This window comes from Pongo abelii, chromosome 7 (assembly GCF_028885655.2).
Source record: "Pongo abelii isolate AG06213 chromosome 7, NHGRI_mPonAbe1-v2.0_pri, whole genome shotgun sequence".
NCBI classification, from domain to species: Eukaryota; Metazoa; Chordata; class Mammalia; order Primates; family Hominidae; genus Pongo; species Pongo abelii.
Window position 1 is genome coordinate 155,991,018 of NC_071992.2, and position 143,635 is coordinate 156,134,652.

Here is a 143,635-nt window from a genome sequence, read left to right on the forward strand (position 1 = left end):
GAGCTGAGCATGTCCAGTTCATTGTTCCAAAATTGACCAGTCAGTCAAGTCATTCTCCCTTCTTGATGCAAAAGGACAAGCTTGGTCAAAGCCAGGAGTTAACATTAACTGAGATTTTTCTATCTAGGAGGAAATGTTCCAAGTGGAAGAGCACCCGTCATGCTCATCTTCTCATAGGGAAATCAAATGATAGCTGCGATGGAGCATCTGACACACAAACTCTCCTGGGGTTCTCGGGCCTCACCTTCTTCTTCGTCACCTTCACTGTGTCCTTTTCCCTGGCTCAACCGCTCCTGGAAAGTCCCTTGGGGTTTGCTCCTTGGTCCTATTCTCCATTCTCCCTCACCTTCTTAAGTGAGCTTATTGAGAGCTTTAAATACCAGAAAAAGATTGAAAGCTCCTCACTTAATTTTCTATATCAAGTGTAACTTTCATATCAAAATATAATTAAATGGTTATATTTATGAATATAAATGCAAAACATGGAACACACTAGAATATCAAAATACCAATTATAGGCTGGGCATGGTGGCTCACACCTGTAATCCCAGCACTTTGGGAAGCCCAAGGTGGGTGGATCACCAGAGGTCAGGCATTCAAAACCAGCCTGGCCAACATGGCAAAACGCTGTTTCTATTAAAAATACAAAAAAATTAGCTGGGCATGGTGGTGTGTGCCTGTAATCCCAGCTACTCAGGAGGCTGAGGCAAGAGAATCACTTGAACCTGGGAGGCAGATGTTACAGTGAGCAGAGATTGCACCACTGCACTCTAGCCTGGGGAACAGAGCAGGACTTTGTCTCAAAAGGAAAAAAAACAATTGAAGTAGACACTGTAGTGTACCACAAGGTCTCCCCCCACTCCTTTTATTATTGACCAAGTGACTACTAGATTATGGGAGTACTGGTGGCTGATAGCTGTTAGCTGAGTTCTTCTCTGGGCATTGACCTTGGCTGAAGAGAGTCACTTTACCCAGGGTCCAAGGGTGAAACCCCTTCCTTGCAGATGCAGAGGTACAAAGGCCCAGCCACTGCACACCAGTCCAAGACAACTCTGAGCCATCCAGTTCCAGGGTTCCCTGTGGGATTAGGAGTTCGATTACTCGTTCCCTCCAACCCTGCTACCCTGCCTCTCCAACTGCCCCAGGACTGCGCTGCTCATAAATTTCCATCTGATACCGTTTCCATGGAACCCAAACTGCAACATCAATAGACAATGACCAAGTCAGCTTTAATCAAATATGATTAGTAAAATACTTCCAGTTTTGAGGACTTTGCTGTTTAATATCCTGTGCAACAACTTTGCATAAAGCTGCTGGAGGATATGCTCCAACAGAGCACAGGGGGAGTACACAGTGAAAGTGGAAGATGGAATGGATGAAACACTAAGAAACTTAAGGCAAGATCCAAGATGACTGCTGTGTACCAAGCAATTAGTCTGAATTAGGGAAGAGTGAATCGGGAACAAACATTTTAAAGACTGCTGTTACCAAGAGACCTATTACTGCTGTTGGTAAGATCCAGGACTGAGCTTTGTCTGTGTTTTTATTCAGACATCACACATGATAATCTTGCTGGGTATAGAATACTAAGTCGTGAATTATTTTTCTTTAAATAGTTCTGATAAGCCGAGGTGGGTAGATCACTTGAGCCAAGTTTGAGACCAGCCTGGGCAACATGGCAAAAACCCAGCTCTATTAAAAACACACAAAATTAGCCAGGCATGGTGGCATGCACCGGTAGTCCCAGCTACTCAGGAAGGTGAGGTAGGAGGGATCACGTTAGCTTGGAAAGTTGAGGCTGCAGTGAGCTAAGGTCATACCACCACACTCCAGCCTGGGCAATGGGAGTGAGACCCTGTCTCAAAAAAATATGATAAAATGCAGGGCAAGTATAGCTTTAACTTAAAATGTTATGACCACTGTTAGTGCAAATATTTTCTGACTTTCTTTCCAAACTAAAGCACATGCCCGGCTAACCCAGTGCTTCGTACTCTCAAAGCACTTAGAAACAGATTCATGGTAAAAGTTATTTTAAAGAGGTATTCTCATTAATTCTTAGATAAGTCTCGTAGTCTATGTTTTCTATCAAATTTTAACTAAGGTGAAATCAAAGAAACTTAAGGCTTATGGTTATATTTCTACCAAAAGCAAGAACATGAGATTAGCTATGAATAATTGCAAGAGAACGTTAATATGTTGGTGTCTGTGACGACATCTGAACTCCTGAAGTCAGATGCATGAGGTTTGGATGTTTTATTCTGCCTAGAGTGGGACAGCGACCCTTCTACCCCTCTTTACCCTTTTTTATGGTCACAGGATTGAAGATCTGAAGAAACTACCTACTGTCTTCTCCCACTTGGGCTATCTCCATAGCCCTCTCAGTTATCTAAGATTATTGAAGCTTTGTGTCCCAGTTTTCTCCTTTGTTGTGGATAATAATCATCCCCATCTCATAGTTTCTATGAGATGATGTATGCAAAGCACTTGAACCATGCCTGGCCACAGTAAGTGCCACAGACATTTGCTAGATAAGAAGTTCTGGAACATATGTTGAATAAAGCTAAACCTGTTTTCCACAGAGGATGAATCCCCAAATGTCTATTTTTCTCTTCCAAAAGGGGGTCATACTTGTTGCCTGCTGTATGGTAGGTACCCTGGTGCTGGGCACTGAAGTTGTACCAATGACAATGGCTCATTCTGCTCTGAGTGGGGGATAGTCGACCGATGATTAACATCTTACAAATGTTTACAAATTTGGAGAAAGTAGGATGATGAAGTCAAAGTTGCTAGGGATCGTCCTGGGGTTAACGCGGACGATGTTTAGATGGGGCACTTCATACACCAGACCTATGGTTTCCCCCAGAAGTGACATGTATTGCTTCTGCTCATCTATCTTCAGCCAGGAACATATTTCTCTTCCTCATAAAACCCCTTACCTCCACCTGACCAACTCCCACTTAGCTTTTGGGCTCTCTGAAGGAAGGGATTTTTAAAAAGGCATTGTGAGAAACTAGAGGAACATAGGATTAATGTGGAAGGGGCAGGGTGGGGGATGCTCAAGAAATCCCTCTCCGAGTCCAAAGGATGGGTAAGTGTTGGCCAGGCCCCAGGAGAGGGCATTCCAAGCAGACCAAGGAACAAGGGCCAGACCCTGAGTAAGGAGGACACTTGGTGCCCTGAAGAGGCCAAGAGATGATTGTGGCTAAGGGGAGGGGCAGAGAGCCAGGGGAGGAGCGTGTTGGAAGGTGAGGAGGTGGCTGGGTCAGGCCTCACAGCATCTAGTAGTCCGTGGCAAAGGATTTAGACAATAGCCTTCCTCTGCCCACTCCTGGCTTCCTGTTGGCTTAGGATACCAGTATCCTGATAGTGGTGGGAGCTATCATGGATCAGAGAACGTGGAAGCTAGTGTTGTTATCCCCCAAGCAGGGGGTCCAGATTTGATTCACAGCAGAGATTTGAGTCCTTACTCCCAGAGTTTGACTGGTACCTCCAATCCCCCTGTGAAGCCCCAGGGTGTGGGCCTGAAGGGAAGGGTTTATCCGTAGGATATTTTTACAAGTGTACTTGTTCACCTAGGTGCAATGGGGAGAGCAGGTGACAGATCAACAGACGGGGGGCCCTGGAGCTGCTGCTCTGCATTGCTGGTCTTGTTCAGTGTCCTCTGCCCAGCTACTGGAGGATGCCTAGTGCTGAATGAGCATGGAAATGGGCTGTTGAGCCAGTGAGGGGAGGCACAGAGGGTTGTCATCAGTGAGGTGAGGGATGCCCAGGCAGAGGGAACAACATATGCAAAGGCAGTTTCCTGTAACCTGAATTCCCTGCCTGACACAACTGATTAAACACAAACTTTTGCTCATTCTTCCCTATCAGGACTTCAAGAGGAGGTGGCCTGTGAGTTGACATTGTCATTACAGCAATTAAGCCTGCCTGGGGGAATTCAGACTGTACAGTGAGAGGCAGGGAGGAGAAATACTTATCTCATTGTGTTTGAATGATTATTAAACACTCACTAATTGTGCTGGGCCCTGGGGATACAATCTGCCAAGCAACTACACCCAGCCAGGCCTTCCCAGATAATCTGTTGGAGGGGGGTGGGAATAGCATTTCTAGACTGCCCTCCAGGTTAGGCGGGAACAGAGAGGAGGACTGCCTGGTGTCCCTTTTCCTCTGGGCTTTGGTCTCTACAGGGTCAGTCCCTCCTGCCTCCTTTGTGAGGCCTGGACCAGAGCTCCTGGGAGGACTGTAGGCATCTCCCAAGGATGGAGCATCTTCCATGAAAACAGCACAGTGATTGACTCTGGGGTGGCCGCCTGTCCTGGTCTTCCTGGGACTTAGGGGACGGAGAATGTGGGATCTTCAATGTTAACACCAGGACAATCCCTAGCAATTTTGACTTCATCAGCCTTTCTCCCGTACACATCCAATGGTGCCAGGCCTGGCTGAGCCTTTCAAAGACTCATGAGGTATGGTAGGTTTTTGCGGGTTTTTTTGTTTTTGTTTTTGTTTTTGTTTTTGCAACAGCTGGCAGGGCCCTGCTTACCCCTGCCTTAATTCCTGTAAGTTACCCCCCATCAGTCTAGGCAGTCCCCCAACTGACAGTCCTCCAGGCCTAGCAGTTGATCAAGGCTCTAACAGGAAGCAGATGGATGTCCAAAGACTTCCTTGGAGAGAGTTCCTGAAGCTACTATTAATAGACATGAAGGCAGAGTTAAGGGAACCAGGAAGGGAGAGTGGGGCACCCGGGGTCTAGGAACCTTGAGAAGTCTCTTTCCACATTGGAAGCTGCGGGGGTCTGAGTCTGGGGGTGGAGGTCTTGCTAGACCCCAGAAAGAAATGGACCACTCCATGACAAGGCAGCAAGGGATTGAGTGTTGATAGGTATCCTGATATCTTTCTGTTTACCCTCCCATCTTTTACCAGTGTCGCCCACTGACCAACTCCAAAAGGAAGCCAAGAGGGGCCTGGATGATGCCATCCTAGAATCAGCCTCCCAGGCATAGAGCAGGAAAAGGTGGGCAGAGAACAAATCTAGAGAAAAGCCAGTACATACACCAGTAAGGTAACCCCAGAGCAGAGCCTTGGAGCCTGAGTTCAAGAGTGCCAGGGCCAACCAATGACTTTCTCCAAAGATGCAAAGCATCCAAGAATGCAGGGACCTGGGGGTCCCCAGACCTTGGCTTGACTCCTTGCCTGGCCTATAGCCAAGTCTCCTCTGTGTCCTAAGCTATCACACAAGGATAATGTCACCTACTGTATGGGGGCACTGAGGAATAAAAGAGTATAGCATATTAGCATGTGTGGTGGGGAGAGTAGTCTATCACCTGTTCAGAGAATTAGAGTAGGAATTTTTTTCTACCCTTATCAGACTGAATTTGATCCTCTCACAACACATGTAAAGTGCCTGGCATGGCACCTAATATGAAATATCTTATTTGGTTTCTGGACCCTGCTGGTTCTTGTGAGACTTCAGACTTAAGTAATTTGACTCAACCTCCCCTTTGGTAAATAAGGATTGTTATTTAAATCTGCCCCCCAAAATTCATGTGTTAAACTTAATCCCCAATGCAATGGTATTGGAAGGTGGGGCCGAATAAGAGATTGGGCCATGAGGGTGGATGCCCCAGGAAATGGATTAACTCAAAAGTGAGTCTTGAGAGTGGGTTTTAAAAGCAAGCTTGGCCCCTGGTGCCTTCACACACTCTTGCTTCCTCTTTCCACCCTTTAGCCACAGGATGACCCTCACCAGGTAACACCATGCTCTTGGACTTCCCAGCCTCCAGAACCATGAGTTAAATAAACTTCAATCCTGCGTAAATTACCTGGTTGGTAGTATTCTGTTATAGCAACAGAAAACAGACTAAGACAAGGATCAAAATGGCACCTGCCAGATAGGTTCATTGTGAGGATTAAAGAGATATTTAGAACATGCCTGGAACCTACTATTGCTAGTATTAGGTTTAAATGAAATACCTCATGTAGGTCACTTAGTAGCCTCCCAGAAAATGACAAGCTCCATTTTACAGAGGAGCCACTTGCATAGCTTTTTTATGTGTTAAACTTAGCTGCAGTCCCAATTATTCAATCAAATGCTAATCTAGATGTTTCTGGGTAGGTACTTCATAGGTGTGATTAAAGGTCATAATCAGTTGACTTCAAGTAAGGAAGATTGTCCTAAGTAAACTAGGTGGGCCTGGTTCACTCAGTTGAAAGGCCATAAGAGCAGAGTTGAGGCTTCCCTGATGGAGAAGACATTCCACCTGGGGGGATACCACTTTTGGTCCATGCCCGAGAGTCCCAGCCTGCTCATCCTGGAGGCCAGCCCTGCAGATTTCATGCTTGCCTAGACCTCACAATCATGTAAGCCAACTCCTTCCAATAAATCTCTTAATATATATTTCCTAATGGCTCTGCTTCTCTGGTGGGATACCTAGCTGATATAACCTCTGAACCCTTGAGAGGGTGTAAGAAATTTGCCCAGGGATTGTTCTGCAAGAGGTAGAGAACTAGAATTCAGATTCAGGCCCCCTGACCCGAAGCCCTGCTCTCTCCCATTAACTGTAGAAGACTGGCTGTGTGGCCAGGGGGTGGCCTGATCTCCAGGGCTCATGGGTGAGTGAATATTAATTACTTCCCTGCCATTACCCCAAATGCTCCTGAACTTCATACCTCATTCCCCTTTCATGGCCAGCACTGTGAGCTGCATTCCAGAATAAAACGCAGAGCCATTGTCTGGCAGGACAGGAGGAAGGGAGCAGCCCTCCAGGGCACCAAACCCCTGGACCATAACCCAGGGTCCTGCGCCTGCCTGCTCAGAGGATGCCTTCAGGAAAAATCCGTACCCCCAACATGCCATCTTTTTTTTTTTTTTTAAACAAGATGCCACGTGCCCCCACCCCCTTCAAAAACCATCTATTCCTGGTGCCCCACTAGGGCGTTGCCATGGCAACAGGCAAAGCCAGAGGCCCAGCAAACAGGCCTGCTTTTCTTGATGGTTCTTTGGGGAATACACTGCCCTCAAAGAATATACAAGTCAGCTTCTTCTTCTCTGAGCAGCAGTGAACAAAGACCCTCCCTTCCTTTTCTCTTTACCCCAAACCCAGGCCCTATAGGCTGAGGACTCTGGCTGGAGGAGCCAGAGAAAAGTTGCAGAGAATCCCAAGTTCTGATCCTAGGGCCGAAGCCAAGAGTGGATTCAGCACCCCCATCTCAGTTTGGGCCAAGACTCAGGATAGTGGGGTTCCCCAAGAAATAATCAGAGCCGTTACCCCTTGAAGGGAAAGGTGGGTGATGCTTCCAAGGGGAATGGTGGGTGATGCTTCCAAGGGGAATGGTGAGAGCTAAGAGCTGCTGTGTCTGGTCACATCAGCATAACCACATTGGAGACAACCATGCCGTAACACTAGGAAGTTAGATCACGGGACAGCTGGGGGGTGGGGGCTCTCATTCTACTCCAAGGTCCCACATGTCAACAGCAATCACCACCCTAGGCTCCGACCCTTCTCCAGCTTGTCCCTATTAGTCAGTGTAAGTTGGCATCTGCACCAGGCATTACAGCATGTGACAGCAGGTCAGGTGAATCTGCTGTGGATGTGGGAGTGGCTAAGAGGAGTAGAGGGGACACGTGGACTGCACATTGCCATCCTCGCCAGGCTTCATTGACCCCACAGAGTAGGCATGCCAAGTCTGTGCCAAAGCCCCAGACCTTGTTGTCTTACCATTGTTAGCCATAACCCTGCAAGAGAGAAATCAAATGAGATCGCTGCATGGGACATGCATTCTAACTCCTGGCCTCACAGACCCTGGGGCCCTGAAAAAGCGGGGAGGACCAGCAGGCAGGAGTTTGTTCCCTCTTTGTGCCCGCCACTTCCATGTGCCATTCTACGGATGTCCAACCTGCCTCCTGATTCTGCCAGAGATCTCTGGCTGAGCCAGGCTCAGAGCTGACCTAAGGCAAAGTCCAGGAGGATGAGGACAGCCAGAGGGGTGAGAGCATCACAGGGTCTGTTGCTGGGAGGCCTAGGGAGTAGAGGCCAACTTCACATCTGAAGAACACAGCAGGGATTCAGCCACAGAGGCCTCCTGGGCCCCGAGCTCAGATCCACTTCTGCCTGGAGCCTTTGGCTCTCACCCATCAGCAGCTGGAATGTTCTTGCTGCCCCCATCTGCTCAAGCTCACCTTTCCAGTGGAGAATGGTCCTGACTGCCAACTGTGTACAGCCACCTGTTTCCTGCTGGGCTCCAAATCCCTCACTGTTTTTCTCTGTTCCATGACACTGCTTCAAACATACGGTATAATTATCTGTTACTTTTTTTTCTCACCCCATGATGGACTATAAGCTCCTCAAAGGCACTTGTGTATCTAATATTCACATCCCAAGTCCCTAGAGTAGTGTCTGGCGTATAATAGACTCTCAATAACTTTCCTGAATGTGGTGGATCTTTAAGAAGTCTCAAAATTGAGCCCACCTTAGATACTCAATAAACATGGTTTTGTGTACAAGGGACTAAGCATGTACTAACCATACCCATAGGGTCCATCTGCCTTCTATCAAGGGTAATACTCCAGCCTATTTGGGGTACAACTTTTGGTTAGTACCAGGGTGTCTGATTTGGCCTTCCCCGCACGGCCTTGGACATAATAACTTTTAATTTATCTGGTGTTCAAAGGTTGCCGCACATTGTTGTACTGATTGTACAGTGCACAGGTGAGCTCAACTAAGGTGTGACGCAAAGAGATGGAAATAGGGCCAACCCTCCCCAACCTGTGCTTCTGTGACCTGAAGCTGTGCCAGTGTGTGAATGAATGACTGTCTTCCACGAAGGTGCCACTGCTCCCTGGATCCTGTGCCCACTGGACAAATCTCAATAGAGGTGCATGTTTCCAGAGTGCATGTCATGCTTCAATAAAAGTTAAATTTGGGGGAAAAAAAAATCAACTTGGATCTAGAACTGCTTCCAGGAGAGAATGAGTTGATGTTGAATGGACCATAAAAAAATGTGGGTATGGGGTGACCTCTAGATTTCTTCCCTCATAGTAGGGCCGTCCTTACTTGCTGAGGCCAGTTCCTTGGGGTGGGGGGGATTGTCCCAGTAGGAAACCTGGCATCAGAAGGTACTCAGCACAGTGTGTGGTGATAGAACAATGCTTACTCCTAAGTTAAACAAATATTTTCCTTTCCTAGATAACTTATCTTTCCCAAGATCTCTGCCTGGGCCAAGACTTGTATTTCGCTCTCCTGATGAGATGCTCTAGTGATGATCATAATGACATTTTGTCCACTTAATCTGGGCTGTCTGGCTGCAGTGTGTCGAGCAGGCAGGGTCCACCAGGACAGAGATGGCAAAGTCCTGCTGGGTAATTTGTGGGTAATTTGTGGGACTATTTTCCAAAGCTCAGCAGAGTATAAGGAAACCGTAAAGGATAGTGCAGTACCCAGGATTCACTTCCTTAGGCCAGGAAGAAAGGGCAGTTCAGAACCTTGGAAGCCAGAGACAGTGTGGAGAGGGCCTCCTGGCAGAAGCCGAGGCCCTTGCTTTAGACAACATCCAGATCACAGAGTTGCCACAGGGGAAAGGGAATAAATCCCTCCCTCCCTCTTTCCTCCAACCTCTTGACTTCCTGCCAGAGCTCCGCATTGACCAAGCCTACATGGAAGCCACACAGGTTAGTTTCCATGGACACAGGGCAGAGTGGATAAAGGTGGAGAGAAGGGATTTGGAGGGGAGAATAGAAGATTCCCCCTATAATGAGTCAGGCTGCTACAGTCTGTGTCATTGCATCAAAGCTCACCTGGCTTATTAAAAACTGATGAGCTTGTATTAGCCAGTAGAAGGGACAGGAGTGGATCTGGCCATGGGGGTGATTTCACCCAGGACTTAAGCACTCTTAGACCTTACAAGATGCCTGAATGCTGGCTTCATCCCCTCCAGTCAGCCTGCCTCAGGGGCAGACAGCTCTTCCATCCAGTTCTTGTTAGGAAAGAATAGAGAGAGCTCCAAGTGGTCAATTTGTGACTGGAGTCTGTCCCCAGAGCCACTTCTGGCCCAGAGGACACAGTGCCATAGTTAGCTCAGCCTGCGTGTGAAGGTCCACCATCAGCCCTGGCTGGGGGCGAGGTCTATTACCAGTGTACAGGTTCTGCCCATTGCTGAGTGTCTATTCCAATGATGCATTCCAGAACTTGGTCAGCAGCCACAGGATGGGTTGGGAGACCCATGGTGCCCACTTTGAGATGGACCTGAGCTACAACTCCAGGGATCACCTCACTCTAATCACCTCCTCTGACTGCCAGACCACAGCAACATCCAGGTCTCCTGGAATCAGTGTCGGTTCAGAGCCAGGGTCTCGTGATCCCCAAAAAGTCTGATCTTTCTCCTTTCTCCCAGTGCACTGTGTCCCTAGTAAATGGCCATAGCTGCCTTCGAGAAAGGCTATGAGAAAAATTCACAGGATAAATGTGTGGCAGTGTTCCAGGGTCCTTCCTCAAGGGCACTGGGTCTCCCTTTCATTCAAGGGGTTCTGGGTCTGTACCCTGGCTCAAGTCTGGGCTATTGCAAGGAGCAGCAAAAAGGGGCAGGTGCCAGGCAAATAAACACACTAGAAGCCACTTTCAATGGTAGACGCACAGCCAACAGGAACACGTTCCGGCACGCATACGGCTGAACTAAAAATAATAACCACAAAGGCAGCATCTCAGAGTGCCTGGCAAGTAGCTGCATTTATTACAAGCATCACATACATTATCTCAGTAGGTGCTTTGACTCACAGGGAGATGTTAATAATAATTCCTCAAAAGCGCCGTGTTTACACGAGAAGCCTGAGGTTCAGCGAGGGTAAGCAGCAGGACCACCTGGCATCTGTATGACTCGGAGGCACTGAGCCTGGAAACAGACCCAGTCCCCGCCCCAGGGAGCACTGACCCTCCCCAGTCCCCGCCGGGCCCTGCAGGAGGGCCAGGTGAGAGAGTTGCAGACCGGGAAACCCCACGGCACGCAGGCTGAGTCTGTTTATGAACGCGATTCTTGGTTGGTGAGGCTGACTCATTTGAGTTGCGAGGCAGTGGACTTGAACTTCTCAGATGATTTCCCCAACTGAGTAGTGACAGACCTTCTAGCTCTGGCCCGGCCTTTAAGAGGTTGTCTGGGCTATGCCAGCGAGCCAGGCACCTTGAGCTCCATCCAAACCGTTCTCTCTTTGGATGAACGAGTTGGCTCTCAGGTGGACTTGGCAGGATTAGAATCACAGCTGAGGCTTGATTGGTTCCTTACAGCCACCAGCTCTAGACACGTTTTGAAAAGCGAGATCTGGATTTTTATCTGAAGCTGGTGCCATTCTAATTCAACCTCTGCCACTGCTGGTTAAGAGATGCTGAGGATCCAGGGAAGGATGAGGCTGCCTCACTTACAGAAGGAGAGAGCTGTCCCCGTCCTCTGATGGGGCCACCAGCACGGTCCTGTTTTAAGGAGGAAACACAAAGAATTGAAAGTGAAAATCACATTTAAAATGGAAAAGGCTCTATGGGTGAAATATTTCTTAAAAGTCCCTGGATGAGGGTGAAACTGGAGTGGGCAATACTTAACCCAGATAATTAAGACCCCCTGCTCCTAATGTAAGGTTTTATTGCATGTTAGGGTCTCTATAGAGACCCCTCTTACTGTTTGGGAAGATGTCAGCCAGTCATTAACTCAGATATTTATTGTGAACCTGCATGTGCCAGGCACTCACCGCCTGAGGAACGGTGTCCCCAGGAACAAACCTGGAGCAGTCAGGAGAGGCTGACAACCCCTACGTCATAGTGGCTTGAAGGTTTTTTCTCACCGTTTGCGTCCACCATGGGCCAGCTGGGGAGTCCCCCACCTTACCTCCTCTCTTCAGGACCTGGGCTTAGCCACTATCTTGAAACTTGCCTGTCAGTGCAACAGAAGGAAAGAAAGTCCTGGAGGGTCTCACACAGTTCAGGTTGCAGCTGGGAAGTGATCTGTGCAGCTTCACCTGTGATTCATTGGCCAGAACTAATCACATGACCTCACCCACCCAGGGGACCAGGAAGTGCAACCCTGATAGGCCTGGAGGGTGCAAAGACGGGAGGGGCTGCTGCACAGCCTTGCTGATCACAGGCATGCAGGATGGGTTGGTGATGAATGCCACCAGTGTTCTGGGGAAAACGGATTGATCAGATTTGCCCAGGAACCCCCTAGGTTGGCAAAGTTCAAATTTTTATTTAAGACAGTAAATATTGTGAGATGTCTTGTGGTGTGGGTTGTAAATCTACACAAAAGGGACTTAGAATGCAGCAGTGCCTGTTACATTTTTTTGGAGGGTGGTGGGAGACCTTATAGGACCAGCATGCTATGGAAAGCATTTTAGGAGATGCTCTGAGGATTATCGGAAAAGAACTTAGCACACAGTGCCTACCACACGATGATGGGAACTGCTTAGCACAGGTGATCTCCTATGTCTTATTTAATAATATCTACTTGACCATTTGCAGATGAGCCAAGTAACCAAGGACACAGGGATACTAAATAGTAGGGCTCACCCCTCTGGGTTGCTTGTGAGAATCATTATAAAACAAAGAAGTTCTGATACTGCTCATCCTGCAGCATAACACAGAGGTGCTCACATGAGAAGGAGCTCAATTGAAAATTGGCCCCTGCAAGCTGGAACATCTGCTGTGGCTCTTAATTGATAGGATTTTCCACTTGCAGAAAGGGAGAGTAAAACCTTTGAAATCTCACATTCTTTACATGGCGGCGTATCGCTGCCAATCACGACCTGTCTGTCACCGTGGTTTCAGTTGCCTAGAGCATAACTGCTTTTTCCTCAAGTGTCCTCTTCAAGGGACCTCACAACAAGTATGCTGTGTATTCCTGCTGTGGTGTGCTCCTACAGTTCTCATCAGATCGTCTCAAAAGTACCCCGCACAGAACCTAATGAAAATTTAACCACATGATGGAGGAACAAACCGAGATATGCAGAAAAGTATTTTAAGTGGCCATTATTTCCATTAACAGGTACATGGTGATAACAATGATGACAGTGATGACGATTCCCTGGAATATGCTCCAAAGTCTCCCACCTGCCCCCCGATTCCTCATTTGGGCAGCGGCACAAGCACCTGTGTGTTTGGATTGAATGACCAGCAGCAGGGGGATGGCGGAGAGAGGGGAAGGCGCTGTTGTGGGATTAGAATCTCAGGTGTCCTTATCACACAGAGTTTTCATTAGGGAGCAAAAGGAGCTGTGGATCCTGCACTGATTAGCCCAGGGACTCAAAACTGCCTCATCCATGACTGCCCTGGGTGTCCCTCTGAGCTGAGTGGGCCTTGGCTAAAATAATAGAAAAGACAGGAAAGGAACTCAGCCATATTATCCCTTGAAGATTCTGGAAAGCACAGAGTTCTTAGGAAGCACTAACCTGGTTCACTGAGGATAGAAACTGTCTTCCAAAGAGAAGAGAAATAGAAATTGCCTTAGGTCATAAACCAAGAGCCAGCCCTGCTGTGGATCCCCAGTTCATATTCTTGGAGCCACTGGACCCCAGGATGCAGTTTAGCAACAGCCCCTGCCTTATGAGTTGGATGGTCCCACAGCCTCTCTGAGCTCATGTGTCAGGGTGTGGGGACCTTGGATCCATCTGAGCCAGGAAGTTCTCCTTCAGGGCCAGTGCAGGTAATGAGACTAATGTTTGGGGTAGGAGGAGCAGAGGAAGAGAAGGATGCAAGAGCCTCCCTGGCTCTCCAGGGGCAGACTCTGACTTCATCCCATCATTTAGGTATTCGGGGAATGCTGAAGGACTATTGTCTGCAGACGTGGCTCTAGGGTAGAGCTGTGAATGAATAAAGCAAGTGAAAGTCCCTGTCCTCTGCCCTGTGGGGCTCATGCTTCCCTGGGGGAGACACAATAGACATGTCAAATGTTTAGTAGTGGCAGATGGTGATCAGTGCTAGAGGAGAAAGCAGGCTGGAGAGGCGCCCTCCAAGAAGGTCACATCTGAGCAGAGACACTGGGAGGATGGGAGGAGGTGGGGGTGAAAAGAGCTGCTGGTAGAGGGAACAGCAGGTGGGGGTGCCACGCGGGCACATCTGCACACCATGGAGAGCACAAGCCGGGCACGCAGATAGGAGCAAAGCTGACCGGTAGGAAAGACCTGGCTTCTAACCAGGCATCCACAGAAGGGTTGAGGAGAGAAAGCAATCTGTCCTTATTTACATTTTAAGAGGATTTAAGACCCCAAGTCACAATGCAGAGAACGGAACACGGAACACCCCAGAGTAAGTTTTTCCGTAAGTAAATTAAGCCTTAATCACTAAGAATTAAAATTCTTATCAGGGCTCGGGCGCATCTGTTTCCTGGATGAGCCCTGGGTAGGCCCTGGGGGAAGCCAAACAGAGCTGAGCAGGTAAGCAGGGAAAGAGGAGGCATGGCCTCCAAGACAGGCAAAAAGCAGCCTGGCTTTGTGTGGCCAGGTTCAGGAACATGACCTGTGGCCATGGTCTGCTTTTGGCCAGCATCTCCCATTAATCTCTGGGACAGCTGCTGCAGCATCACCTGAGTGCCCTTTGGAAATACACCTTCTCAGCCCCATCCTAGATCCAGACTAAGGGCACGACCCAGAAACCTGTCTTCATGAGCCTTCCAGGTGGAGCTCGGGAGCCCCAATACTTGGGCAGCTCCTATGGAGCTGGAGGGAGCAGATTTGCCTTCAATATAAAGAACATTGAGCACCTGCTAACTGCCTCGCTTTCCCTTCTTGTGTCCATACACACTCTGGTGGAAAAGGGCAGCATGGTTTGCCTCATTTGTAACTCAGATTCCTTGGCCACAAAAGAAAAACAAAAATCAGCAAATCTGGTCTCGGTTCAGTTGAGGTCAAACTCTAGGTTTGGTCTGGTTAGGTTCGGTTTCATTGCCTCCTGGAAATGGTGCTCATCTACTTTCTGGTTCCTGGATCCAATTCAAGCTGCACAAAATAACTGAGTCAGCACATAAAGTCCAAGAAGGATAGTTTCGTATTTTAAGGCAAATTCCTTACTTGACCAAGGTTGTTAGGGGAAAGGCCTCTGAGTAGGCCTGTCTGCAATGAGGAAGACAAAGAGCAAGCCAGGGTATACAGCCAGGACTGTCTACCTTGCTCTGCTTTCAGAATGTGGTTTACAGGCAGGAAGACGAGGCATCAAAGCAGGTCTTGTCCAACCTTTCTCAGTGAAGAAAGACCAAGATACATTTGTAAACGTGCCATAGAGATTTTAATGGAAAAAAATTAGAAAAGTGCATTATTGTACAACACCACATTAAATGATCTTTTTTCTGTAAAGACATTGTAAAATATATACAGGGCTGCGTACCGTACTCGTTACAAAAGAAAGATGCAAACCCTTGTGTAAGTTACATATTCTACATGGGCTAGATATCTACTTGGACTTGTAAACATTGGTGACTAGTTTTATTTAAATTATTAGGTAAGCTGTGACAATAATAAATACCTCTGCTATTCATTTGATGGTTGTCTCATTCTGTTGAACTTCAGAACAGCATTCTAAGGCCATTTGTGAAGGTGCCGTCTCCACAGACAGAGAAGGCCAGAGAAGATGAACAAAAGAAAACAAACAGAAGCAGTAGGCTCCTTTTGAATTTGGTTCTCTATGGATGAGTTTGAACTGCTGATTTTTGCCAAATCTGATACAGCTTCCTACCAAAGGCCTGACACCTTGACCACATTAGGGCCTGTTCAAATCCCACTCACCAAGGTAGGAAGGTGGGTCCTGCTAAGGGTCCGGGACCAACCATTTCATCTTCCTGGAATGTGAACAAACAGTGCCAAGGTAACTAAGCCCATTTCTGCTAGAACTTTCCTGAATTCCATCACCCTCCCACAGGGAGTGCTCTGGCAGGCCTCCGGTAGCATCTTCATAAGAACCAAATCCAGGTCCCCTTACTGCACAGTCACAAAAATGCCCAGCAATGCTGGGGGCTGGAGGGGAGGAACACAAAAATCCAAAGACCCACAGATATCCAGTCAAGCACATGCGCACACATACCCCAGATGGATGCACGAGGGTCTATATCCCCATACCCCACCCTCCCCAGGAGGTGCCCCATGAGTATATGCCAATCATTTTGTAGGGTGTGAGTTTGGAACTAATTCAAGCTTAATTTCTTCTATGCCTGGAGTCACAAACAACAAGTTTTCCTTTTGATGTTTTAAGGTACAAGGATACACAGTTGGCTGAAGTCAAAAATACTGTACATCTAAGAGGGATTATCAGTGATTTCTTGGCCTGCTGGGAATGGACTGGAAGTTTTTCTCCTCAATTCAGTGGTTTAAATTCTACTCATCTTTGATATCTCTGTTGCATGTCTCTGTTTAACTGCAAGCTGCCTCATCAATGTTTTTGGATATACTTGATATCTTCAAATCTCTCAAGTGGGGGTTAATCTGTTTTCTTATTTAAATTTTAATCAACAAAATCAACAGTTTTGCCTAACCCAGTGCAATATCTATTTAGTGGAGATTTCTGATAAAGCAGAGGGTGGACTGAGATGATCTCATAAGGTCCTTCTCCCCCACCCCCCCAACACACACAAAATGGCTGTCAAAATGCTATTTGTGGGCTGAACAAACAAATATATAATTAGCCTTTTTCAGGAGTGTGTTCCTCTGAGGAGCTATCAAATTATAGAGAAATCTTGTTAATTGTGGGTTCTGCTTCACTGGGTTCCCACTAATCGTGTTTTTCCTTTCATATTATTTTTCTACCCAACTTCTAAAATTCCACGTGAGAGAGTAAAACAGTTGCCGAGACTTGTTCTGGTTCCCATTCCTGCTCCCTGCTCCTTGGCCCTGCTTCTAGACTCTGTGCATCAGTGAGGCTGTGGTCCATTGGCATCTTAGTCCCATGAAGCCAAGGACTTAATCGTCTAGCTCACCATCGTGGCTCCCAGTGAGACCAGCAGGCAGCACATGCTCAAAGTGCTCAGTCAATAGTGGCTGGAGAAACAGCTGAATCAGCAGCCCGAGTTACACAAAGGGGCCCCCGGGAGCTGCCGGGCCCACTGTTGCAGCCCCTCATGCCTCATAGCTGTGTCATCTGAGAGAAGTGGGATTTGGTTCCCTGGAGCATGCTCCTACCCACACCACTGTCCAGGCATCTGGTTCACTGGGCACTGAGTGCTGGGGTCATCAAGGAGACCCCATCTGATGGGAAAATCCATCAGAAGGATTAAAAGGGCTCTGTGGGGACAGTCTCCAGTGAGAGGAGAGGGAGTCTACAGAACTAATCTACCTGAAACAGGTGATGTCCTTGGGAGACAGGATCTGGTCCCTGTGTAGGAACCCAGCCCAGTGCTGGAAAGACTGGTCCCTGTCTCTCCAAATTCCCCCACTGAAATGTCAGTCCAGGATATGACCACACTCTGTCACTTCATCCTCACCAGTATCCACCTGGAAGACAACTGCCTCTTATCTCACCTGGCCATTTCATCTTTTGTAGGAGGGGATAAGTGACTTGCCAAGACCAAGTGGTCCTATTACAAATGAGGAGGGAAAGGAACCAGGGTTGGGTGCTTAGGAAGGCCCGCAATGTCTACACCACCCAATGCCTGGTGGCTAGAAGAGGCAAGACTGAGGGCTCAGACTTTAAGAGGCAAAGACTCATGGTTGAAGCTTACAAGACCTCCCTCCTCGAAATCAAGCACTGCTCTCTGGATGCATAGAGGTCTCCAAGGAACTGACTCCCCCTTCTGTCTTCCCAACTGGACCCTTCAGGTGCCAGAACCAACTGTCACCACACTGAGGGAGGTGCTGGTGACAAGGGCAAGCCTTGCCTCCCCACCGACTCCAGATTCCCTACCAACCTGTGAGTCCCACACAAAGCTTCAGACAAAACCCAGGCCCGCACTGGGGGCAGATTCCCACCCAGTGTTTTGGATGGTTTATCACAGAAGCATCTGCAGAACAGGGGTTTCCACCCCCAATCCTCCCAGAACAGTCCTGTTCTCCAGATCCTTCCTTCGCAGAGGGGGAAACGAAGGCTCTAGTGGGGCATTTGCCAGATGTGTTTGAGCATCACTGTGCTTCTCTAGCTCTTTCTCAGATCTACCTCCTGGGACAGGCGGCCAGCCTGGGTCACACCACAGGTGTGGGAGGGTTCAGCAGAGGTTCTTGCACACGTGCCGCAGAGCCCTATCCTGTACAGGGGCTACTGCAGGCTTTGTGAGGTGGCGGGGCGGGGTTGGGGGGTGACCGTGCCCTCCAGCCACGTTCTACTACACAACGTACTGCACGCCATACCCAACTCAGGTCCACCAGCCCACCCTTCAGGCCAGAGACCCCACTACTGCTGGTCTCAGATCTGCCCTCTGGGGGCCACTGTTATAGAGAAAAGACAGACAAAGCTCTGTGTGATTAGTAACAATCAAAGCCTTCGTCTGAACATGGCTCTTGGCTTATGGTTTTGTCTGTGGTGCTGAGCCCAGAGCTGGGCTTTTGAACTGGGTGAAGGAACTGGCAGACTCAGCACATCTTTTTCTGCCTGACCTGACGCTTATTCCTCTCTGATACCTGCCCATGTGAAATGGCCCCCGCCCCCGCCCCCGCGTATGTATTTGATTGACCTGGAGATGACACCCCCTCCCTCTTCCTCCTGAGGCATGCCCCTATCTATGTCCCTTCCTCATGGCAATCTGAGGGACCCGTCCTGCCCTGCCCTGCCCTGCCCTGCCCTGCCCTGCCCTGCCCTGCGAGCTTCAGGATAGGTACCTGGAAATATGCAGTCAGGACACCTGACTTGGAGTTCCCGCTTTGCCGCTTTTCTGAGCCCTGTTACCCCATATGCCAAATGGGGCAGTGCTCTGCCCCACCCACCCCCCACCCAGCAATGAAGAGTGAGTGTGCCAGTGGGAAGAAACATCTTCACTTGCACGGTGCTACACTATATGTAAGTCTGAGAAGTTTGGGCCCCAGCTGAGCTGAGCTGACCCAAGGCAAGGCCCTTTGCTGGGCCAAGTGGCCCTCAGAAGTGGGTAGGGGGACATATTCTCCCAGGAAGCAAAGAGAACCCTGGAGCGAGGAACCCAGAGGGAAGACACGGCAGGGTGGAACAGCTGCTTTGGGCCAATCCCAAAGGTAAATGCTGGGCAGGGGCAGGCCCCTCTCTCACCAGCAAGGGTGAGCTCCAGGGGCCAGGCCTGTGGGCTGCTCTGCAGACACTGATGACTCACAGCTCAACTGGCTAAGGCTTTCTTCCTTTAGAGCACCTCATGTGGTGAGGACAGGAGGAGAGCCTACCAAGAAATTAAGCAAAGATTGCACAGGGCTGTTGGTTAATTAAGGATCCATATGTCATTAAAACTAAGGCATCTGAGAGTCACCTGCAACAGAAGGTGTTGGGGGAGGTGGACGGGGGATATTTTCCAATGCAGCTGAAGTCAGCCCAGCCAGTCCTCCCCAGACTGGTGCCCTGTCCATGGTGGACACTGAGGCGGGGTGGAGCGGGCCTTGGGAGCTTGGCCAGACCCTTTAGTCTGTAAGTTAGAAAACTCAGGCCCAGAGGAGTGGGATGTCTTGCCCTAGGTCACACAGCAAATCACAAAGACAAAGTCTGAGTGTTGATTCCACCCATGTTCCCTAGACTTGACTTCTTTCCTGTACAACATGCCACCCTCCCTCAGCCTCCACCACCCAGAGGCCTCATTTCAAAATCAAGCTCATATTTCTAAGTCTGACAGCTTTGCACACAGAGCTTCTCACCAGGAGCTGCTACCTCTGGGTCACCAGCACTCACCATGACAGTAGGCACTCCTGGATCATCTGACACCCTCAGAGGACCCTGTGCTGGGTGACAGACCCATAGGTCTCATCTCCTGGGGGTGAGGGGAGCAAGTACCCACAAGGCCTTAGCCAGCTTCAGTCCCAGTGGGCACAGATGCAGACCCCAGGATGCTTAAGGGAAAGACCAAGATCTTATCCAGAAAGATCCCCATATGCAAATCTGAGCTAATGTCCTCTGCCTGTCAAAACCCCACCCAAACAAGGGGATGCCACAGAATTCAAGTTCGGTGAGACTCCAGGATCTACTTTTAGAATTTTATTATGGGGGGAGGACCCAGGAGGGATATCTAGATGGATAGTGCCTCCCTGAAAGCCTGGGAGTCAGGCTATGGTGGTTAGAGTGCAGGACCTTAACATAAACGAACTTTGTGGGCACTAGGGAGACAGGGAAGGTTCTTGAGCAGAAGAATGGCTTGAATGACAGGATGTGGCCAGCTTGTGGAGGGCCTTGAGATTTATGCTGTGTCAGGTCTCCCAAGAGTGGCAGGATTCCACTGATGGTGGCATAGAATCTGTGCCCACTGTGCTGTCGCACCCCTGGGCCTTGGCCCATGCCTTTGCCTGTGCTGTGTTTCTGCCTAAAATAGCACCCATTTGCTCCTCTAAGGCTCACCTCAATGATTTCCGAAACCCATTTCCTCCATGAAGCCCTGCCTGAGTTCCTCAACCAGACTTGATCACTTTTTTTTTCCATAGTTTGATTTCAAATCCAATGCCCCCAGAGTAACTTCCTCTGGGAGACATGGGCCTTGCTTTCATGAGAAAGGCAAACATGTATAAGAACACTGGCGGGGTGCTTGGCACAGAGCAGGTGCCATTAAATGTCATCACATCACATCTAGTCTTCACAGGCACTCTTTGCAGTAGGTGTTATTTATAATTTCCAATTTAAAGATGGGGAAACTGAAGCTCAGAGAGGCAAAACCACCACCCACCTGTGAATGGCAGAGGCTGGTCCTAGGCGTGCGAGATGCCAGGGCCTGAGCAGCATCCACACCCCCACGCTGCTCTCTGGAGGCGAGAAGAGCGTGTGCTTGCCTCTCTCAAGGCCCCAGAGCTAGGGGTGGGCAGGAGCCAGGCCACAGAGGCTGGGGGGTCCTGAGTCACTCATGGTGCATGTCCCCATCCCCTCGCAGCCTCCACCAGAAGTGTTGCCACAAGAAAACAGTGTGGACCCAGTTTCCTGATGACATTCCCATCACGGGGCCCAACTTCTTCAGAGTGACATCGCAAGTATGCTCCCGTAGTCTGGTGCCATCCCTGTCACCCGCCTTATGAGAAATATCTAGCATGGCAGCTTCCAGCCCTGTTGTATGGGGCACACTCCACCCTGCCAGGCAGGTGCCGTTGAATCACCAATGCTATGATGACCAGTTTTCTTCTCATAGATCTCGATTTGTTTCCAGGGATGGTGCAGAGGCGTGCATTGAGTTACCCTGTTTCCACTTCAGCAAGTTAAGACGTGCCTCAATCACGGTGATGAGTGGCCATTTGGGCAAGATGCCAGACATCTCAGTGCCTTTATTCTCGCGATGGTCCTTCCCTCTGGGGCACTGCCCAGTGCTTGCTGCTCCTGTGGCCGGGGCCATAGAAGGTTTGCTCCCTGGTGCGGTCACTCACGACCAAAACAAGGACTAGGGGAGCCCAGAAGAGGACATCGCCAAGTCCAACAGGGAGCAAAAGGGTCAGGAGACACCAAAAGGAAGTGTAAGATGCTCTGTTTCCACCTCAAAGCTGGAGAGCAAAGGGGAGACCTTCCAGGTAGTGGGAATGGCACGGGCAAAGGCGCAGAGGTAGGAGTCTGCGTGGACAAATCTTGATCAAAACGAAAGGTTACTTAGCCACAGCAGGGACACTGCATCACGATAGCAGCACTGAGAAGGCTATAGAACTTGTCAGAGCAAAGATCTCAAGGACAGAGTCACAAAGTATAGCCCTTAATGGCCAAGAGGCTGCCACAGCAAGTTACATTTTTATGATGATGAATGAGTGGAAGGGCTTGGCAGTCTCTGCTCCTCATTGAGGAGCTTTGGGGGGGCCGGGTGCCGAAAGAGCCCGACTGGCTTGCGGGGACCCTCACATCGAGCATTTCTCTGGGCTTCCTGTCTATGTGTAGCTGGACCATCCCCACAGTTGTGTAGGGGAATGAGTAGAGGCATTCGCCCAGCACAGCAGAGGTCCACTTGAGAAGGCAGAAATCCCGAAGCCGTGTTCGGCTTTGGCAGTGAGACCCAGCATCCACAGACGCCTCTCTTGAATGTGCAGTTAGTTCCCCTAACAGAGGAAAACAACATTTAATACGACTTATTTATCCACAATGAAAGCAGTTACCACAGAGGTCCCCAGAGAGCCAAACATCAAATGCATAAATCACGGCTGCTCGACATCAACTCTGTTGGGTTTGTTTTTTTTTTTGTTTTTTTTTTTTGTTTTTTTTTTTTTGCCAAAAGTGTCTTAACCTGAGGAAACAAGCAGAGGAGATCACAGGGCATTATTCTATAAGACCCTGGCCGGGACTTCTCAAAAAGGCCAACATCGTGAAGACAGAAATGGTGATGGGGACATCCTATTTGGGGAAGTCTGGAACAACAAGACGAGCAATTGTGGGAGGTGATCTTGGGTTGTATTTTAGACTCAATAAGCTCTTGGACATTTTTGGGACAATTGGGGATTTACATACAGTCTGTATCAGACAATAATATTGTATGAATGTTTCTTAGGCATGACAATGGCACCATTAGGTAGGAGAGTGCTCTTGTTCATGGCGGACAATTTCTTCTTTGGCTGAACCACTGAAAAGTTGCAGACATGACGACACATCGTCCAAACATCTGAGTGAGAGTTGGGGAGCAGGGTGGCAAAGTATTGAGGCTGGGGGTCTGGGCGAGAGGTCTAGGGAAGCTCACTGGACCATTCTTTGTAATTCTGGGATCTTCAACATAGAAGGTCAGTGTGGGGGACTGTGGTCATAGATTTGCTGTTTTCCTGAATCAGCAGCCTCTATCAGGTGTGGTCAAGAAAGAACCACATAGAATGGATTTATGCTCAGCGCTTTGGGGAGCCCGGAATGCACCTGGCCTTGGTTTGTGACAACCATGGTTCTCTCTGCTATTGCCGGTCCCTCTTCGTCTTCCCAGCTCCCCATCCCCTGCCAAACAAAGTGATTTTTGGCTTTCTTCTGGGTGGCTCAAGCTTCAAGTGTGCCCAGGGATCAGAACATCCAGGCCAAATGCTTTTGTGGGTCAAATTGGTTTTGTGCTAAGTGCCCATAAATCTCACCCAAGCTGTCTCGTTGTGTTGATGGGGAAGCCCCAGAGGCCCAGGGAGCAAAATGACTTCCAGGAGCTCAGTGGAGCACAGCACAATAACAGGTCCCCTGCCTGCCATCCTGTCCTCCTCTAGGGTGTTTCCAGGGTCTCGTGCTGGCCACGACTCTGGAGGAAACACACTTTAGACCCACAGGCAGCTGGCCTGCATGGGACAGACCCCAAGTCACTCCACTTCCAGAACAAAGCCACCATTTGCCAGAGTGCTTCACTGATGATGGGGCCAGTGCACTGATAGGACAGGGGCATGTGCCTCTGCAGAGGGCTTCAAAGGGTGTCTTGGGGCCTGTCATTTGAAAAAGAATATTACAAAAAGAAATGGAGCCATAAGCCTCAGTGATGGTGGTTTTTTGGTCATTTTCTCCTTGCTCACCTCCCTCTCCTGGCCAATGTGCACAGACAAGGGAGGCCTCTGAGAAACCCTGTTCTTCCCTCCAGCTTCCAGCTGCAAGTGATTGTCAATGAGAATCAGGACCCATTGGCTTCCAGATATGGATGAGGCAGAGAAAAACGACCTGCCTAGGCTTATCTGCAAGCTTCTCATACTGTCCCAATGTTCTCTTAAGGCCCTGTGCACAGATAAGGAACAGGTGAGCTGAGATTCATCAATCTCCCTCCCTTTGATGGGTGGGGTTTTAATGAGCACCTCCCAAGGAGGCTTTTGTGGGCAGTGGTCTAAGTCCGTTTGCCAACTCTCCTGAAAGGATGATGGACCCCAGCGGGAATCCTGGGCTGCAAATGAGCTGCTGTGACCATGCCTGAATGCAGGCATTCCCCTCCCAATCAGCCATGCACAGTGGGAGTGCGCAGATGCTTCCAAGGGGGTTCACATGTAGAGCCAGGCAGCTCGCTGTGCTTAAGGGGCTGTTGCCAGGATTCCAAGACGAAGCAGTGCAGGTGGAAAGAACAGATCTGATACTAGCTGTAGGGATAACCAAGTATCTCAAAACCCAGAGGGATTGGTTCAGTCCTACGTAAAAGAGTCTAACAGGCTGAAGGCCAACACGGCACTTTCCACCTAGGATGGGTGCAATGAGGATTATAGCAGGGTGGTCTCTAGCAAGTGTTGCCCCCAGGGGTCTTAGAGATAGTTGAAAAGAGTTCAAGTGATTGATAGTACTAAGAGTGCTCAATCTTCATCTATCCACTCCAAATATAGGAGGAAGGTTGGGCTGTCGTACTGATGATCCCTAAATACCTACAAGGCATGTTGATTTCTAGGTACTGGCTGGTGGGCTGACCTTGGGTGATCCTGGTAGCACGTGGCTCTTCTTGAGCTCATTCTAACAGAAGTTGAGCCCTACATCCAAGCAGCCTACTGTGACTTCAACCACCTTGCTGAATGGGCATGGTTAACTGGGAGAAGGGTATGAGAATCACTTGGATGAAAGAAAGAAATTACTAGGTGCAAGAGGGAGGAAGAGAGACCTGGGGCAAGAAGCTAAAATCGTCCAGCAGCAAGAGATCTTCAGAAGGCTGTAAATAGCAACAGAAGTAGCCAGGAAAATGGTAATCAGTGGGAAGACCTGGATCCTATCTTTGTGACCTTTAGATAAGTAAGTGTTCACCTTCTCTGAACCTCAATGTCCTCCTCTGAAAATAAAGGCTGCTCAGTGAGATGACTTGGACCAAGCTTCCTCCTGGCTTTGAGGATCTGATTCTAATGCTGATTGAGTGGTAGAAGTTGGGCATCTCTGTTTAGTGCTGTTTTATTAAGAGAAGAAAGAACCCTGAACCCTTAACTTGGCCCCTGCCCTCCCCACTCTGAGACCATTTCATGCTATACCTAGATATCTCCTTGGCCAGAGACCACAGTAGGGAAGAGATGGACCATCTGAGCAAAAAATGAACATCACCAAGCAAACCAAGATTTGCCTCCATCCCCTAAACACTGACCATAAACAAGGATGTTTAACTTTGAAAGAGAAGACTCAGTGACCATCCTTCAAAGGGCTAAACTGGTAGCAAAGAGAAGACATAGGAGGGAAATAGAGCCAAGATAAATTACAAGTTGCCTCAGATACTTATGTCAGTGGTCATGTGAGGAGAAAAGACTTCATCCTATAATCCTTAATCCTGTAGAATAGAGAATGTTTTCTATAGTTCCTGGGAATAGAGAAGCTCTTTGTTACTTGAGGCATTCAAGCAGAAGTATGGCTCCTATATGACCAACTTGACACAGATAGTGTAGTGGGGAAACCAGCTCCGTATGCACGGTGGTCTCAGCGTCCCTTTAATTGGCTCCAAGGGCCTGCTGCATGCCCCCAGTGGGGAAAAGGCAGGCGCCCTCCTCCGAGGGCTGAGTTAGGACATGGTGGTGTGAAGTCAGCTCCTTGGACTCTCCTGGACTCCAGACTGAGACACCTGTGTCAGTTCTGTCAACAGCCAGCCTGTGACACTGAGCAAATCACCCTCCCAGTGCCTTGGTGTCGTCATAGATCAGATCACACCCCCCAACCATTTGAAGGCACCTCTTACAAAGGTTTTCATGAGAACCCCACATTTATTCCAGGCAAACTCTTCTGAAGCATAAAGCATTCTGCAAATGCATTAGGGCTTTTATACCTCTGACCCCCTAGAGTCAACAATCTCATCCAAGAGGAAAAAAAAATTGAACTGCTGCTATTCTCTGGACAGATTTTAGAGCCCCAAGTAGGGCCTCCCATAAAACAAAATCTTAAAACAAGTGAATCAATAAAGACCTTGAAGGTTGAGAACTGTCAACTTTGGCCTAGAGAATCTGAGGTTCGCAGACTCCTTCGAAGGCCCTGTGTCCTGGACGAAGGGGAAATTTCAACATGGGATGTAGCATTAAAGTACATGCACAGCCTTTTCAGAGGAGTCTTGAATGCTCCAGTGTTTCAGCCCATTGGCCCAAATGCTTGGGACTGGTGGCATTCAGGTGTTGTCTCCTTTAAGAAATCCTGTAGGTCTACTCTTTCTAGGGAGCAAAGCCTCCTTTCTGGGAGATCTCGTTGGGGCCTTGAGACAGGCCAGTAAACCGTGTTCCTTCTGAGTATAGCCAAGGTCCATTTCCATGCAAGAGCCATGAACTTCATTTACAAAAGAGGAATGGGAAGATGGATGAATGGGTGATTTTTAGAAAATGGCAGGGATGGTAATGAGGGAAATTAAAGTCCCCTCAGTGAATCTGGAGGTCAAACTGTCCTTTAAGCCTGTTACTAAAAGAGCCTCCAATGTGCCATATTCTACAGCCTGAACTACCCCCACCACCTCCCCCAAGAGGATAGCAGGTCTTCCCTTTGGGGTCATCCCCTATTGAGAGTAGGGAGGAATTTCTACACTACTCAGACAAAATTGTCCCCTGAGATTGGCAAGTTCCCAGTAGGCCAAGACATAGCTCCTTGCCTCTAAACTCTTCCTGAGACCAGTGTGAACTTTATCCTATTTACAAATCAAATGCAATTAGAGACGATATTTCTTGAAATAGATATGTATTTTTAATGAGGAATGCCCTGTCAATTTTCATGAGGAAAAGGAACCACAGCCACATACTAATACCCATTCTCACCCAAGCATTCCAACACTGTAATTCTTATTTATGCAGGTAGGTGCTGCACAAAATCATCAATAAGAGGGAAATAGATACTCTGGGGTTCCAACAATTTTCCCGTTTCCCCTGACAACTCCAGTTGCATGGTAAATTGTTGGAACTGGAGGTGACAAAATTAAAGATGTCTTTTATAAGTTATTGTTATTGGCTTTGGATTATTCCATTTCTAGTTTTCTTGTTGATAGTACATACCAGTTGTTTAACAAAGTGCATGCTTTTTAAAAAATGTTTGAACTGGCAAGCTAAACTGATCTGGGTCTTCTTGCCCGCCTGCCCCTAAAAAACATTAATATAATTTAGAACCTAGCATTTAGAAAATATGGCCATGACACATCAGGGATAAGGACTGCTTAATGAAACATGCTTGATTTGGCAAAAGACGATAAATCAAAAACCTTGTAGGTTTTGTCTTTCCGTTTTGTTTGGAAGCAGCCAAAAGCAGGCTATGATGTGTGATGGGAAAGAAAACGGAATACCTAATACTTCCCGTTTTGTCACGACACACGTGCACACAGAAGCACACACACAACACACGCACACAGTCACTCAGTCCTTAGGGAGGAAAAGAGAAAGGAGTTAGGTCAGAGACACCACTAAGGGTGGGCGATTGAAGGCTGAGCGTGATGTGCAGCTTTGGGGTGGGTATCCTCTCAGCTCTGTCTCCGTGGTCTTGGTCTCACATCTGTCCCGGGAAAACCACTGCAGAGATGGGGTGGGTGGGGTGAGAAATGTAAGGCATAGTCTGCTGGGAAGGAAGGAGGAGATCCATGCTTCATGCTCAGATGTGAGTTTCAGAGGAGTATGGGCCTGTATTTCCCTTTGGCCTGCTCTGTCTGGCTGGAAAGGTGGGGGAAAATGAGACCAAGAGACCAAGAAAGGAGGAAGGAGAGAAAGTAATAATGATGACAATAATAATAATAAATAAATAAGAAAAGACGAGTTGGACCAATGGAAATTAACACCAACTATGACAAATGACTTTTCTGTCCCATTTCCCTCCCCACACCTAAACGGACTTCCGGCGTTTCATCAGCCTCTGGTGGTCGGTAAAGCTGTGTAACCCAGGAGAGATGGAGCTAATAGGCGATGGGAAGAGGCTGTTTTTTAATGTGCTTGGTGAGATCTCCTCGATCTTGTAAGAGATGGAGTGGAAGTAGTGAGGGGCAAGCTTGGCGCTGAAGGAGTTCTGCGGTGCCACCGAGCGGCCGCCATAGTCCTGCGAGCGGTAGCAGGTGCAGGAGCACACAGACTGCAGGTCCGGGACGTCCGCCTTGTACCTGGGCCGGCTGGGCCGCGGCTCCTCAGGGATGTGAATGACCATGCTGTTGCGGTTTCCGGCGAGGGATGCCCTCTCTTCAGCATCCCGCCGCTCATCCTCACTGTTCATGGTCAAGAACCTGAGGACGACCAGGTTGAGGAAGGCCCCGATGACCGTCAGCCCCACCAGGATATACATAAAGCTAAAGGCCACGTAGAGCGGCTTCTTCTGCAGGGCGCCCTTGGTCTGCAGGGCCACGTAGTCCCCGAACCCAATGGTAGTCAACGTGATGAAGCAGTAGTAGTAGGCGTGGAAGAAGCTCCACTCCTCACACTGGGAGAAGGCGGCCGCCCCGATGCACAGCGTCCCCATGCAGGAGAAGAAGCCCACAGTCACCATGTTCTCCATAGACACGTCAGTGTTGCGCATGCCACAGCACTTCTTAATGCGCTTCAGCAGGTAGCGCACGAAGGTGTTCATGCGCTCGCCCAGGCTCTGGAACATGACCAGCGTCAGCGGGATGCCCAGCACGGCGTAGAACATGCAGAAGGCCTTGCCCGCATCGGTGCCAGGTGCAGCGTGCCCATAACCTGTGGGAAGGGGATGAGAAGAACAGAGAGAGCAAGTGAGGAGGGGTCTAGAGGTTAGGGGAAGGGGGGTCGACTTGGTGCAGTACAATGCAGAGGGACCTGGTACTGGGGGAATTTCCTCCGCAGGGTAGAGGGGCATGGCCATATCTTGGAGGGAGGAGAACAAAGGAGAGCCACTTTCTGAGAAGTCACATGAGCTTGGGAGATAGCGGGGTGGGGGGGGGGGTAGGAACATTTCAGTAGGGCGGGGATTTGGGATGTGCTGGGATGGAAGGGAAGAGAAAAAAGAAGAACCAATATCACTTGCAGTATGCCACTGAGAGGGGATGGAGGAACATTCTAATGCCATCTTAGAGCCACATAAAGGCTTTAAAAAGAAAAAAGCAGATTCACTACTAAGAACTCCAAAAGTATCAAGCCCAAGGGAGAAACCTCTCTATGTCCACTATGGATTGACATGAAGAGTGGATTTTCAAAGAATGATACCTGCCATGGGCCAGGCACAGTGCTGAATCCTCTTACAGACATCACCTCATTCTAGCCTCTAAACCACCATAATGATTCCAACCCCACTAACAAGAAAACTGAGTTAGTTACTTAATAGCAGGGTAGCTTGATTTCTTCAGAGTTGGGATTTCAGCCCAGAGTTTTCAACTGCCAAGAATGAGGCTCAAAAGCAGAGACTTTGAATCAAGAGAGGCAATTGTAGAGTGAGATGTAAACGCCACGAAGGCATACTTTTAAAAATGTTTTGTTCGCTGCTGTATTCCCCCATACCTAGAAAGTAAAATATTTATTTAATAAAGGAATGAATAAATTTACACCGCTCTATCAATGGAGCCTGGATAGAAATGAGGAAACAACCCTTAAAGACCTTATGTGTGTAAGTACTTTTGAAATTCTTGATGCAACTTCATTGCGTGGTTGCTGCAGGGAATCCAAGTCAAGCCTGTATTTCCTCACATTCGAAATGAAGGCAATGATGTTGAATAGGTGAAGTCAGCTGCAGGGTCACCCAAGCTGGTCAGTGACAATGTCAGAACCAGGATGGGATCTTCTCAATATGGCAGAAGGAACAAGAGACTCAGTAGGTTCAAACTGTGGGACTAACACTACCCAGAATAAAAACCTTGATCATGGACAATGTTTGGACTGAAATTTTGAAGGATGTACCTGGTCTTCCAACATCTAAAATCCTGCCCATCAAGACAGATTTCCCTGATGGGACCCTGTCACATGTTCATGGTCACTTAGCTTGCTTCTTTACCTTGGGTTCCATAAGCTTTTCCAAACCCATATGTCTTTATCTGTTACATGGGATAATTGTTCTTCGGTGGCGTTGTATGGATCCGCCGAGATCAGACAGCTCCTAGCCCACAGTCTGATACACAGTAGGGACCTACCAAACCCCAGGACCCTCTACCACTCCCTCCTGCAGGAAGCTGCCTCTGACTGCTCTAGCTCACACTTCTCCATCAGGGCTTCATTGCCTGTGGCTCAGTCTGTCTGTCTCCGGTGGTGTGAATATGTGCCATGACCTACCTGCCCCCATGGGCCAAACTCTCACTTGAAAAATGACATCACATGTTTGCCTCCAGAAGGCCTTCTCCCCATCCTCTCTGGCCTTCAATCCCAGCTAGCACTGAGTTAGCTCATGCTCTAGTAAGCACTGCGCTCTGACACCCCTTAGTCCTTATGAAAGAAGAGATGATGTGACAAAGTTAGGCCAGAAAGGACAGAGTGGGGAAACAGAAAAGCTGAAAAAAGAGAATAGATATATCAATTGAAATTATCCAATCTGAAGAGCAGAGAGGAATAAAGATTGAAACTAAAGCCTTGGGGAAGCTGTAGGGCAATATCAAAAGGTGTCCCAGAAGGAAAGAGAATGAGAATTGAGACAAAAAGAAGAAATAATGGCCAAAAGTAGCCAAATTAAGGTTGGGCACAGTGCTTCACACCTGGAATCCCAGCACTTGAGGCCAGGAGTTTGAGACCAGCCTGGCCAACATGGTGAAACCTCATCTCTACTAATTTTGTAAAAATACAAAAATTAGCCAGGTGTGTAGTCCTAACTATACGGGAGGCTGTAGTCCTACTATACGGGACCTGTAGTCCTAACTATACGGGAGGCTGAGGAAGGAGAATCACTTGAACCCAGGAGGTGGAGGTTGCAATGAGCCATGACTGTGTCACTGCACTCCAACCTGGGTGACAGAGCGAGACTCCATCTCAAAAAAAAAAAAAAAAAAAAAAAAAAGCCAGATTCAAGAAGCTCAGTGAACCCCAGGCAGGACAAATACAAAGAAAACCACATGCCAGAGTCAAGCTGCTTAAAGTCAGAGAAAATAATGAAAGTAGCCAGAGAAAAATAATATACCACATACAGGGGAACAGGAATATAATATTGCTTTACTTCTAAACATAAGCAACAGAGGGAGGGAGCAGTGGAAGCATGGCTGTAAAGAACTAAGACTGCTCACTGAGAATTCCATATCCAGAGAAATTATCCTTCAAGAAAGGCAAAACAAAGACATTTTCTTTTTTTTTTTTTTTTTTTGCTTATTTATTATTTCCCATTTATTTATTTTTAAGTGTGTTTGCTTTCCTGGGCCAATAACTATCAGAAAACTAAAATAATGGCAAAACAATTATTTATGTTTTTCTATAATGTTTTGATGTTCACACTAGTGTGCGCTGTTATGCTTTATATAATAATTAACAAAGACATTTTCAGATGAAGTAAAACTAAGAGAGTTTATTACCAGCATATCTGCACATAAGATTACTGAAGGCTGCTCTGTCTGGGGAGAAGGACACCAGATGGAAACTTAAGTCTTCAGGAAAGAAGGCACATCTTGGCAAACAAGTAGGGTAAATATAAAAGACGCAGGGCTGGGAATCCTACTATATCTCCATATAGCTCACCTGTAGAGCTGGTACCAAAAAAGCCAGCTGGAATGCTGGAGAATAACAGGAGGTTGTTGGAAACTTATTAAGTGGTAATGTTCCATATGTGATATATTTACTGGAAGAAATCAACACTGCATTTTCTGGGTCAAAAACTGCACACCAGGTGCCAGGGTCCCCCACCCCGACTTCTGTTCCCGCTAGTAAAAATAAGCAGTTTGCCTTGACAGGGCTTGGACAGCAGTACACTGGGATGTCCTGTCTCCTCCTGTCTTACTAGAGCATGAAAGAACTTGATCACTGACACACCATAGTGTTTCTCACTGGTCCACTGCATCGATGACATCCCTTGGTAAGACACGTGCATAAGAGAGTATGGGAGATGAACAGCGCTGAGGTTCGGGGGTCTTCCCCATTAACACATTTCCTGGGGGCCCAGTGGTCTGGGGAACCAGGACCATTCCCTCTCAAGTGAGAGACAAGTTTCAGGACTCCCAAGGCCTTCTACGAAAAAGAAGGTGGTACAGGGTATCCTCCACTGTCCTATTTAGGCGTTCCCAGCCACACCCTGATCTCTATCCTGAGAGCTACATCAAGCGTCCCTTTGCCCTCTGGTTTCCAGCTGGGTCCATCCAATGGACAGCCCCAGTAGATCAGAGGAAGGGAAGAAGAGGAGGACTTCGGCAATTAGCTGCATCTGCCAGCAGGCTCACAGCAGCTACTCTCTACAAGTTCCAGGAACTGCACCCTTGGCGTGTTAATAGCTCTCCACTGGTGCTCCACATACCCCTCATTGCTTCCCCCAACCCTGCCTACGTGTTCAAGAAGAATTTATAAATAGCCCATTTATTAATCATTCAGTGTGAGAGCACTATTTCCTGCAGAGACCCTGTTATACCATCTGTTTTCCCCTGGGTCTGCTTAACAAATCTGCTTATGATAGAACACTGCAGGTACTGTGTACAAACAGGTCTGCGAATATTAAGTCCACATGTCAGATGCTCACAAATACTTGCACAGAACACACATACGTGGCATCTATGAAGACTTCAGTGTACACGCAGTGTACACTTGGAACCTAATGTGTAGAATAATGGCACATGTGACATAGTAGCACACTATATATAGATAGATTAGACAAAGAGGCACATAACTACAGCACACCCATATTCACCAGTAAATATTGTCTATGCAGTGTGTGTGCCTGTAGAACACACATGACACAGGCTGTATGTGCCACACCTATGTATATGCTGCAGACTGCACGTTTTAGTAGCACACACCATGTCTACAGATTGTATGTAGAAGATACAATAAAGAACATAGAAAATGCATGTATGTTGGACACGTGACACAGAAGATGGCCTCTAAGCTCTTCCCAAGAGGAGAATGAGGTACAAATCTAATGCATTCCCCCAGCACCTGTGTGACAACTCAAGTCCTGAGAAACTATTTTTTTCCCACCTGCAGATTAACGTATCCCAGCATCACCCGCCCGGGGGTCAGAAGATATATTCATTCATCTACTCATACATTACCCATTCAGACATCTCCATTGACTGTGCCCTGGGACCTGCTCTTGGCACAGGGGATTCCACAAAAACTTCTTTCCTGGAAATCTCCCAAGGGGCTCCAGCCAGCCTGTACCAGGAGCCCTGCCCAGTGCCCAACACGAGCAGGTACAGATAGAGGCTGGGGCTTGGATGTGGAAAGGCCACAGGTGACCCCTGGGCTGTCTGTTCCCGGTTACCTCCTACCCCACCTGTGAACTCAGGAACCACACATGCCCAGGTGGATTTTCCCTCTAGGACTCCAGGCTCCTACAATACCCTACCGCCCCCTCCCCCCACCCCCAGGCACTACAAGGTGGTGACCTTCTCCATCTCTGAGGACCACAGAGGTGGCAGAATCTCAGAAGTCCCACCCACCACTGGCCACCCTTTCCTCATCATAAAGGGATCACTTATCCCTTTGGCAATGAGATTTCTGAAATTTATCTGCACAAAATTCAGGAGGCACACACAGGGCACCAAAGGTAGAGATAATGAAACCAGGACTCCCGGAGAGGCACCTCCGACTGCGGGTGAGATCTAGCCGAGCAGCCTCAGTCACTCGAACTGTTTCACAGACGTGTAAGATGAGGCTGCAGGAGGGCTGCCAACTCACAACCGCCCCGCAAGAGGCCACATCATCCTTACCTAACCCAATGCCTGGCACCCCCTACAAGCACCCAGCCAACAGCAGGGCCCTAAGCCAGAGCCCCACCAACTGAGGAATGCAAAGACCACGCACAGGGTACAAAGCCCCTGCACGCAAGGGACGCAGCCAGCCCACGCTGCTCACCTCCAGAGCTTCGACTCCTGTTTTGCTGATGTCTAGGGGGATGCTGAGTTAGACACGCTGCCTTTGGGACCTGGTACTGGTCCACATGGTCACAAGGAGTCAGACCTCTGGGTGTGAGGTTAACCATAGTGGCGCTGGTAATAGATAGCACTGACAGCCTGAAATTCGGTTTCCAGCACTGCTCACACAGCAGCGGCATCCCCGACACCATCCTTCCCAAGATTCCAGGATGCCGGCACGGTTCCGAGACCCCGGAGGGAGCTTACAATCGGTTCCAGTTGAGTGGCTGTCCCAGCTTTCTCAGCCCGGCTGGCCCCTGCATCACTCAGTGCTTTGGGCTCCAGGGTCCTGCTCTGCCCACCCACCCACCCTCCCCTGGCCTGCTCAGCTTTGCCGACAGGTGGCAGTGCCCAGGACCAGGCAGGGTGAGTAGATGTGAGTGTTGAAGGAGATCCAGGAAGACCCCCAGCTCAGCCCAGCCCCATGTCCCAGCACATGGAACCAATCCCTCGAGTGGCAGCCCCACCCAGGGGTCTGGAGCATCCTAGGTCACCTGCTAAGTGAAGCCAGCCCTAGAAGAGAACCTCCAGTCCCACCCGGCCCACTTCCACAGTCAGAGGCAACTGACACCTGGGGGCCGGTGATGCCCAACTTCACAGGGCAGGCCGGTGATGGGGTTCCTGCCCTACAGATCTGGAAAGGGGACAGTCATTGTAAAAATGGCAAAGCCCACTTGGAAAAGCTGACTCTGCACTGTGCACTATGACTCCTGAGCACCCCGGGATGACCCCCCTCTGCTTCCTCATCTGTGAAACAGGGCAGAGGACGTGAATCAGAGCAGACTGAGAATCAGCCCCCTCACCAGGCTCCTCCCAGAATTGGCCAAATGCATGGGTCCCCTCACCGAGAGCTGGGCCCTGCAGCCTCTGAGCTGAGCCCCACCTCAGGCTGGTGTGCAGCCCTGGGGGTCAGGCCTTCCAGCCCCCAAGTGCCCATGTGGATCTGTAGCCAACGATGTCTGGGCCCAAGGGAACTGACAGCCTGCCTGCTTCCACAAGGCCTTCTTAGCTGGTTACTAGGTGCCTCTTCCAGCCCCGGACCCTGGTGGAAGGCTGGGGGCTCCCAGGACAGCACCCACAGGCTGTACTCCTCACCTATCCAGACACTGACTGGCCCTGCTGGGGAGTCACAGCCTGGGCCACCTTGGGCCAGATCGTGAGCTCCCGAGGAGAGCGGAGCCCACTCCTGACTCAGCTGTGCAGATCCCAGAGCCCAGCATGGAGGAGAAGGCAGCACGTGGTATCTCCAGATGCCTTGCTGTGCAAGTGACTTCCATCCTCCCAGACCTGCCTGGAAGTCCCAGCCAATCCCTAAGCCCAGGGCCCAAGGTGGCTGGGGGCAGCTTTGCCCAAGACACAGCATCACCCAGCCTGATTTTCATGGCCTCTTTAATATACTTAGTGGGTCTCTTTGCTCTTTCCTGAGAGAGGCTTTGCAGAGAAGCAGCCTTCATCTCTCTGCTGCAGCTGGTTAGCAAAACAGGAAAAAAAAAAAAAAAAAAAAAAAAAAAAAAGGAATAGGCTCCATCTTCCCAGAGGGGAGAGAGGCAGAGGACAAGGAAAATAAAACTAATCATTTCTATTGGGTCTGGAGCTCCCCAAAAAACCAGCTGTGGCTGGAAGGCAGCACTCACTTCAAGACACCTGCCACTCCCCAGTGGCTCCTGCAAGGTTTCCCAGAAGTCACGGCAGCCATCACGTACCAGAAGCTTCCCAGCTTCTCCTGTTTTGAACAGCATTATTTCACTTAAAAATACTCTAAGCACATGGGACATAGTAGTGCAAGATGCATACTATATACATGTAAGTTAGACCATAAGAGGCACCTGTTCTGAGTCAAAGTATCCAGTGGGCTGTCCCCACTGGAAAAAGGCAACTAGGGCAGCCTGGGCCAGGTGGACTGCAGACCAGCCTCGCTCCTGCACTCCAGCGCTCAAGAGCTGTCTGTGGCTCCCCATGTCCCCCCTGGCAATCTAGGTACATCCACACCTGACCATGAGTGACCTTCACAGACTTAAAGGGTAAAACCTCTGCCCTCCACTGTGGAGCTTATTCAGGGGAGAGGTAGATAGAGCAGGACCTTTACCTTCCTGCCTCTGCAGCATTACTACCCCATTCCTTCCACTGGGGAATGCCCAGGCCGTTACCCCACTTACCTGATCCCTTGACCAGAAGCCATCAAGCTGAGCTTTGAATTCCCACTGCAGTGGGGTGGAGTGGAGGAGCTCAGCCCCTGGTGTCGGGCCAGTCCAGGTTTGAGCCCTAACCGTGCCCTCGTAGGGACTGTGGATGGTCCCCTCCCTCCCTGGGCCTCTTTCTCTTCTGTCACTGCAACCCCAGTCTCCCAGGGAGCCTGGCTATTCCAGGAGCTGGAGCGGCTGTCCTGCCGGTGAGGGGTGCCCATGGCTGTCCCACAGTTCCCTGGGACAGGCTGCCCAGCACGGGAAGGAGATGGCCATACAAGTATTTAGGCACTGAGAAATTTCCTGCTGGAAGAGAATGAAGTATTTATAAAGGACATGTAAAGTTTGTGCTGGTAAGAATTAAAACAGCCACAAATTCCATGACTCAGGGTGGCTTGGAGGAGGAGCAGGCTGGAGAAGAGAGCTGCCCTTGAGCCTCGGGCTTCCCACCTGGCTCCCACGGAAGCCTGCGGCAAGCATCCCACTCATCCTCCCACGAGCATCGGCCCTGCTCAGGCCCTGGAATGAGCTCGGCATGATTTAAACCCAGGCGTCTGAAAACACCAAAAGCAAAGTAATGCATGGGTTGCGTGTAGGGTGGGCAGCAATCAGTGGGTCCCAAAGTCTGGGTCTGGCTCCATCTCCTACTTACTATGACCTTGGGCAAGACACCTTAGATCCTCTAAGCCTTAACCTTCTCTTCTGGCAAGGGCAATATGGAATGAAGCAGCCTCCTCCAGTGGCACAGCACTTTACATCCCATGGCACAGCACTTTACACTTGACAATGTTTTTCCCAACTCATTCTTTCATGGATAAGGGATATCAGTGGTGGTGTGTCAAGTCCTCCTCTTGCAATATAACACAACCCCAATTTCTACTGGGCACTACACACAGGCTTGGTCTCCTGTTCAATCCAAGAAGGGAACGGTACTTTGTAGGCATTCTGATGGTTTCAGCAAAAGCCTCAGGGTTTGGGGCTTGACTAGTGACTCAAAGGCTTCTGCTTTTTCCTGCCAGACTGGAGGGTGCCAGGGGGTGAGGTCTGGAGCTCCTGCAGTCATTTCACTATCAGGAGGATGAACTCAGCCACAGAAGATAACATCCCGACCCCGATCTCAGAGCTGGGAAGCTGTACAGAGATGTTTCACCCTGCCTCTAAGCCTGTCCTACCCGGAGTCAGCCCAGCTCACAGACAGTTCATTCCGTCCCCCTGTAAATATGTTGGCTTTAGCCAGGGTTTGTTTCACTGTAAGTGATTGATTAACACCCAACCCAGAGTACACATCCTAATACCCTAGCAAGACTACAAATAACCTACAACAGGTTTGTCAACATAGCACTTTGCAATTCACACTCCCCTGTGTCTCTTGCGGTTTCTCTTAGAAGCTACCTCTGATATGTATGTCCTGGGGAGAGGGGCTGGAAGGTAACATGGCTGTGAGCAGGGAATGGCCAGCTGGCAGGCCAGGGCCTCTCAAAGAGCAGCTGCTCCCATCCTGGCCTCAGGACTGTGGGCCAGGGTGACTCAATTCTGAGTTTGAAAGAGAAGCTGAAAATATGGATTTTTTAAATGTAGTATCTAATTAGTGTCCAATTAAACATTTGAAAACATGGCACAGGCCAAACAAAATAAGATGAAATAGACCATCTGTCTCAAACAGAGGCCACACATGCTCCAGAAATGGTGAAGAAGGAACAGCAAGAACAGAAGAGACCTGGGGTTGTGGGGGAGGAGGTTGGCAGGAGAGTGAGGCGAGTCGGGGGTCAGTGAGACCCACAAACCGCACAGCTCCCCATCTCCTTTGCCTTTCCTCCCTCATGGTGTGAGGCCGCCCAGGACAAGAATCATCAGTTGGCTCCATCCATTTCACAGATGCACAAATAAAGGCGACATAGAAGCACCTCCAGCAATGGGCTGAGGTCAGCCCTGCCCTGCACAGAGAGTGCCGAGGAGCCCCATACCCTGGCAAACACGGTCGTTCTGGGTAATCTAAGGCCCCTTCCCACAATCGCCATGGAGAACTTGAGCCCCAGGCCCTGGCCCCTTCCACAGATGGGAACACTGAGGCCCTTGTTCATGCGCTCCAGGCAGGGCATGGCCCCCTCGTCTTCCACATCCACCCATGCTCCAGGATTCCAAAGCCCCAGCCCTGAGCTGCCCTCAGAGCCCTGACAACTGGCTTATTCTCAGGCTTGGCACCCTGTGTTCCCTGAAGGAAAATCTTGGCAGATTTGGTGTTTTATTTAATGAAAGCAATTTCCTCATATGATTTATCATTAATTCTCAAAAAGAACTTCAGTTCCCTTTTGGTTACCCTTCATTTGATGCCTTAAGCGGGGAAATGGACTAAATATATATAATATATTTCTAAAACATATGAGCTTGCAAAGCACAAATTTCCAACAACGTTCACGGAGGCCTTTCTCCTCGTCTGCTCCATGTAGGGCCTTCAGTGAGGCCTCCTCGGGAGAGCCCTAGGGCCCCTTCCTGAGGAAGGCCAGCCTCAGGGAGCCCCGGTGCCTGGCCCAGGGTTGCACTGGGTGGACATCTCGTCCCTGGTTGACCCATGGTTATCACTGACCCAGCACCTCTCGCAGTGGCCTTGGCCAGCCTGGCTCCGAGTGCAGTCGGCCACTTTCCAGCTCTGTGGTTTCACCTCCCATGGGCCCCAGTCCCTTCTCATTATGAGGACCCAGCCGAGATTAAATGAAGCATCTTCATCCCTTTTCTATGGATTGGAAGGCTGAGCCTCGGTACATAGCAGCTGTCATAGTTACATGTGCTTCTCCTTTAGTCCCCACAGCAACCTCACCAGGTGGCATCAGGAAACATCCTCTGCTGGCTGGGGCCGAGATGCATGCGGGGGCACCCCTGGGGAGGGCAGAAAGGCCTACACAGCACACCCCAAGATGTTCTCCACTCCTGGCTCATACCCAAACACCAAAGAAATCTGTTCTTAAAGCATTTTTAGCAACTTCACACCTAGGTGCATCACTAAAACCTAAACAAATATTTGTACCCATGTATTCACAGCCTAGCTTCACAACAGTCCAAACATCCATCGGTGGATAGACGCCTAAACAAACGTGGTCCATGTGTACAACGGAATGTGTTCAGCCTTAAAGAGAGATGCAGTCCTGACGGGCGTTGCAGTGCAGATGAACCTTAGTCAACTCAAGCTGGGCTGCCATAACAAAATATTATACCACAGCCCTGGGAAGCTTCAGCAAAAGACACTGATTTTCTCCACAGTTCTGGAGGCTAGGACTCCACAATGAAAGGGGGCAGATGCAGTTTCTGGTGGGGGCTCTCCCGGGCTTTGAGGGGGCCACCTTCCTGCTGTGTCCCCAGATGGTGCACGGAGAGACAGTGTCCCCGTATCCCTTCCTCTTCTTAGGAATCCTAAACCTGCTGGATGAGGGCTTCACTCATGTGACCCCATTTAACCTCAATTACCTCTCCTAAAGGCCCCATCTCCAAATACAGTCACATTGGAAGTTAGGGCTTCAATGTGTGAATTTCGGGGGTACACAGTTCAGTCCATAACCTTGAGTGACAGAAGCCAGTCATGAAAGAACAAGTATTGTAGGAGTCCACAAACACCAGAACAGGGACACCTCTGGGGACAGAAAGCAGGTTAGCGGTTGCCTAGGGGTGGCAGAGGGAGGGGGTGTGGTGGGGGGGGGCACAAAAGGGTAAGGGGTTTCTTTTGGGGGTAAAGAAAATGGCTCAGAACTCAGTTCCAATGGTTGTACAACATTGCACTAAATTGTACACTGAACTATACTCTTTGAAAGAGGGAATTTTGCTATATGCATTTTACCCCAATTTTGAAAAAGCATTATTTTTAATGCTTCTAAGCTTTAAAACTCTTAAGCTGAGCCTCAGAGGATGAGGAAGTGGTAGAGGCGAGGCTTTGTGGGTGCTGGAAAGAAAGGGTCTGCTCGCAGGGGCTTGCTACGGGCCTAGAAACGCTCTGCAGAATCCTGGGCTCTGCCGCCGCCGCCGCCCCCCTCCCCGGGGCCTCTCTCTCGGAGGATGCAGGCCTGGGCCAGCCCCTAATCCTAGAGCCACACAGCAGCAACATCCGAGGCTCGCTGGTCCCACTTAGCCACCAGGCACAGGCTGCAGACACAGGCCTGAGCCTGCACCGTATCTGCCAATGGAAGGCCCGTGGAGTGGCTTTGGGGTGGCAGCTCGGAGAGGGTGTAGGTGAACCTCTCAGGTCCGGGGCCTTGGGCCTGCCAGGTACACAGAGGGGAAGACAGGTGCGTAGAAGGCCTTCTCCTGTGAAAGGGCCACACAAGCGCACTGCACATCATGTGTCCTGAGTCAGGAGGCCGACAGCAGGGTGAGTGGAGAAGGCTGGAGTCAAGACACACCCCTTCTCAGTCCCCCAAAATATCGAAGGCTGGGAAACACAGAAGCCTGCAATCACACTCCTGCGAGAGGCTGGAGATCATCCATCCCCCAAGCAAGTCTGCTTTTGAAAGAGGCTCCCAGAAAGTGTTGCCAAGAAGCAGCCGAATGGGCCACTAGCACGGAGAGCCTCTGCCTCAGGGGCTCCGCTCCCCGCAAGAGGCGCTCCGCGCAGCGCCGGCCACCGGAGAGGCAACGGCGCCCTCTGGCGGACACTCGGGCGACTGCAGGGACACGGCCGTGGGTGCGGGTCGGCCGCCCACGTTTTCCGGTGACTGCGTCCAGAACCCAGGAATCATCTGGGAAAAGTCGCTAATCTTTCTTTCTCATAGATGAGATGTCATGCGATGAATGTTTTCTCAGAAGCTGGCATCCATCAATGGCCTTTTAGCTTTGACAAAAGATAATGGTAACAGTAACGACTACCAGATATTGTGGGCTGGCGCTGGGCCAGGGACTGCGCTAAAATATTTTCCCTTCCTCAACCCGCTGGTTCTGGGGAAGGGGATACCCTTTGCGGGGTCAATAGTATTCTCTCTGTGGCATGGGTGAGAAAACGCCCCCTAGCCCTGCGCAAAGCATGTTGCCTTTGTAAGCCCCCAAGCCAGCCTGATGTGATCTTCAGCCTCTGCGCTCAGAGCCTGGCCCTGGCTGCAGGCCAGGCACCCACACCTGGTCAGGCACTCGAGAGAAACCTGCATTTTCCTGCTGGCCGCCTCCATCCCTTTCCAGCAAAATTCTCCTCACTCCCTTCCGTTCTACTCTTTCTTCCCACCACTAAATAATTCCTCTCCCACTCCAAAAAAATTTTTAGAAATACTACAAGAAAATGTGGGGAAACAAGCCTAAATTTAAAAAACAAAGTACAGAGGGAAAAATATATATAAAATGTGGCTGACTTTTGAAAAGTCTATGCTAGAAGAACTGAAAATCAAGCTAGGTCCTAATACCCTCTGTAAGTAATAATTGATACATTATGTTTTAAAGAAGTGAAATCAAATCAAACTTTAATTCCTGTTTTGTTTCTGCTGGATTCTCATTTAGGGCTAATTCACCTTGCAGGGTCTGAGAGGGAACAGGCAGAGTTCACCCTGGAAGGATCTATGGGTCAAAAGAACAAGAGCCTTGAATGCCTGGTTACTGGGAGCTGTAAGTTCCGGTCAAACCAGACCAGGTAAGAACCATAAAACCCGATGCCTCTTGGGAGGTCTGACAGTGGAAATGAAGGTAAGACATGTTGCATGTGTGACTTCTAAAGCATCGCTTCCTAATAATGGGATCACCTGGGATTTGCCACAACGCCCATTCTGTGTGGGAGGTGGGGGTGCGGGCTGGGGCCTCTGCATTTCTAGCAAGTGCCTCATTGACACGAGTCACCACAGACCCCACATCATGTAAAAAAAAAAAGGGCCTCAAAAAAGCAGGAGCAGGCAAGATCTGTGGGGTGCCCCAGGCCTTGTTCCTAGCATGTTTTCACTGTTAACACTGAACTCAGTGCACGCTGACAACAGAGTCAGCCCACGCTGGAGTCTGATGGCAGCAAACTGGCTTCCACCAGGGCCTCCCGCGTGTAAGGATGCTCATTTTCTCAGGAAGCAACAGAAGCAGGTGGGTTCTAGCAGAGACAGTCAGTGTCCACCCACATATGTGACCTCCTCCTGCTCCTGGGCACACAGCTGGGCCACAGAGTCCCTCACAAGTAGACATGGCCGTGTGACTCAGTGCTGGCCAGCAGGGTTCCAGGTCTGGCCCACCAAAACCTGCCGTATGATTTTTCACTCTCTGACCCTCTCTGTTTCTGTCTCTGCCTCTGTTTCTCTCTCCCTGCTCCCATTCCCCCCGCTCTCTCCCTAAAGATAGAAGCCTCAGAACCTAAGGTGGGATGGTGCCTCCAGCTGTTAGGAACCTGGGTTCTGAGTGACCACCTAGAGCAGGGCCCCTGCTGAGAAACAGTGGCTGTGATGCAAGAGAAAAAGTAACCCGTGATGCATGAAGCCAATGGCATTTGGGGGTACAGCTGCTATGCACCTAGCTCATAACATGTACTTAAGATGATTCTGTACAAGCACAGAAGTTGAACTTGGAGAGCAAAGACGTACAGACAGGCCCACCCTGCTTATTGTTCAACAAAATGCCAGAAGAACCCCTCGGTTTGGTGCAGTCATGTCCATGGAACAAGTGAGAAAACTAGGGCTCAGGGACACGAGTAGCAGTGGGGCAATCTGGCAGGGTGCAGCCTGCCGTGTGACGCTGACGGGCCATGTGCAGACACAGGTACATACACACAGGCACTCATAAACAGACACATGTATACAGAAACATGGACACACTCACATACACGAATATAAATACACATGACATGCTTACATACATACAGACATGCTCACACACACATCTGGCCTGAGGCATGTAGCTGAGGTATAATAGAAGCAAGATTAACCTGAAGATTGAAAGCCCTCCTCACTCCTTACCTAATTATAGTAAACATGCAATAAATGTGAATGCTTGTAAAAGGCGTAGAATGCTGCCTGGCACATAGTCACTCAGTCTCCTTCTTGGCCAAACAATGACAATCATGAGGACCTCCTGGAGCTGTGAGGAATAAATGATTTCAGCCAAGTCCCTTGCCCAAGGACACACGACTAATAGGTAGCAATCTTGGATTGCTGCACAATCCAAGGAGGTGCTGACCTCCTTCCGAAAATGCTGCAGGCACGCATGCACACACACTCAGACACACGTATACACTCAACAGGCACACTCAGAGACACGTACATACGCAGCTCAGAGGCCCGGCTCTCCCAGGCCCTCCCTTACATAACAGCAACCTGAGGTGTCTCCAAGTCTGCAGAGCAGAGTGGAAAAACCCAGGCTGTGAGGCTCACCAGCTCAGCCCAGCTGCTCTCGGTCTGTGCAGCCTCAGTACCTTGTGTCCTGGTCTCCCATCCTAGACAACCACCACCACATAGGGCCTTCCCCCAAGGCCTGCTGTGAGCGTGAAGACGACGACACACAAAGCAAGGGGCATGGCCTCCCTAAAGGCAGGGGCCTCTCCCTGGAGCCTGCAGCCTTTCGAGCTGCCCTTTGGTTCCCCAGAAGCCCTGTAACTATTGGCATCGAGCCTGTCACAAGCATCCACTTGTTTCTTCTGCTCTCCGTCCCAGGGCATTTGTGCCTGCCGCATACAGGCCTTATATATACCAGCAGTCCTCCTGGCACACCACACCTCGCCTGCTGGTTCACTCCCATGTCCCTCAACCCAGGGCTGGGACAGCTTAGCACGGTGGACTCATGGGGCTGAGTCAAGGAGCCCCTACTACTTGGTTTCCTTAGGCTATTGGGTCTCAAGTTTAAATGGCTTCAGGGACCAGGTAAGTGCCAGTCATGGGGAAGGTGATTCCCTGATGAAGAGGAGATCCTATGCCCACCTAAGGGGGCAGCCAACAAGTAGCTCGTTACTGGCTTGAGGGAATATGGCTCAGGGAGGCCTGACCTACCCCTCATGGGAAAGGCAGGCATCCAGATGCACCTGTGGATGGGCCATGTTGCCCCACGGCCTCCCTAGCCTCTTGTCTGCCCTCCAGATCCACCTTTGCTGGAGCCCCCCCTGCCCTCAATCTGCAGGTCCACTGATGCTGGCCCTGCAGGACGGCACCATCCTGAGATGCCCCCAGGCGCTCACCTCTTTTCAGGAGCCCCTTTTATGGAAGCTGCCTGGATTCCCCATGAGGGCGGGGCCAGCTCTGCCCTGCTGGGATGGACTGTCCTGCCCAGAGCAGCAGGAGAGCCTTGAGGATGGCTCGGACCTCAATTTGTCTCCAGGTCCCCAGAGCCAGGCCTGGCACTTAATAGGTAACCGTTCCCCAAACAGCTAGACATGGGAGGCTCGCACCGCTGCCTCCTCCCGAGATCATTTACCCTTGATTGAAACTGCGGGGAAGGGGAATCCTTGGGTCGACGGGAGCAGGAGGAAGACAACAGCCATCAGCCAAGGCCTGCCCTGAGAGCCTCCGTGAGGGGACAAGGCCCCTCCTTGGGTGTTTTACAAAGAGCTTCCGGGACTTCATCTAAAGGGTGTTGCCTGGGTGATGAGCAGGCGGGGGCAGCCACCTCCACAGCTGTGGTGCGAGGCGTCTAGGGCCAGCATCAGTGGATTCTCACAGATCACCGTCTGGGTCGTTCCCCTGCTGCATGAGGAGCCCTGAAGGGTAAGGTGAGCAGCCAGTCTGGGGCAGGAGCAGGCAGTCCTGTCAGAGAACATTCTAGGGCCTGTTTTACTGCCATGCATAGCTCTGTTGCCTGGTACATAGTAGCTCCTCATCAAAAATTGTTTAAACAAATAAATGAACAAACAGAAGTGCACAACAAATGTTAGGGTGCCAGGCAGTGTTCTAAACAGCAGAGTAACTGTAGGAGGTGCAGGTACTATCCCATATCATAAACAAGAAAACGGAGGCCAGAGTGTCTGCCACCTGGTGACTTGGCAAAAGGTGGATGCAAACCCAGAACCCTGTCCCAAACCTGTCACCCGGGCTACCTTGTTGCTAGGGCAGAGTCAGATTTTCTACATATGACATAGCAGCATTGCTCACTGTCCCCTGAGGAGAGCCTAGCCCTGCCCCAAAGGGCCAGCGGAGGGGACCAGGGCCGGAAGGAGGACAGCAGCCTTCAAAGAGGCAAGTGAGAGTGTCAAAGCAGACAACACAGCTTAGGGCCCTGACCCCAGGATCCTGTGGCTCCAGATTCTCCCAGGGTGTACACCTGCGTCCACAGGAACAAGGGTGACAGACCTGGGTGGCGGGGGCAACTCCTACCCTCATGTCTGGGTGGGTGAAGTGCTACCTGGCATTCCCAGTGCCTGGCACATACTGGTACCTTATCTCAGTCCTTCATTCAACAGATCACGACTGAGCACCTGCCATTGGCCAGGCACCGTGGTAGGTGCTGGGGAGTCAGGACCACGATGATAAAAATGGTAACAGTGACCACTTGATGCTAACATTTCAGGCATCGCCATCAGCTCAGGGGAGCCCAAGACAGCTTTAAATCAACTGCCTCGTCAGCAGAGGGCATAGCTATCATGAGGGTGTCGCGGGGCGGGGGAAGAACAGCTCTGGGGGAGGCCTTTGGTGTCCTCAGTCAGCAGAGGAGAAACAGGCGCAGCGAGGCAGCCACTCACCCAGGGGCTCACAGGCTGAGCCCCCTGCCCAGCAACAGGCTGTAAATGGGAAATCTGGCCCCAGGCTCAGCACCCAGAGAGAAGGGGAGGGGGCCTGCCCGCCCAGCTCTGAGGAAGTGGAGAACCAGCCCAGACACCACCAGCCCTGCTAGAGGATGCGTTTACAAACAGGAGCTGGCCCCGATTCATCTCTCCAGAGCCACGGAGCCCTTTTAATTAAAGCGACTGCCCAGCTGTCTGAGGATGAGGAATGGCCCTCGGGGCGCAAGAGCAGCCCTGCATCTGTCTTGTTAGTGGCTAGGTGTCCAGAAGCTGCTTGTGCAGCCTGGGCCCAGGGAGCTGGCGGGAGAGGGCTACCCCATCCCACAGAGCTGAGCAGGTGACTGCTCTCAGGGCCACACACTCTGCTCTACCCCTGCCCGAGGCCTCTGCCCCAGGAAGAAAGCGCAGAGCAGTTCAGCTCCATGGATGCTACAGGGGCAGTCCCTGCCTAGCTGCATGGTGCTCCTCTGTGGCCACCAGATTCTGGCCCGAGGGAGACCGGCCCAGGGAAGTTGGCCTTCGAGGGACCATCTGGGAAGAGCACTGGACTCAGAGTCAAGTCCTAGGTTCAGGTTACAGCAAGGTCACTGTTTCCATTGGGGACTCAGTTTCCCCTGTCACAGATTGTCCTGCCATGTGATGTAGCTGTGAGGGTGCCACACTGGGCCAGCTGGCAAAGCACTTAACTCTGATGAGATGTGCCATGCATAGAGGCATCACTGCCTTTACGCTCAAAACAAAGCCATCACTGGTGACCATCTTCCTGAGAGCGCCCTGGTGGATATTAAATGAAATCACGATAGCAAGCAGTAGGAAGCTGTCCATAGCTGTTAGTGGAAGCTGAGTCCCCTCCCTTGGCCCCATGGCTTCTCTGATCAAAACCTGTCCCCCAGAACACCATTCATCCAGGAGGATCTATGGGCAAAGCTGGTGCTACAGCATAGCATGAAAGTCTCTCCAACCTTTTTCAAACAGGATGAAGGGGATACTGGGGGAGCTCTGGCCTACCTGAGAGCAGCTCGCTCAGTCTCTCTGAGCCTCTGTTTTCTCATCTGTCAAAGGGAAGGGTGCCCCCGCATCTTTCCCACAGCATTGCGAGGTGCGCACCATGCATACCACACACAGCCCAGTCCCTGCCAGCCCCAGTGGTGTCTGTCTTCTCTCCCAAGCCAGCCCCAGGTGGCCCTATGTGTCTTTCTGCAAAATCCCATACCCCTTTACTTTTGAGGCCCCAACCACTCTCCCTCTGTCCCAGGCCAGGATTTCTCAAAGCATGGCTACAGACCCTTCATGGGAATCTGTCAGGTGCTGGTCAAAATGAAGAGTCCAGGCCCTGGCCCTAACCCACTGAATCAGCCCCCCAACAGCAGGACGATGACACCACATCACCTAACAAGCTGGGTTTTGAGAGCAGCAGCTGTATCGTGCACTGGGGTTTGGTACCCATTTCTGGGCCTGTGAGAGGGAAAGTTGGAGATCCAGGGGTCCCTGCAGTTTAGAAGGAAGCCCATGAGGTCCCCAAGGACCAGTCCCCACAGATTCAAGCTTCTTGGCCCTCTCTCTGCAGGGAGAAAACCATGCCCTGTCAGCGCATCGCCCTTGATACCCTTCCCAAAAAAGCCAAGGGTGACAGCTGCTGGGTGGACACTCTTCTGCAGCTGTCGCTGCTGATTCCCATCAAGGGCAGCACCAGCATGGGGGGCAGGCTGGCACCTCCGGGAGGGACACTTTTATTGTCATAATTACTCTGAAATAACAGGGAAGACCCGGGTCCTGGTGAGCCCACCTGATGTCTCAGCTGTTTGACCTTGGGCAAGTCACCTAACCTTGCAGAGAGTGAGAGACCTAAACACAAAACCAGAAAAGAAATGGAAAAAGCCTGCTGCTATAATCCTGATTAATTTATCTCCTGGACTCCCAGCCACATCTCTATTTTCTACTTTTTAGATTTTTCTATTTTGTGTAATTTGCTGATCATAGGAATAATACTTGCTCACTGAAGAGAATCACAAAAGAAATCTAAAGAAGCAGAAAAAAAAATCACCCACAACCCCACCACTCAGGAGGCAGCCTGGAAGCATCTTATATTCCCTGCTAGTCCTTTTCCTGAATATCTCTCCTCTATGGCTGAGAGGAGGTGGTATAGAAGTAATTACAGAGCCTGCTTTTTTTCTACTTATCAGAAAATGTGTGTGCTATCATATTGCCAATAAAAATTCTTCATAAGCATTTTTAATTCCTCATAAGCTTCAGGTAGATGTGGCATGTCTTCACCTTAACAGGCTAAATAGGGAATCTGTTAGAACCCCGTTTATGTTTTAGCCAAAAGCACACTGTTTCTGGCCCCCGGAATTCCGTTCATTCCATGCACAAAGACCAGAAACCAATATGGTGGCCAGGATTTGGGCTGGGCATTGCAAGAGTTTCAAAAATAAAGACCACCCTTTATTGGCCCAGCATCAATGATATTCTTCTTTTCATGGCATGCCCAACTGCTAGAGATGATGGCTGTCATTTTCCTGGATGAAGGACTGCTCAGAGAGGCTAAGTACCCTGTCACAGTTCACACAGTTCTCGAGTGGTGACACTGAGATGCCCGCCCTCTTCTCTGACCCCCAGCACCTCAGCTGTTCTCATGCTGGTGTGCTGATGGTCACAGCTAGGCTGGGATGAATGGGACCTGCCAGTCCCCATGCCCCGGCCCCCTGCCAAGGGTAGAGTCACTTCTTAAGCCATTCGCCTGTCTAGATGCAGAACCTCTTTTCCCTTCCCTATGGCTCTTTCCTTTCAGCAGAGGTAGACTCAGCTCCTGCTGCTGACCCAATGCTAAAAGTGTTTTCTGAGGTCACAAAACTTTAGCCAGCTTCCAGAAGGGCAGAGTGAGGACCTCCAGGAACTCAACTCTTCCAGAAAAGCAATGGGAATACTGGCAAAACCATCAAATCAACTTTTTTGAATTCTGGAAGTTAGCTGAAGTCTTGTAACAACTGGAAGTGTTTACGTAAGAAAAATGACTAAATTTCAGGAAGAAAAGAAAGGTTTATGGCATTTGAACCTGCCCTGGTCCTGTCTCCCTGCCTCAGCTGCAAGGTGACCTGGAACACCCATAGCTCAGCAATCACAATAGCTGTGAAAATAGCATCCTGGTGGCCATGGAAGGGCCACTCCTGTCTGGAAGCTCTGTCCCCAGAGCTCACTCAGTGAGAGGGCAGTATTTGTTGAAAACAATCAGAAGCAATATTTTAACACAGCAGCTGTCCAAAGTACCATGACCACTTGTGTCTAACAAGAGGCTGAGCAAAAGACAAAAAGGAAAATGGGAATAGGAGATTCAAAGGAGGCTTTGGAAAGCTATGACATACTCCCGGGAGCCTAAAAGGCTGTGTGCATGTACAAGGCAGTGCACTTGACATGGCCCCATATCTCACCTCCAGCTGACCTTGAGGCTGTGCCCAAGCAGGAAGGGAAGGTGAAGACAGAATCGTGACCTGCATGTCAGAGTGCTGACCGCATACCCCAACACACATAGGCTTCCTTGGCAGAGACTGCAAGGCATTTAAGGACATCTGTCCAGTCATCAGCCAACCACTAAGCTGACCAAGTGCCATAAGGATGTTCAAAGCACTAAAAGAACCATGTCTGAAGAATTAAAGGAAAGTAAGAGACCAATGGCTCACCAGAGTATGTGTAAACAGATAGAAATTTAAAAAATAAAAAGAGGAAGAAGAGAATCTTGCTCTTTGTGACTAAATAGATAAACCTGGAAGAAATTATGCTAAGTGCAATCAGCCAGAGACAGACAAATACTAAATGACGTCATCTAAAACAGTCAAACTCATGGAAGCAGAGAATAGTGGTTAATACGGGGCAGGGAAACAGGGAGGTCACAGTCTAAAGATACAAAGTTTGTTATGCAAAAAACCTTCTGGAGATCTGTTATATAGCACAGTGCTTACAGCTAGCAATACTGTGTTGAATACTTAAAGTTTGCTAAGAGGATAGATCTTAAGTATTCCTACTCTACACACACACACACACACACACACACACACACACACACACACACACACGATAATAGTAAGGGGAGTGGGAGGAAACTTCGGGAGGTGATGAATATGTCTAAGGCCTGAACCCAGCAGCAGACCTCATCCCTGGGCACTCTCCACACTTCCCTGAGCCACTGATGCCTCCTCCATGCCTCTCTTCCCATCCCAGCCTTGGCCAGACAAAGGGAGAATGTGAGGAAGCTGTGCTAGTACCAACACACGTGCAGGTCAAACACATTCCCTGATCTCACTGAGCACTCACTGCTGTGACCTCCATGGGGATGTGTCCTCATCTGTGGAATAAGAGAACAGGAAGTATGTTAGACCACATGCCCATACCGTTAGCTGGAATCTCTCTAACAAGCAGACAAGGCAGAAAGAGGGAAGACATCAAGCTCCTATTCATCCTTCAAAACTCAACCCAAATGTCCCCATCTCCAGGAACCTGGGAAGACATGACATGGATAAGTTGCTCCTCACCTGTACATCCCCATTTGTTTCACACTTACAGACGTGAAAACAAACAGCTGCAGATGATGAGACCACACAATTCATGAATTACCAAGCCTACGTCAATCAGAATTCCCAATGCCCAGCAAAGGATCTGGCACCCAGCAGGTGCCAAATACAGGTGACTATGTGAACGAACAGGAGCTATGGAAGACTTGGTGGGAGAGCCGTTCTTCCAGAATATTTGTCTGGCCATGATTAGGCCATGCCTTCACTGTTCAACACCTTCCATGGTTGCATTCAACTCAAACCAGAGCAGGACACAGGGCTGGTGAGGAGAGGGGCACACGGGCTACTGAAGGACCAGAAGCAGGGAGCTTCGCTGGGTCCCTCTGACTTTCCCTGAGCCAAGTGCCAGCTGCTTTGTCTGGGGATAGTCCCTACCAGCCTCCCTGGGTGCCTCTAATCTAGGGCACCTGCACCCACCTCAGGCTCTGGGGCCAGGCAAAGTCCCAGCTGGGAGAGCAGTTTTCCTTACGAATCAGCTGGCTCAGCACCCGCTGTGGGGTGGCTTCCCTGGGAGTCCCCAGGTTCCCCAGCCCAAACACATGATACATAGAGGCATCATCCGCTCTGCCTGTTTAATTAGCTGAGAACGCAGGAGGCCTGGAGCGAGTCCACCAGCTCTCTCTGGTGAGTTGCCCCTTCTCCCATTCACCAGTCCAACTCCTGCTGGGCCTCCAGCATCAGCCTCCAACTGATCCCCATTCTCGTGCCTTTTTCCTACCCATGTCCCTCATCCCACCCTCCCCGAGGCCCACACTGCCAGGCCGTAGCCAACCCCTGTGCCCCTCACTGCTACCTGCCACAGTCACTCCTGCCCCTCCCCTTCCTGCAGTCTCTGCCACCTCTGACAGGTTCTGGACAAAACCTGAGCTTTGGAGCCTAGGAGCCAGCTGTGCCACCTTCCTCATCCATAAAGCATCAGCTGTTACCCTCACCGAGCACTCGCTGGAAGGTGGAGACCACTAGCAAGTAGTGACACCAAGATGTGGCCCCGGGTGCTCTTTCTGCATCTGCTCATTCTGCAAGTGTGTCTGGCACACTGTCTGGCAGGGAGTAGTGACCAACACAGGGTAGCTCTCTCCCTTCTCTGTCCCAAAGCACCCGTGGAGCCTCAGGCCCGCAGCCGGAGAAAGTCCCCTGAGCCAAGGAACTGATGAAGGACAAGGACTAGGGTGCAAAGCCGTTTGCCCTGCAGTAGCCACGGCTCCCCAGCCCAGCGCTGGGGTTCTGGAGTCTGGGCCTGGCATGTGACGAAGGGGCAGACCCACATGTGACACAAGAAAAGGCTCAAAAAGCACATTCGTGTCAGGACTTGCAGCCTCCTGCTGCTTCTGAAGCCCAGTCTCTGGGTGACAAGACCCCAGCTTCCCTAAAGTGTCAGACTTCATGGCAGGGACCAGGCTGAGGCCCCCAGAACAATCTCCCCAGCCTGCCCACCTGCTAACTGCAGGGGCATGAGCCAGCCCTAGGAAGACCAGCACCGCTACACAGCTGGCCCTTAACCTCTCTGGGCTCAGGGTCTGCCTCTGCAAGATGTGCTAAGGACCCTAGCTCTGCCCCGTCATGGAGATGTCATCAGAAGAGGGAGTGACTGTGAAGGCCAGGGCCCAGTGACAGTGGGGGCCTGCCTGGTTCCCATACTAGCCTCCACCCACTTCCTGCCAGGCAACCCTGGCGAGCCAATACCTGCCTCATACCACACCCAGCCCTGGCTCATCCCCGACCTCCCAGGCCAGGCTCGGATGGATCTCAGGCCTCCTGGGCTCAGGGCCCTCTCCATCCCCAGCCAAAATGTCCTATCTGTACCCCAGGCACCATGCTAAGCTCTGTGAGGTTCCGAGGACGTAATGCATGCGACCTTCCCATCTGTAAAGCTCTGGCACATCAGCAGCGGGGCTTGTGACTAGAATCCTGGTCTGCCACCAGACTTACCTGCCTGTTATCCTACCCCAAAATTCCTCCTGAGCCCCTGACGCACTGTACATCTCCCATTCCAAGGATGAACCAAGTTGAGTAAGGCTGCTGGGATGTGGATGTGCTGGTCCCACAGCCTGTGACACCCCACACCCCTTTCTCCAAGAGAAAAGCCCTGGGGTCCTCCCCTAGCCACCCTAGATTGGGTTGGGGTCCTCGCTGGGCTCCACAGCCCCACTGCTCATCAGCATCAGAACACTTAGCATGGAGCACTGTACTTTCTTTGATGTGTCCCAGTCACATACCCGCGCCCCAAGCCACCAGGGCCTGTGCATCCTATAACCACAACCCCCCTTTCCCTGTGGGGCTGGCCAAGGACAACCCTGGACGGGGCTCCTGAATCCTTGGCAGCTCTGAGTAAAATTCAGGAGGGTCCAAGAACCTGGATGGGGAAAATCCCACCATCTTCATTTCCACCGCCCTCTGGCTGAAATTTAGCATTTCTTGTTGCTGCGTCATCCACAGAAACAAGCTGTATTTTCATGCCATGTTCTGTGGTTGCAGACGTCTTGAGCGTTGCAGACGTGCACCGTCACTAGGAGCTCACTGGAGGTGCCAGGCCTACCGGTAGCTCTCATTATTGAATGCATCAGTCAGGAAGCATATTTATCGCTGAATCACAGGTTTTTAAGAATTATTTTCATACCTGTGTTTCAGTTTTATTGGTTTCTTAGGACTAAATGAGATCACCAGGGAATCACCCTGCCCAGGGTCTGGCATCATGAAGAGGTCTGGCATGAGGAGGTGAGGTAGGTTCACTATCCTCTCCATCCCTGAGGCCCTGACCAAGGTGCCTTCCAGTGGGTCAAGGCGCCCAGGGACCTGTACTCTTGGGGGTAGCGGTGGGTGCTGTGGTGAGAACCCTGGGCCCAGACCCTGCAGGAACAGTTCATTCATACCTTGCAGCTGCACCCAGCAGCCACTCTCAGGGTGCCCTCACAGCATGGGGCTGCTGTCTGTGGGGCTCCCATCCTGCCCTCCTAAAAGTCATCCCAGCGCTCTCCCGCCTGCAGCCAAGAGCCCACCCTGGCAGGACATAGGGCTCAGCCCAATCAAGCCAGCACAGATGACTAGAGGGACCTGGGGCCCTGGGTCCTGGCACTCCTTAGCAGTCCTGAGCCCCCTGAAATGGGCATCATGACCATTGCTGTTTTGGAGGTGGAGCAGGGTGGACAGCGTCGATGACCAGAGCCTGCTGACACATGCCCAGCAAAGGTGTGGCACACGGCGGGCCTCTCCAGAAGCTGGCAGCCTCCCACTCTGCCCCAGCACTCCGGCCTGTCCCCCGCCCTCTCTGCTACACACCCAATTTCCAGGATACCTCACTGCCACCTCTTCACTGACTGCGCTGAGCCTCCTCTCCCTAGGAGCCCTTGTCCCTGCCGTGCCCGCTACATGGCTGCTCTCCTGGGGGAGGACCAGCCGACCTTTCCTGGTGAGTCCAGTGCAACTGCCCTGACACTGCTGCAGTGTGGCTGAGGACTCCAGCAGGAGACAGAGTGAGCACTCAGGAAGTAGTCACTGGAAGGGCTGCCTGGCTGGCAGAGCTCAGCTTCTGTGATGCACAGGCCTCCTCTCGGGCTCTGCCATGCAGATGTCCACCTCAGCTCAGGAATAGGAGCCAGCCAGCCATAACCTGGTGAGGTAGGGAGCTCCCCATGACTGGGAGTATGCAAGCTAGGGACAGACACATACTCATCCAAGATAGTCCAGAACAGATTCCTGCATCAGAGAAGGGACTTTGAAGTGTCCTCCTGTTAGCCACTTCAGCCACTCCTATAATCCCGAGTTACAAGTGTGACACAGGGGCAGCCCTTCCCCCACCTAAAATTATAAAGCAACTAAATTCCATTCCCCACCAAGAGCAGCCTGTGCAAACGTAGTGGCTCCTTCAAAGGCAACTGCTGAGACTTGGGAGAGGTGAAGAACATGGCTGGGACCAGAGGTCATTGCACGAAGACGATTCTTCCCCCACAGAAAAACTTGGGAATGGCACCAAAGCAATAAAATTAAAAACTTAAATTCACTCATTTGTTCAAACAAAAACAATCCACAATTTTAGTGAGCTCAAAAGCAATAAATGCATGCTTTACAAAAAATGTCAAGCCTTCCCACACATCCTGCTTCTGCCTGGCAAGGGGACAGTCCCTGGAAGCTGCCCTCAGGAAGTCATCCTGAAACCCCCGAGTCAAAATAGGACGCACTGCCCTGGAAGGCTCCTCCCTGCACACCTGGCTGGGCACACCTGGGCAAAGAGCACAGATGCAGGGATTCAGTGGGGAGCAGCCACTTCCACTGCAGCTTCTCCTGAGACCTGCACCCAGTCCTGGGGAAGGAACCGTGGATGGGCCCTCCATCCCCCACAGGGCCTGCTCAGGCCAGGGCAGGAGGGGACAGTACTGTTTGTGTGGCTTCATCTAAAGCAAATTCTGGAAGAGGGGATGCCAGGGAGAGTGGTGGCCCCCATGGGGAACCTGAGCAGCAGGGGGTGTTTTTGTTGCATCTGCTCAGGAAACCCCAGGAAGCATAGCTGTTGGCAGAACAAGATTGGGGTAGGTGGCCAAGGAAAAGAACTTGTGTCCTACGGTCAGATAGCTCCTGTCCCCTGCCACACTCAGGACCCCTCCCCTCCACCGAGGCCCAGCCTCTGCATCTGATAAGCCAGTGGCCCCAAGACCCATGAGCCCCTGTGGTCCCCCTGCCTGACCCCGTTGGCCAGGCAAGGAGTAAACCAGCCTGCAAAGGACATGAGCTTCTTCATGGGCCAAGTGGGATTCTCACTCCCCTGTTCCATTCCCGTCACTGCCCCACAAAGGAGGGGCTGCACACCAGCACCAGGCTCAGTCACAGCCTAAAACCCAAAAGGCCAGTGAGCCGGGTCCCCTCTGAATGCTCCCCACCATTGGTCTCCACCCTCTGCTGGCCGCGACCCCCTCCTCTGTCTGGATCTCCAAGCCATTTCTAGTCCCCAACGTCCTTCACCCAGACTGGGGGGTTCCAGGTGGCTCCCTGGAGGAAATGACATCAAACCTCCCTCACCCTTCAGGACTCAGCTGCAGCAAGACCAACCCCAGGGGTCCCAGGACTCACTGGGGAAAGGGGCTGCAGGGACTGAGGGACACAGGAGCGTTCTGGATCCTGAAGATTTCCCTCCTGGACCAAGGTCACCGTGCATGGGCCAAGGGGTGGGCCCAGGGCTTGGCACTGGGTCAACAGCTACAGCCATGATGCCGGCCCTCAGCAGGGTACAGGTGTACCCTGGCAGCTGTCACCTGGACAAGCCCACAGCTTCCCATTCTATGTCTCAGGTCTAACCAGGCTGCTGGCAGCCCCCACCCCACCCCTGAGATGCATGGGGGTCTCAGGGGCCTCTGCTCACTCCAGTCTGTGCCTGAAATTCCTCCCCAGGACACCTGGTCAAAGCCTCTCCCCCATCTACAAGCCCTGGTTCAACCGCCGCCACCTTCAAGTAGGTCCCGAGGTTCAGCCGAGCCACAGCCCCCAGCCCCCTTCCTCTGCACCATGGAAGGGAGTCGTGGGGGCTCTTCCCACACCTGCCCTGGACTCCAGCTCTCTGGACGCGGGGTGGTGTCTGCCTAGATCCAGGCCCCATGAGGGTGGTGATTGTGGTCCCCACCTCTGCCACGATACCCACGGTCAGGAACTGGTAGCTGTTGCCGAAATAACTGTAACTCTGGTTTGATTACTGTGGTTAGGAAGGGCCAGACCCAAGCCCATTGCAGTAAGGGCTTTCCAGGCACTATGGGATGTAGGTGCCATTATTGTCCCCATCATCCCTGTCCAACTGATGTGGAAAGAACCAGTGTCCGCAGCTTGTAGGAGGCAGCATGGACATCCAAACGCAGACAGGCTGAACCTGACCCAGAGCAAGAAATGTCCTTAGCATCCTGTCTCGGCAGCCATGGATATTCAACCAACGTCCTCAGAACATTTCTCCTTCCAGCAGGCTCCCATTTTTCCTCTTCTATTATCTGATTCCATTCTGTTCTGTTTCATTTTTTAATATTCTAGCTGTGACCCACTAACTTGATTTCATGACCCATTAATGGATCACAGCCCACGGCTGAAACCATATTCCAGGGTAGGGTTTTTCAGCCAGAGGCGGTTCGGGGTGGGCTCCCGCTGCATGGGCTTGGAACACTGAGTGGGTTCTGAAGCTCAAATTCACACCCTAAGGTGGGTGTCACTTCCTCCAATTCAGAGATGAGGAAACTGAGGTTCTAGGAGCCCATGCGGTGGACCTGGGTAGCACAGGTGGTTTCGCAACCAGGGCCACTCAGGTGCATGGCACCAGACCAGCCAGCCTGCTCCCTGGGGTGCTCCTGCCCTGTCCCCCCCAGAGCCTCCCACTGCCCTCTGGCTGCTGCAATCCCAGCATGCCTTGCAGCAGTGCCCACTCAGGCACTGACCGGGCTTCAGGGCCACCTCCGCTGGGCCCTGGCACTGCCAGCACACCTCTGCCAAGAGCCCTGCCTCCCCCACGGAGCTGTCCACCCCCTGTTCCAGAGGCTGCTGCCATCTCTGATCTATTTGTGCCTCCCCCCACATCCCCGCCCACAGTGCAGACAGACACGGGCTGGCCAACCAAGCCCCCAGGAGGTTAGCACCAGGTGCGAGGCGGCTGCAGAAGCCCTAGGCTGGCCTCAGACCCACGCACGGGGTGGCTTGCCTCCCGCATCGTGTAGGCTTTTGCTGTCCCAGAATTAACAAAGAGAGTGCAAGCCACAGACCACAGCCCCTTCTGGCAGGGGCACCCACCAAGTGCTCCAGAGTCCAGAGTGGGGCACAGGGAGGCGTTCTCCAGGTGCTGTGGGCCCGAGGAAGTCCCAGGGCACTTCATCATCTCGGGGCCCCAGCAGCCCCGCCTGCAAGAAGGGGTCAGGATCCCTTCACCTTCTAAAGGCTCAGACTGGCCCAGGGAGCCCAAGGCCCACCAGACTCAAGGATTCAGTTCTAGAGGGCAGAGGCTGCCCACCCATGCCTGCCCATGCCCACCTGCCCTCAGCGTGGCCCAGGGAGGGGCCTTCAGGGTCCAGGTAGGGAGGAGAGAAAGTTGGCATAGTCAGGCAGCGGAAGAACTGGGACCTTCTCCAGCCCACGGCTTCCCTGTCTGTACATTGAGGCCGGTGCCACCTCCCCACAGGGCTGCAGAAAGGTCTACAAGACAAGGCGCTCTTGAAAACCCTGAGCCTGACACAGGGCCCAGAGCAGGTGCTGGGTGACAGTCCCCTCCCTCCTGCCCATCCCCCACACTCTAGAGCCCTGCACCTGCCCCAGCAGCCTGGCACGGGCTTGTTTTGCAGAGAGCTTCAGCCAGAAGGCTCTCAAGGCACCTGGAGCCAACTAGCCTGAGCCATCCTGAGCACCTGCCCCGTGCAAGGCCCCAAGCGGCACACAGGAGGAATCCGCCATCGCCTGGCCCCTCCTCCTGCCTGCTCTCTGGCCTCCACCCAGAGGGCAGCAAGAGGGAGCTTCCCAAGCCTCAGACCAGACACTGCCCTGCCCGTGCCAGAAGCCCAACCCTGAAGACTCCCCAACACTATTGAGATGGCACCCCACCTCCTTAGTCCAGTGCCCCACACCCGTCCTGTTCTTACCCATTCCCAGCAAACTCAGACACTCCCTGGGGATGATGGCAGCTTCCCCAGGGTCCATGCTCTCTGGCTCCCTCACCCCATGCCCAGTGGCTTGCTTTCCCAGAAGGCTCCTTGCCCCTCTACTTGTCAAGTTGGAACTGGATCCAGTGTTCAGGGACTGAACTAGCTGTCACCTCCCCAGGAAGCCCTGCCTGCAAGCAGGAGCCACAAGGTCGCACCCCTCAGGAAACACTGTGGGCACCACCCTTCTTAACTTTGGAGCTCACAGGACCACCTTCATCTCCAACCAGCCATGTGCTGGTTCCGTTTTGCAAAGCCCAACACCAACAACAGACACATTGCCAAATTCCTTCATTTCTGAGTCTCTTCCAGTATCCCGTAGAGAAGACATGTGAGCACGGGCAGATGACAGTGCGCTCCGTGGCTTCTTTTTTTTTTTATTATGATTATACTTTAAGTTTTAGTGTACATGTGCTTCTGAACATTGATAAATAAGCAGAACAGAGATTCTAGCGGCCAGGTCAGCATGGAAAGAGGCCTCCAGGGGCGAGCCCCAGGGCTTTATCTTGGACTTGACCTGAGCAATACTTTTCATCAGTGACTTGGATAATGACCCAGAAGCAGCCTCTTACACAGTGCAGTGAGGTACAACCCACCAATAAATGGACAGTGCCCTAAAGGACTGTACCATGTTTTTATTGCTGAGAAAAACAGGGATTCCAGGGACTATTTGCTGACTGACTGAATGAATGAATGAATGCATCCTATCTTAGATGAAAGTTCTGGCCATCTTTCCAGGCTTTTGAAATCTTTTAAAATCCTGAATCTAGCAAGATGAAATAAGTCATAACAAACATGAATTCCTACAAATGGACTCAAAATACCCATAGCAGAAACAGAGAGTACCAACCAGTACCTCTCAGTTTAACACAATAAGCAGGCAGCTGTGGCTCCCCAAAAGGAATGACTGTGTGAAGCTCTATCATCTCTAATGGGGCCCCCTGGCTCCCTGTCCTAACACTGGCCGCCAGCCCAAACACGTGCACAAGGCGGGGTGCGCAGTGCACACAAAGGTGGGCTGGGTCCATCTGGGCACTGGGCTCCCAGACCCTACACAAGGGATCTCTCCCTCCCTCTGTTGGCGGCAGGGGGCTCTGCAGGTCTGAGGCTGGAAGGCAGGAGCAGAGAGGCTCAGGCTGGGCTCCGTGAGCACGGGCTTTTAGGGGAGCACCCACAGGGTGGAGCAGGCCCAGGATGGCAACTGGGAAGAAGGCATGGAGGAGCCGGTGTAGAGAAGATCTGAAGGTCCCAGGCTCCCCATTGCCAGGAGCCTGGGGGTGGTTGGTTGGAGGTCTATGGCGGAAGCTACCCCATCCATATCTTCATTCAGCCGTTCAACAAACAGCCCATGAGGACCTGCTGTTTGCCAGGCACAGCTGTAGACATGTGGGATTCTTAGTGAACAAAACTAGGTCTTTGCCTTTGTGCAGCTCAGATTCTCCAGTGGGAGGGGGTAGGGCGGGAGACAGTGCATGCCCAGCATGATGAACAATGAATGATATGGAAGGACAGATGGCTGGACGTGCACGTGGCATGTTCCCCTGCAGCGACCCCTGTGGCTAAGGGACAGCTGCGCAAAGGCCCTGAGACACCTGCGTGCTGGCCAGATGGAGGAGGGCATAGAGGCCAGGATGGCCAGGTGCCGCTGGAGAGGAGGTGGCAGTGATGATGGCAGGGAGGTCACAGGGACCTGGTCACAGGGTCTTGGGGCCATCGTAAGGGCTTTGGCTTTCACTCGGAAAGACAAGGAGCTTCCAGAGTTCTGAGCCCCTAAGGGACTTCACTTCCACCTTAAAAGATCTCAGGTCTCCCGTTCCGCCCTTATCCCCCCTTCTCAGGTGGCCACCCCAGGACTGGAAATGGCGCAGCTGCTGTAGAAGGTAGTGTGGTGGTTTCCCAAAAGGTCAAACCCAGAATTGCCACGTGACCCAGCAATCCCATTCCTAGGAATATGCCCAAAGAAATGGAAAACAGGAATCAAACACACACTAGTCCACCAATGTGCATAGCAGCACGCTAGCCGAAAGGTGGAAAAAACCCATCTTCTTCAAATAAGACATGGAATTTTATCCCTACGATGCAATATCATGTGATCATAAAAAGGAAGGAGGTACGGACACAGTGCAACATGGATGAGCCTCGAAAACCTAATGCTCAGTGAAGAAAGCCACACACGAAAGGTTGCCTAGCACAGGATTCCATTGATAAGAAATGTCCACGCTAGGCAAATCCACAGAGACAGAAAGTGGATTACTGGCTGCCAGGGGCTGGGGAGGAGAGAATGGGAGTGACTGCTATTGGGGATGGGGTATTATTTTGGAGCAAAAAAAAAACAAGATGTTGTTTTGGAACTACACAGAGGTGATGGTTGCAAGACACTGAATGTCCTAAATGCCACCGAATTGTATGTACACTTTAAAATAGTTAATTTTGTAAAGCATATTGTACCTCAATTAAAATGAGGGGAGACTATTGCAACAACCCATGCAAGATGGTGACGGCCGCCACGTCACCCTGATGTGGCCCTCCAGCCTGCCTCCTGTCCCTCTGGACTGAGAATGGGCCACTAGCCCAGCACACAAATTCAGGAACTCGCCGGTCCCTGACTATTGATCATAAAACCCAACAGTGCCAGCCCCGTCACTGAGCAGCTGTGTCTCAGCCTAGAGCCTGGTGCAAGTGGGATTAACCAGTAGCAAATGCTTCCCCAGCTGACAGATGGGTAAGGACGTGGCCCCTGCCCTCAAAGAGCCCACCACCAGGCCTCTGGACTCTTATGGGCAGAGTCAGCTGGCACTGGGTAGCACCAGCCACCAATGTCACGTGCCATGGGCAGATGAGGGCTGGAGTGAAGCCTCCGGGCTGGATGGGGTGTCATTCCCATCCCCCCACTGCCTTTCCTGGATTTGAACCTGCAGCTTACATTTTCCCTGTGACAGGTAATCATCTTAGCATACGAAGGGGAAGAAAGCCACTGGACACCTAAGAAATTACTTCTGTTGATTTTCATAATTCATTTCTATGAACACTCTTTCAAAACCAAACTAAACCCAACCCAAGAATGCAGAGCTAATATTTATCCTCCGAGGACCTTTCTCCCCATCCCCGACACTGTAGCCTCCCCTCTCACACCATTTATTCCATATTTCAGGAACTTCAACTACAGACGGGCCAGAATTGCTCACTTTCACTGAAGATGGATTGACTCCGGTTAAATTATCCTTTTTCACTGTAACTCAGCTGGTGGAAAATGACAGGATTTTCAAGTAGATGAGATCTGGAAAATTGGCCTGAGTGGCGCGTCGGAAGTGTGTATTTAATTATGTAAGCCCTGAAGCCTGGGGCACCGGTTGGCTCCAGAGATGAGCTTGGACCCGTTGATTTGGGGGCTGGCTGCAAGTGGACACTGGGGGTGTAGAATGAGGAAGGATTTAGCAAAATCAGAATCATCGGGTTGGGCTAAAGTCATTCCGAGATGTGCCTTGCACACATGCTGCCCCTCACTGGGTCCTTGCCTCTGCCTTGCCTACTGTGGACCTTACCACCCAACCCCTGAGATAGCCACATGCCTGGATGTGGTCTTTCCATGCCTGGTTCTACTCCTACTCCTGGGCCCTTCCTCCTGCACTGTGCAACAGATACACTCCCCTGCTCAAAAGCCTTCAATGGCTCCCCAGTACCTGCAAGACAACAGGGTCTGGCTCCAGGGCAGCACTGCCTGGCTTCCCATCCCAGCCCTACCACTTCTCAGCTGTGTAACCCTGGGGGGGAAAAAATTGCTTAACCTCTCTGCCTCAATCATTCATTTCAAGAATATTTACTGAGCACCTAACATGTTCTTGGGTCTGGGGATATGGCAAAGAACAAAGTGGTACTGCCTGGAAGGCAATTAATGCTGGAGCAGAGGCTTCTTGGACGAGGAGGAGCAGGAATTCTGCACTCCCCAAGGAAAGAGGTGGGTGTGGGAGGGACACCCAGGGAAGACCCTTCTGTGTCATCTCCCTGAAGGCAGTGGGGGAGCAAGCCAGGCAGCTACCTGGGGGAAGAGAAGTGGCAGGTGCAAAGGCCCTGTGGCAAGAGAGCCTCCCAGGAATGCCAGCCAAGTTAAGATCATGTGGAGCCTGTGGCCGTGGGAAGAACTTGGCTCAAAACTCTCCTGGGGCTTCTCATCTCCCCCCAAGTAAGATCCAAAGAAGAGCATCTGGAGTGGATTTTCAAGGGATCACGCTGGCTGCTGTTTGAAGAACAGACCGTAGGGGTGAGGTGGGAACACCTTCTGCTAACCAGGCAGAGCCTTAGCTCACTCACGTTACTGCACAGCTCAGAGTTACTGGCAACATTCCCATCCCTGTGAGCCTCCATCACATCTCACCCTGAACATGCATCGACCTGGCACACACAGTGGCTTAGCACCTACTATGATTATGTACAGAGCACCAAAGAACCCGAGGGTGGGCGCTGACTCAGGACGGGGGCAGGAGCTGAGCAGAACTGGGTCCCCTGTGTGCACCTGGGTGTCTGGCTGCTGCTCCTCTCCCCCCTCCCTCATCCCCCTGTCCCTCCCCTACCTGAGGAAGTAGACCCCGAGGAGGGGGAAGGAAGGTACACACAGGGACCATATCCCCTTCTCTACTCCAGGGTCCCTGAGCATCTGACTCATGTGCAGGCAGTGGCTGGTACTGAATCAGATAGAGACGGAAAGTTTACATCTGCACCAGAGTAAACTTCGACAACCACACACCCCTGAGAAATGAGAAATCTTCCCAAGATGTGGCTGCAGGTGCTCCGCCCAGTGGGGAAGGCAGCACGTGGGAGAGAACTGGCAGCCCCATGGCCTTCAGGGAGCTGAGCCTGGCCATCGTCATTCGGGGATTCTGGAGCAGAGGCCACCAGCCCCTCGACACCCCCGGAAGTGATGTTGCCATGGTTCAGAATGAGCCTGGGTGGCCTTCAGAGCCCCTTCCAACCCTGAGAATATTTGCTCCTATAAATGCTGAAAGCCCCAGAATATCGAGGTGGATGCAGAAGAGTACTGGGCTGCAGGTCACGGTGCATTTTCCATCCCCTTCTGCTTCTTCCCAGCTGTGAGGCTATCAGGGTGGATGTGGAAGAGTACTGGGCTGCAGGTCAGGGTGCGTTTTCCATCCCCTTCTGCTTCTTCCCAGCTGCAAGCCTAAGGCCTAGGAAATTCCCTCTAGCAGTTCCCCCAAATATGCCAGGTGGGGCTGGAGTGAAGGCACCTTGAAGATCCATTCAACCTGCACGGTCAGAAACACGAGCATGTGTCCCACGCAGCACTGCTCCTCCACCTGTGGGGGTCCCCCTGCCCCCACATATCCTCCTATTCTTGGCCCCGGTGGAGACTGCTGATCACGATCCCACCTCCTGACCACAGATGGGCATGGCAACCACATCTGGCCACCTGTGGCTCCCCACCCCGCCCCGTAGCCACAGGAGGGGACAAAGTCATCATTCACACCCAGGGTGCAGATTGCTGTGAATAGAGTGGTGATAGCTCCTAGACATACTGTGAGGGTTTGGAGCATTGTTTTCTATTAAAGGGTGAACTAGATAAGTAGGAAAGCCCCTGCAACAACTATTGTGCTAGAATGGGGTGGGGTGAGACTGGTGTTGGACCTTCTGTAGCGGGTGGATGGGAGTCAAGGATGGAGGCCAAATTGGGCTGACTTCCCAGCTGCTGCCAGAAGAAGACTAATTAGTGGAAGAGTACTGGGGTTGGGGTTTAAATAAATATTTGTTGAAATTCTCATGTGTTGGAGAATAGGAGGAATCATGCTATTGCTAAAATAAAGCCAATATCGCCGACACAATCATACAGGATTGCTGTATTGCCCCTTGGCCCAAGTCCTTCCCTGCTATTGCTCTAAGGGACTCTGATCTGGAGTCATTATCTCCAGATCTGGAGTGGGTACCAAATGCTGTGGTCTGAGTCCTAGGGAGACTCACCCATCACCATTTTTAAGACCAGCATCATCCCTGCTGCAGTGAGAAGCACCTGACCTCCCACCCTTGGCTGTCTGACATTCTTTGTGTGCCTGGAGCCATAAGGACCTGAAATCTGATCTCCTCCTGAACTGCCCCATCTTGTGAATGCCTTGTGTTACTAGCCTAAGTCTCAAATGTCCTCCTTTCAATGCTCCCAAGAGCTGGGGCACATGATCCCCAGCTTGCAGAGATTATAGAGATAGTACAGCAGAGACAATAAAAAACACCCACCCCCACTGCTTCCACAAGACACTGAGTTCTCCCTCCCAGCAGACAGGTGGCCCCAACAACCCTGAATCCCACACAAGGGCCGACTAGGAACTAGTTTTCCCAAGACCTTGTTCCAAGCAGATTCTCTTCCAGGTCTGCTGACTCCAAGCTCAGTTCTCCTTCCTGAACCCATCATGGCTCCGGGATTCTGTGTCCTTGTTCTCTGCTAAGGTGTCTAAGGAGCAACATCTGGTCACCCCGAGGCACGTATAGGGGGCTGTGGACATGCATGTGGGGTCCTTCCCTCTCTGCCTCGCACCTGCATCCCCTCCCTGTAAGCAGAGGGGCCTTCCACCCATGCTCTGGGGGCGGGGGCAGCAGCCTGCCCCGGCGCTCCTCCAAGGGCCGGATTCTCCTGCCGGGAGCTGAAGGCTGATTCAATGGTTATTTGTTCTGCCTTCCGAATGGGGGAAATACGGACCTTAAAGGCCTTTCAGGAGAAAAAGTGCTGCGTGATGATTATTTAATATTTTATGGGTCCATAAATACAGAGAGCACTGTGCAGCCAAACGCTGTCAGCTACTGGCTGCGGTAGCACCCCTTGGCATGTGGCACGCTCTGGGTGCTCCTAGGGCCTAGATTCTGGGGGCCCCTCAGCCCCTGAAGCTGCAGGGGCCAGACAGGGACAGGACCATGGTCTCAGCTTCCTACAAGAGCTCTGTCCTCTCCTAAGTCAGAATTCACCATCTTGGGGGCGGGGGCTGATGCACGTACAAGCATTGTGTGCAGTGCTGACAATTTGCTGCTGTCCCCAATGATGCACCTTGTAGGGGCTCCCCTTCTGCCCCATGCCAGCACCCCAGCACTCCTCAAATGCTGCCAGGCTGTGGATTTGACAGGGTGCAGCACTGGGCCTAGTCCAGCTGCTCAGGGGCTTTACTGTGAGGCTGAAGAAGCATCTCGGATGCCTCCAGCCCTGTCAGCCTCTGGTTCCAGACTGAAATTCCAAATGGCCAAGAGCCCTCTTTTTAAATGAATTTTATCATAAGATGCCACAGATATATGGCCAGGAATAGAAAATGTTATGAATATATTTACACACACTTGGCTTTATCATAACATAATCAAAACAGTACCTAAAATTTCTTTGTGACATATTTGCTTAAGCCTAAGCAAAATTGAGGTCCCCTAGCTGGAGTGCCTGCCTGATCTAGTCCCTCCCCAACCCCCTGCAAGTGAGCCTCCACCCAATTTCTGGGTCCATCATTCCAGTGGTCTGCACTCAGGACTCTCCCAACAGAGACCCCCTCCTTTCCTCTTGGTCTCTCTAACAGCTCTGGAGTGTGGCTGAGATGCTTCAAGGGAATTTGAGCCCTGGAGGGGAGCAGGTCCAGCCCCACCGCCCCCCTCACCCCAAGGGCCTGGAGCTGGCTCCCACTATCTGCTATATGCAAACACTTGTTTAATAGATACTCAAACGCAAATCAGACAACACAAGGGAAAGTGCTTTCAAAACTCATAAATCGCTCTACAAACACGAGGCGGCATTATCAGCTCAAGAAAAAATCCATCTTCCACACTGTCCAGAGGCCCACGCGGAGCTCACTCCTCCCACCAGCCAGCTAAGCTCTCGGGCAACACCCTCCCAGGAATTTTGCTTGGGGTAGCCAGGGACCTCACCAATTCCAAGTCCCTAAACTCCAGAGCCTCAGAGCAGAAGGGGCTGGAGCTAAGGCCCATGTTCCTTTCTTCCACCCAGGGGAAGTAGAGGCCCAGGAGGGGCAAGTCCGTGGCTCATGGGCCACACAAGTGGGTGTTAGGCCTGGACTCTGACCCCATCCCCTGCCTAGGACCTTGTCAAGTCAATTGCCCCAGGAACAGAGCTTTCCAGTTAGAAAAAGGACGATGCTGTTATTTAAAGTAAAAGAAAACTGTAAATAAGACTGAGAATCACCGAGGAATAGCTGAGATTTGTCTGAATTTTCTGCCTGTATATCCAGCGAAGGCTCTGGGGAGCATTTTTAATATTTACATGGAAAACACAAGCTGCCAGATCGCTGGGTGCCCTGATGACTTGCAGCGTTCAGCCCCCTTCATCTGGGGATGGCTCTGCCTGGTCAGAGAGCAGAGCCGCTGAACAGGACGCCGGCCTCGGAGCGCGGCCAGACCCTGCCAGGCCTCCCAAGGACCACAGCCAATGAGCAGATGCCCTGCTCGCTCAGGCCCTGGTGTTGTCTGACCCATCCCCACCACCTTCCTGAGCTCCAGACCCTCTGGCTTCCTGGATGATCCCCACAACCAGACAACAGACTCCTCCCCACCTCAAAGCCCCCTGCCAGGCTTTTCCCTCAGGTAGGCGACAGGCAGATTCTGCGGTAGCCCTCAGGCCCCAGCTGAACTGTCACCTTCTCCAGGAGCCTTTCACGTGGGTTCCTATGCAGTTCCCTGTGCTAATCCTTCCAGGCACCTGAGGATACTGTAAGATCCACGAAGACATGCATTACATGCCACACTGGCTGCTTACTCATAGCCTCTGCGCGGGGGAAGGCAGATCAGCGGCTTGTTCACCATGCTACCCCAGGCCCTAGCTCAAGATGCACAGAGCCCCTGTGGCATCAGCTGCAGTGGGCCGCTGGGGCCAGAGGATGGCTGGGTGGGTGCAGAGGTGGGCGGCTACAGAGAGTGGGCGGATAAATGGGCGAGAGGACGGCTACGGAGGGGGCAGTGAATGGAAAGATGGGTGACGGATGGACAAATGCCCAATGGATAGACGGTCAGCTAAAGAGACAGTTCCAGTGGACAGAGATGGATGGCGGGGGGCGGGCGCTGGGGCAGGTGGCAGAGCTAGAGATAAAAGTCTGGTGTCGAGATCCAAATGGCCTGGTTTCTCCAGGCTCCTCGCCCCCACTCCCCTCCCTCAGATACTGCTTGGGACCAAGCTGACAGTGACGAGGGAATGGGGTCAGGCTGCAGACCCATGTGACCTCGGGTTGTCAAGAAGCCTGACAGTCCATCTCAGAGAAGTGCGTCCCTCCTTCCCTCCCCAGCCCTTACCCAGACCTCACTCGGTGCCCAAGAGCAGGAGCAGGACTCTGCCACCTCTTGTAATCACGAGGAGCAAACAAAACAAAACACTCCTTCCCCGGCTTGTTCCCAAAATAGCCTTTCTCGCCACCCAGACATGCTGGCTGGCTGGCTCTCTCCCATTCAAACCTGACGAGGCAGATTTTCTGGAGCGCTGAGGTGGGGCTGGGGGAGGAAGGAGCATGGGAGGCTGTGACCCCCATCAGGTCCAGGTGAAAGAACACCAAGGGCAGTACCATCCCAGGAGGGAGGCAGGAAGCTGAGCGATACCCAGCTCTGGATGGGGGACGAGTCCCACAGCCACCCTGTGAGAAATCCCTGTTTCTCAGCTGAGTAAACTGAGGTTCAGAGAGGGGCAGTAACCCCTTAAGGTCGCACATGTCTGACTCTAAGCAGATGTGGCCAACTCCAAACTGGGCTCCTCTCACACCCCTGGGCTCTCCCCACACAGGGGCTCTGCCAATCAGAGCCGGAGGAAGAAAGTAGACATGGTGGGTACCCCTAGACCATCAGGGAAGGCTTCCTGGGGGAGAAGACAGGATTCAAGAGAGAATTTCTGCCTACAGTGAGGGGGAGACAGAGCGATGCTGTGGAACCTTGGGAATGTCCCTGGAGGCCCCCAAGCCTCAGCTTCCTCCTCTGCATAATGGGAAGAAGAGCTCTGCCCCGGCAGGGGTCAGGTGAAGTTCAAATCAGACAGAGGCTAGGGGCAAGCAGGGCGGCCCGCTAATCTACACTCAGCCATGAAGCTCTGGGACATTCAAACAATTCAGTACTCCCTCTGTGTCACCCCTCCTCATGGGCACAGCAAAGGAGGTATGTATGAGCCAGGTTGGGGTACAGGCTGATGCCCCCAGGTGCAGGTAAATATACCCCACCTAGTGCCCAGATCCAGGTGGCAGCTGTCAGGCCCTCCCTGCAAGCAACTTGGTCTTCAGGAGTACTAGGAAGAAAAAAATGTAAAAAGCCAGGAGCAGCCTGAGCAGAGAGCCCATCCAGCTGGGGCTCAGCCTGGGCCGCTAACTCTTTGGCCCCTCCAGCCCACATGCACCTGAGGTCCTGTGCTCTCGGACGGCCCTGCTGTCCAGATGCAGCAAGCTCTTACCACCTCTGGGTCTTCCCCACGCCGCTGCCTCGGCTTGGAGTGCCCTTCCCCGCTGTCCTGGGCGCGCCTGCCTCTCCCTCACAATCTGCAGACAGGACCCGCCAGGTGCAGACAGATGAGTGAGCAGCTGGGAATGCTGAAGCTTGTCAGATGACACCTGCCCTGGGAAGCCATCCATTCACCCCAACTTTCCCTAACTGCTTCCCTGGAAATGACTGATGATTTTCTTCTTTATGCCAAATTTTGGAGGAGCTCAGCCCCACACAGTGCCCTATCTATACCACAAATGCTTCTTCAATGACCGTGGTCGTCTCCTAGGCCTGCAGTTTCTCCTAGTTTCCATGCAGAAGCCTAGCCCAGGCCACCGTGATCTCTCACCTGGACAGAGACCACAGCCTCTCAGGGCCTCCCTGGAGCCACTCTTGGCCACACCATCCACAGCCAGAACCATCTTCTCCAACACAAATCAGATCCTGCCCAGGCCCTGCTCACCCTCCCAAGATGGGGCTCTCCCTTGCAGGCTCAGCCCTCCCCAATGCAGCCTCACCCCCCTGCAGCCCCTTGGCCTCAGTATCCATTCCAAACCCACCACTTGCCCCCTCCACACCTTTGCAGGTGCTATGTCCTCCAACAGGAACCACCCTGTCTCCTGCCTGGTCCACCTGGCTGAATCCAACTCTTCGTTTGAGGCTCAGCTCCAACCTTGCTGCCCTCAGGAAGCCTCCACTTGTCTCTCTTGGGGAAGTGAGAATGGTGGGAAGGCAGGTGCTAGCTTGAGCCAGGATTGCACTCAAGCATTCTGGTGCCCCTAACTAGCTGTGTGCCCTTGGGTGGGTTGCTGAACCTCTCTGAGCTTAACTTCTCATGGGTCTGGCTAGAAAAGCACCACCACTTGAGAGGATTTAGAACGGAGGGAATTCAATCCAGAACACTAGTCACATAGGTGACGAGGAAAGCACAGGAAGCTGCCTCCACCCTTAGGCAGTGGGAGAAGGCAGGTCAGGATCAGGTCTCCTGGCCAGAGCAGGAGCCGGGGAGGACCTGTGGCAGCTGCCAGGGACACCACAGTGAACCCTCTCTGCCTGCGGATCTTCTCATCATCCTGCCCTGTGAGCTTCCGGCACCGGCTCCCTGAGCTAAAACCCCCAGAGCCAGACAGCAATAGAGTCTGGGAAACTGAGTTTCCCACCATACACTGCAGAAGTGGGAGATGGATGGATCTGAGTATAGGGCGTTGACTGGGATACTCCCTTTCCCCATATGCAGAATGGAGACATGGTCACTACTAACGAGGCCCCATTTTATTCATAAAAGCTTTGCATGAATTAACTTCCTGTCTCCTCACAGAGGAGGGACGTTATCACCCTGGTGGGTAGGGAGGCCTCTCCGGGACTCACCTCTATCCCAGCGGTCCCCACCCCATCACCACCATCCAGGCAGAGAATATGGCTGGCCCCTGCTCCCAGGATTCTCCCTGTCCAACAGCAGGTCTCCCCCACAGGACAGGCAGAGGAGATGACATGATAGGGTGGGCGGATATATGGAAAATGGGCTATGGTTTCCTGTTGGGTTTGGAATAAAATCTCAAGTCCTTGGCTGTCTCAGGTCAGGGTCATGGCATGAAACAGGTCGTGGCATCCACTCAGATGGATCAAATCAGGGCAAAGACCCTTGTCTTCAATGAAGAGAGAGTTTGCAGAGGCAAGGAGAGCTTGAGGGCACCAAGAAGGGCAGTGAGACACAAGGGGCTAGCAGGGGGCAGCTATTACCACCCACAGGCCTGAAGGGCCGAGGGGAGCCCAGTGAGCACTGCAGTCAGGGGCAGGGACCACCTAGTGGATGCTGTATGTCATGGGGGGACAACCACTGCTGGAAAAGCTGAGCAGGGAAGGCGCACCCATCCCAAAGCCCCATGGCTGGACCCACCTGGAGGCCAGCCCCCAGCTCTTTCCTCCAGAACACCCCACAATGTTGCTGAACACAAGGAAGCCAGATGGGGGCCTCAGGCTACACGGGCCACACCTGACTTCCCTGCTGCCCAGCAAGCCCCTGGCCACTGGTACCCCTTTCCTTTTCTGCAGTTCCCCCTCAATCCAAGCCTCACTACCTCCACTGTGCAAAAGATACCAGGGAGGGGAGAGCCCAGCCCCTGCCTTCTGGGGTTCAGCCACACCCACCAAGAAGCAAGAACTGGGTCCTGGATGCTATTCTCACAAACCAGATGTGTCCTCAGGGACTAGCTCTGTGAAACCGGCAGACTCCAGAGCCCCAGCTTTGCAGCTGACAGGCCTGGACTTCCCCGCGGTCACACTGCCTCCAAGTGTAGGGCCAGTGTCCAGGAAGCGAGGTGGCTCTCCTTCTGGGCTGTTCCCTGCCCATGTCCTGAGTCTGCCACTGCCCTTGGACCTGGCCTCTACTCTAGAGTCTTCCTGCCTCGGGCACTGTCCGAGGTGCTGACCACTGCTGTGGATCAGGGTACACGGGGAGGACTAAGGTTTGCTGAGGCAGTTGTGGAAGGGGCAGCCCAGGAAAGCTCCCAGAGGGTCTGTGATTAGAGGTGAGTATGAATACAAAAATTCAAGTTTTGGGGAAAGACAAGTTAGCCAGAAAGGCATTCTAGGAGGAAGAAACAGCCTGTATCAAGCCGCTGAGTCTTCGGGGCCTTGTGAGTGTCAAATGAATTCATAGGCAAGAAACCGCTCTGGGACCTAAACACCTGCATGGATATGACCCTGACTCTTGGCTGCTGTCAGGGACTTGCAAAAGGTCCCTCACTTGCTAGGGGTGGCTCCAGGCTGGAGTCCTGACCCCGAGACCTGACCCGAGGCTTTCCCTATACACTACAAGAGCCGCCTTCAAATATTTGAAACAAAGCTCATGCCTAGGACTGAGGGTTGAGGCTGAGTTTCCCCTCTTGTCTTTGTCCTTTGCCTCAGACACATAGATTAAAAATAGAGAATACCCCTCTCCCCCTACCCTCCAGCAGCAGGTGTTAGACCCCTGGGCCTCTCTCTGGCTTGGACCCTACCCCCTGTATTGGTATGGAAAGATCTCTGGGATTTTATTTTATTTTTATTGTTGTTGTTGTTGTTGTTGTTGAGATGGAGTCTCACTCTGTCACCCAGGCTGGAGTGCAGTGGTGCAATTTTGGATCACTGCAAGCTCCGCCTCCCAGGTTCACGCCATTCTCTTGCCTCAGCCTCCTGAGTAGCTGGGACTATAGGCGCCTGCCACCACACCCGGCTAATTTTTTGTTTGTTTGTTTGTATTTTTAGTAGAGACGGGATTTCACCATGTTAACCAGGATGGTCTTGATCTGACTTCATGATCCGCCCACCTCAGCCTCCCAAAGTGCTGGGGTTACAGGCGTGAGCCACCGCACCTGGCCTATTCTTATGAGAAAAAGCAAGAGACAGAACAATGATCAAGTATACTGCCTTTTGTGCAAGAAAGGGGGGATAAGATAATATATATTTGTGTGTATACCAGAAACAATATATTGATTTTTAAAACAATCCCCTATTTGTGATAACAGGAAAAAGTGGGAGGGATGGAGATGGGATGGAAAGAACAGAGTGGGGTGGGAGTCTTAAGGAGCACCTTCGTATTCTGTCTTCACAGAAGAACTATGTAAATGTGTTGCCTATTCAGTAAAATAGGTGGTCAGAACTATTGTATTTGTTTGCTTATTTTTCTGTGACCCTGGGCACATTTCAGAAGGTACACGTTGAGCCTCAACCTCTCTGGAATATTATTATATTAAATGGTAGAGCCCCTAAAAAGCACTTAGAGCACCCCTTCACAGGTAGCAAAAGCCCCCTGTAATAACAGCCCACGATGAAGACTGGCGACAGCGCCCCCGCTCCTCCATACAATGCATTAAAAATAGGATAGGCCGGGCATGCTGGCTCACACCCGTAGTCCCAGCACTTTGGGAGGCTGAGGCGGGCAGATCACCTGAAGTTGGGAGTTTGAGACCAGCCTGACCAATGTGGTGAAACCCTGTCTCTGCTAAAAAATATATATATATATATATTAGCCAGACAGTGGTGGGTGCACGCCTATAATCCCAGCTACTCAAGAGGCTGAGGCAGGAAAATCGCTTGAATCCAGGAGGCAGAGGTTGCAGTGAGCCGAGATTGCGCCACTGCAATCCAGCCTGGGCAACAGAGGGACACCCTATCTTTGAAAAAAAAAAAAAAATCTGAATAAAATTGACATAGATGTGTTTTTCATTGAGTCAACAAGAATTTATTGATTAATAATAATACATACTGGCTGTCATTAAAGGACTTAGCCCGGAGACAGCCCCTCCTGGACAGGTTGTTTTGAGAAGATGTGTCTTGCAACCATTCCCATTTTCCAGATAGGAAAATTACAGCTCAGAGAGGTCACATCATCTGCCTAAGGACGCCTAAGAGCTAACTGGTAGAGGACCCCAGTTTCTTCCACTTTGAAAGCTCTTATTTCCCTTGTTCTCTGGCCAGGGGAGCATCCTCAACCCCCAGCTTGTGACAGGCACCAGCACCTCTGTACATCTTTGACAGAAAAGCAATGAAAATGCCCAACTCAAAATAACTTTCCTGAGGCCTCCTTGAGAAAGTGACAAAGGCAGGCCTCAAACCCTGGGGGGCTGGACATCAGGGCACCAGCTCTCCAGCCATTCCCAGGCCAAAGTCACTGCAGTGGGGTCCGATCACACAGACAAGGTAGAGAGCTTCTACCCCATGCTGGCCCAGTCTTAGACACTGAAGACGCTGAGTTGGGCCATGTGCCTCTTGCTGTGTGACACACCATATGCCCCACATCCCAGTCTCCACCCACACAGAGCTTACATCCCAGTGTGGGGATCCCCCCACCCCAACTCAGTGCTTTGGGCCATTTCCATTTTCCAGGTGGTCAGGGCAGGGGCTGCAGGCTCAGACCCCCAGCACCTTCAGGTGGCCAATGCTGGCCATGGCTCAGGGCTCTTCCCATCCCAGCTGTTTAGAAATGGCCGAAAGTACACAAGGTAGGGTTGTGGGTGTCCCCTCCCAGGCTTGCCCTCGCCACAGCCCTGGGAAGGAAGCAGGGCCCACAGGAAGGGCATGCCCTCCTCTCTGGGGCCTCAGCTTCCCAGTGATAAGAATCACCTGGGGTGAGGTGTCCTGAGCGCCCCATCATCCAGCCCCCAACACCAACCCAGGCTGACGGCCCAGCTCCAGGGAACTTGGAGTTTCAAAGGAGGTCCCAGGAGAGGCCAACAGGGACTGGTGTCTACAATTCCAGGGCCAAGGCTTGGCTTTGGAGCCTGACACACAGGAAGTGCAGGCTGTGTCACTTTGGGACCAAGCTTCCAGACCTCCGAGGATGTCCATTTCTGGGCTGCAAAGGGGACCATTTGACCCGCCTGGGTGGGATGTGGTGAGGCCTAGCCCCAGGAGGTGAATAGAGGCTCACTCCCCTTTCTCTGTGAGGGCCGGCCTCCTATTCCTGTGGGGAGGGACTACTGGCTGCTGGTCCACAGTGGGTCCTCAAGCGGTGGCTTGGGGACCAAGGTGTGTCGAGAGGGGCTCAGGTCAGGATGATGCTGATGGGACAGAGGCAGTCTCAAGGCCAGGCTGACCTTCACTGAACTTCCCCAGCACCTGCCTAGCCTGACTGTGGTCGGAGGCCCACCTCTCCCCCACTGCTTGGGGAGGATCCTGTAGCCACCCCACTCCCTGTGGGCCTCTGGGCCTCCCCATCCTCCTGAGGACCCACATCCCACTCTACTGCAGGCAGAGATGGCAGGAGCAGGCTATGGGGTGAGCTGGGAGGCTGGGGTCCTTCCTGCCCAGGGCTCTGCAAGTGAAGCCACAGCAGGGACTCAGATGGGCCAAAGGCCTGGCATGCTAGGGGCTGGGTGTGGCCAGGATGGGGCACGAGGGGACACGCAGGTGGCCAGGGCAGTGTGAGGAGAAGGGGGACTGGGTGAGTTCTTTATGCTGAGCTGTACATGGCATCGACCCTGCTCCCTAGTGACAGCTGTATTCATAAGACAGGGACATGCAAAAAAGGAGGCTCAAGTTCTGTGCCACCACCAGCCGCTGGCCTGACCCCATGCACCAGGTCCTGCCAGGTCCAGGCTTGGCCCCTTCTGCTGGCCTGGACTGGACAGGCCTAGGCTGCCGGGTTAAGGCCTCAGTCAGCCATACCCCACCCCCTGCTCTTCCAGCTGCTCCTGGCCTTGAGGAAGGGTCTAGCCAGGGTGGGCAGCCACAGCCATTTTCAACCCAACTCCATATTTCATGAGCACCTACCCTGAACAGACACTGTGCCAGCCTGGAGGATTTAGCAGGGAATCAAAGAGACACAGTCTGGCCCTCCTAGTGAGGTACCGGGGACAGAGGATGGGGGGCAGCGGAAGGGGAGAAGGGAGGAAGGGGAGGGGGAGGGGGAAGGGGGGAGGGGCTGGAGGACAGATCTCAGGCTAGGAGCTTCCTGACCCTGCAGAGGGTAGATGCCCCTTAGTGTGCAGGGGCTTAGTAAAAGGGAGCACCCTTGCCTTCACCCCCAGCTCCTCACACCAGGGCAGCACCCCTCCAGCCCCACAAAGTGCCCCAGTGCTGTTCTGAGCCCATCAGAGTCCATGGCATCTCCCAGACACAACACGCTCCCTGGGAGGAAAGGAGGGACTGTGTAGGTCTGAAGAGGAAGAGACTCACCCAGAGCCTCTGCTGAAATGGGCTGAAGTTTCCTCATGCACACATGTGCACATGCCCCACATACACATGCACACACACACGTGCACACACACAGGGTCCCGGTGAATCCTCCCAGGCTGCCCAGCATCAAAGCCTGGGAGCATCCAGGTCTGAAGACAAAAGGAAGACAGGTCGGCGCGAGGCCAACACAGCAAACGTGTTCCTCTCATCTGCTCTTGGGGGACTACAGGTGGTCACATGCTCTCGGCGCCACCATCAACACAGACCACCTCCTCTGGGCCCCATCTAGACCCTCACACACCACCACCTTAGCCTCAATCCCTGGCGTGAAAGACAGTGAGGCGAGAGTGATGCTTGGTGATGACAGCATTGCTTCCCACCTGCTCGTTCACCCTGAGGACACACCTGTGCAGGAGGCCAGCTACTTGGAAGCCACTCTGCAGAGAGACCACAGATATGGAGGGAGCCCCAGGCATTCACGTATTCTCCCCAGGAACAGACGTGTGCGTGTGTGTGTGTGTGTGTGTGTGTGTGTGTGTGAGAGAGAGAGAGAGAGATTTCGTGCTGATTCCAGCCTTAACTCAGGGTCGCTGCAACCGCCTGAGAGACCTCGAGGATGCACTGCCCGCCTGAGCCCAGTCAGTCCCCAGAAATGGGAGAGAACATTAGCAAACGATTGCTGTCACTTTGCACCACTGAGATGGAGATGTTTGTTACGTAGCCACAGATAAGTGGAACAAGCTCTTATACAGGAAGCGTGAAGTCGGTCAAGGAAACGAGAAGAAATTGAGAAATAACACATCGGGGACTGACACTCTGTGCCAAGTCCCTTAATGCTCTGGAGAACCCTGCGAGGGCTTGCGGCTATCCTACAGAGGAGGAAACGGGAGCAGGGACCGATCAAGCCGCCTGCCCAAGGCCATACGCTAAGATTTGAACCCAGTCACAGCTAAGATTTGAACCCAGACAGGACAGACCGACCGGGAGGGGCAGGAACCAGGGCTCTGATGTCTGACATTATGTGACCTTGGTCAAGTCTGTCCTCTTTCAGGGCCTTCGTCTCCTCACCTGCAAGACGGGTATGTTGTGTTCAAAGACTTCTCTGCAGTCCTTTCCCTCCCCTGAATCTCCTTGAGTGCAAACCCTGCTGGTTCCACTCTTCAGCATGAATCCTGCTGGTCCAGGGAGCTGCTCTGTCTCCCGCCCTAGCCCACCCAGCCTTCCCAGCCAGGCAAAGCCCTCCAGAGCCCGCCTCCCCTCCCCTCCACAGCCTCTAGGCCTTAACATATCACTGCAAGCTGGCTGCGTTTCGAGCTATGTCCAGCTTCCCTTATTACCTAAATATGCTCCCCCAAATTCAAGTCCCCCAACAAACCTAGTTTCACCGAATTGAGAATCCAGAAGAGGCTTAGCCACTAGGAGCTGGCAGCCAGGAACTGCCGTCACCTTTGTCGGGTGCCAACCACAGACAGGGCACAGACCCCACCCTCTACTCTACAGGTATATCCTGACCACCAGCAAGTCCAGCCTGGTCAGGCTGGGAGCTGGAAGGCGTGTGACCACATCCCAGCCTGGTGTCATGGCCCTCCAGGGTCTTGCCCAGTTCTCCTTGGCCCGAGTCCCCAGTCACTGGAACTTCTGGTTCCCGAGAGCCAGCTCCTCCAGCCATTGCAGAGGCTCCCTCTGGCTTCATTCCTGGAACACAGGCTGGGTGGGGCCACAATGTGGCTTTTGCAGAAGAGAGGGAAAGACAACCCTCCCCCAGCAATAAAAAAAAAAAATCAAACCTGAGGGATCTGGGGGGGGATGTCTCCTTCCTACAACAAGCACAGCAGGCCCCAGCACCAGTATAATTCTACACAAGGTAACCGGGCCCAGGCGGCCACACAGCCATCGCTACTGCACGTTTTAGTTTTCTGAGGCCGCCGTCACAAATTGCCACGAACTCGGCGGCTTAAAACAACACATTTTCTCTTGCAGTTCAAGAGGTTAGAAGTTGCAGTAGGCCTCACGAAGCTAAAAATCAAGGGGTCGCACGGCTGCCTACCTTCTGGGGGCCGTCCGGGAGAGGTCACTCCCTGCTTTTTCCAGGTTCTAGATGCTTCTGCACTGCATGGCTCATGGATGGCCCCTTCCCCTGTCTTCAAAGCAGGGCTGTAGTCCTTCTCACATCACACCCCTCCGACCTGTGCTTCAATCATCAGAGCTCTCCTGACTCTACCCTCCTGCCTCCCTCTTATAAAGACGCTGATATCACATTGGGCCCACCTGGATTGATCCAGGAGCCTCGCCCTTTCTTAAGCTCAGGTGATCAGCAACCTGAACTCCATCTGCAACCTTAATTCCCCCTTGCTGTGGAAGGTAACATCCACAGATTTGCAGACATCTTTGTGGGGGTGAAGGAGAAGACGTTATTCTGCCAATTGTTAGGTGCCTACCTTGCCCTGGCTCTGGGCCCACCTGCCCAAAGAGCTTCACAGGTGTTCTGTGGACCTTAGGTCCTTCACCACCCACCCTGTTCCTGACAGCTAACTCTGTAAAATGAGGTGGCCGTGCACAAAGGCCTGCCATCAGATCACCCCACAGCCTGCTGTCTAGACCAGCCCTTCTCAAACTTGAATGTGTACACAGTGCCCTGGGGTCTCGTCAGAATTCAACTTCCAACATGGTAGGTCTGGCAGGGCTGAGCCTCCACCATCCACCCCGCTGCCAGGTGAAGCTGGCACTGCTGGCCCACAAACCGCATCAGTGTGGCCGAGCCTGAGAAGCTCAGCCCTAGAACCACCTCGAGAGGTTAAATGCATCAACGCCTACCACACAGCACAACTCTGTCACACAGCACCTGGGAAGTAGTGAGTGCTCCTAAAGCAAGCCAAGCACCCCCGGAGCTGTGTCTTGGAAGAACTTGGGTCCCATCTGGGATTTGATCCCAGCTACCTGGTCACCAGCCATGGGCCCTGTGGCAGTTAGGTCCCTGTTCTAAGCAGGAGAGAACTGAGAGGGGAGTCAGTCACAGTAAATACCTGCTAGGGAGACAGCTGCGAAGCCTGGCTTTCCAGTGCGCTGGCCAGGTGACAAGAGGCAAGTTCTTAACACTCCTGAGCCTTGCTTTCCCCATCTGTAGAATGGAAGTCATTCTACCATGTAGGGTGGGTAAGATAATATGCAATCCCATTGCCATGTACTAAGCACGGCGCTATGTCAGTGCTGTGTGAGGTGCTTTCTGTCTATTAAGTGCTAATATAAATACCTAGCAGGAGCCTCTTGGGTTTAAGTGAGTCGGCCATCCAGTGGCACTCTCTAAAGTGCTCAGGACACTGCGGTCATCCCCATTTTTACAGATGAGGAAACTGAGGCAAAGAGGATCCATCAGTCACCAAAAGCTCACAGGCCACTGAGCAGCACGGTCAGGACTTGAACCTAGGCTCAGCTCTGCACACGCAGCCACCACACCATTGCTGAGGCCAGGCTTCTGAGCCCAGGCTGCGGAGCCCAGCACTATGCATACAGCAGGTGCTCAAATCCCTGCCAACTGAACAGAGAAGGTGCTTGGCTGCATGGAAAGCTCTAGATCCATGTCTAGCTATATCCGCTAGTTGGCACGTCACCAGCTCTTTACCAACATCTGGCTTGATTTTTGTCATTTCTTTCTGCTTAACATTTTCCTCATCCATTTTTCAACCTTAAGGCACCTGCCCCCTTCAAGGTAAGACCCAAGCTGGGCACTGAGGCCCTTGGCCTTGCCCTGGCCCAGAGGGCTGAGTTTCACCCTTCAGCAATGGTGCCATTCCTCCTCCAACACCTGTCCCCTACGGCAGCATTGTCACGGCTGCCTCTGAAGTCATGCCCAGGTGAGGCCTGCCCATCCACCCTGTCCAGCCCTCACAGGGCTCCCACAGGGCTTGGTGCAGACCAGAGAGCCCAAGGGGAACATTGCTATGATGCAGATCTGCATGCCCAGGACGCAAAGTGGCCCAAGGCCACACCATCTCAGAAGCGCCCAAGTGGGCTGAGACTCTGGCCCTGATCCCCCCACCTATCAGACCAGTTCCCACAGAGGATGCACTCTAGGTCGCCTGCTGGCCTTAGCGCCATCCTTGCTGCCCAGGCAGTTCAGTCCCTAAAGCCCTCTTCCATCAAGATGGAACTGAATGGGCTTGTAGAAGGTGTTTGTGAACCTGCCATTGCACTTCTAGGGATTTATCCTAAGGAGAAAATTGGACAAGTGTGCAAATGAATGTGCATAAAAACGGTCCTCACAGCTGGGCGCGGTGGCTCATGCTTGCAATCCTAGCACTTTGGGAGGCCGAGGTAGGCAGATCACGAGGTCAGGAGTTGGAGACCAGCCTGGACCACCTCTACTAAAAACACAAAAATTAGCCAGGCATGGTGGTGCGTGCCTATAATCCCAGCTACTCGGGAGACTGAGGCAGGAGAATCACCTGATCCTGGGAGGCGAAGGCTGCAATGAGCCAAGATCGTGCCACTGCACTCCAACCTGGGCAACAGGGTGATACTCCATCTCAGAAAAAAAAAAATGGTCCTCACAACATTCCTTATAACAGCAAAAAATGAAATAACCTACACCTCCAACATAGGAGAACAATTCCTGATGGCTGATTAAGATTCCATTGCACGGGAGGCAGAGCTTGCAGTGAGCTGATATCGCGCCACTGCACTCCAGCCTGGGCGACAGAGCAAGACTCCGTCTTAAAAAAAAAAAAAAAAGATTCCATTGCACAGTTGGGCCATGCACAGTGCTGCACATCCGCATCACTCCAAAGCCAGACCTCCTTTTACCATTCCTTGCTTTACTACACTTTGCAGATACTGTGTTTCTTACCAATTGAGTTTGTGGCAACCCTGCAGCAAGCAAGTCTATTGGCACCATTTTTCCAACATCATGTGCTCACTTTGTGTCTCTGTGTCAGCATTTTTTAGCAATAAAGTATTTTTCAATTAAGGTATGTGGTTATGAGTTCGGTTCTTTTGCATTTGCTGAGGAATGTTTTGGAGGGTAGATGGTGAGAGAGGAGGGAGAGGAGCAAAAAAATTAACTCATGGCTTAATACTTGGATGATGAAGTAATCTGTACAACAAACCCCCATGACATGGGTTTACCTGTATAACAAATCTGGACATGTACCCTTGAACTTAAAATAAAAATTAAAAAAAAATTAAGGTATGTACACTGTATTTTTAGACACAATTGTACTGCACACTTAACAGACTGTAGTATAGTGTAAACAATACTTTTTTTTTTTTTTTTTGAGATGGAGTTTCACTCTTGTTGCCCAGGCTAGAGTGCAATGGCACGATCTTGGCTCACTGCAACCTCTGCCTCCCAGGTTCAAGCGATTATCCTGCCTCAGCCTCCCAAGTAGCTGGGATTACAGGTGTGCACCACCACGTCCAGCTAATTTTTGTATTTTTAATAAAGATAGGGTTTCACTATGTTAGCCAGGCTGGTGTCGAACTTCCAACCTCAGGTGATCTGCCCACCTTGGCCTCCCAAAGTGCTGGGATTACAGGCGTGAGCAACCGTGCCCATCGTGTAAATGGAACTCTTATATGCACTGGGAAACGAACACATTTGTGTGACTCCCTTTATTGCAATCTTCACTTTCTCATGGTGATCTTGAACTGAGCCTGAGTATCTCTGAGGAAGGGCTGCACATGTCATTTCTGTTTAATCTGAGGCTCAACCTTGTCACATTCAGCTGCTTTCTTTTCTAGCTCACATCTATTCTCCATACCTCGGAGACAATGCAGGTTTGGTCTAAGACACCACAACAAAACAATAGCAATAAAGCAAGCCACACACATTTTTTGATTTCTCAGTGCATGTGAAAGTTCTGTTTACACTATACTGTTGTCTATTAAGAATGCAATTGCATTGTGTCTAAAATGAAACAATATACATACCTCAATCAAAAGTACTCTACTGCTAAAAAAAAAAAAAAAAAAGCTAATGATTATCTGAGCCTTGAGCAAGTTATAATTCTTTTGCTGGTGAAAAGTCTTGTCTTCATGTGAATGGCTGCTGATTGATTAGGGTGGTGGTTACTAAAGGCTGGGGTGGCTGTTGCAGTTTCTTAAAATGAGACAGCAATGAAGTTTGCTGCATAGATTGACTCTTCATTTCACCAAAGATTTCTCTGGAGTATGCGATGCTGTTTGATAGCAATTTCCACAGACTAGGACTGTGGAAACTGGAGTCAGTCCTCTCAAACCCTGCTGCTACTTTATCAATTAAGTGTATGGAATATTCTAAATCTCTTGTTGTCATTTCAACAATGTGCATAGCATCTTCACCAGGAGTAGATTCCATCTCAAGAAACCACTGTCTTCACTCATCCATAAGAAGGAACTCCTCATCCATTAGTTTGATCATGAGATTGCAGCAATTCAGTCACATCTTCAGGCTCCACTTCTAATTCTAGTCCTCCTGCTATTTCCACCACATCTGTGGTTACTTTCTCAACTGAAGTCTTGAACCCCTCAAAGGGTTGGAATCAACTTCTTTCAAACTTCTTTTTCTGTTCATGTTGATATTTTGACCTCCTTCTATGAATCACAAATGTTTTTAATGTCATATAGAATGGTATATTCTTTCTAAAAGGTTTTCTATTTACTTTACCGAAATCCATCAAAGAAATCTATCTATGGCAACTATGGCATTACAAAATGTATTTCTTAAATAATAAGACTTGAAAGTCTAAATCATTCCTTAATCCATAGGCTGCAGAAAGGATGTTGTGTTAGCAGGCATGAAAACCTCATTAATCTCTTTGTACATCTCCGTCAGCGCTCTTGGGTGACAGGTGCATTGTCAATGAGCAGTCATATTTTGAAAGGAATCTTTTTCTGAGCAGTAGGTCTCAATGTTGGGCTTAAAATATTCAATAAGCCATGATGTAAACAGACAGGCTGCCATCCAGGCTTTGTTGTACCACTTGTAGAGCACAGGAAGAGTAGGATTAGGGGGAATGGCTGGTGGGTGGAGCAGTCAGAACACACAACATTTATCAATTAAGTGTGCCCTCTTGTATAGATGTGGTTCATGGTGCCCCCAAACAATTACAATAGTAACATCAAAGATCATTGATCACCATAACAGATTTAATAAATAACAAAAAAGTTTGAAATAGTGTGAGCATTACCAAAATGAGACACAGAGACCCAAAGTGAGCACATGCTCTTGGAAACAAATGACACCAGTGGGCTTGATGACACGGGGTGCCACAAACCCTCAATTTGTTAAAAAATAAAAATAAATAAATAAAGCAGTATCTATAAAGTACAATAAAGTGAAAAGCAATAAAACAAGACCTGCCTGTGCATCGTGTTACGTATTGGAAGTAATCTGGAGATGATTTAAAGTATACAGAAGGATGTACGTGGGTTATGTGCAAATACCGCACCATTTTATATCAGGGACTTGAGCATCCATCAATTTGGGTTTCGGAGAGGATCCATTCTCCCCCAGTTACCAAAAGACAAATATATTTGAAAAGGAAGAATACGGACCAACAACATCCTGAGTCTCAGAGCCATTGATTTTGGAGGGCAGGAGATCAGATCTTTTTTAACTCATCTGTATTTTCTTATATTTCTTACAATAATTATATATTATTGATGTGATTAAAATGTTTTTGTTTTTTAACGTTAAAAACAATGTGGCAGGTCAAACTTGGGTGACCTGCCTCCCCACCAGCATCTTCTGCAGCTCTAAGATTTGATGACCATCCCGGAGACACTCTCATCACAGGGCAGGGACAGGGCCCCAAGCTGGCCTGTGACGTGCACCTGCAGCCACATCCCCTCCACTGTTGCCACCCCCAAGCCATGCGGAGAGCCCCACTGTGTTCTACATCCTACTCCTCCTATGGGCTTCCTTCCCTCGCTCCTTTCTAGGACCACCTCCATTCTGATAGCAATTATCAGTAACCAGAAGGAAGCGTAACCACAATAGCAACCACAGGCCTGTCAGGTGTCACTGGCCCTTCTGCTCCTAGAAGCTCATGTGCAGAGGAGGCCTGGGCTTCTGGCTGCCCAGCCTGAAGGGCAGAGGGCTTCTGTGGCAGTGGGCACATCCCCCTTTCTTGCCTGGCTCAGCCTCCATCACTCACTGATGCATCCTCCTAGGGGACACCCTTCTGGAATCCTTGGGCCAACATCCTCACTTCTTCATACTGTGCTCACAGTGGAAGGAACCAAAAGCCAGCCCAGAGGAGGTGAGAGACGCCTAAGCCGTGAACTCCCACCAGCAAGAGGCGGGAGGATGAGTCCCTGCGTGGCCAGCATTGAGCCCGTGCCCAAGGCCACTTGCTGACGTTCATTCTTCTTTTTTTAGTTTCTTTTTTTTTTTTTAGATGGAGTCTTGCTCTGTTGCCCAGGCTAGAGTGCAGTAGCACAATCTCAGCTCACTGCAACCTCTGCCTTCAGGGTTCAAGCGATAAGCGATTATCCTGCCTCAGCCTCCCAAGTAGCTGGGGTTATAGGCACGTGTTCACCACAGCTGGCTAATTTTTTTGTATTTTCAGTAGAATGTAATTGTTTTTTGTATTTTCAACATAATTTTTTTGTATTTTCAGTTTCACCATGTTGGCCGAGCTGGTCTTGAACTCTTGACCTCAAGTGATCCACCTGCCTCAGCCTCCCAAAGTGCTGGGATTACAGGTGTGAGCCACGGCGCCCAGCCAATTCTTCTATTCATAAGTATTTATTCAAGGCCCCCTTGAGCACGGCAGGAGCACCACTGGCCCCCATCTGTCCTCATGGGGTCTGCAGTCCAGTGGGAGAGGTAGATGTTAAAATATTAACACACTCGCAGTTCCTGCTCTGATGAATGTGATGCAGCAGCGGCTTGAGGCTAGGAGAACAAGGGCAGGGGTGAGATCCTTCCTCAGGCGAGGCAGGTGGGACTGACCCCAGCAGCCACTCACGGCAGGTGCTTGCCAAGGCTCGAGACCAGGTTCCTCACTCCAATCCCTCACTTAACTCCCTGCAGCTTGTAGGTGGCTTTCTGGGTTCCTCCTCTCTAAGGCAGGACACACACCACCCACCTGACTTCACCCAGCTGCCCAGAGGCAGGAACAGGACCAGGGGAGGGCCTCAGGGCTGGCACAACGATTCCTTCCTTGGACTGTGTCTAGTCGCCTCCCGTCCACACTTCGTGGTGGCAGGCTAAGCCCAGTCTTTAAGAGGGTGCTCTGGGGCCCCTGTCACCTGTAACTAATTGCTCAGACAATGTTCTGGGTAACACCACATCTGAAGACAAAATCAGCTCAACCCTTCTGGTCAGTCAAAATCCATTCACTTGGGCAAACGTAGAAAAACCAACAGCCAACACCAGGCCATATTAAAAATCACACTACAAGACGGTCTCAAAATAGACTCCAATACACAATTCCCATGGCAACGGCCCCTCGCCTAAGGCTGCCCCCAGGGGAGCCTGGAGCAGAGGGACATGGTTGTGGGGCAGGGTCAGCCCAGCCTGTCCAGACACAGCCCCCATGGGGGAGCCTCTCTGTCTACAGCAGTCTTGGGGCCAAGAACTGGGTCTCCAGTCCTGTTTCCTCTCCAGAGACAGGAGCTGCATGGGAAGGAGCTTGAGGAGTGGAGTGTTTGGGGGTCACCTACATCCTAGGGTGTGCGGGCAGGGAAGGGCCACAGGCAGAAGGGGTCCCAAGCCCCGGGGCACCTGCGTGGGTTCCTCCCTGCCCGGATCTTCCCTGGCATCACAGTGCAGAAGGCGCTGCGCCAGGCGGGAGAGGGTAGACGCATGTTGGGGAGCAGCCAGTGGTGGGGAAGGACAAGAAGGCGGGAGGAACAAATAAATGAACAACCAGACGCTCAACCCACGTACCACGTGCAGAACGGGATTCAGGCAAGGAGAACGAGAGGCAAGAAAGTCTTCAATCCTTGGATCTGGGGAGCTAATTGTCCCCTTAGTTGACAAATGAGTGCCCAGCAGAACTGGGCTCAAAACCTTGTGTGATAGAGACAGAAAGTAGGTTAGTGGTGGCATAGGCCTGGGGGGAATGGAGGGCTGGGGGTGATGGCTACAGGGCATAGCGTTTCTTTTTCAGGTGAAGAAAAGGTTCTAAAATCGACTGTGGAGATGGCTGCGCATATCTGTGAAAATGCTCAATACCATTGAGTTGTAGAGTTTAAATTAGGGGATTGTATGCTATGTGAACAAAATCTCAATAAAGCTGCTACAAAAATGAAAAAATCAAAAGCCTTGCCAGGCCTATGCCAGGAATTGTGAGGGGCAGCTTAGCGGCACTGGATGGGAGCCAGTGAGCAGTGGGGATGCGTGCAGCCCACCCATCCCCTTGACAGGTGTCACCTCACTTAGCATCCCTGACAGTGTGGCTGGTAAAACACCACTGGCCCATTTTACAGATAGGGACAGCAGGGTTAGCAGAGCTTCAAGGGCTTTCCAGGGCTGCACAGATGGCAAACAGACTGCAAAGAGAAAGAAAATGTGAGCAAAATGTCAGCTCTACACATTTGGGATAGTGGGTTAAGCCCCTTTGCAGTTTGTAAAAATGCCACCAAAGAGATGATGGGCCTTCTACTGCTGCAGTCAGGAGCGGAGTGGGGCCTCTCAGCGTGCTCTTCGATAGCAGCCCCTCCCCACCCCTGCAGAGAGGAAAGTTTTCATCCCAGGATCATGCTGAGCCACCATCCCACCTGCTCCCTGGCTCCTCCAAGGCCAGATTCGGGGACCCCTCCTCCTCCTGGAGCCAGAGCTCACGGCTCCAGCCACGGCAGCCCCGCCCCTGCCCCACCGCCCTGGCCTTGTGCTGTTCCCCTCTGCCTGAGCCCTTCCCTTCCTTCTGGCTCTAACCCCCTGCAGTGTGCCAGGGCGACAGGAACCCCAAGCTTGTTTCCAACAGCCAACCCACGTGGGGTGTGTTGTGGAATGGTTTGTATCCCCCCAGAGTTCATATGTTGAAGCCCTAACCCCTAACAGGATGGTACTTGGAGGTGTGGCCTTTGGGGGTGATCAGGCTTAGATGAGGTCATGAGGGTGGGGCCCTGTGATGGGCTGAGGACCCTCATAGAAGAGGAAGGGAATGACCTCTCCTCTTTCCGCTGTCTGCCATGCAAGGACACAGCAGGAGGGCTGCATGTACAGCTGGAAGCTGGCTCCCCAGAACCGGGCCCTGCCAACACTCTGCTCTCAGGCTTCCAGCCTCTACTCTGTGAGAAGTGAATGTCTGTTGTCTGGGCCGCTCCGAGGGCAGCCCAAGCTGATGAGTATAGGGGGCCAGGGCCAGGTGGGCGGGCACCAGTGTCTCCTGCAGCCCTCTGTGAGGGGCAGGGACCTGGCTCTCCAATTTCACAGCTCAGGAGCCTGGGGCTCCCTCATGCCTAGGCCACACAGAAAAAGGGAGGAGCCGGGACTCCAATCCAAGACCCCAGGACCCCAGCCCCCAGTTCTGCCCTCATGCCTCTGCAGTGCCTCACGGGGCCAGATGGTCTCTCCCCTCTTCCGTGCTGCCTACACGTTTGTGAGAGCCACTGGTGCTGTGACAGGGCCCAGGCTGTCAATCAGTAAAGCCAAGCACCCCAGTCACCCTGAGGCCTAGCAGCAAGACAGGGACTCAGCCCGGGGTGGGGCCTGCGAGGCCCACACCCAGCTAGCACTTCCCTGAAAGCTACACCTAGAGGCCATGTTCCCCTGGCCTGGCACCCCAGGGACATGGCTCTTCCTCCCCCCGAAGCCTTCCCCACTCTGGATCCCCTCTCCCTACCCCTCTTAGCCTCATCGACAAGGGACACAATTCCGAGTGTCTGCTGTCACCCCCAGAAATAGCACTGGCCTTAGAGTCAGCCACAATGGATTCAATCCTGGCTCTCTACTTTTTGGCTGAGTGAGCTACAGGAAAATTACTTTCTCTTCCCAAGCCTCGGTTATCCACCAACCCCAAAAGGAGCAGCGGTGGAGGAGCGAATGAGGTAATAAGGTCCACGGCAGGCTCTACTCCAGGCAGTGCCTGACCTGGCAACATTCGGGACATGGGGCCGAATGAAGAGGGTGGGAGGGGAGGAGGGGAGACATCCCGGCACCTCTTTGCTCACCCTTCCACCTGCCCCACTGCCTGGGCATCTTGTCCTTCCCAAAACGTATTCCACGCTCTGCAATGGACTCAGTGTGTCCCCTAAAATCCATATGTTGAAATCTTAATCCCAATGTGACAGCATTAGGTGGGGCTGGTGGGAGGCAATTAGGTCCTGGGGGTAGATCCCTCAAGAAAGGGATTAGTGCCCTTATAAGGACAAGCCCCAGAGAGCCAGCTCACTCTCTCTACACCACATGAGGACACAGGAGAAGTCAGCCATCTCTAACCGAAAGAGGGCCCCCACCAGAACCCAGCCAAGCTGCCACCCTGATCTCAGCTTTCCAGCCTCCAGAACCATGAGAAATCAAATGCTGTTGTTTCTCAGCTCCCCAGCCTGTGACATCTTGTTATAGCAGCCCGAAATAAGACACTCTCAGTCCTTGCTTTGCCCAAGCTGACCTCCTGCCTAGAGAGCTTATGTGTCCCCCACCCTCACTTCCCATTCATTTTTCACAACCCAAGTCAACCTTAAGGTCTCCTAGAAGCCTCCTGTGACAGAACCTGTTGGTGTTCACCAAACCTCATCAACCTGGTGCAATCTCCTCCTGGGCACACAGATAAACTACATTTCCCAGACTCCTTTGCACTTAGGTAGGATCATATGACCAAGTGCTGGCCAATGGAATGTGGGCAGAAATAATACAGCTTTTCCAGGCCTGAGGCATGAGAAATGTCCCATATCTGCCCATGGGCTCTCCTTTTCTATTGGCTAATTGAATGAAAGAATGCCAAAGCCCTAGAGGAGGGCAGGGCACAAGATGGAAGGAGCCTGGAGCCCTGAATGACCAAGTGGAGCAGAGCCTCAACTCTGACCTGCATTAATGTGAAAGCCAAATAAATTTGTATTGTGTTAAGCCACTGAGAAGTGAGGGCAGTTTGTTACAGCAGTTAGCCTGTGCTGACTACTACTACATATCTATACATCCTTCCCTCTTCTCCCAACAATGAAGTGTCCAGTGGTGGATTCCCCCAACCCACTTCTAGCCCTTGGCCTTCTGGGCCATCATTAGCTGGGTACTTGTTGTCTCCTGCTCTGGTCTGTGGGCTCTTTGAGGACAGAACTACAACTTGTGAGTTACTTATTTCTGTTTCCCAGCTGGGGCTGGTACAGTGCAGGCACTCATAAATGTTGTCTGATGAACACACCAGGATGTCTCAGAATAGGGCTACCTGGAAAATGAGAAGTTTGTCCTCAAAGGGCCTTCTAGACCCAGGCTGCCCCTGATTCTGAGAGGAGGCACTCCCTGTGTGTAAGCCACATGCCAGGCACCATCCTGAGCTCTTCTCAAATATTTGCTCACTTTGACCTTCACGACGTGGAGGCACAAAATAGGTGAATCATGGCTGAGCACGATGGCTTACACCTGTAATCCCAGCACTTTGGGAGGTCAAGGCAGGTGGATCACGTGAGGCCAGGAGCTCAAGACCAGCCTGGCCAACATAGTGAAACCCGTCTCTATTAAAAATACAAAAAAATTAGCTGAGTGTGGTGGTGCATGCCTGTAATCCCAGCTATTTGGGAGGCTGAGGCACGAGAATCATTTGAACCCACGAGGTGGAGGTTGCAGTGGGCTAAGATTGTGCCACTACACTCCAGCCTGGGTGACAGAGTGAGAACTGTCTCAAAAAACAAACAAACAAACAAAACAAAACAAAAAGGTGGTGAATCACTTGTCCACAGTCTCACAGCTGGTAGGTTGCAAAGACAGGATGAAAACCCGGGCTGGCCAGTAGGCTGCAGAATGTATGCACTTTCCCCAAAGGCAGCCCCACATCATGTTTCTGGACCTGCCTTTAGTTGGTGGCCGCAGGGGACCCTACCCTCTGTGGCCACCAATTAAAGGTTGATGCTGGGCACAGCAGGTGGTGCAGCGGCTGCACCTGTGCCTGTGCTGGGTGTTAGATGCTTCTCCTATCACCTGTGGGTGTGTGCGCCCCTGGTCACAGATGAGGAAACTGAGGCAGAGGCACTGAGTCATGCCAGGAGAACTAGACGATGCTGGACTTCTGTTTGGGCTCATCCAACTCCAGGGCCTGGGACTCTTTCCACAACACTTGTCCCAGGGGCTAGTCTGACCCCAAATGCCAAAAAGTATTCATCACCCAGCTCGCCTGGGCTGCTGGTTTGTTTAAACCCCAAGAAGCAGCTCAGGGCCAAGGGAGAACACAATTCCTCTAAATGCCAAGCATTTGACTGAGGGTGAAAAAGTGGATTGGACACTCTCACAAGCAGGAAAAAAAATAAAGGAGGTGTTCCCTGACTCCCCACAGCTGCAGAGTAATACCATGCATCCCAGCCCAACAAGACCCCAGGGCTGCAGAGTATTACCTAGCATTCCTAGCTGGGTCCCCGCAGCTGCAGAGTAACACCTTGCATCCTAGCCCAGTGAGTCCCCATGGCTGCAGAGTAAAACCTTGAGTCCCAGCCCAACGGGTCCCTACAGCTGCAGAGTAACTCCTCGAGTCCCAGCCCAATGGGTCCCCATAGCTGCAGAGTAATACCTCACATCCCAGCCCAACAGGTCCTCATGGCTGCAAAGTAATACCTCACACCCCAGCCCAACAGGTCCCTACAGCTGCAGAGTAATACCTCACATGGGAGCCCAATGTGTCCCCACGGCTGCAGAGTAATACCTCACATCCCAGCCCCAGGGGCTCAGCCCCACAGCCTGACCCAGCCCATCCAGGCCCACTCAACTGCAGCTGGCAAACAACTGCAGCTGGCAGACTTCTGCACCCACTGGTGCCAAAGGCTGCCCCCTGCTTGGCCCTGGGGGTGACTGGACTTGTGTTCCACACAATCCCTCAGGTTTCTCAGGGCCATAAGAACTCCTTGGAAGCCACTGGAATCAAGATTCTGCCCAAGGTGCAGGCTGCCTTCTCTCAGAGGTGAAGGGATTCCAGGGTGTCGTGGAAGCGTCTTTCCTGATATGTATGCCTTGCAGGCAGCTCCCTTCTCCAGTCTGAGACAGGAACCCACCTCCCCTCTGGCTGAGAGCCCTGAGGTCACTGTCCCTCTAGGACCACAGCCCCGTGTCCACCCTAGGCTCTTAGGAAGCCCCACTCCTGCTCAGGGCGAGGTGCATCTGGCTCTTGGTCGGCAGCCAGCTCGGCCCGTCTCCACTCGTGCTCTGAGCTCCGGGGCCTTCACAGGGCCCTTCTGTTCTTCCAGGATGAGGCCCAGGAAGCCAGATCCTCATGCAGCTGGAATGTTCTCTCAACACCCCCGAGGGCCTCAGGCCCATCCCTGGAGAAAGTCCTGGATGCAGCCTCATAGCGCTGATAGAAACTCCACAGCCAGTTCCAAGGTCCACAGGTACCTTCCTCTTTGGGAGTCAAGGCCTGTGGGCTTGGGTGGGCTGTTCTGGCCCCTAGACCTCACCTGGCCAGGGCTGAAGGCCATCACTGGGCCCCTGATGCCACGTGGGCTCCCATTCTCAGACCAAGGTCCTAGGTCTACAGACAGCACAGCAGTAAATGGCCTCTCTCCCCAGGTTTTAAACGGGTAAGAAAAATGCAACCTTCATCCACAGGGCACAGCTAAATCCAGCTTTTACATCTATACAGTGGCAAGACCAGGCAGCTATGCAGAGGCTTGGGCCTGCCCTGGCTGAAAGAACACTGGCTGAAAAGATGCATTTGTGGGTCTGGTTTTGGGGAGTTAGGGTTTGCTTTGTTTTTTTTTAAAAGCCCACTTCATAGTTGTAAGCATCAGAGGCAGGGTGGGCTGTCCCCTCAGCCCCTTCCCTTCTTCCTCACTAAGAGAACTCCAGTTTTATTTAAAACAACAACGGGCCCAGCTGGATTGGCCATGTGACCCAATTCCAGCCAATGACAGCCAACGGGAGTGATGCCAGGTGGGTTCCCGGAGAGCGCCTGTGTCCCTGACGCACAGGTGCAGGCCCAGCTGGCACCTGCCTCTGCTCTCCCCTCCTCTTGCTGAGAAGGCAGGATGCAGAATGGCAGGTGAAAGGCACTCCCTGAGCATGGGAGTGCGGGAACTGCAAGGGCCCAGGTCTGCGATGACTTCCACAAGGAGCCCTACCAGCCGGGCCTGCTGACACCCACTTCTTGTTACAAGGGAAACCCGGACTGGTCAGATTTTTCTAACAAGAAGTCAACACAGTCTAGCGATCATTCAGCCCAGGGCCTCTGGGTGTGCACGTCCTTGGATAAAGCTGAAAGGAGCTTAGCAGGAATCTGTCGAAGTCACCGAGAGCTTAGCACGTGCCAGCATCTCCTCAACTTGTTTGCTGGATGGATGGGGAGACTGCTCAGAAAGGCTACAGAGCTTGCTCAAGGTTACACAGCCTGTGTGAGAGGGTCAGGATTCAAACCCAGGTCTTTTCAAAGAAGCCCAGGTTTTACCTTCACGGAAGGAGAAGCTAGAGAGGGAAACCTGGGGAAACACAGGGGTCCAAGCCAATTCCCTCAGCAATAAGCAAGTGTTTATGTCACCCACCCTTCCTGTGATCCAAGGCTGTGGTGTCCCCAACCCCCACCTCCACTCTGCCCTGCAGCCCGTGCTTCCCTCAGCCTGGGTGCCTTTCTCATATGCACCTTGTAGTATGTCACAGCTGGGTCGCTCAGGAGGGATGGGGCATCCTGGGTGAGGTGAGTGCACTCTGTGTACCAGGCATGGGCCTTCCTGGGTGCATGGTCTGGGGACCATGGCTCCCACCCCGACCAGGTCTCTTCCCTTGCGCCACCTGCTCCCACCTCATGCCTACGGGGACTCAGGAGTTGTGTCCGAGGCCAGCAAGGGCTAGTAGCGTCCCTTCCAGCTGGCAGTGCCTCTGCCCAGAGCCAGCCAAGCGCAGGCTTCGGGTTCAGCCTTGGCCAGCAGCGGCAGGCACAGGGACCACAAGTTCCAGCGTCTGGGTCTTCTGGGGGTGGCAGAGGGGGCAGGTGGGGCCTAGCTTCAGGAAGGAAACTTCCCCAGGGTAATGGAGGCTCACTTTCCACCTCCCCACCCGGATCTGCCCCTTCACCTTCCCCAGGAACCACGGCCATTATCCCGGGCCTGCAAGCAGCAGCTTGGGGGCTAACTGGGTCCTACATACCTCCGGAGGGGCTGTGATCCTGGACAGCAGCAGGGCCACCTCAGGCACAGTCCCGGGCTGGAGGAGGGACAGGAAGACAGATCCTTACCCATGGAGGAGATCAGAGGAGGAGGCTGCCCTAGGCTTCTATGGCTTCAGCATCTCAGATCTGCCCCTGGCCCCATGCAAACCCTCCACCTACACAGCCCAGTGAGTGTTCATGGTGTCGGGCACTTCTCCTGCGTGCTCCTAATCCCTGATCCACACTCAGCCCTGTGAGGCTGGCACTCTCAGGATCCCACCTTGGCAGGAGAGGAAACGGGGCCCAGAGAGGGTGCTTAGCTTCTCTGGGGCCACCCACTATTAAAGGCCACACTAGGATGGAACCCAGGCAGTCGCATTCTCGAACTGCAGAGCCATGCCCCCTCTCTCTGATCCCAAGGTCTAGGGTACAAAATCTAAACTCCTCCTCACAATCTCCACAGTCCTGCCCAGCAGCCTGGGGCTCTCTCCAGCCTCACCCCAGCCTCCTATCAGCCCCTCTCCTAACTTAGAGCTCCAGCTTTGTAACTGTCTCCTCAAGCACATATGTGGCTTTCGTGTCTGCTCTTTTTGCCTTGGAGCCAACAGCCTCTAGCACAGCATCTAGCATGGCACAGAACAGGCAGATGAGAACACTAATCATATCGCCCTCTGTGCATTCACTCTGTGCCATGTGGCCAAGCGCCTTCCACATGTGATCTCATGTAAGCCTCACAAAAATCTCCAGAAGGCAGTCATCATTCTACCCATTTTACATATGGAAACACTAGGCTCCAAGCTATGTCCATTCATGGTCACACAATGAGAAAGAGGCAGGGAGGGAACCATCAGGCTGTGCTCCTCTCCCGAGCACACCGCCCACCGAAATTCACCACATGAAGAAACAGCAGAGTGGCCGCGAAAGATGCCAGCAGATGGAGTAACCTGGGCCAAGGTGTGAGACAGGAGGCAGGGACCATGTCAAAGGCACCAGCAGCCAGTGCCCAGAGCCCCAGCCCAGAGCTCCAGGGGAAGGAGCGAGAAGCTGGGAGAGCAGCGCGGAACCAGGTGGGTGAGGTCCACACATCTCCTTACTTTGAACTTGACCCAGCAGACTTCTTGGTGCCCCTGAGTGCTTGGGAGCTGCAACAAGGGTGGCTGGCTTTAGGAGGTCACCCTGTGCTGAGGGGCTGCAGGTGGCACAGCAACACAGCGGGCAGCAAGCTGGCTGCTCCCTCTGCCATAAGGAACAAGAGTCTCCGAGGCTGCTGGGGCCAGCTCCCTGGGGAGGCTGGCAGTGGCCAATCTCACATCATGGTGTGGGGCTCCAGGCAACCTGTAGTGGACAGCTGGCCTCAGCACCCCACTTGGAAAGAAGATGTCAGTACGTGGACACTGCTCTTTAACCAACTGGCATCTTATGTGGCCTGGACAGTCACAGCCATGCCTGGAGCTCAGGGAGACACCAGGAAAGATGGCCCAGCCCCAGGTGGGGCACGAAGGGCTCCCTTCCTGTGGCCCAGCCCATGGAAGCTTCCGGTGGCACCACGGGAACCAGGCCAGGCCCTGCAGGTACCCTGGGATTTGGAGGATGAATGGCAAGGTCAGCAGGCACCTCGGGCTGAGCGGGGAGCACGAGGGGTGCAGGGAGAAGCCTGGCTCCACAAGAAGCCCTCCGAATGGGACCACCCACCTCTTCTCACAAACACCTGCCATTCAGATTCGTGGGCTGCTGTTTTTCAAGGATTTGCTTTTCTGAAAGACCTAGAGAATATTCTAGAACAGTTAAATATAGCTCTTGTGAAAGCTGTCCCATTTCCATGCCTATGTTCATTCAACAAACATTCTCGGAGGGCCTGCTTAGTGCCAGACACGGGTGGGTGGGGGCCTCAGCCCCTGGGAGACGAATAAGAGAGTCCCTGCTGATAGGTGCTGAGGGCAAGGGATGAAGACTGGCTTGGAAAGAGCTGAGCATGACACAGGGTGGCAGGTACTGAACTGGCAGGAGCCCTGGAACTTCAGGGACACATAGGAGAGACATCTCACCTGCCTGGGAAGGCTGCACAGAGGAGACATCTTCAGTGGCTAGGGATGCCCCACTCTAGCCTGGGACTCAGTCTGCATGGGACAGGGGTGGAAAGAGGCACGGGGTGGAGAGAGGGACAGGGCTGAGAGGCAATTAAGAGCTTAGATTTCAAGGGCCATGGTAAGCAATGCATTGCAGGCTGTGGGCCACAGGGAGCCATGGATGGCTTGTAAGCAGGGCAGTGACTCGATCTCCTGTGGCTAGCTTGATGCACATCAGCACAGGCCCTGGGCCATCTCAGAAATGCATGCAGCTTGGAGAAGGCCGAGTAGGTGACGTTGCCGTAGTGCAGTGTTGCATAACGCCTGGTGACCCCCCCACACCCGCCCTTTAAAAACAAATGCTTAGGTCATCCCCAGAGGAAGCCAAAAATTAGAGAGGGCTCCTCTGTGTGCCCAGAATGGATCTAGACTGAGCTGGAAAACAAAACTCAAAGGAAAAAAACCAGAGCATTTCCAATGTCCAGGCCTCCTGGGACTGGGGTGGTGAGGGACTTCAACCAGAGGCAGTAGGGGCCAGGGAAGAGGGCATCTACAATTCCCTTCTGAATTTTAAAAGCAAGATCCCAGCTTACAACAAGTGTCCACCTGATAGGAAGAAGGAAAAAGGTCACAGCACTGACACCCTGCCTGTACGGGAAGATTCTGGTCCCAGAACGAAAGGCTCAAGGAGATAAGAGCAATGACCCACCAGCTCCAGATTTCTCCCCTGCCAGACGAGGGTGAAGAGCAGGTGCCCTGGAAGCCAGGCAGAGAAGGAAGCAGCCAGAGAGAAGAGCACCCGCCCCGCCCCTGCTGGCAGCTTCCTCCTTCTCCCTCCCTCCTCCCCTCTGCTGTTCTCACTCTGAGGTGCTCTCCTGCCAAAAGCATTCCCCATTTCAGCTCCATCTCCTCTTCTGATTCTTTTATAGGGGACTCTTGGGACATCCCCAGATGCCAAATGAAGCAGCTGGTGGCCTCTGTCTTCAGCAGCAGGTCTGAGGTTTTCCATTACCAGCCACTAGACTTCAAAGCCAACCTTGTCCATGGGCTCACTCACACATGGGGAGACTAAAGCTCAGACAGGGAAGCCAGGTCTGCCCGAGGGGTTGGAGTTGACCACGTGTTACCAGGTCATATCCAGGACACGTGGTAGCTGAACACAGCCGAGGGCTCAGAGGGCTGTCCCTGTCACAGGAGGTGTGTGAGAGGAGTGTGAAGGGCCACTGAACAGGCCACCAGAAGGTCCATTTCTTTCCAGGAGCCCAGACTGGATGTCCCCTAAGTATTAAGGCAGGCATGAGATGGGAAGTGCAGCCACACCTCCTTCTCCCAGTCATCTGCCAATGATGGGTCTAAGTGTGGCCATGTGGCCCACCCTTGGCCTATGGGGCAGAGGTGGAAATTGCTGAGTGGGGCTTCCTGGAAAGTTTGTTAAAAGGACAATCTCAACTGGCATAACCCTTCTGACCTTTGCCCCCTCCTTCTTCCTGCCTGGAACAGAGATGTGATAAACCCAAGTACAAATGCCAACACACTAAGGAAGACAAAGCCAAAAAATCAAAGAAGCCCAGGTCCCAGGTGGTCCTGGACAGTGTACCCCAGAGACCACACCATCACTCACTGGATATCCCACCCAGACATGCCCTGAGAACTCCATAGCCCTGATTGTTTCCAAGTCAGCCACATTTCAGTGTAGTCCTCTTTGGTGTTCCTAACAGTAATACAACATTACTTGGTGAACCCTCAGTGAAGACATGAGAGCACATTCTTTTGTGCAATTTAGCACCACACATTTCTGATAGCAGTTATAACATTTGACATATTTTCTTTCTGTCTTTTCTCCTTGGAAGCCACAAGTAAATGTGAACCTGTATCACAGCCAATATGAAGGTTAGTATACACCCATATTTTGGGACTAACTTTATACCTTATTTTTATGTCTTTTGTTATAAGCCATGTCAAAAACTTTCCTAGAAGAAAAAGGGTGAAAATAAGCTAAAAATATGAACATATATATAAAACAAATGCTAATTTTAAAAAAGCAGGCACAGCAATAAGATCAGGAAAAAAAGAAGGCAAAAGGATCAAATGTAATTTTAAAAATCTTGTTTTACATAGGCAAGCTTATCTCTGCCAAGAAGAAATAACAACAAACATAAACCTTTATGCATCCAACCACATAGCTTCAAAAAACATAAAACTAAAATTGTCAGAAATACAAGGAGAAACTGACAAGCTACAGTGACCAAGCACTGGTAAAGACACTAAGGGATCTCCCTCAGAAATTAAGTAGACCTGATAATAATTATAGTCAGATTATAAAGCAAGAGACACACATCAAAATGCCTATAGAGTGAGGCAGCTGAAGCAAATGAGTGAGATGACCTGATATGATGATGCTAAGGACTATGGTGAACTAGACAGAGCACATGCTCCATTTAAGGCATAAAAGTTAATAAAATAATGATAATTTAAACACTATATGTGCTAAACCCAACATGTGTGCAAGCTGATTGAGCCAGGAATCACCAGTTTTCAGACTTTGAAAAGGATTTGAGTAACATAACAAATAAGTTTGATTTAATAGGTTTGTGTAGAACTTTATATACAAAAAAGACATTAATGTTCTTTTCAAATGTTCATGGAACTCCACAAAAATTAATCATTGCGCTACAAAGAAAAAGTCCTGTAAATTTTAAAATACAGGAATTATGCATTATAAGTATGCCTTACAGATACTGAACACTTGAAACACATTAGCTATTTTATTTTTATTTATTTATTTTTATTTTTTATTATTATACTTTAAGTTCTAGGGTACACGTGCGCAACGTGTAGGTTTGTTACATAGGTATACATGTGCCATGTTGGTTTGCTGCACCCATCAACTTGTCGTTTACATTAGGTATTTCTCCTAACACTATCTCTCCCACAGCCCCCAATGCCTCAGCAGGCCCCAGTGTGTAATGTTCTCTTCCCTGTGTCCATGTGTTCTCATTGTTCACCTCCCACTTATGAGTGAGAACATGTGGTGTTTGGTTTTCTGTCCTTGTGATAGTTTGCTGAGAATGATGGTTTCCAGCTTCATCCATGTCCCTGAAAAGGACATGAACTCATCGTTTTTTATGGCTGCATAGTATTCCATGGTGTATATGTGCCACATTTTCTTTATCTATTCTATTATTGATGGACATTTGGGTTGGTTCCAAGTCTTTGCTATTGTGAGTAGTGCCACAATAAACATACATGTGCATGTGTCTTTACAGTAGCATGATTTATAATCCTTTGGGTATATACCCAGTAATGGGATTGCTGGGTCAAATGGTATTTCTAGTTCTAGATCCTTGAGGGATCGCCATACTGTCTTTTACAATGGTTGAACTAATTTACACTTCCACCAACAGTATAAAAGTGTTCCTATTTCTCCACATCCTCTCCAGCATCTGTTGTTTCCTGACTTTTTAATGATCACCATTCTAACTGTCGTGAGATGGTATCTCATTGTGGTTTTGATTTGCATTTCTCTGATGACCAGTGTTGATGAGAAAACTGGCTAGCCATATGTAGAAAGCTGAAACTGGATCCCTTCCTTACACCTTATACAAAAATTAACTCAAGATGGATTAAACACTTAAATGTAAGACCTAACACCATAAAAACCCTAGAAGAAAACCTAGGCAATACCATTCAGGACATAGACATGGGCAAAGATTTCATGACTAAAACACCAAAAGCAATGACAACAAAAGTCAAAATAGACAAATGGGATCTAACTGAAGTAAAGAGCTTCTGCACAGCGAAAGAAACTATCATCAGATCAAACAGGCAACCTACAAAATGGGAGAAAATTTTTGCAATCTATCCATCCGACAAAGGGCTAATATCCAGAATCTACAAAGAACTTAAACAAATTTACAAGAAAAAAACAAACAGCCCCATCAAAAAGTGGGCAAAGATATAAACAGACACTTCTCGAAAGAAGACATTTATGCAGCCAACAGACATATGAAAAAATGAACATTAGCAATTTTAAATGTGCAAAATGCAAGAACTAACTTAATCTTCTCAACAACCTTGAGATCTATTATTGTTGTTGTTACCATCCTCATTTCATAGATTGCAAAAGCCAAGGCACAGAGAGGCTGAAATGCATGTCCATGTAATTACATTACAATTAGTAAATGACCAAGACAGAATAATACACAAGCAGTCTGGCTCCAAAACTCATTCTCCTACCTAATCATTTTGCTAACAAAAGTGTGTGTATATGCATGTGTGTTTTGTGTATAACTTTAAAACACACGCTTCAAATAACCCTTGGATTAAAGAAAAAAATAAACTCACTTGCAAATTATTTACAAACAAATGATAATGAGACACTTATGGGATGCAGCCAAAGGGGCACACAGAGGAAAACATATAGCCTTTAGTGAATTTATTTGTAAAAAGAGAAAGCCTAGTACCTGTCAGTGCATGAAGGGAGGAAAAAAATAAATCAACCTAAAGAATGCAAAGTAAGTGTTTAATAACAATAAAAGCAAAAAATCAATAAAATTGATAACCTCTTATAATAAAACCAAGAGCTGGTTCTTTTAAAAGATTAATAAATGTTGACAACTAATTCCAAATATTTTCAAAGAATGTAAGAGCCAAAGAAAACACATGTGCATGCCAGAGCCTGCAACAGAGCCAAATATTTCATCCTCTTCTATGAAGCAACCTGCTGCTAGCTGTCACCACTTAGACATGGGTCTAAGGGACTGGACCATGATAGGAGGCTTCTACTTCTATGCTATGTTTTGTTTGGTTTTTCTTAAGTTTTCACTATGTAGATTTTCATACATATATATATATTCATATATATACACATATATTCATATATATACATACATATTCATATATACACATATTCATATATATACATACATATTCATATATATACACATATTCATATATATACATATATTCATATATATTCATATATATACATATATATTCATATATATACATATATTCATATATATTCATATATATTCATATATATACATATATTCATATATATTCATACATATACATATATATTCATATATATACATATATATTCATATATATTCATACATATACATATATATTCATATATATACATATATATTCATATATATTCATACATATACATATATATTCATATATATACATATATATTCATATATATATACATATATATATGGTAGAGAAAAATATAATTAAACCCCAGATATGAATACTCAAGCTTCGACAATTAACAACTCAAGGCCAATCTTGTTTTATCTAAACCCGCATCCACTTCCCCATGTGATTCCAGTTATTTTAAAGAAAATCCCAGACATTTCATTTATACATGCATCATTATCTCTTAAAGATAAGTGTTCATTTATTATATATAGTCATAATAATAATTTTACTTCTACATGCATCATTATCTTTTAAAGATAAGTACTCATTTATTATATATAGTCATAATAATAATCACACCAAATACCTAACATTAATGTGTGTGTGTGTTTAAATTACAGAGGTATTACATGTTACTAGTTTTCAAATCCAATTAAGAAAAAGTTTAAAACCACAGGAGACTTTGTGTAACTCAAAACATGCTAAAGGAGATAGGATCACCCATACCCTACAAACAAGGATGCTGACGATGACAGCAAAAAAATGGTTTACTTGCTGTACCCCAGCTAATAAAAGGTAGATGAGGGGTTTGAGCTCAGGTCCCTCCATGACTGTCTTAATCCATTCTCACGCTGCTGTAAAGAAATACCCGAGACTGGGTAATTTAAAGAAAACAGGTTAAATTTACTCACAGTTCCACATGGCTGGAGAGGCCTCAGAAAACTTACAATCGTGGTGGAAAGGGAAGCAGGCAACTTCTTCACAAGGTAGCAGAAAAGAGTGAGTGCAAGAACGAGGAAGTGCCACACTTTAAAACCATCAGCTCTAGAGAGAACTCATTCACTATCACAAAAACAGCATGGGACTGTCCACATGATCCGATCACTTCCCTCCCTTGACACGTGGGGATTACAGGTCTCTCCCTCAACACGTGGGGATTACAATTTGAGATGAAATTTGGGTGGGGACGCAGGGCCAAACCATATCAATGACCGATCCTGGGTTGGGTCCACTCCACCATGGTGTAGGCTTTCAGCCTAGCAGATGGTCAGATTTTGATAGGTAACAATAGATTAATTAACATGTTTGGACAACAAAGTCTTCTTGACCATAGTAAGATAAACTCAGATTCATACATTTGATATGGGAGAAAAGCAACATGAGCTGAGTGACTTCTATGTGACGGGTCCTGAACTAGGTGCTTTCATCTCCCTGATCTCGCTTACTCCACACAGCAGTCCTAGGAGGTTACCGTGGGCTGAATCATGTCCCCTCACCCCAAATTCATATGTTGATATCCTAACCCCCAGGACCTCTGGATGTAACTGTTTTTGGAAAAAAATAAGGTAAAATGAGGCCCTTCATGTGAGCCCTAAACCAATCTAACTGGTGTCCTTATAAGGAGGGGAGATTAGGACCACAGACGTGCACAGAGGGATGGCCGTATGAAGACACAGGGAGATGATCATCCACAAGCCAAAAAGAAAGGCTTCAGAAGAAATCAACCTGCTGACACCTTGACCTTGGACTTCAGGCCTGAAGAACTGTGAGAAAAAAATATTTTCTGCGGCTTAAGTCACCCTGTCTTACTTTGTAATGGCAGCCCCAGCAAACTGAAATGAATCCAAAGGTAGACTGTGGACTATGTATTTTACAGATGAGAAAACAGCAAATCAGCTGAGAGCTATGCAATAGGCAGGATTTGAACCCACTTGGAAACCAAAGCTATGCTCTCCACTACACCAGGAAGGAAATCATGGTGAGGAGTGGGTGGCAGGAGGGACTTGGCAAGAGGCACGGTCAAGATAGCAGGCTGAGATGCTGTACCATTGCTTTGGGCTCACTGTGGGCAGGATGTATTTCCCACCTTTTGACTTTGGCCTTGGTCACATGACTTGCTCTGGCCAATGGTATGTGGGAGAAGTGACAGCATCATGGCAGTGTCTTGGCAAAAGAGTTGTCACTTGCTTTTGCTGCTCTCCTGTGCCTTTGCCATCATTTTTTTTTTTTTTTTTTGAGACGGAGTCTCACTCTGTTGTCCAGGCTGGAGTGCAGTGGCGTGATCTCGACTCACTGCAAGCTCCGCCTCCCAGGTTCATGCCATTCTCCTGCTTCAGCCTCCCAAGTAGCTGGGACTACAGGCGCCCGTCACCATGCCCGGCTAATTTTTTGTATTTTTAATAGAGACGGGGTTTCACCGTGTTAGCCAGGATGGTCTCGATGTCCTGACCTCATGATCCGCCCGTCTCAGCTCCCAAAGTGCTGGGATTACAGGCGTGAGCCACCGCACCTGGCCACCTTTGCCATCATTGAGCGAAAAACATGCAATGACTTGAAGCAGAGCCTCCCCCATCAGCCTGCAGACCAGTAGTGGGTAAAAGCTGCCCAGCTGAGCCTCAGACTGTGAACAGTAATAGATGGTGGTTGTTTTCAGCCGCTGTGTTTGTGGATGATTTGTTGCACATCATTCGCTAACTGATACAGGTGAAAAGACACCGTATGTAACAACATAGTTAGCACAGACTCTGAAGTCAGACTTCCCGGGCATAACTCCTTTCTGCCACTTAGTAGCTACATGACCCTGGGAAAGTTGCTTAGTCTCTCTGATCTTCTAGGTCCTCATATGTAAAACGGGAATACATGAAAATATCTATCTCATAGGATTGTTGCGAGGATGGAATTAATTGAGATAGTAACTATAAAAAAACAGAATCCCATGGGCATGCCATAAACAATAGCTCTTTGGTTGTGGTAAGAGAATTGAGGTCACACTTATCCTGGGGAGCTCTGGTCAGCAGAACTAAGACAAACAAATGAGGGTCATTTTGGCCTTTTATTTTAAAACTGATGCTACATCTGCCTTTCCCTATGAGTGAGGCAGTTAACTCGCTGTCACTGGAAGGTTCAGTGACGCTGCCATCCTGAGACGGTGGGACCAGATGACTTCTGAGTTCTTTTGATTGTCAGGTGATAATCACTGAGGCTGATCCTTCCTGTATCCAAGCTCTTAATTCCAGGCAGAGGGACAGTGTCTGGGACCGCACCCTGGACAGGCTGTGGGTGTAATGGAGACCACATCAAGCTTGAGGAGAGATTTGGGTTCAAGTCCTAAGCTCTACTTCATGACCTTGGGCAAGTCACCAGATCTCTCAGAGCCTCATCAGCATAACCGGGTAACCATTGGCCCTATTTCATAGTCTTGTTAATGGATGAAAGATGGTTGTGGATGGGAACCTGTCTTGTAAACTAGATTGCACCCAGGTCAAGCAATTATCCATAGTGACATCATTCCTGGCACACTGATGAAAAGGCATCCACCTCTGAAATTCTGTCTTCCACCAGCCCAGGGTGGGCTTATGTGGCAAGCATGCTACCACTGCCTGACCCATACCCATGTCAGACATGACTAATCAATCACACATGGCACCCTTCCCCACTGAGACTGCTTCGTGGTACAATGCTCCAGTGACCAGAGCCAGTCGGCTGGGTCAGACTGACAAGGCAAACTGTCCCCATCCCTGGAGCTGAAATGGGTCTACAGGCTCCCTTCCCCTCCCCCTCCTCATTTCATGTGTCCACAAGTGCCCTGCAGATCCCCCTGGACTGGCTGTGTCTGGGGTGAGCAAGGATTTCACTGTGGACACCAGCTTTCCAACTCCACATGAGCTTGTCCCAGCTGCCTTTCCAAGGCTACCTGAAGACCACTAGGAAAACATCCTGAAATAGTAAGAACATCAAAAACTTTTTCAACATTGCCGAGGGCTGCTGAAGTTGCAGTGAAGCCAGAAGGCCCACCCCTGCTTATACAGCTGTTGATGGGAACAACATAGTAACACAACTGAGTGCTGGTGCCCCCTGACCTGCTGATCCCACTACAGCCAGCAAATCCTTAAAGCAGGATCTCACAGAATCCACACACACAGAGATGTCCAACAAAGCATTATCTATAGTTAGCCTAAAGAAAGAAAAAATACATTAAATCATTATAAATAGAGGCATGGTTCAATAATTAAGTGTCCATTCATTCAGTGGATATATAGCCATTAAAATCATTTCCCTTCAGTCTGTGGAAACTCAAGGTAATGTGTGATGTAAACTTAAAGAGAAAAGGGGCTCTGAAATGCTATGCATATCGCCACAGACCCCGTGGGCACCTCCCAATACCTGATTCCACCCACTCCTCACCAGCCACACCCCAGCTTGCTTCGAGAAGCAGCATGCCCCATTTTCCAGGTTCCCTTGCAGCTAGAGTTGGTCATAAGACATAGTCCTGGCTGATGAGATATAAGTAGAAGCTGTTGGGTGGGTCATCCAGGAAGTTCTTTAGAAAGAAGCAGGCTCAGCTGGCGCATGCCTTTGACTTGTGTTCTTCCTCTTCTTCCTGCTGGGAGGGATGCTGGAGAGAATGCTGGCGGTGGAGCAGCCACCATGGAACCGTGAGACACCAGCCAGAGGACAAAAGCCCAGCTAAGATGACTGAGCAGAAAGCTGGAAAGAACCTGATCTCTCAAGGCATTGTGGAGCCACCTGTCAGCCCGTCTGCCTGCCCCATGCTTCGCAACCAAGAAAGAGAAAACGGCTGTTTGCTCAAGTCCTTGTTACCTGGCTTTTCTGCTAGAGGCTCCTGAACACGATCCCTAAATAATCCACTCTGATGAAATGATAAAGTCAGCAAGCGCATTTGGGCAATGACAAGAAGGTGAACATTGAATGCTGAAGCCATTCTTGGATGTGATCATGGGGTCTCAGGAGAGTCGTGGGGAATTTCCTCCCTTTCACGAAACACTCTGCCGTTGCTTGCCAACTTTCCCTTTTCCATAGTATGAGAGCTATTTGGGGAATCAACACACACTGGCTTCCCCCTCACTAGTGTTTGGATACCTATGGCCTGAACATTGTCCCAAACAGACACCAGACCAGTTTCCCCAACTGCCAGAGCTCCTCAGCACTTGGGTGCCAAAGAAGTTATCTCTGGGAAACTACACAGGGAGAGCCTCTCATCACGACCAGACTCACTGGGGAACGTTCTCCCACACCCCGTGGCATCCCTGGGCTGGGCCCTTCCCTGCGGCCCAGATAAGCTCAGCCTAGGTCCACCCGGCATCAGCAGCAATCAGCTCCCACCCACGTCCAACTGAATGCCCACGCCCTGGCACCCACGAGTGGCCTGGCACTGCCTGTTTCCAGACCACACAGGACCATGCACCCAAGCTGCCCTGACACAAAATGCTGCCTAGAGCTTCTGCTTCAAATGTGGAAACCAAGTGTCCACCCCACAGTTCTCAATACCACCCAGCTCACCCTGCCCACCTGAGCAGCTCACCCTGCTCACCTGAGAGGCTCACCTCAGGCCCACCTGAGAGATTCACCCCAACCTCACCTGAGTTTTCACCCCAGCCCCACCTGACAAGCTCATCCCAGATGTATGCCTGCCTTCCACACCCCTGACAAACACCACATGTGCGCTGTGTGCCTGTCAGCCGCAGGTAAAGGCCTCTCACCTTCCTGAGTGGGCTGCACCTCACATGTCTGACAGGGCCAGTGACAGCCAAAGTCCATTTCACAAGTAGGCATCTCTTCCTGCCAGATGCCCCGCAGACTCACAGAGGCCTGGCGCCAGCAGGTGGCCTTGGGGACCAAGATCACACATCTAAGCCTTAGGAGTGAGATGCTCCCCACTCAGCAGGACGGATCCCTAACCTGTCGTCTTCCATTAAAAGCAACAGCTTGAGTTCAAAAGGCTGCAGCCTGTCCTGCACCTACCCAGTGGTCCCAAGGCACAACCAAGCAGAAAGATGTCACCCCAAACTGCTCAGCTCTCAGCTGCTCCTGCTCTCAGGGAGCCAGGGGCACCAGCCAGTGTCCAGCCAGCCTTCCCTGAGCACCTGCTATGGGTCTGGCCAGGTGCAGGGGAGCCTGAGACCAGCAGCCCCTAGGGAATACTGATGTCTACTCAGAAGACTGAAGCACAGTGGGCTGGGGAGCAAAGAAACAAGTCCTTTGCTCAAGAGGATAAAGGACAATTGGGGAAAAGAGGAAGGCAGAGCCAGACTCAGGGCAGAAGGTGTGGGAACAGGGCCTGGGAGGGGCTGGAGGATGAAAAGGGCTGCGAGCTGAGGACCTGGGTCTGACTCTGCAGGGGATAGGGAACCTCTGGGGTCTGGGGCCGGGGGAAGATGACAGCCATGGGCTTTTAAAGGTCTCTGCAGTGGAAGAATGGAAGGTGGTGTCCCAGGAAGCCATAGTATCCTAACAGAACTGAGTTGGGGAAATCTTACTCCTTGAATGAGCCAGGGCTTGTTTTCCAGTCCATACCAATCCAACACAGAGACACCTTGAATGCAGCCTGTGTTCCCCAAAGCGCCCAGCTTGACACCATCCCAGCCCCCGTCCATTGGATGGTAGGAGCTTTTCCATCTCTGAGGAGCATTTCTCAGTCAGGGCAGCCTCAGGTGTCCCCTTGCTAAGATTGGGGCCATGAGTTAAGGATCAGGGGTTGGGCGGCAGCAGAAAGGGGGTGGTGGGGAAGTGGCAAGGGGAAGCTGAAAGTGAATTTGCCAAGAGTGGACAGAGCACAACCAGACCCGGGTGACTGTCCCCTAATGAGCATGCCCAAATGACCACCATCACAACAAAGCTGCCACTCACCAGCTGCCTCCTGGGTGGAGGAGGCGAGGAAACCTTTCACACACATTTCCTCCCATCCTTACAAGGACACAAATTCTGAGCTCTAAGTCCCCGTTTCATAGATGAGGGAGCCCAGGCTTAAGGGGTGTGCCTGGGATTAGGCCTCCGGGATGGGGCATGAGCCAGATGTGAGCCACCCTGCAGAGCACTGGCATCCCAGGCCTGCCTGCTTCCCAGCTGTGTGCCTTCATAAGAGAGGCCACAGAGGAGCCCCTGAAATCCTGCCCAGGTGACAGGTGGCATCATGGCCCATTCATTGGATGGCTGGCCAGGGGTAGGCTAGGGACCTGCCCCCAACTCTCCAGATGCCTGGCCCAGCATCCCTCTTGTCACACCAACATTCCACCCATCACCTGCCACCCCAAACTCCAGCCCACCCTCTTCTACTCCAGCCCCCTCCCTCCACCCCATTGCCACCTACTGGTCCCTCCCAGGGCTCAAGTTGTGATAAGGCTGAGGATGGCTCAGGGCAGGTCCACCCCACTCACCTAGCACCACCTTCGAACAGCCACTCCCCGGCCAGGCTCTTCCATCACTCAGGGCCGGTTGACTCCAAGACCCCAGGCAAGGGCATGGTTGGTCTGAGGCCAGCAAACTGTGAGCTGGATGGACTTTCAGGCCCAGCGGCTGACACCTGCCCACAGTGTCCCGACAAGCCAGGCCAACACACTCACAGATGCGCCTGAATTTTCTCATCTTCCCTGTTATGAATTTTTCCATCAACCACCCCTTCCTTTCTTGGTCCCTAGCACATAAGTCTGCTTTGTGCTCAAGTATCAATGCCAGGGTTTGTATTTGGGAACATACCAATGCAAGACAGGGATAATTTTGCTTAGTAGCACAAAATGGAGGTAAATGTGCTCAAAACAAGTTAATGCAGGAAGGGGCTACCCAGAAAATCTAGTGTACCAACTGAGGACATTAACAGAAGTATACTGTATAGACAAGGGGAGGTGATGGTCAGCTCTCCCTGAATGCTCAGACTGGACTGGGAAAGCACATACAGGCTAAAATTGCTCAGAGGAGAGGAACTGGCTACAAAGGGCATTACTGGAAGAAACTCGGGAGCCCAGGGCTATCCCCAAATCCCTACAGGCTGTTACAGAACAGGAGGGAGGCCAAGCTCCACTCAGCCCTCCCTTTGGAGGATCATAAGCTACACTGTGAGTGCCCTGACCTAAAAAGGGAGAGCTTTCTACAGGTGGAGGTCCCCAGGTGGGGATGGGCAGGAAAAGAGACCCTCAAGACAAAAATCCCTTGAGGAATGGGACCTCAGGCTCCAGGCTCCTTCAGGCTGGCCATAGCAGGGTGCTCCACCTGGAGGTGGGAAGGACCCTCCTCCAATTCTCAGGCCCCAGAATTCCTCTGCCTGTGGGACTCTCTCAAGAATGCCCACTGCCTTTCCTTTATCAGCCCAGCCTACGTGGGCTGGTTGCCTCCTAGTTCCTGGGGCTCTGCTGAGAACAAGCATTGCATCTCTTTCTCCATGTTTCCCTCATCCTCTGGGAGGCTGGTGTACACACAGCCCAGAGCTGCTTGCTGCAGTCTGAGTCAGAGGGGCCAACCCTCTGGAGCCAGCTCCCTGGGCCACTGTAGCATGCCTTCCCCACTCCAGGCTCAACTTCGCATCTGTGAGCTGAAATCCCTCTCATCTTCAGGTCTAAGCCCCCCACGTTCCAGTTTCTAAATGTACATCTGCTGGTTCCTCCTCAGGTGACCACTATAGAGACAAGCAGCCCCTTGAAGAGAAGCCACCCCAATCCACATGCACACACCGCTCCTCACCAGATCAGAACCCCACAAGAGATAATCTCAACATTCATCTAAACACATCCACTACCACTTCATTATGTGTTACATAATGAGCTCTTTACCACTGGAGGCATTCAAGAGATGACTAGCGTGGGGGGTTCTGGGGTGCTGGTAATGTTTTGTCTCTTGTTCAGAGTGCTGGACATGATTTCCTTATGAGAATTCACTGAGCAATACATTTGTGAAATGTACACTTTTCTATAAGAACATTATACTTAAATAAAAATTCTTAAAAATCAGAAGTGATTGGGATTGGCTCACCATTTGCAGGAAGGAGATGGGGCTAGAACATCTTGGAGATCCTTCATGGAGGCCATTGAGGCATTAACACTGAGGCTGTAATCAGGGTACTGTGCCTGCTCACCACTGTGTGCCTCCCACCAGCACAGGGCTCCCACCCAGCACATGGAAAGACAGAGACAGAAATCCATCCAATAAGCAAGTGAGTTGAGGACCCACTGAGTACACAGAGGAGGGAGGGAAGGAGGGAGGGAAGAAGGAAGGGAGTACACAGAAGGATGGATGGGTGGATAAATGGATGGATGGATGGATAGGTGAGTGGGTGGGTGAATAGATGAGTGGGTGGATGGATGGATGGATGGATGAGGGGGTAAATCGATATAAATGGATAAGTGGGTTGGTGGGTGGATGGGTGGATGGATAGATGGATGAGTGGGTGGGTGGGTAGGTAGATGGGTAGATGGATGGATGGGTGGATGAATAGATGGATGGGTGAGTGGGTGGATGGATGGATAGATGGTGAATGAATTGATGGGTGGATGAATGGATGGGTGGATGGATGGATGAGTAGGTGAATGGATAGATGGATGAAGGAGTGGGTGGGTGGATGAATACATAGATGGATGGGTGGGTGGGTAGGTGGATGAATGGATGGATGGGTGGATGGATGGATGGTGGATAGGTAGATGGATGGGAGGGATGCATGGTGAATGAATGGATTGATGGATGGGTGGACAGGTGGGTGAACAGATGGATGGTGGATGGGTGGGTAGGTGGATGGATAAATAGTGGATGAATGGTGAATGAATGTATGGGTAGATGGGTGGGTAGACAGATGGATGGTGGATGGGTGGATGAGTGGGTAGATGGGTGTATGGATGGGTGAGTGGGTAGGTGGGTAGATGGGTGAATGGTGGATGGATGGATGGGAAGATGAGTGGTGGATGGGTGGGTGGATGAGTGGGTAGATGGGTATATGGATGGGTGAGTGGGTAGGTGGGTAGATGGGTGAATGGTGGATGGATGGATAGGAAGATGAGTGGTGGATGGGTGGGTGGATGGATGGATGGTGGGTGGATGAATGGTGAATGGGTGAGTAGATGGGTGAATGGATGGATGGATGGATGGATGGATGGACGGGTGGGTGGATAAGTGGGTGGATGGGAGGATGGATGGGGATAGATAGATGGATGTGTAGATGGGTGGATTGATGGGTGGCGGATGCATGGTGGATAGCTGGGTGGGTGGGTGGATGGATGTGTGAATAAGCAGGTGCATGGAGGACTAAGTGAGTACATTGTGAATGGAGAGATGGAGGTGTGAATAACCGCTGCATGGAGGAAGAGGTGTATACTGAGGCCTGTTTCACCTACCACTCTGACCTCATTGGACTCCACTGATGAAAGTGACCCAGGAAAGAGTAGGTGAAGGCAATGGGTATCTCCAACTCCTGGGTCTCACCTGATTCCCACCCCTCCTCAGAGCACCAGGCTGGGTGTCTCCGCATACCTAGGTGTCTCTTTGATGTACCCCAGAATCAGAAGAAACCCCACTTCTGCCCCATTTCTTTGCTGTGTCCATGACATCTACAAAGAGGCAGTGCTTCCTAGAGGGCCCAGGGCAAAGCGAGCCCAGGTCTGAGAAGGGTGTGGGGAAGAGGAGCTGCCCACAGGCATCTCCTGGATCCCCAGCAAGGCCAGCTACCCTGCTGGACATTACCAAGGAGGCCCCACTCCTCTGGGCCCATCCCATGGCGCGCTGGCAGGCCCTTCATCTGGGTCTGCTGGGCAGTTTTACTGAAGGGTGGAGCTAAAGGGAGAAGGAAAAACGCCATGGACTACTCCACAAGCCCAGCCCTGGCCCCAGGGAAAACACCACAGTTGGAGCCTTCAGTAAGGAGATCCCAACTGCATCACAGAGTTCAAGGCCCTCTGCCTTGGTGTGTGTGGCCTTATCTGCATCAGTTTCCTCAACTGTAAAGTGGGGGAGGTAAGTGCATGCATGTGGAGGCTCCATGCTCCTCTGGCGCCAGCCCGTAGGGTCTGCTTGGTGCTGTATTCTGCAGCCCTTCCAAGAGGCCCACTCTGGCCCAGGAATTGTGCTGGCCCTGCAGGTGCACGGGAAAACACACACAGGTAGGGCCTGGAGCAGAAAACATAGTATTTATTAAAGAGAAAGTCTGAGACTGAGGCAGGCAGAGAGAGGAAAGGCTGGGAAGACTTCTTGGAGGACAAGCACCTGTAAGACAGGTTAAAAGAGCCAACCAAGGAACATACCCCCTGCATGTGCTAAGCAGGGTGGCAAGGAAGGGGTTCAGGCAGCCACTGGGATTAGCTGCCCCTGGACTGCACCCTGGACTGCAACCAACTGTTTGGGTTTCCAGCTCCCTCCTCCTCACTCAAGGCCAGGCCTTATCTTGTCATCTAGACTGTCCTCAGAGCCCCAGAGCCTTGGAGCAGCAGAGACCAGGCAGGGCCAGGTGCTTGCCCAGAGTGTGAACCACGTACCAAAAACTGCACCAAGAGTGCCAGGAAAAAAAATGGAAAATGCTGTCTGTTTCACAAAAAGTCTGTTTAAGGTGCTGTTTATGAATGAGAAAAGGAAGCTATCCCAAGGCACTCTTTTCCAGCAGGTACAGGCCTGGGAGCAAGGCACCTCCAGGAGCCCCAAAGCTGTTTCTCAGAATGTACCCTGCCCCCAGCCAGTCAGCTCAATCCCCACAGCCACCACTCCTACCTTCAGCTGGGCCCCGAGGTTCTGGGGAAATACTGCCCCCGATGTACAGCTCCACTCCTGCAAACTGTAGCAAGAAAAGGAAAAACCCACCTCTCCTTCCCTACCCAAGCCCGATTTTAAATTGTCCTCTACACTCTGCAGATGAGATCTGATTTCTAAGCATGGTTTCTTCTTTTTTAATGATCCTGAAGGTGATAACAGCTCATGTGACAGACGTTAGATTGGAGAAAGAAGTGTCATGGAGACTCTAACTCTGTTAGATCGTGGGGAGAGGCTAAAGCGCCTACTGTAGGAAGGTCACATGTGTGTTCCGGGGTCCCTTACACACCATTTGGCCCCAAGCAGGCCAAATCCAAACAAAACTCCTCCACCCCTGTCCAGACCCTGGCCCAGCACTCCTGACTTCCACCACTTCCACCAACAGGTGGTGGGGCGGGGGTTGAGGGGCAGCTCAGACTGAATCCCTAATCAAAAGGAAACTACAGGGTACCTACGAGGATCTCCCATGCAAAGGTCTAGCACTTCACAAGTTTAGAACTAAACACAATCTCCGCAGAAATAGCTACAAGTGGCACAGACATCAAAGGAAGCAAATGGGGAGGAATGGAAACAGAGCCTGATAAATGATGTAACTGAATTTGCCCTTTGCAGGGCCCAGCTGGACTCCTGTTCTTCCCTGGTTATGACAATGGTCACCGTGCCCTGGGATCCCCAGAGAGCTGGGGCGAGACTCAGGGTATTATCCCTCCAAAGCCTTTTAGGAAGGCTCGGCCACAGATTCAACCCAAAGTGGTAATTACATACGTTTTAAAAATCCATTTCACAGAGCAAGCTAATAGCTGCATCTGAGAAGAAGCCTTCATTCGTGGCCGCCCAGCACCAGCGGCTCCTGTCCCAGCCTTGGAGACTTGGGCAAAAAGTTAAAGCACACTCAAGAAATAGCTCAAGGTTAGATTAAAAATCAAAACGCCCATGAAGATTAACCTGACTCATTAATATCACTGCCCAATAGGAGATAAATCCTTGGAGGGCAAGGCTTGGGGCCGGGTTTTGTTCTAGGCCTAGGAGCACCTTAATTTGCATTTATATTAAAAAAAGAAAAAAACAAACAGAATTAACTGGAAAGGTGCTTTGTTTCCTGTAAATTTGAACTCTTCTGCTAAACAGCTCCTTAGGGCAGAGAGCGGAGGAGGCTCCATCAGGCTTCGTCCAAGAGTGTGAATTCCGTTCCTACTAAGTGCCGGCCACGCTGTGCCTGGCAGCTGCAGCCCGCGGGATCTCACCTGGACCTTAAAAGTCAGCCTGTCAGGTAGTTATTGTGAGACATCTCTTCTACAGGTGGGGAAACTGAGGTCAGGAGTTGGGAAATGACCTCTTTATGGTCTTTACACTATGGCCGAATTCAGATTCCAAGCCAGGTCTGTGGGTTCCAAGTTGAACGCCTTTCCACAACAGGACAGTTGTGTTAGTGTTAGAGCTGTCTTTTATTCACATACACATACACACACACACGCACACACACACACACACACACATTTTTTTCCCAACCTTTCTTTACAGAAAATCAGTGGAAAGCCCAAAGAAGGAAGCGAGGAAAATCAGCGAGTTCCTCAGATGGCCTCTGGTCCCTCATTCATACAAGTCCCACAGCCCCTGAGGCGAAGCCGACACCCTCCATTTAGCTACACTTCCCTTGACAGCTTCTCTTTGGAGTTTTAACCGTTACAGGCATACACCCAGAGCTACCAATCAGAATCAATCATGGAAACACACCTCAATAAGAACTTCATCAGTCTCAACAATGTATTTCTTAAGGGAAACTGGCACATTTCAGGGTTTGCTTTTAACACCAATCCTCTCCTCAATGTTGCAGCTCAACTCTCAGGATCAGCCAAGCATTTTATGTGCCTGTTTTACTACTGGAAGCCAGCATGCTAGCCAATTTCACCTGTCTTCCATCTTCAACCCTAAAGGCATGTTTAAGGGCATTGGGGCTTTCTCCTGTCCCCAGGGGTGGCCAGTTTCAGAGGCATATTTCTTACTCTCCAGCTTTCCAGCAAACAGGCCCCTGTCTCCCAGAATCACTGCCCTGTGCATCTGTGTGCCACTGCCACAGTTTAAAGCCAGAGATAATGGCAATGACTGGCCCTCTCAGAAGCTGGAAACACAGTGTGGGAAGGGAAGGAGTCATCTGCGTTTGGGGTGCTGGGCAAAGGGCGTGGGGCAAGCAAGAGCCAAGCTGATTATGTAGATAACAGAAGGACAATTTCCTTCACAAACAGAAAAACCTGCACCAATGAATTAAACATTTAAAACAAGATGACTCTCTAAAAAGTATTTTCAACCAAGAAGGAAAGACAGGCCGTCCTGTGCTGGCGCTTCCTGTTGCATATGGCACTGAGAAATCCTGTTTTTTCAGTATGCAGAGATTTCCAGACAAAGAAAAATATCAAGAGGGAAATTAGAGGAGGAGGTCCAGAGAAGCCAGACAGGAGGAGCTGGGAAGAAGGGAGGGGGGAAGGAGGAGGTCCCGGCCCAGGGCGCAGGGGTGTGAAGCCCTGAGGGGTGCAGGAAACAGACCACCCCCACTAATACACTGGCCTTGGCAGGTCCAAGGAGGTGGCCCTAGAGAGGCAGCCTGCCTCACTGGGGCAAGTGAACCACAGAGACACCACCCTGCCTCCTGCCAAGCAGGGTATCCACAGCGTCCACCCGGATGAAGGGACCTGCCCCAGCTCCCACAGGTCTCCAAGTATAACGTCTGGGAGTCCTCCCAGCCCCCAGCCTTAGAGGGGACACTGCCCTCGGGACCGACCAGAGACCCTGCTCTGTGAATAGCGCCCTTGGCAGTGGGGCTGGCAGGCATCCCTGCAGTTTACAAGCTGGACCCTCTCTCGTGACTTGGGCTCAAGTTCCCTGGTTTCTGGGCAATGTCTAGACTGGCCTTTCCCACTGTCACAGCCTAGGGAGTCCGCAGGTTCTGCCCTGCCCCCACTCTCCACCTCTACTGAGAGCAATTGAGGGGCTGCCACCCCCACCGCAAGCACCAGAGAGCAAACTCTCTCCTCCCAAGGGCCTGGGAAGTCCAAGCTCCAGAACTGGAACTCAGGGGAAAAAAGGAGCCGGGCGGGGGGAAGAGAGATGAAATCTGAGCTCAGAGAAGCCTGGACGGGGCCCAGGGGCTACGGAGGGTCAGTGTCTCCCACTCCCCAGGCGCACTCCCCTGCCACCTGAGTCCCTCTAGGAGCCATGGGTGCCAGGCCAGCCCTCTCCAACTCCCAGAGAGGTAGTAAGTGTAAGGCTCAGAGCCCCGCGCAGCCCAGCCCGCGCCGGGGCGGTGGGTGGGTGGGTGTCTGCTATGGGATTATTCTTAGCGCTCCACTCTCTTCGCAAAAGTGGCGCCTCCGCCCTCCCGGCTCAGGCACACTCGCTCGGGGCTCGCACGCCCGGCCCAGACACCAGCGCGGTGGAGAGCACCGGGTGGGGTCCCCGAAGGGTGAGGCTCGGAGGCGCCGCGGAGGTGGGGGCTCCCTAGAGAGGAGGGGGCGCTGCGGGAAGGCCCCCAAGGGAGGCTGCGTTTAACCCTCGACGCCCTGCACCCAGCCCGGCGCCGCGCGCTCAGCCGCCTCCCCGGACTCCTCCCGGGGCGCGGGAGCCCGGCGGCGCGCCCAGCCCTTACCTATGGTGGTAATGACCGTGATCGCAAAGTAGAAGGAGCCGGCGAATTTCCACTGGACGCCGGCGCGGTGCGGTTCCGACTGCAGGATCACCAGCTCCAGCTGCCGGTAGTCCTCGCTGCTGATGTTGTACTTCCCCTTGATCCGGATCTCCTCGGCTTTGAGTTTCTCCTCCTCGCGCATCTCGTGGTCCGACTCGAGGGCGTCGAACACGGCGGCGCCCACCAGCAGGTAGGTGAAGGTGCAGACGATGAGGGACAGAGTCCGCACGTTCTGCCTCTTCATGGCCGCCAGCAAGGAGCCGGCGCGGGGGGCATGTCCCGCAGGCTCACAGCCGCGCGCGTCCCACTGCAGCGCCCGGCGGCCGCCGCCGCCTCCTCCTCCGCCGCCGCCGCCGCCGCCTCCAAGTTGTAAGCGGCGGCGGCAGCAGCAGCAGCAGCAGCGGGGAGGCGGGGGGCGGGGAGGCTGGGGGGGGCCCCCTCCTCTGGGGCCGCCACAGCCACCGCCACCGCGAGGCGGCTGGCGGGGCAGGGGCGGCACGGGCCCGGGCTCAGCCGAGAAGGCGGACAGGCACAGGAGGCTGCTCGAGCGCCGGGGCCAGGCGTCCGGGAACCCCGACACCCTGCGCCAGACCCGGCCGAAGCAGCCCGCCCCACTGCGCAGGGCCATGCAGGGCGGCCCCGCTGGGTACCGCGCGGGCCTCGCTGCCCTCCGCACCCCGCCCCCCGCTCCCGCGGGAAAAGCAGGGACGGGAACCGGAGCCAGAAAGCGGCCCGAGGGCGGCCGCGGGGCCCGGTACCCCTGCGGGTCCAGCTCGCGGGTGGCGGTGCCCAGCAAGGAGTCTGCAGGTCCGCGCGCCCCGCGGGACCTGCTTCCCCTTTTACCCCTCCTCGCCCCCTCTCGGTGGTGGGGAGGAAAAGTTTGCGAAGTGGCGGTGTCTCTAGAGTCCCCTGCAAGCGGGGAGGGGGCCGAGCAGGTGCAGCGGGAGGGGCAGCCCGCTCCCCAAACGTCCATGCGCCCAGCGCCCACCCGGGCGCGCGGGTGCGCAGTGGGGTCCCCGCCGGGCGTCGGCCGGTGCGCGAAGTTTGCTCGGCTCAACCCCCAAGGCGCGGGAGCGGGGCGCGGCCCCAGGACGGCAGGGACCGCGATGGAGCGGCTTCGGGGGCGGCCGGGGGATGGCGCGATGGCGGTCGGCCAGCCCGCTCCTCCGGGGGCGGCGGGCGCGGCGGCGGCGGCGGGAGGGGTCCCGCGGGCCTCGCGGAGCAGCGGGGCGGACGCGGGCGCATGAGCCGCGCGGGGGTCGGGGCCCTCCGGCGTCCGGGCGTCCCGGGAGGCGGCCGCCGCGCTGGTCTGCCCCGGGCGCTACGTGCGTGCGCGCCGTTGGGAGCCCGAATGTGTGTGTGCGCGTGTGTATGTGCGTGTGTGTGTGTGTGTGTGCGCGCTTGGCAGCCCCGCTCCGGCGGGAGGGCCTCGGGGAGCGGGGGCCGGGCTACGCCGAGGCCGGGCCTCCCTCCCTCCCTCCCTCCCGCAGCCTCCAGGGCGCGCCACCTCCCGCCTGGTCCCCAGCCAGCTGGCGAGGCTGCTGTGGCAGCTCCCGCTGCAGACCCAGCGCGGCGCAGGGCGCACGCGGAGGCAGCCCGGGAGGGGCGGCCTGCGCCGCCAGGAAGGGGGCGGGGGCGGAGCCGCCGGCGGGTTTTGGCGGGGGATGGGAGGATAAACGAGGCTTCTTGGGTCCTTCTAGCCCCGCTCCCCAAGAGCGCAAGCAGCCCTGGCGGGTGGAGAGTTTGAGGGACTCGGGGTTGGGGGAGGAAAACGGGATTCAGCCCGAGATGGCAGGCTGACAGCTTCAGGCAGATCGGGCAGAGAGTGGGGAGCAGAAGGGGAGGGGGCCATCGGCACACAGGAGCGCGGCGGCAGCGGTTCACGAAGTCTTCCCCACCCCCCACCCCCCACCTAGCCACCCGGCGCGGGAGCGTGTCATTGGCCAGGGACATGGCCTCGTGGAGTGGTGGGGTCCCGAGGGCTGCCTCGGCCCCCTCGCCTCCCAGCGGCACAGCCCACTTGGGCCAGCACCTGCAGACCTGAGTCGTTTCCCTGGAGAGAGCTAAGGACAGCATGGGCCGCCACTTTTGGAGTCAGGACAGCGGGGAAAGACAACGCAATCCCCCGACCCAGTAACCTCTCTGTTGTTTTACTAAAGAAATAAATTAAATAAATAAATAAATAAATATAAAATCACTCTTTGGTTCCCCACAGCTGGGCGCAAGGTGCGCCGTGGATGCAGCCCTGAACCACGCGGTAGCCCCCTCGAGACCACCTGGGGTAGGAACACGAGGCTCGGGCTGGGGCGCACCTATTCCCTGCTTCCAGATGAGCCCTCTCCAGGCTTTATCTCCTTCCCATTTCGGCCTCCTTTGCCTCCTCCACCTCCCCGCCCTCTCCCTTTAGGCTATCGAGGGGCTATTCCTTGACCATCGGCTTCCAGAATCCCGCCTGGAGCCCTGGAGCTCCAAAAGGACAGACCCAAGCCTCAGAGACCCCTGGTCTCCTCTTCCTCTCCTGACCCCAGCCAAAGAAGGGATGGAGATGGGCAAGAGTCGCCTGGCGGCAGGCTAGCAGCTGGCCAAGGGGTGGCTGGGGAATCAGCTAGCTAACCCTCGGGCAGCTCGCGGGCTCCAGGAGACCAGTCCCTTCTGTGGGTCGCCCCCTGGAGCGGTGCTCGGGCTCCCTGGCCTCAAGGACCCCGGGGCCAGCGGGTCTGGGACCCCAGTGCTTCACCGAGGCCTCCCAGCTGGGACGCTCTGCACCCCACTTTCAGGGCTCGCGAGTGCCCACCAGGGAAGGGGAGCCCGCGCTGTGGGCTACGTCTGAGCCGTCAGGTCCTCGCTGGGTCTGCGGGCGCCCTGGGGCGAGGGAGCAGGGAGCCCCACCCCGAGCAGGCACTCTCCCCAGATTCATTTTGGAAACCAAGGCCCCCGCGCTCGGCAAGTGAGCCTGGCTGCCGGGTGAGTCACCGCGAGCGGGCGACAAGGATTCCCAGCAGCTGGTAATTAATTGCGCCGTGGCTCAGCCCACGACGGAACCCCAGTCAGGCCTCCCGCCGCCCTGGCAGCGTCGCCACCCCTGAGTCACAGCCGTCGGGCCTCCGCGCGGTCCGGAAGCCGCCTGCCCGCCTCGGCGCCACCAGGGGGCACTGGACTCCGACCCACGGGGCGGCGGCGCAGCCGGCCTCGCTGCGGGGAAGTCCAGGCTGTCCCCGCGGCAGCGCGGGCGGGGGAGGGGCGCGCCGGCAGACGCCGCGCTCTGCAGAGCCACTTCTATTTGGTTTACGGAACTCCATTTGCATACAGCCTTTCAGGAAAGCGCAACCGCTCTGTGCGTACTGGAAGGACCTCTGAGATGAATTACTCCAAACCCCTTGTTTTACAGATGGGAAAACTTCCAGCAAGACAGGATCACGTGCCCAGGATCCCACAGTGATTCCGATTTGGAGCCAGCCCTGGAAGCCTCTCCGTGGTTTCTGTCTAGCGCTCCTTCGAGGACCCCCGTTGCTTTCTGGCCCCAAGCTTAGAGTGCCTTGAGTGACCACCTACCAGCCCCCAGACCCTGGTTCTTCCTCTCTTCCACCCGTGGGAATAGACCCGTGGACTCAGGACCTCCCAGGCAGTATCCGAGCCGTGGAAGCAGACGGTTCCTCGTCCGCCCGTCCACACCCCACATGTGCCACTTTCCAAGGTGCTGGACCTGCGGATGGAATGGGAGCTCCTGGGAGCAAAGCCTGGGGCTCAATCAAGCATCCTCCCTACATCCCCAGCATCCATCCCGGATGGTGTGTGCCACACAGCAGCCCAGAGAGTCCGGCTGGGGGCAGTGCCTCTGGGTGCCTGCCTGCCTCGCAGCCCCCGTGGGTCTGGGTGTGCCAACTGTAGCCCCACCTCGACAAGCATGTGGAACTGAGGTGTGGCCAATCAGAGTCCAGAATTCCCCAGGGCCACAGTGATTGGCTGGATTTGGACGTGTGAAGGCCCACCTTAACCAATCAGAGCCCTCCTCTGGGTAGGGCTGTCAGCAGATAGGTCACCTGAGGAGGAAGGCGGGTCCTTCCTGACTCTTTGAGAACCCAACACAGGCATGTGGCACACACGCGAGCCACCCAACTGGGGTGAGCAAGTGCATTCTCTTGTGGGCTTAAGCCACAGTCAGTTGGTCCCAAGCCTGTCCGGTGCTCCTGGTGCCCATGCGCTGTGTTCACAGCCTGTCTGCGCCCTCCAGCAGCCCCAACATGGGCCTCCCTTGGACCTCAGTTTCTGTAAAAACAGATGTACCTTATTAGCTAATAAAGAACATCATGGTTTTATAACTCTATCTGCTGGCTGCCTACTTGTTTGCTTCGTTCTTTACACACAGTGGGTGTGCCTGCAGCCCCTGTTCTTACCCAGAGAGGCCCAGCAGTTTATCCTGGTCCCACAGTAAGTAAGGGAGGACCAATTCCCAGGCCAGTACTTCTTCCACATCACCGCAGTGTGTCTGGGCCAGGGTGGGCTGTCTGCTGCTCCACAACATCCTGATTCCTTGGGTATGTTCAACGCTTTGTCACATTAATGCCCACATCTTTGAAAATAGGCAGGGGTGCACACTCATCATACCCATTTTACAGATGGGGAAGGCTAGAGAGGGGAGTGGGGCCATGGATGGGCTCACTGATCCTGGCGTACAGCCTGCCCTTCCCTCCACCTCTGCCCGGGGCAGACATCGCTTATTGATCTCAGCACTGTCTTTGGCTGGGATCTATTACAGCCAGAGAATCTTGAACACAGGGGTGCACATAAGGCCATTCCTGGACTTAATACTGACCTATTTCCTTTCAAGGAAGGTGAGGCACCAAGGAGTCCAGTGGCCCCAAATCACAGAGAGAGTCTGTGATGAGTCTCCCCTTCCTCGGTGGCCTCCCTGCCAGAAGTAGATATTCCTCTCCGCTCTTAGCTGATTTCTCAAGGCCAGTGACATTTGCACAGTTGATGGCACAGTTGATAACTTTAGACCTCCAGCAGTGTCAGATTCCGGAGAAAAGCACTCCCAAGACCGGCAGCCATGCTCATCCAGGGGTTCCCAGCCTCGTCTTCAGGATGTGAACAACTGTGTTCTGTGGTTACACAGTTTGAGAAACATTGGGTTAAACGGGGGCAAGTGCAAGACTTCTCAGAGCCTTTGTTCTGCTAACAGACATGGTGACCCCTAGATGGGAGTGCTGTGAGGAGTGTTTCCCACACTCATTCAGCTGCAGCATCAGGTCCTGAGGACTGTGCTTTGGGGAATTGCTGGCCAGCCCAGATACCTTTACCGGGAGGCAAGAGGTCTTGGTTCCTCTTCTGGCTCTGCATAGACAAGCCCTGCACCAGTTCTGGTCCTTCAGCCACCTCACTGTCCCTGCTGCCTGCAACTGAACCTCCCCTTCTCTTCTCCACCTGCCACCAGGGCCACCTTCTTCACAGGCTGACTCTTGCACATCCATGGTGAAAACTATCCAGCAGCCTCTGGGTCAAGTCTAAGCTCAGCCTGGCATTCCCATCATGATAGCTGGCCTCCATGACCTCTCTCACCAAGCCCCTCCTCCTCATCTTTTAGGATTCAGCTCTGGCGGTGTCTCCTCCAGAAGTTTCCCTGCCCCTGCAGGCTGGACTAGACCCCTGTGTCCCTGCATATACTCCTGGCAGAATACTTCTACCACAATGACTTATTTGGGGGACTGCCACTCTCCCCCAACAGACTGTCAGCTCCTTGAAGGCAGGGGCCACATCTGACCCAACTCGGCCACAAAGGGCCTGCCACACAGTAGGTGCACAATGAATGTTTGATGAGAATGAAAGAACAGGGTTTGGTTCAATCACCAGTCATCACTCCTTGTGAGACCTCTCACAGGAAGGCAGAAGAAGTAGATGCAGGAGAGCCAGGGAACACAAGGCTGTGCATATGGCAGAGATGGCCCAGGCCATGACTGAGAGAGTGCCCCCAAGGTGTAGGCCTTGGCTCTAATGTCTGTGGGTGTCCAATATAGCGAGGAGGGAGGAAAAGGAACAAGACAGACAGAGGTGGAAGAGAAATAATAAAGCAGAGAAAGAGGCTCAAATGGTGGAAAGAGAGGGGAATGAGGCTATAGAGAGGAGTGGGGCCATGGGTGGGCTCACTGATCCTGGCATACAGCCTGCCCTTCCCTCCACCTCTGTCCAGAGCAGACATTGCTAATCGATCCCAGCACTGTCTCCAGCTGGGGTCTATTACAGCCTGAGAATCTTGAACACAGGGGTACACATAAGGCCATTCCTGGACTCAGCACTGACCTGTTTCCTTTCAAGGCCCCAGCTGAGAAGGCAAAGAAGATTTTAAACCCAGTGTGAGAGAAGAGAGGAACCAGGAGGGAGTGGCAATGACGGTGTATGTGGCACGGAGAAAGGAGGCCCGTGTGTGCTGATCCAAGTGAGTGCACATGTCTCAATCACCTGCTGGATGTGGAGCCTGAGCCGGCACGTTCCCTGCTCTAGCTTGAGTCCCCAGGATAACTCTGTTGAGACTGTCACTATCATTCCCACTGGCCAGTGACAAAGCCAAGGCTCTCTGGGCTTACGACAGTTGCTGTGGGAGGAGTCCTTTGAAAGGCACTGCCTCTGCAGGGCCAGGAGTTGGGGAAAGTGGTGTCCTTCTTCAACAGGCACAGGCCACAAGGACTTGGGCCACTGTGGCAGCCAGAAGATTGAGATGGAAGACGGAGAGGTGACCCAGGCCCTGGTACACAGTAGGTGCTCAGAACTTGTTTCATTGGCTCCCTGATTAATCCAAAAATGGCAAGAAGAGTCCCCAGGACTCAGTTAGTGATAAGGTGAGTGCCAGGAGGAAGGGAGGCAGGAACCTGGCTCAGAATTTCTGAGAGACAAGGGGCAGAGCCAGCGGTGGAAGAGGGGAACCGAGGCCAGGCTGGCTGAGCTCAGGTGACCTTTAAGTTATTAGACCTCCAGCTGCCCAGGAAGTGAGTGGGTGACTTGGGGACATGAGCCCAAACTGGATGGGGTCTCTCCCTTAGATGCCAAGCCCTGGTGGTCTTCCTGGGCATTTTCAAGCTTGAAGCTTCTTGGTGTGCCATGGGGTGTCCTTGTGGCCATGTGGGCAAAGGCGCTGGCATGGCTGATGCCCACACTGCACAGGAGCAGGATGGGAGGTGGAATCGGGCCCAGAGTGGGGTGGATCTGCCCCAGAGCTAGGGGGCTTTTAAGAGCAGGAATTTCATTTTAATAGATGATGAGCAGATCATTCTTAGACTCAAGATCACATAGCAAAGGAGGGAAAAGCCAGGCCAAGCCCCCCTCCCTCAAGGCCCTCTCTGCTTAAGCCAAGGACGCCCCCGTACCATGCATTTGCCCTTGCTTTATTAGAGGAAATCTGATTAGTGGATATCAAGCTTCTTAATGCGGCCTGAACCACTGCCCATCTCCACGCCTGACCCATAAATAGCTGCATTGCATTCCCCACGGAGCACAAGTGGCTGCCAGGATCAATCGGACAATCTGCAGAGGCTCCTCTGGCCAACACATCCCAAGAGGGGCTGCAGCAGGTATGAAACCTACGTCCGCCATGAGGATCTTATTAACCGAGGTGAGGCAGGGTTGATACTCCAGGGATACCCCGCTGTTCCCAAGCAAGAGGGGTGGGGGGGTGTGGGAGGACAGTGTGTGTCTCTGCCCACAGGCTCTCACTGCGATCCAGGGCTGGGCTAAGGAGCTGGGCCTGTAGGGCAGCAGGGAACACATCTCTGTCCCCAGCTCCCTCTCTGGATGCCCTGGGCACAAAGCAGAGGCTGCCAGGCATTTGTTGCTCTGATTAATAAAATGGATGTGAAGACAGCATGGTGACTGGTGGCTAGGGAATGGCATTGGCCACCTTTCCCTCAGTCACCTACCCCCACCCAATGCCCAGAATAATCAGACATGCATAGTAAGGGGACATTTGTTGGACCCAGCTCTCCTGTCTTCTTAAAAATAAAGATAAAAATTAAAATGCGCTCTTAAAAACAAAGATCACAGCTTGTTGAGAACTCACTAGCTGTAAGACCAGGAAAGCCACCCAGTCAGGTCTCCTTGTCTTGCACTTGAAGATGAGATGGGATTCGCCTGCAGGGCTGCTGAGGTTGAGCCGGAACACCTGTAAAGTGTCAGCACAGGTGAAGAGCCAAAGTGAAGCCTGGACCCCGGGTCTGAGGACTCTCCCTACATCGCACGAGCCTGTGCCTGAAGCACACGCCCAGCATCTTGGTCTGTGGGATGAGCGCGGCTTCCCAGTCAGGCCCGGTTCCAAACTCGATGTGGTTGCTTGTGCCCTGTGTGACCTTGGGTAATTGAGGGACCCTTTCTGTGCCTCTTTCCTTGTTGGTGAAACAAGGAGAAAGAGCCGGTCCCCTCTGGGGTGAAGTCATGATATGAGGTTGCACGGCTCTGGCAGAGGCCTGGGTGCCCACTGTGCACTCAGCCAATGTTGATTCTCTTCCGAGTGTAGAGGGCATGCTGCCCTCCTCTCTCCACCTAACTGCCCGCCAGCCAGGGAGCGGTGCCAGCCGCCACACGCTGACGGTGGAGACGCTACTACACAGCCAGCTCCCTCCCTGTGGGAGCTAACTTTAGCCCAGTCACATGGAGCATTAGTTGTGCCTGTGCCGAGAGTTTACAGATCCCTGTGGAAGGTGTTTAAATATTTTTCCTTTTCAGAAGCCTGGTTCTCGCCTCTGCCATTTTCACCTTTGTGTGGCAGAAGGTATTTTTGCAAACGCAGCCGAGGTGGCAGCAACTTCGCGGTGTGATGCGGCGTCCCTGCACACGCCGCTGCTATTTCAGGGACGCACAGGTGTATCATTTGTATCATTACAGGCGCTGTCAACTCCCAGAGAAAGGGAAGAGAGGACTGGGTGCTTCCAGAGGCCCCCAAAGGCCCCCTCAGGCACTGGCGCTGCCCCAGGAGGCCTTCCTGGACCCCAAGCTGTTCTGAGCCATGGCCTTAAGAGCTCTCCACTGCAAATGCATCTGCCCTCAGCACTTGTCACTGTCCCCTGGAGCTTCCTAAGGACAGGGCCTGTGTCCAATCCATCTGTGTCCCCGGCATCCAGCACAGCGCCCAGCACAGGGCCGGATAACATTTACCAGACTGAATTACCTCCTGGTGGCCTCTGGAAGTACACCGGCTTCAGAGAGCCTTCTCTGCCTCTGAGCTGCTCTCTGCTCCCTTCACTTGCTGGCAATATGAGGTTGATGGGAGATGGCAGGTTTGGGAAATAGAGGCCCATGGGATCATGTGGGGGCCACAGGAGCCCCGATCAGCTCAGGCTGGGGGGTCCCAGCAGGCTTCCCGGTAGAGGGTACTTCAGTCTGGCATTTGTCCCCAGGCAGGGAAATGGGTGAATTCCCGGCTCACACAATTGCTGTGAGCATTGAGCCAACACAGGTGACGCCTCTAGGATGTGCCTGGCTCACAGCAGGGGCTCATCCAGGTTTAAGTCCCTTCCCATAGGGCAAGAAGGCAGGTTGTCAATTAGGCATCTTCCTCATTTGACAAATGAGACTCTGGCACAGAGAAGTCTAGGAACTTGCCCAAGGTCATGGAAATAACTGTCTGTATAAGAGGACACCACGCACCTTCTGGGTCCCCAGAACCCAGGCCCAGGCCGTCCTGAGTTCCCCAGGGAGTCTGATGCAGCTCAGCAACCCAGTTCTTCCCACTGGTATATACAAGGGGTACTGGGGACCAGGCAGCAAAACCTGCAAGGTCCCTTCTCGCATGGAGCAGATATGCTAATGGCACAGATGGGCAACGAGCCAGTTAACCAGCAGGATAAGCTGCAAGGATGATTGCAGGGAGATGATCAAACAGAAGGCAATGATTAGGAGGCAGTGTGTGGTGTAGGGGGAGACCTTTGGGATGCACCAGTCAGGGAAGAGTCCCCATGGAGATGGTATTTGATCTGAGGCCTGAATGACATTTGTAGACCCAGAGGGAAGGCATCCAGACAGAGGGAACAGCGAATGCAAAGGCCCTGAGGGCGGAAGAGCTTGGCCTGTTCATGGAAGAGCAAGGTGGCTGACATGGCTAGGGTGTGGGCAGCCGGGAAAAGTGGCACAAGACAAGATCAGAGGTCAGCTCTCCTTGGCCCCAAAGAGGACAGGAGGCAGGTCTAGAGTGCAATGGTTCCTGAAGGCACAGGCAGGTCTGGACTTCCCTTGCGCATTCACAGAAATGCACTCTGTGCTTTGTGTAGAGGAGAGAGCTGAGGTATGGAACACCTTGTTGGATGGGTGTGGGATTTCAGCACCCACATCCCTGCTGGCCTCTGGGGGGCAGGGACCTGGGACCTAGGGAGCTCTCTGATAGTATTTCTGATTCTGGAGGGAAAAAGACCCCCAAGAAATGGGTGGCCAGTTCAAGCCATCGTGATACCATCACTGATGACTGTAAACATGTGCAGGTTATGGTGTGCATGGCTCAGGTTCAGCCGGGCCGCAGCTGAGCCTCCCTTGCCACCCTGGCCACCTCCACAGTGTCAAGGTCCGCTCACAGGGACCAGAGGCTGCTGGGGTGAGTTTGGTGAAATTCCCACAGCTTCTTCTAACACCAGCTGGCTCCCAGTGCCTTGGAACAGGCCTGGCAGACACAAGGTGATCTTATAGCACCAGGAAGTGTCCCCATTTCTCCAGATCTCTCCCATCACCACTCCAATAACTGAAATCTCTTTAATGGTGGCAGGTTGAGTCATGGACCCTTTTTAAAAAAATCATGTTCCTTTTTTTTTTTTTTTTTTTCAGATGGAGTTTCACTCCTGTCGCCCAGGCTGGAGTGCAATGGCACAATCTCGACTCACTGCGACCTCCTCCTCCCCAGTTCAAACGATTCTCCTGCCTCAGCCTCCCAAGTAGCTGGGATTAAGGCACACACCACCACCCCCAGCTAATTTTTGTATTTTTACTAGAGACACAGTTTCACCATGTTGGCGAGGCTGGTCTCAAACTCCTGACCTCAGGTGATCCACCCACCTCGGCCACCCAAAGTGCTGGGATTACAGGCATGAGCCACCACACCCGGCCCTACCCTTTCTATTTTTGATCACAAAATTCATACTTTTTTACACAAAAATTGAGAAGGTAAAGTATACATTTAAAAACGACTCTGAATCCTAAGGATTTTGCCTCTGGGGAAGTCTAGCAGCACCATTTTAGCAGGTTGGTGGGGAGCCAACTTCAGGAAACACTGACTTCACGCCCCCAAGTCAAGAGTTGAGTTCTAGGGAGCCATGGCAATGCAACGGCAATGAAGCATTCAGCGGAGGAGGTCAGAGGAGGCCCCAGAGAGGAACAAGAAACACTGATGCCCCCACCGGCCCCGCTGAGAGGCTCTGTCTGGGCCCAGAACCACCATCCTCCCCAGAAAGCACATCTCGAGAGGTGCTCCTGTTTTTTGGGCACTTCCCACATTCCCACAGCACAGCCCAGGATGGGACCAGGCAGAGATTCCTGTCTCCATTGAACACAGGGCTTGGCCCGTGGCCACAGAGCTGGTTTGGGATGTGTCGAGAGCAGAAGCACATGCAGCCAGCCCAGGCCCCACCTGTCCCCAACATGGTCAGCCTCCCTGGGCAAGCCACATTCTACCTGATCCTGACTGGCTCTGACACGGCTCCGCAGGTACCCAGAGCGGGTTAGGAGAACTTCCTGAGCATAAGGTCAGAGATGGTGCCACCTCCTGGGACGTCAGGAGGCATCAGACTGGTCTCCCCTGGGTAGTGACAACTCTGCAGTCTGGAGCACTGGTGAATATCCCCCAAATCAAAGCCAACTTGAGCATGGGCACTTCAGGATCACCATGCTTGAGGGAGGAGGTGGCTGGAAAGAACACCTTTTGAAAGGAGGGAGGCAATATTGGTCAAGAACTCAGGCTGTGTTCTTGGGCAGACCTGGTTCAGATCTTGGCCCAAGCACCAAGATGTCCTGGGTGAGGGCCCTGGACTCAGAGCTTCAGGCTTTTCCCTTGCAGAATGGATGTAATGAAGCCTCCTTGTTAATCAGGTGGGACGGGGGTGGATGAAAATCTATAATGTGAGCCATTTGCTGCACTAACTCAGTCTCTGACCTTGACTCAGGAGAGCAGAAAAGAGTGGGCCTTGAGTCAGATGGTCCTGGTTTGGAATCCTGACTCCACTGTGTACCTGCTGTTTGGCTGTGGGGTGGTCACTTCGCCAGTCTGAGTCTTGGTTTTCCTGTCTTGAAGTGGGGATGGGTGCATGTTTTCCTCTTGGCAGAGTTCCTGGCACAGGGAAGCACTGATTGGATGTGAGCTGGTTGTGTTTGCCTCTGTCCTTAGCCTTGAACCTCACTCTGTAGCAAGCTACTCTTGCTTCTCCTCACACAGGGGCACCAGTGACACCCACACACCAGCAGTCCTGGGGACTCCAAACCCAGCCAGGTAGAGGTGGTAGCAGGAGGATCAGGGCATCAGGGAGGAAGAGGGGGATGTGGGGAGAAGCAGGGGAACTCCCCCAGTAGAAGAGGAGGTGAGCAGGTGGTCAGACAGATGGGAGAAACGGCAGGGAAGGCTTAACCCAGAGTGAGGTTCTGTGATTCTGGTCCAGGTGGACACCTCCTTGGTGCTTCCACTCCAGAGTCCTCCCTCTCCCAAACTAGACCTTAGAGTCCAACAGCCTCAGGGCCAGAGGAGAGAAACACATGTTCATTCTTTCTTGACGCAAACATCTGTAAAGCATCTGCTTGGCCAATTCCTGGTCCAGGTACTGATGATACAAAGGTGAGGTGGGCACCATCCCTGCCCCCTGGGAGCTCATGTTGCTGACAGCATATGTTCATGTGGCCATCACCATGGCCATGGCTGACCATCAGCAACGAGGCCCCCAGGTCAGCTCAACACATCCCCTTCCCCCACTCCTTGTGTCCTTGGCCAACCTGACTTTCGGCCAACTCAGCACTCATCTCTACTATGGCTTTTGCCATCTTTTCTGGCATCATGGAAAGTATGCAGGAAAAAGATTCAAGGCCAGGCCCTGGGGACCACAGGTTCCTTCATCTTTCCCTCTGTCTTCACCTGGGGCCAGGCCTACATGCTGGTGTGATAGTTCTCCAGCCTCTCTCAGACCCTTCCGGTTTTCTCTTGAAGGCCTCCTCCCTAATCAATTTCTCTCTACTGGGTTCAACTGCATCTCCGCATCTTTACCCAGGGGCATTTGGCATTCAGACCTGAGCCCTCAAGAGCTGATAAAGAAAAATTATAACATGTAAGGGGCCGCCAGCCAGACAGCAGAAGAACAGTTACACCTAGAGAAAAAGCACCCATATCCTATAGGTTTCTGAATCAATCGGGATGGGATAGGTTATGCAGCAGTAACAAAAGATTTCAAAAAATTAAAAATCGATGGCTTAAAACAGCAAAGGCTTATTTCCTGCTCATGTGAGTCAGTGGGTGGCTTTGCAGGTAGCTCTGTTCCCTGGGGTCCCTCCCAGACAGTCCGGGCTCTTCTGATAAGAGCTTCATGATCCCTGGCAGGGAAAGGGAATGTGACAAATGCTGCAATGGGTTTGAAATCTTCTGCCCAGAAATGTCCCACATCACTTCCAATCTTGTTTCCTGACTGCAGCATGTCACATGGTCACGCCTGGGGAGTGCAGTTTGGCTTCCCACTCAGCAAAGACCTTGACCCAAGAATCCTGTCCCCAGGCAAGCTCCCCCTCACCTGGGAAGGCAAACGAGAGAAGTTTGAGAGCGTGCTGCCTGAATCACCCACATCTCCCAGCTGAGGAAAAGACTCGGGAGAAGACTCAAACCCAAGAACAAATGAGACAGAATAGAGGCCACGAAATGAAGAGAGATGAAAAGGGAAAGACACAGTGGTGAGCAGCAGACCTTGATATGTGGATAAATTAAATCAAAATGAATAAGGATAGACCTGTCTCAGACTGCACAGCGGAAGTGCTGAGTAAGGGCTCCTGAAATAGGAGGTCCAGACTGGAAGGGAAAATTCTAATGATAGGCTCTTCATAAAAGCTATAGCTCAGCAGCCTCTAGGAGCTGAGGGGAGGGGAAGTTCGACATTTTCCAGGGTCTCATCCTTGAAGGGGAGGGGAGAGGAAGAAAATAGAAGAACTCTAGAAGTGTCATCTTTTTAGACCAAAGAAGAATAATTATGAAAGAAATAGAACATCTTGTTGGGTGAAATAGTTGGCATGTTGTTTTCAGCTAATAGTAGAGAAATCTGTGCCTGGTTATATAAGCCGGAAAAGAAGGTGGCTTTGAAAGCAATGGGAGGATATGGTAGGGACTTCCTAATTAACAAAGCGGAATAAATGGAAGGAAGAACAACTTAATCAGACCATCAAAAATGAGAGAAAGAGAAAGGACAAAAAATGGCAAAAATCAACAAAAGAATATTGTAGGAATTACATTAATTAATTAAAGTTAATACTCTAAATGAAGTGAATTCTCTCATTAGAAGACAAGTACTGTCATATTGAGTTCAACAAGCAAAATGAACAAAAAAAAAGATAATAATAAGCCATGTATTAGAAATACACAGAAAACGGCCGGGCGCAGTGGCTCATGCCTGTAATCCCAGCACTTTGAGAGGCCGAGGTGGGCGGATTGCCTGAGGTCAAGAGTTTGAGACCAGTCTGGTCAACATGGTGAAACCTCGTCTCTACTAAAAATACAAAAAAATTAGTAGCCAGGTGTGGTGGCGTGCGCCTGTAATCCCAGCTACTCCAGAGACTGAGGCAGGGGAATTGCTTGAACCAGGGAGGTGGAGGTTGCAGTGAGCCAAGATCAGGCCACTGCACTACAGCCTGGGGCAACACTGAGAGACTCCATCTCAAAAAAAAAAAAAAAAAAATTACATAATGAAGCAATATGTGGCCATAAGCCTGTATGGAGAAAAAAGGAGGAACTAAATATATAAAGCAAAAAAGTATTAGGAAAGAAAAGAGAATTTGATAAAAATAAAATTATAATGAGAGATAACTGCACACTTCTATCAGACATGGACAAAAAAATACTAGACAGGGAAGCAGCAATGTGATGTATTGTACGCCTGCTGATTGAATCCTAGTTTGAACAAATCAGATTTAAGAGGCCATTTTAGGAACAATTAGGGAAATGTGAATATGAGTAGAGTTTTAGAAGGCCATAGGACATTATTGTTCTTTTCTCATGTGCAATAATGGTATCATGGTTATGTGGGGAAGCACCCTTTGTTATTAAAGGTGGATACATAAGCATCTAGGAGTGAAAGTCCATGAAGCCTATCATTTACTTTTAATACCCCAGTGAAAAACAATAAAGCAATATATGCACAGTTATTGGATCTTTGCAATGTGTATGGTGTTCATGATACTTGTTTCTCTGCTTTTCTGTACATTTAAAATTTTTCAAAACAACCAGCTTCAAAGAATGACATCAGAATTGAAAAATGCAACAAATAGATGTGACCATCCATATGATATACAATGGATGAATACTTTTATTTGTTTGTTTGTTTAGAGATGGGGTCTCACTACAGTGCATGGGCTGGTCTCAAACTCCTCAAACAGCTCCAGCGATTCTCCTACCTCAGCCTCCTGTATAGCTGGGACTATAGGTGCATGCCACACTATACTTGGCTAAAAATCAGTATATAATAGAAACTAAGAACATTTTACCAAATTCAAGGACACAAGAACAAAGTTTTGCACAGGCCATGTGCTTCTGGCCATATCCCATATCAGTAGAAATAAATAATTAAAAGGGAGCAAAACAAGAAAAATGCTTTACTTAAAAATTTAAAATATCCCTACATAATCCTTGGATGAGAGAGAAAATCAAAGAAGAAATTAAATACTATTTGGAAAACAAAGAAAAAGAGAGGGTTTCCTATTAAAAGATAGGGAGGGAAGTTAAGACTGTTTAGAAACACCCAGCCTTAAATGTCTTTATTAGAAGGGGAAAAAGACTAAACATAACATTATTTTACTGCTTGTCTCAAGAAAGGAAAAGAAACAATAAAAGAAACAAAGAGGGAATTCACAAAGATAAGAACTGAAATTGATGAAACAGAAAATTAAAAAATAGTGTAAGGAATTAGTAAATGCAAAAGCTGGTTCTTTGAAATGGCTGATAAAATAGAAAAAAACTCTCGTGAGTCCAATTACAGAGAATGAAGAAAGAAACTGAAATTAGACAAGATTAGGAATGAGAAGGCAGACATAACCAATATAACTACAGATACAGGGGAGATAAAAAATAATTATGAGATAATATTATGTGATAACAAATTGAAACCTCAAGGAAATGGATGATTTTCTAGTAGAATTGCCAAAATCAACTCAAGAAAAAAATGGAAAATTGTAACAGACCAATTACCATTTGGAGAAGGTGATTGGAGATCTGTCAGTGAAAGGCAGCAGAATCAGACAGGCTTACAGCTGAGTTGTACCTAATTTCTAAAGAACTAATCATTTCAATGTTGTTTAAACTATTCTGAGCCACAAAAAAGAAGCAAAACTCCCTTATTCATTCCATGCATCTAGAATAACTTTAGTACAGGTAGTACGAGATAATAGAAACTGCACATGAATGGCATTTATAAATATGTTAAAAGTTTCTAAATAAAATACTACCAAACATTAATAGAATCCAGTAACATCTCAAAAAGATAATACATTACCCTATTAGGTTTATTCTGGGAATGCACTGTGTGGTTGAGGACCCTTGGCCCTGAGGACACTTTGTAGGATATTGTCACCCCTCTTCTCCCAGCATCTTTTGGCATGACAGAAGCAAGTAGATGTTAGGCAAGGGTTACTAGTGCATTGATGAGCTCAAATTAACAAGACTGGAGAGATCTAAGACATCTAATGGAGGCTTAATATCTTTTAGGAAATGCCAAGATTTTATATGGAAATTTTACTGGGTTTATGTCCAAAGCAGGCTCTAAACAATAATATTGTTTCAGCACCTTTTACACATTCCATAAAACCAAGTCCTTTCCCTTCTGATTTGAAACACACTATGGGATAGGCTAAGGGAAATTTCCTTTTTTTGAAGTAAGCAGCAGTGTGCACATCGCTATCCTGAGCATGAGATATACCTAATGTCACTGAATTCTCTGTAGGGAGGTGATACTATCAACCCTGAGTCTTGGAGAGGTGCAGTGACTTCCCAGGACATTCAAATGGCACGGGCAGAGTCCAGATCTAAAGGGCATAGTCCGGATCTAAACCCAAATGAGACTGGATGTGAAGCCCAAGCTTTCACTGGCAGACATGGAAGCCTCACATGTCCTCTGGTGACTTCCTGGTTCATCGAAGAGTTCCAGTCCATTTATTCAAGGCCAGGCGGAATACAACAAGCACTGAATTAGGCATCCGGAGACCTGGATTCTATTTCATGCTCTGCCACCAGCTTTTTGGGGGCCTGGGCCAAGACTTTTAAGACTCCTGCCCTTCTGCAACTGAGTTCCTTATAAGGCTTGTCTCCAGAGTGCTAGCTGTCGGTCGCTGTCCGTGGTGCTAAAGGCGTTCCTGCCTGAGGGCTCCAGCTTCACTCACAGAGGAGCAGGCTTGGGCGGCTGCCAGGAGAACACTGTGATTAATCAGCAGGTTTGAAATGGCAAACTAAATTCTAAAGGTGGAAGGAAGGAAGAATTCTTTATTGGTTTGCTGGGTCAGTGCCAAAGGATCTTAAAATTCTTTCTCTTTTTTTCTTAACCAAAAGCCACGTCTTTGACAATTCTCATCACCTGAATTGAATATCTCACTTCTTGGACAGAGACCTAGATTAATTAAGTTTCCACTGTGCAGGTGAAGAAATGGAACATTTCCTAATTTCTAAAGCCCTTTGTTTGCTCCTCACAAATCTCATTATTCTTTCCCCCAGAGGGAATCAGTATGCTAAATTTCATGTTAATTACTTTTTGGTCTTTATCATTTGCTTGTGTGTGTTTCAACTTGTGTATATATCCTTAATAAATACATTTATTTGCTTTTAGAACTGCACTTAATTGGAGTCATACTGCATGTATTCTTCTATCCCTTGCTTTGTTCCTTCAACATTATGTGTTTGAGATGCATTCATGTTGTTGCATATTCATCATTGTGTAGTATTATTCTATAGAGTATGCCATAGTATATCCATTCCATTCTTAATATGACATATGAATTTTGTCATTTTTTCCTATTATAATTATGCTATAAACATTCTGGAACATATATTATGTTGCACAAGACTTTAGGTTTCATTAAGGTATGCAGCTGATAGCGGAATTGTTGGGGTATAGCCTATGACTAGTTCAACTTTACTAGAAGTGGTAGAGACTTATGGTGTTCACTATATCCCATTCTCTGCTCCTCCTATGGGAGATATGACCCATTTGCAGTCAGTTGGAGTCCTGAAACTTGCTCTGCCCCATGGATTCTGAAGATAAGTCACATATCCTTGCCAGGTTGAATATGCTCAGTGCAGTGTCAGACCCTCCTCATATTTGTGACTTCTCTTTCCATTCTCTGTGGTAAATTTTGATGAACAAATGTTCTTAACTTTCATATAGTTGTATTTATCATTTGTATGGCTTATGCTTTTTGTGTCTTATTTAGAACATCCATTCACTATGCCAAGATAATAAAGATATCTATAATGTCTTCTAGATGCTTGATAACTTTGCCTTTCATGTTTACATATTTACCTAGAAAGCATTTTTTATATGGTGTGTAATAGGGTCCGACATCTTTTTCCCTATGGTTACTCATTTTCCCAGCACTGTGTAAAGAACTGTCCATCCTTTCTCCACTGGTATGTGATAGTGATATGTCATGCATCGAGTCTTCACATAGGGATATGTCCATTTCTGGGCTCTCCACTGGTCCATTTGTCTATTCCACACTGTCTAATTGCTTTAGCATAACAATACATTTTGATTTATTCTTCAAGAGTATGTTAGCTGTTGTTGGACCTTTGCATTTCTATATAAATTTTAGAATCAGCTTGCCAAATTCCACCAAAAAAAGTCAAGATTTTTATTGGTGTTGTATTGAATCTGTAGATCAATTTAGCAAGAATTTACATCTTTATGAGAAGGAGTCTTCCAACCCATTTATTTAGATCTTCTTTAATGTCCTACAATAAATTTTTATAACTTTCTCCATAAAGATCTTGGATATTAAAGGAAAGATTTATTCTTGGTTTCTGTATTAGTTTCCTATTGAGGTTGTAACAAATTACCACAAACTTAGTGGCTTAAAACAACACAAGTTCCTTATCTTACAGTCCGGGAAGGATGAGGTCTGAAATGAGTCTCACTGGGCAGAAATAAAGGTGTCAGTAGGGCTGCATTCCTTATGCAGTTTCTAGAGGAGAACATGTTTCCTTTCCTTTTCCAGCTTCTGAAGTTTGAGGCATTCCTTAGCTCTTGACCCCTTCGTCTATCCTCAAAGCCAACAACATTGAGCTAAGTTCTCTTGCTGCCATCTCTCTGGCTCTCTTTGCCTCCTTCTTTCCCTTTTAAGAATTCTCATGATTACATTACATCTACGTTGATAATCTCCCTATCTTAAGACCAGATGATTAGCAACCTTAATTTTATCTGTACTCATTATTCTTCTTTGCCATGTAACTCGGTATATCATAGGTTCTGGGAATTAGAGTGTAGACATCTTTCAGATGCTGTTATCCTTCCTACCGTGGGTTCTTTATATGTTTTATAGTTCTAAGAATAACATTTATAATTTTACTTTCTAGATGTTTGTTGCTATGGTGCAGTAATGTTGTAGATTTTTGTATATCGATTTTGTATACAACCTTGCTGAATACAATTCTAGTAAATCTAAAGATTCTTTTGTTTTTGTTATTGATGATATAATGTACATGAGTTTTGTTTCTTGCTTTCTAGACTTTATGCCTTTATGTGTAATTCTCTTTGCTTTTCTGTGCTAGTATGGACCCCTTATACAATGTTGACTAAAGTGAAGATAATGAGCATCCTTGTCTTATTCCTACCTCAATAATGAGAATAAGCCTTGCTGTATGTAGTTTTTACAGATAGTCTTTTATCAGGTTAAGGGAATTATCTTCTAGACCTAGCTTGCTAAGAGTTCTTTTCGGGTTTGGGGAGTTTTTAATCATGAAAGAATGTTGATTTTTATCAAAAGCTTTTGATATGATCATCAAAGGATGATCATATGATTTTTCTAATTTGTTAGTGGGGTGAATTCACTAATGCTTTTTTTAATGTGAAACCAACCTTGCATTCTCTGAATAAAGACATCTTGATCATGACACACTAACTTTTTCACACATCATTGAATCTGTTACTATTTAGAAGTTTTGCATTTTAAATGATGCTTGATTTAGTCTGAAATTTCCTTTCTCATGTTGCTTCGTCAGATTTTGGTATTAAGATTATACTAACCTTATAACAATATTTGAGTGTTTACTCTTTTTCCATATTTATAAATATTTTGTATATCATTACAATTTTTTGTTCCTTAAATATTTATTAGATTAAAAACCATCTGGGCCTACAGTTTTCTTCTTGGAAAGATTTTTACCTCGATTTGATTTCTTTACTAGCTTTAGGATTATGCAGTCTATTATCATAAATTTTATTACATTTTTCTAGAAAATTTATATTTTTCAAGTTTATTGACATAAAATTCTTCATAATTTCCTCTTACATTTATAATATCCTTGTATCATTGTCTGAAATATCTGATGTCCCATTTATTTCTAATGTGGTTACTTGTGCCTTTTTTTTTGTCCTTATTAATCTAGTCAGAGTTTTCTCCATTTTATCAGCTTTTTCAATAAATAACCATTGGCTTTTTCCTATTGTGTGTTTCTTTTCTATTTTATTAATTTATGATCTTATCTTTATTATATCCTTCTCTTTTCTTTGATCTCTACTGCCATGATTTTCAGTTCCTGGGGATGGTGCTTAGCTCATTAACTTTCACACTTTCCTCTTTTGATTACAAGCATTTGAGTTTATAAATTCTCCCTCTAAATACTGACTTATCTGAAGCACACACATTTTGACATATACTTTTATTATTGTCCATTTTCAATATTTCCTACTTTCCATGGTGGTTTCTTATTTTATCTATGAGTTATCTAGAAGTGTTACCTAATTTCCAAATACATGACTTTTATAATTATAAAAAATTAAAATGATAACAAAAAAGTGATCAATTTCTAACTGAATCATATTGAGTTCAGATAATGTGATCTATAATACAGTCCTTCCACTACATATTGGGCCATAAAACAAATAATAACCTATTTGCTTGATGAAAATGTCTCTGTATAGCTGTTGAAATACTCTACATATGTCCATTAAGTCAAATTTATTAGACTTTTCAAATCTTCTATACCCTTAAAATTTTTGTCTTCTTAATCTTTCATTTTCTGAGAGAGCTGTGTTAAAATCTTCCACTGTAATCATTGGTTTGTCTATTTCTCTTTATAGTTCTGTCAGGTTTTGCTTTATGTATTTGACACTGTATTATTAGTTGCATACAAATTTGGAGTTATTATAGCTTCCTGGTGAATTACTACTCTAATCATCATGATATTATTGTCTTTATTCCTAGAAGTAATTTTGGTTTTTGTGCCTTATAATTTCTTTTCATTAGGACTTTTCTGGTACATATTTTCTTGCCATTTTATTTCAACCTTCTGTATCCTTATGTTTTAATGTATACTGTAAACATCATAAACCTGATTTTGTGGGTTTTGTCATCTTTCATCTAACAGATTTAGTATATTTTCATTTATTGTAGGTACTTATTTCCATAACTTATAATCACTTTTTAGCTGTTACATAACTTCTCTGTGCCTAATTTTTCTCCACTGTAATACAGGGATAATAGCAACATCTACTTTAAAGACTTTTGGCTGGGACCGGTGGCTCATGCCTATAATCCCAGCACTTTGGGAGGCCAAGGTGGATGGATCACCTGAGGTCAGGAGTTCAAGACCAGCCTGGACAACATGGTGAAATCCCGTCTCTACTAAAAAAATACAAAAAAATTAGCTGGACGTGGTGGCGGGCACCTGTAATCTCAGCTACTCGAGAGGATGAGGCAGAAGAATCACTTGGACCTGGGAGGCAGAGGTTGCAGTGAGCTGAGATTGTGCCACTGCCCTCCAGTCTGGGCAACAGAGTGAGACTCCATCTCAAAAAAAAAAAAAAGACTTTGTAAGTAAGCTTATCTATATCTATGTATCTCCTAAGGAAGGAATAGAGACTTCCTTATAAGCATACTTATTTTATATTTTATAGCATACATATGAAGGTTTTATATATATAATCTTAGAAGAATGCTTAACACATATGGCTATATTAAGTGTAAGCATCACTATTAGTATTATTAATACCATTAGGGTTGTGGTTTTATTTGTTCTGCCATTTCTATTTCTTTCTGTAGTTTTTCTTCTTTCCTTTCTTGACTTCTTTCAGACTGATTAGTTTTCCTTATTCCAGTTTTGGGGTTCACAAATTTAGAAGTTGTTCATGTTATTTTTTATCTTCTTGATAGTTACTCCAGAAATGGAAACCTGGAAACCCTTTTTTTGAGACAGATTCTTGTTCTGTCCCCCAGGCTGGAGTGCAGTGGTACAATCATGGCTCACTGCAGCTTCAACCTTCCACGTTCAAGTGACCCTCCAATCTTAGCCCTATGAGTAAGTGGGACTACAGGCATGAGCCATCACCCCTAATTTTTAAATTTTTTGTAGAGATGGGGTCTTGCTATGTTGCCCAGGCTGGTCTTGAACTCCTGGGCTCAAGCGATCTTCCCCCTGAGCCTCCCAAAGTGCTGGAATTGCAGGTGTGAAACATCATGCCTGGCTGAAACTTTCATAAATAAAGCACCAAAGCCCAAGTCTAAGTCAATCAATATCTTTACCCTCCTCCAAAACCTTTGAAATTGAAATTAAAGGACCTTATCACACTTTAATTCCAATCATCCCCTCACCAACATTTATGTGCTATTTTGCTATATATGTTAATTCTATTATGCTGTAACTCAACAGTTCACAATTATTATTACATGTACTGTTTATTTAAATTTACCAACCTATGTATCACTGAATTTGTTCTTCCTTCCTTCTTGCATCTCTGACATTCCATCTGCTATCAATTTCCTTCTACTTGTATTTCAAATTCCCTTTAATGAGGTTTTGGTGGTGGAAAACTCTGCTTTTGTTTATAATAAAATGTCATTATTTTACTCACTGAAAAGTATTTTTGTTGCTCAGCACATTCTCGATATTATTTCACTAACTCCTGGACCCCACTGTTGTTGGTGAGAAGTCAGCTGTCAATTAATTGCCACTCTTTGGAAAGTAATTTTTCTTGTCTTTCTCTTTTAAAAATCATCCCTTTGCTTTGCATCTGGTCTCCTGAAATTGTATTATGATGTGTCAACTGTGTATTTTAAATGTTATCCTACTAGGAATTTGACTTCCTGAATCTGTGGATTTTTATCCTTATGAGTTTTGAGGAGTTCTCTGTCATTATTTCTTCAATACTGCATTTTCTCCATTTTCTTTATCTTTTCCTCCAGGAACTCCAATTAGATATATTTGAGAGTTTCTCACTTTGTCCTCCATGTTTCCTTACATTTCTTTCATATTTTCTGGTCTTTCTGGTTTCTGTTTTTAATAACATCTTCAATTCTACCTTTCGTTCACTAGTTCTGTCTTGAACGGAGTTCAATCTGCTCTTTAAGCTATTCATTAAATATTTCACATCAATTCTATTTTTCAGTTGCAGAAGTTCTGCTTGATTCTTTTATGATATTCTAGCTCTTTACCCATTTTAATCTTTTTCATTTCTTATAACATGTTAAGCATAGTCATTTTAGTCTATGTCTGATAAGTATGACTCTTTTTCAACCGTGCATTTGCTGATTTTGTCTCTCCTAGCTCTCACTCATGATGCATTGCTTCCTTGTGTATTTCATGACTTTCTTTAATAAACTCTGAAATAATCATTTTCCTTGTAGAAACTCTTGCAGGTTTTTGGATAAAAATGAATTCCTCTAGAAAGGATGTGTTTATTTCTTTGTCTGGTACCTGTATTACGGAGTGCTGTCTGTCTTTGAAATTAATTAACAACTTAAGGTTTGGAAGAGGCAGTTAGGGAGTATAATTTGGGACTGCAAATTCATGGGAGGGTCAATATGGAATCAAATGGTCAAGACAGGGAAGTGTTACATCTACTCTCCTAGTAGGGTGGGAAGAGGATTATTTTTAGTTCATCCTTTACTAAAGGTGTAATCTTCAGGCTCTCAAATTGATGCGGAGCAGTCATCTATTTGATTCCCCAGCCAGTGGGCCCTGAGCTTTGTCATCTTTCCTCCAGTTTTGGAAGGCTGAAGACATTGATACTCCGGCTTTGGCAAAACCCCTCAAAGTGGAAGTTGGCATCAGTGCACAGCTCACCTCTCAGGACTTTGCCTACACACAGGTACTGGGTTGAATATTTCTGACTCTCCTGCCAGGTCATGGATGCACTTATAAATGTGTTTTCAGTAAGAGGCTTAGCCTAGACCCTTGGTCCAGATCTCTAGCCCTTCATGTTGAAACCCTTTTTTGATCAAAATTTATTGTGTCTTAAGACATTGCTTGAGGCCCCAGGAACCATGTGGTCACATACATCTCTCTCTCTTCCCTGCTTACTGGGATCAGAAATACCTCTTAACAAGTCATCATTGACAATTTCTTGGCTGGTAGGCTCAGAAGCCCCAAACGATGCTTACGTATTTTGAAACCAACTACAGGTCCGGACTTTGCTTGAATACTTCTATTGACAAAGAGCTCACTCCATCAGCATTCCCTGTCCCATTTCAGCACTTGTGTTATATGCTTCATGTTAACTAATACATTAAGCCATGCAGGGGACTAACGGAACATAGCAATGTGGCCTGTTAAGGGTCCCAGGAGAAGAATGGAATTTCAGGCACATGGCACAGGATATTTCAGGCACAGGACATGTGGATGGAATTAAAAAGAACAGCAATGGGAAGGCTACGAGAAGGGACCCAGTATTTATTGAGAAGTTGCTATCATGTGCTAAAAAAAATAGGAGGTTAAATCAAACAAACTAGTATGAGAGTGTCCATGAAGTAAGTATTTTTATCTCTATTTATTCAGATGAAAAAAATCAAGGCTTAATTTAAGTAACTTGTCCAAGGTCAAGGAGTTGACAAGTGGCTGAGCTGGAGTTCAGCTTCTCAGACATCTTCCTTTGAATCCTTGCCTTCCTTGTGAATTTCAGATGACGGAGCATGACGGCTGCATGATTATGGGGTCACCGGGCCTGTCCTGCCCTGAGGGACCAAGGATCAGAAGGGCAGAACCAACCTGCTCAGCTAGTGAAGTGAAATGGACATGGTCTATTCCTGGCTTACCCTCCGCTGGCCTTCAGGAGGTTTCTGAATGCACCAGGGGCCTAGAGAAGCAGCAACCACTGGACTGTATTGCCAGGTAGCCAGCAGTGTGGGGCCCTGGAAGAGGCTGGAGGATACTGCGCTGTCACTGAGACACCTGCCCCAGGTCCTCCATCTCAGCCACTGCCCGCGAACACAGCTTCACAGCCAGAATGACCCAGCCACAGAAATGCCAGCAAACAACACCCCTGGCTCCCCACATCCCACGGTAAAGCTCCAAACGCTTGGAGCACACACAAGGCCTGACTCCAGGTCACCTTCTCTACTGGGACAGAAAGGGTGCCCTGGGGGTGGGGAAGGGCCTGGGGCTGGCAGAGCCAGGCTGTATTTGGGTCACTTTCCAGGAGGCCTGGGTTATTTCTAATACCCCTTCCTCCAAGAAGACAACTTCGCCTCCTGCCCCTTGAGGTTCTTCCTTCTTGTGGCATCCAGCATTTTCTCTGGTAACTGTTGTGGGTATTTTTTGTAGTTTGGGAAACTAAAAAATATAGAAAACCGCAAAAAATAATTACAGTCACCAATATGCTTGCCACTCAGAATCAAACACTACCAGAGTTTTCCATATTGGCTTTTCTAGGCTTCTATATGCATCTATATCTAATCTGGATCTATGGCTGGATCTATATCTGTAGCTATGTGTGTACCTCTATCTTGATCTATTGTGCTTTTGAAAGGAAAGTACGTTACTCAAGTCCCCGGTGACTAGCACCCTCATTCTGACATCAGATGAGATGTCAAATGCAACTCCAGTTGAGGTCACTCTTCTACAGGGGATGTGTATCCTTTCTACCTTTTAAACGTGTTGTTATAGACACGTTCTGAGGCATAGAAAATTTATAATTTGGGGGTACATTGTCTAAACAAGTGGGGTTGGGCTGCGCCCATCATCCTGCAATGTGTTGTTTCATTCAATGGCATATTTTTGGGCTCTGTTGAGGTTGACACACATGGATGCCGTTTGTTCCATTCAGAAACAGCCCAAGTGGCCAGGCCCTCAACTACGCTGATGAGTCCTGAAGGGAAGGGCTGAAGAGACCGCCCTGGGGTCCCCGCCCACTACTGCAGCCAGACCTTCTGGGGCTGCCTTCCCTGGGGAGCCTCGAGCAGATGCTGAATGAGCTCCAGGAACTGAGAGCCACTGGACACCCGCCCCCACATGCCCCCAGCCCACACCACATCACAGCGCGCTCCCATCATTCACTGGGCGACAATAGGAGGCCACAGATGGAACAAAAAACCTGTTCCTCAGGCTGGAGGCCACAGGGTGACCTTGCTCCCAGCCAGGGAGGTTTGGGCCTGGGGCTTCAGGTCCTCAGGAAGCTCCCTCAGCCCCGCAGGCCTCCTGATGCCAACATGACTCTGCCCCATGGGGGGCCAGGGCAGCCACTTCCTGGCTTTGCCTGTTTGGCCAAGTGGCCTTGAGGAAGCCCTGCTCTCTGTCCCCCAATACTCCATGGGAGTTTCAGTGCCCAACGGGCACCTGACGAGCCTGGTATCTGCTGGGGACCAAGGGCTGTTTATCCTCCCTGGGAACTGGGGAGCCAAGGGTCAACACAGCCAGGAGCCTGCCCCCAGGCCAGGACTCTTGTGGGTGGTGTAGACACACCCCAGCTCTGGCCCTCAAGGGAGATGCGAGCCGTGTGCTTTCTCTCTCCTGTTCTCCCTGAGGAACGCAGGGCCAGCTGCCCACTGTGGCGGCAGCTCGGGCCCAGTCATATTCCTTCACTGGTGATCTCCCTCCCCTGGGGGCTCCCTCCACCTCCCAGACAAGCTGCTGGTGCCCAGATTCCTGTCTCAGGGCTTGCTTATGCGGGATCTCTAACTCAGAACCCATCCCTTCCTGGGTCCGGCTTCTGCTGGGAAGCCAGCCACCTGAGGTGGGAGCTGACGGGCTGGGTGGGGGCACCGGACCACACTGGGCCAACAGATGCAGGGAGGCAGGGAGGGGGAGGCAGGCCATTTATTGAAGAACTGCTCGCAGACAAGGACACACATAGCCACGGTAACCAGACGCCACCCTGGGGCCAGGGAGCACCCAGAAACAGCCCTGGGCTGCCAGCCCAGGCCTGGACATTTGCCCACCATGGGTGGAGGGCCTCTCTTGGTGTCAACCATCCACGACCACCTACGGCACCATCTCTCCTGCCAAGTTGCCCATGGGGGTCTCCAGGAAGAAAACCAGCCTCGGGGGATTCCAAAGCCCAGGGAGGGAGGGAAGCTGCCCATGCCCTCAGGCTGTGCCCAGTCTCATGCTCACCATTTCTTTCTATGGCCAAAGGGAAGTGGCTGGACGAGGGAGGTCCCTCTGCTGGGATGAACAGCACAGCACGGCTGGGGCCCCAGGTCACAGAAACGGGTGCAGGGATCCAGGGACCTGGGCTGGATGGGCCCGCTCTGGGGTTTCCTCTGCTCCAGCCTGGGTATGGTCCAGGGAACAGTGTGGGAAGGGGCGTGGCATGGGGTGGGGCTGCCATGTCCCGGGCTTCTGCGTAGCCCAGCAAAGATGCTACAGGAGGAACAGGAGGAGAGGGCTGGGAGGGGGTTGGGGGAGGAGGAGGAGACGGGGCTGCAGTGAAGGCCTTGCTCATCGCAGGGGGTGTAAGAGGCCAGGCAGGGTCACCTCTGGCCCTGCAGAAAGAGGGACGGAAGTGGGCGGGCTCAGGCCTGCGCCTCCAGGGCGCGCACGTGCACGCTGGGCAGGCAGAACCAAGAGGGTGGCAGCTCCTTGCTGGTGCTGTCCTCGTGGAACCGGATGTGGAGGAAGAAGTCTCCCGTGTAGAGGAAGAGGAGGGCCCCGAGGCAGGCCGACTGGCCGGACGGCTGCACCTGAGCAGGGAGGAGAAAGACACATCAGTCTGGTCAGCAGCATGGGCCACCCAAAGCCACCAGGAATCCCGGGAACCTGCCTGGACATAGGTGCTATGGGGGAAGTGAGGGCTGCCCAGGCCTGGCTCCAGTGCCTCCTCCAGCAGATCACTGCACCTCTCCGAGCCAGTTTTTATCTTTGAAAGGAGCTGCCAACATTCCCATTCCTGAATTGTGTGGGGGCTCAGGGGGTCAGGAGTGTGGGAGGGAGTGAGGGAGAGGTTGGGGCAGAGGGGAATGCAATGTCAGCCTGTGCTGGGGCCTGACAGTGAGGCGCTGAGAGGCAGTTTGGGAGGTGGGAGGTGGGGGCTGAAGGCGTGGGCTGGAGCCTTTCCGTGGGAGGAGCGGCAGGCATGGGATGGGTAACAGTGACATCACACTAATGCCACAGCAGGGTCCAATCACAGAGCGGCACCCTGTCCTGGGCACAGCTCCCATTCCCTGCACATTTTCCTGCTTCACCAACCCTCAGGGCCTCACTGTCTAGGACTGAGAGACAGGTGAGCTTGCCTAAGTTCCTGCAGTGAATGGGGCAGACTCAGACTTCGTGTGCACACGTGACCACAGAACCCCTGCTGCTGTCGTCTGCTGGATGTATGCTGACCCCAAAGCCCACCACCTGGAGAAGGGGGACGATGACCATGGGGGCTCGGGCCACATGGCCAGA

General features: G+C 50.8%; 2 protein-coding genes across 5 annotated transcripts in view; both read right to left on the minus strand.

Moving 5' to 3' along the window:
- Nucleotides 1–26,595: 26,595 nt before the first annotated feature.
- Nucleotides 26,596–115,008, minus strand: KCNK9 (potassium two pore domain channel subfamily K member 9). The gene is made up of 2 exons (XM_054518876.2): nucleotides 114,595–115,008; nucleotides 26,596–28,579 (listed from the first exon to the last, which is right to left on the minus strand). The coding sequence occupies exons 1-2, from the start codon at nucleotides 114,875–114,877 to the stop codon at nucleotides 27,738–27,740; spliced, it is 1,125 nt and encodes a 374-aa protein (XP_054374851.1). The 5' UTR covers nucleotides 114,878–115,008; the 3' UTR covers nucleotides 26,596–27,737.
- A 27,039-nt stretch (nucleotides 115,009–142,047) lies between these two features.
- The window catches only part of TRAPPC9 (trafficking protein particle complex subunit 9), a 744,079-nt gene continuing 742,491 nt past the window's right edge, over nucleotides 142,048–143,635 (minus strand). For all 4 annotated transcript variants that reach the window (XM_024250828.3, XM_009244129.4, XM_024250829.3 and 1 more), the window contains one exon: nucleotides 142,048–142,929. In XM_024250828.3, the coding sequence (XP_024106596.1) occupies nucleotides 142,762–142,929 (168 nt within the window). In that variant the 3' untranslated portion in view covers nucleotides 142,048–142,761. The remainder of the gene's footprint in view (nucleotides 142,930–143,635) is intronic.

Excerpts from the sequence above, each read along its gene's own strand:
- KCNK9 (XM_054518876.2), bottom strand. The coding sequence starts at position 114,877 with ATGAAGAGGCAGAACGTGCGGACTCTGTCCCTCATCGTCTGCACCTTC. Across the intron at positions 28,580-114,594 it reads CACGGTCATTACCACCATAG|GTTATGGGCACGCTGCACCT; the intron begins GTAAGGGCTGGG and ends CCCTTCCCACAG.